Consider the following 144,179-nt stretch of genomic DNA (forward strand, 5'->3'; position numbering starts at 1 on the left):
TGGGTGCAATGATCGAATAGTTCCTGATAAGCCACACCTTAGCACTAACAGATATTCGGGGTGGTATAAAGACCGATGCCACTGGACAGTGGATATCTGGGAATGAGTGATTTGGAGAGATGAATCACACGGTACCCTGTGACAATCCGATGGAAGAGTTTGTTTGGCAAACCCCTGGAACGTTACCTGTAGAGAAGGGGGTGGTGTTATGACATCGGGGTGTTCTTCGTGGTTTTAGTGTGGTCACCCCATTGCGCTTAAGAAAAGCCTAAATGTGGAAGGATATGAATATATTTCAAACCATTGAGTAAAGCGTACAGTAGAGGAACAGTTCGGAAATGATGATTGCATCAACATGAGAATGCACCATGTCACATAGCAACGTCTGTGAGGAGGCAATTGTTGGGCGACAATAACGTTCCTGAAATGGACCAGCCTGCCCAGAGTCCCTACGTTGCCTTCGGGATGAGTTATAACGTCGGGTTCGCTTCAGAACCCAGTGTACAATATCACTACCTCCTCTGGTTTCGACTCTTGGGAAGGAACGGGCTGCCATTCCTGCACAGATATTCAGACACAGCATTGAACGTGTCCCCAGCAGGGTTTAAGGCTTCATAAAGGCGCAGGGTGAACGCACGCTACACTAATATCCACTAACAGGTTCTGGTAGGTAGTGTACTGTACTGAAAAGCAATAAACTCACACTCAATATTTGCAGACCACATGATAGCACACAATCACCACCCAACAAACACTGAAACTGACTTACACATCCTAAAAACTAGTAGCAGCTTATACCAAAAATCAACTATAGAAGGTAACTATCACATCCAAAAATCAGTAGCCCAAGGAAAGAAAGTACTCAATGAATGCACATCACTGTGCAATAAAACCCTCTTCGCTACAATAGAAGAACTATACAAATAACACCCACACCGAAACTACTCATGAGGGAAAAAAAAATCTTTCTCCTTCTCTCTCTCTGCCCCAGCCCTGAAAACACACACACACACACACACACACACACACACACACACACGCATACTCAAACAAACCAAACACCACAGATGCCAAATACACTTCAAACTCGCGCTCCTCACCCAGCCAAACGCGCTACGAAACAAATGAATATTACAGAGCCACAACAACGCGTAATGACGGCGAAAACTCTGCTTATGTTTTGAAAAATCGGAGAAAGTGCGGTGTCAAGCAACCATAGGTCACGAAATCTGCATATTCACTTCGCCAACAAAATATGAGAAAAACCGTAAGTTACACACGAAAAACGTGATATATACTAATTTCCGTTGGTAAACGCATAATAAACAGAAAAACAAAAAAATTACGTTTTGCTGTTTGCAGATGAGAAGTTTTAGATTGTGCAGCAGAATAACTACCAAAATAAATGTTCAATAGTATCATGTAAGGTATGTAAACTAAAGAATACATCCACTATGGAGAGAAGACTATGTTATTTTCGAGGAATGCTATAGAGAAAATTTAGAGAACCGCCATCTGAAGCTGACTGCAGAAGAATCCCACTGCCACGATCACACATTTCACAGAAGGAGCTCAAACATATGATAAGAGAAATTAGGGTTCTTACGAAGGTGATGAGGCAGTCGTTTTTCTCTGGTTCTATTTATGAGTGGAAGGAAGGAAGGAAGATTGGGTTTAATGTCCCGTAGACACTGCGGTCAGCAGAGACGGAGTACAAGCTCGGAAGGTGTCAATAGTGGGAAATCGACCGTGCCCTTTCAGAGGAACCATCCCTACATTTGCCTAGAACAATAGAGGGAAATCATAGGAAACCTAAATGTCGATGACCGGGCGCAGGTTTGAACTGTTATCCTCCCGACCACGTTTGCGAGTGGAATGGGAAGGGATATGACTAGCCCCTACACCACGCACCGTACGCTGGCTCCTGGTGTGTGTATGTGGGTATAGATGTAGAGTAATAACAAGTGCCAATTATTGCAGTTCTAATTAGCTCTATCTCTTTTGCTTGTGGTATCATGAAGGAGTTTCGTAATGAGCTGTAAGATGGGGCCTTTAGGTGGCTCTCAAAGGCGAGAGTCACTAGAGAAACTGCATGGGTCACAAAAATAATTCTGTTGAAAGTCAATGTCTTAGCCGAGTAAGTACAGGGACCAGCACTCTGCCGAACACACACTGCATGACCGACTATTGAGGGTGACCCAGCCCTTTATAAGTTTCATTGTGCAGGAAGAGAAACAAATGCCTTTTAGTTAAGATAAGATCTAAAGGATAGGAGGAAACATGATTCTGCTAGTGTGGGACCCAGCTGTTAACCCGAAGGGGAACAGCTGGCATTTTTGATCAAAATTTAGTAAGGAGATCCCTGATCGCCTCATAGCAATTATTTTGGTAGTAGGAGAGAGCTCCCACGAGTGTGTACATGGACACCTTCTCGTAGGACATAACTAGATATCTCTTCCATAGTGGAGGAAATTTTTTGCCTTCTACCCAGCTCCAAAGGAGAAATATACTTTATTGATTAACTAAGACAGAATACATAAGAATGAGGAATTCGTTAACATATTTATTAAATTATCATTGGCTGGAACTGACAAGGTCTGTTGCAACTTGCCAGCGAAATTCTGGCAGAACCATACAAATTGTATAGAGGAGAGTAAGAACACAGTTCTCGTTAGGACAATACAGAGCAGTACACTTCGTCTTAGAGCTGCAGAGCGAGACGTCTCCAACTTACAGCAGAACCGGATGCTGAGGCTGAAATCAGAATTTTCGGCCATTACTGCAGCCCTCATCTGCTCGTGTACATCATGAGAGGGCAAGCATCGACAATAGTATCTGCATTCACCACGACAAGGCGAGTGAGAAGTCATTTATTTTGCATCAAAGTGACGTTTTGCTGACCTAATTTTCACAGCCAGTTAGCTGCACCATGTACTTAGGTGACACTACTGGTGTTTAATCATGCTTTCGTAGAGATTTTCCCTAACTTCTTAATTTATTCCACTATCATTGATAATATACACGAACACAGTTTTATATCGTTGCTGTCATATAGCCACCCAACCGTGCCAAAGCTATCTTACGTGCTTTCAAACCCTTGTTCACTTGATAATTGATTGTATTCTTGATTCAGTGGATAAAGCATTTCTGATGACTTTTGGTTATAAATGATATTGTTGTAGTAACCCTTAGTTTCCTTTCGTAATTTGATGTATTTCTTTACCAATACGTCCGTGAGAGGTGCAGTACCCATATTTTCATGCTTAATTGGCCTACCTCTGGTAATTTAATTAAATAAACCATTATTAGTAGCGTGACCCTGTTTTCTTTTAATTTCATGGTGTTATGAGGAGTTACTTATCATCGTAGTTTACTGCGGATAGATTCAGTAGCATCTCAAGGGTACGCTCAGCCGACACATCTCAATGATACATCTTCAAATACGACAAACATTCCAGCAGTTTTTAGCGTCACAGTTCATTAAGATTTCTTTTCGTTCGGTTTACGGATATAGCATGGAAAGCAGGGCTGTGCTTGTGAAAGAGTTGTTATTATTATTATTATTATTGTTCTAATTTTGTTCGGACTCTGTAGATCGTTACCTGTGGCCTTCAAGAATTTTCATAGTTTGCTCTCCCAGACTCCATTCATATAATGTTCTAAGGAGATTTTTGTCAATTGCACAACGTATTCCTTCGGATGTCTGCCAGTTAAAATTTTTCAACACTCTCTGGTCACTCTACTTAGTAATTATTGATTACTTTTGTTTTTGTTAAGGCTTTCATGGCCATTTGTTGACAAACTACCTATTGGCTTCTGTCTCGGGTTCTTCGGCCGACGTTCATCTGATGATTTTACTGACGTTTCGCCAGCACGAGTGGCTGGCACTGTCAAAGCTTCACCCTCCATTGCCGGTGGTGAACCGGAGCCGAGCTCGCTGCCGCAGACTATATGTACCTGGCTCGCCAACGCCCTCCTGTAGCTCCTCGGTGGAGGCAAGATTTTTGACTCGAAAAAGCCTTGTTGCTGGGATTTCGTACCTTTGCACCACTGCAAACTCAGGTATGGTCGAGGTTGAGTGGAGAAATCGCGAAGAAGAGTTTGGGCATGGCAGTGTGCTAGAAATTACCTTTAAAATTATACGAACACTTTTCCACTTTCACAGCATCTATTAAAACATAGGTTTCCTCTCTTGTCCATTCACTAGGCTTTTGGTTCTGCCTGTCCTTTACACTCTACTTAGTAGTGAGGAAATCAGCCACTGAGGTAGGCAGCAATCTTGCAAGTCATTGATCCATGTACCTGGCGCAAACTCACACCTGAAATGAAAGCACTCTTAATTACACATACTATCGAATATTCCAGAACATAAATACATTAAGTCAGTAAGAGAGGCCCAGAATCTTTCGGGAAGCACAGAAGTCAGGACAGCCATTACCTTCCACATCGCAGTCCGCGTGTCTGCCCGCCACACTAGACACATTTTATTTGAGATTACGTCTTTGATTTTACAGTGTTCTAAGGGCTTCAATCACTGATATATCAAGTAACGACTAATAGTGCCAAAAATAATGCGTTTTGGACAGGTCTTCAACTTTCCGACGCCTTAAAATGGCATATTTTCATAGCACCAAAGTACAGAAAAGCAACAAACGCGAAAAGTCTTTAACTACAGATATGCCATTTTTCACTTTATTGTAAAAAACCATTCATAAGACGACACTATTGCGGCGCCTCCTCAGTGTGCTAGTGCTTGAAATAACATATTTTCATTTCTCAGAAAATGAAATATAACAAGCCACCAAAAACTGACTTCAACTACAACCGATGTAATCCAGTATGATGTCTTCCAATTTCTGATTGCGACGTACGGAGTCGTCTTACATCTCATTGCCCACGTTCATCTAGATCTGCAAGCAGAAAAAAAAAGAATAACACGGGTCTAATTCTACCTTTCACACTTGAGAATGCTACGCAACGTGAAATTCCACGCTCTGACGTCACCAAAACGGGTATAACAATAACGTTCGACATAATGTTACAGACATAGTTACCACGTCATACGGATCCCATGCCTGAAATTGGCGCTTAACGTTGTAGGCTAAATCACACGTAAGATAGTAAATCGTACAAATAACAAGCACGAGGCAACAAGTGTTCTTCACGCGTGTGCTTCTGTTACCCACCACAGGTAATAAAGAGACGTTACTGCCGGAAACGACAACGCGTGGTACAAGGCCACTCACTGGTCGTGCGCCAGGCCAGGGCAATCAGAGCCTTCGTTAGCAGCGGCCCGGCTTTACGAGCTTCTGCGTGGGCGGCAGCCGTCAGTTCCGCTCAGCGGTGCGCGTAAACGCGTGATGGGGGATCCCCTCTCTGGTAGTGGTGACCGGCGGCGTGGCGGGGGGGGGGATCCCCTACCACAGCCAGCCACGTGCGGCGCGCGCAGCGCCGTGACCAATTGCCGCTGTCGGCGGGCCCAGCACTGCACCGCCTCGTCATAATTCTTCGTGAGGCCGGCCGGCAGACAAGTGAGTGCCCTCGGATGGCCAGCGCTGGCGCACTGTTGTTGACACTGACCTGCGCGTACTACAGACTACTTAAGCAACTGGGACATCTGGTTGTAAATCAGCTACCGTTGCTGTTAGTGACCTATTTAATAGATTAGCGCGACAAAGGTGTAGGACACGATTCTCTAAGGCTCACTGAATAGAAACAAATATAAAAACTCATCTCAGCGACTCGGTAGTCAGTTCGTATCACGCTGAAAAGGAACCCTCACTAAATATTGGGGACACAAACATCAAACGTGCAATTGTGACACGCCATCAAAAATGGTGCGAATGGCTCTGAGCACTATGGGACTTAACTGCTGTGGTCATCAGTCCCCTAGAACTTAGAACTACTTAAACCTAACTAACCTAAGGACATCGCACACATCCATGCCCGAGGCAGGATTCGAACCTGCGACCGTAGTGGTCACGCGGTTCCAGACTGTAGCACCTAGAACCGCTCGGCCACCCCTGGAGTACAACAGACAGGAAATTAAATTCCCATGAGTACACAAGGTTAACGACACGCAAAGCAGGAACAGTACTACAGAAACTGGCGAGGCTAAACTCAAACAAGTACAGACTCTCTCTACCAGTCATACGAACATACTACTAAGCTTTGCAGCCTATAAGCCATATGGATTAGGCCTAGTTTTTAACAAGGCATCGGTCGGACGAGGACAGAGGACTGTCTTCTCAGATTATCAGGGGCGTTCGGTACCACTTCAGTGGTGTCACTGAGCGTGGTACTCGGAATACACCCGATCGGTTTCTTCATCAGATGAGAGGCTGCAATGTACTGGTTACGGATGGGGAATCTAACGAAGAGCTATGCACCTAACTTAACACACTAACAGACAACATCTACAAAGCTGCATGTGTAGAGCGTATTCGAACCCGAGCTCATAGACGACAAGCCTATATGCGACATCATGATAGATTTCGTAGTGGAGGCACAGAAGAAGAAGAAGGTGATGATGATGATGATGAACGCTACGACTGACCTACAACAATACAACTTTCAACGATCAACACAACGATGTCATAGCCTAAGTCATTGAAGGTACATTATAGCAATACTGTCCGCCACCGTAGCGCAGCGCTAGCCTTACCTCCCACCGCGCAAGGGAGCCGAGTTCGATTCCCGGCAGGGGATTGGGTGTTGGTGCTGGGTGTTGTCCATCATCATCAGTTTCATCATCGTTAACACACAAGTCGGCGAAGTGGCGCAAATAAAAAGACTTGCAATATGGCGGCCGAACTCCGAAGGGGATAAAAAAAAAATTTCAAATGGCCCTAAATGGCTCTGAGCACTATGGGACTTAACATCTCACGTCATCAGTCCCCTAGAACTTAGAACTACTTAAACCTAACTAACCTAAGGACATCACACACATCCATGCCCGAGGCAGGATTCGAATCTGCGACCGTAGCAGCAGCCCGGCTCCGGACTGAAGCGCCTAGAAACACTAGGCCACAGCGGCCGGCCCGAAGAGGATATCCCGGCCAATAAATGCCATACGATCATTTCATTTCATCGCAAACTGCACCTTAAAGTAGTATGAGACAGCTTATGCGTATTGTGGCAAAAAGGCTCTATAAACATGTAAATACACCAAGCATAACACTGATAACAAATATGTAAGCTACTGATGATAGACTAACCAATAGACTGCAATTCTATCAACCTTACAGTCACTGTACAGTGTCTCTTTACTGTTAACATACTTTTAAGAATAGTGACTGTCGGGAAATAGCTTGAAACAACAATTTCGAGGTATTCACCCCAGTCACAATAGTGGCAGTGTTAATTCATCTATCCTGTCTTCCTTTTTTTTTATTCATCTCAAATATCAAAATGTTATTTATTTTGTGTTCAGTTCTCTGGTTGTAAAAATTGCGGCGAGAAAACAGAAAAAAGGAAAACAGATCCACCTCCGCGTCGTGGTACTGGGGCAACGGTATGTGGGTGCTGAAGGGAGCTGTAATCAGCTCCCCTGAGAACCCTCTACCGGGCATTGCGTTTAATTGGCCGGTTCAACAACCACCGTAAGAATTTAGGTGGGGGTCATTAAAAATAAAGGAGAAAAAAAAAGAAACTCACCATTGTAGCCTATGTTGCGCTGATATCAACATCATATCTCGCTCTCGGTATGTGGTCTTTGATTTTCGAACTCTGATTTTGTCAGTTCATCGGCGCGGATTTAACTTGACTTTATTTGGAGGAGTAAACTTTTGTTTCTATTGTCTTCTCGGCCACCGACTTAGCGTCGCGGACAGTGACCTGCCTGGTTGTGTTACAATAACGAAACGTACCAATGTATAAAAAATCATAGAGACTCTCTAAATAGAGCCAGGTCAATAAATAAACAGTTCTGACACACTTAGTTCAGTAATTATTTGAATGTTCTACACTCATACTCAGAAATTAAGGATAACTGCAGAATGTGGTGCCACACAACGTGACACTACACAAAACTGGCGCTAAAAGCGTAGGCTCATAGGGAACACACACGACACAGAAGTCCAAGTGATAAGTGATAAGTTGGGAAAACCGTGCCCGAAACACATGTCAAAACGCGACTGTTTCCTGTGCATGTTCCCCGACGTCAATATGGGATATGATCACCATGCACACGTACACAGGCCGCACAACGCGTTGGCATACCCTGGATCAGGTGGTTGAGCAGCTGCTGGGGTATAGCCTCCCATTCTTGCACTAGTGCCTGTCGGAGCTCCTGAAGTGTCCTATGGGTGTAAAGACGTGCAGCGATACGTCGACCGAGAGCATCCCAGACGTGCTCGATGGGGTTTAAGTCTGGAGAACATACAGGCCACTCCATTCGCCTGATATCTTCTGTTTCAGGGTACTCCTCCACGAGGAAGGTGGGACCCACTGCACCCCTGAAAAGGCGGACATCCTGGCGCAAAATGACATCCCGATACACCTGACCTGTTACAGTTCCTCTGTCAAATACATGCAGGGGTGTACGTGCACCACTCATAAACCCACCCCACACGATCAAACCACGACCTCTATATAGGTCCCTTTGAAGGACATTAAGGGGTTGGTATCTGGTTCACGCCAGATGAAAACCAGGCGAGAATCACTGTTAAGACTATACCTGGGCTCGTCCGTGAACATAACCTGGGACCACTGTCCCAGTGACCACGTACTGTGTTCTTGACACCAGGCTTTACGGACCCTCCTGAGACCAGGTCTCCGGGCGAATAAACCACGTCTGTTCAGTCGTCTGTAGACTGTGTGCCTGGAGACAACTGTTCCAGTGGCTGCGGTAAGGTCCCGAGCAAGGCTACCTGCAGTACTCTGTGGTCGTCCGCGGGCACTGATAGTAAGATATCAGTCTTCTTGTGGTGTTGAACACTGTGGATGTCCAGTACTGTAGCGCATGGACACGTTTCCTGTCTGCTGGAATCGTTGTCATAATCCGTGCTACGACCTGCTGTGTTTGACCAGCCTCCAGTCGCCCTAGTATACTACCCCTCATAACATCATCAATATGTGTTCTTTGAGCCATTTTCAACACACAATCACTATTAGCACGTCTGAAAACGTCTGCAAACTTATTCGCTGCACCGTACTCTGACATGCACCAACACACCTTTGCGCATGCGGATTGCTGCCAGCGCCACCGTGCGACGACTGCAGGTCAAATGGACCGCGTGGTCAAATCCCCAGATGATTTAAACTCGCAAACCGCCCACCAGAGCGTTGTTTCACCATGTATCAGCATTATCCATAATTTATGAGCGTGAGTTTAGATTCATACCAGAAGTAATGCAAAACTGATCGTAACTTATTTACTGACGTAAATCGTTGAAGTCGCTGTGCTATATGCAGGTGTTGCGATGTTCTGGAAGTTTCAAAAAGTTTCAGCCGATTTCGCAAGACTATATCTTCTACATGAATGCGGGTGTAAGCATTAACTGATTTAACTGATTTATAGGACTAATTTTTTTTTAATTTTCAAAACAACTATCCAAGCTTAAAGTGCATATATCTTTTACATGCGTACACACACACACACACACACATTTTTAGGTACTTTTTACGATTACGTTTACGCTCAAATTTTTCATTTACCTTTCACAAATATCCTGTGTGCACTAGAGGCTACACAACAAACACCTACACGATAGTCAGACTCGTCCTACAGTTTTTCAAACGAAACTGTAGTTGCTGTATTCACTGATGTTGCTATGTGGCTTCGTAGTTCACTTAATGTTGTCGGAATGGGAGCCTATAGACGGACTCTTACACTAAAAATAACAAAACAAAACGAAAAGTACATACCGTGATGAAATTTGGAAATTTGTTGTAAGTTCCTATGGGACCAAACTGCTGAGGTCATCGGTCCATAGGCTTACACACTACTTAATCTAACTTATGCTAAGGACAACACACACACCGATGCCCGAGGGAGGACTCGAACCTCCGACGTGAGGAGCCGCGCGAAACGTGGCAAGGCGCCCCAGACCGCTCGGCTACCCCGTGCGGCTTCCCGTGGTGACACGCGACCTTATTAGAGATGTTGTTCATTTACAAACGACGAACGTGTCATTGAAACGGAGTGTAAAACGTATTCCTAATTTTACACAGAGTTTGTTTAGCTTTCATAACAGACTAAGACTGCTTCGGAGAAAACTTGAGGCGAAAAGCTTCGTTATTTCAAACTGCGGAAGGAAATTATTAGAAACATCGCGAAGTTCAAGTGGAAAAAGGAGATATATTGCGAGGTGCCGGGCTAGCAGTGTATTTAACACTCAATTCTTCTAGAATCTACATATGTACATGATGCTCTAAGCCCCCCCTATTTTAACTCCAACTTTTGCTGTTGCACAAGGATAAAAAAAATACGCGAACTGACTCTAATCAACCCTGCCAGTGGAGTAGAAGAGAGTTTGGCACCTGCAATAATTTAATTTGATAAATAAGTTAAATAAACGAAGATTTCATTAACATAGTGAGGAATGAAAGTTCTGTCCAAAATAACAATATGATTTATTAAGACTAAACACAAAATAATAAACAAAAACACATGAAACATTTACAATACATCAAATTGGCTCAAATTGGATACTCAAACAAACGCTGTGAATGTGAAGTCGTCCCTAAACTAGATTGTGACGATTATGACGAAGTGGTATGTGCAGCCAATTCCTTGCAACACAAATCTTAGAGAAAACACATAGCCAACCCAACATTAATTGCTGCTACCCAAGACAGAACAAAGTTAGAAAAAAGACGAACAGGCGCGCTCTGCTGAGCTCTGATTATCACCTAGGAAAATCCCTATCTGCCGGTGCTGCGGACATACATTACCAAACTGTCTTCTTGACTGCCAGGACACGATCTGGCGTACCGGAGCCGTTGGCTGGTTGCTTCGACGTCCTCGACCGAAAGGCCAGAGCCGACTCCCCACAAGAGCACCCGTACAAAACCGAACACAGAACATTCCCGCCCCCACGACAGTGGCCGTGGTTAAACGTTCCAATCAGCAACTCGAAAACCGGCGGAAAATTCCACTCCATTGCCGGAACGCTACCATTCCACCAATGCAGATTCTTGGCGCCAATTTCTGCGCCGATCTTGCTACGTCACGGAGCTATGCCCTGAGCAAGCCAATCACAGTTACTATTTTGCAGAAAGCGCGGGAATTTTCCCGCCACAGCTGCCTGGGTACACAAGTACGCCTCGCTGGTAGCCCGCCAGAAAGTGTTTTCGCTAAGTTTCTGCGAAGTAACGGAACCTCTAGCCCAGCCGCTACTTCAGGCCCTGCGGGCGTGCCTCTTGACAATGTCGGCGTCTGGAAAGCATTCACTCGACTCCCTCACACCTGTCGGCTTACCCTTTCAAAGTCAACTGAGCCCGCCTGTCACTGGACCACCCGGTTGTCGAGAGACGCTGTGTGGGAAGTCCGCGTGTGAAGGAATAGCAACTTTCCACCGCATGCTATTAGAGAGGAGAATCGTAAGATAGAAATATGAGAGGGGGCTCATGCCACCTCTCAGTATGTAAGGTATCTCGCCTCGCTGAAGAATTTAGTGATTTGAAGACAAACATTCATAGTAATTTCTGGAAAATACGTTGTTGTTGTTGTGGTCTTCAGTCCTGAGACTGGTTTGATGCAGCTCTCCATGCTAATCTATCCTGTGCAAGCTCCTTCATCTCCCAGTACCTACTGCAACATACATCCTTCTGAATTTGCTTAGTGTCTTCATCTCTCGGTCTCCCTCTACGATTTTTACTCTCCACACTGCCCTCCAATGCTAAATTTGTGATACCTTGATGCCTCAGAACATGTCCTACCAACCGATCCCTTCTTCTAGTCAAGTTGTGCCACAAACTTCTCTTCTCCCCAATCCTATTCAATACCCCCTCATTAGTTACGTGATCTACCCACCTAATCTTCGACATTCTTCTGTGGCACCACATTTCAAAAGCTTCTATTCTCTTCTTGTCCAAACTATTTATTGTCCATGTTTCACTTCCATACATGGCTACACTCCATACAAATACTTTCAGAAACGACTTCCTGACACTTAAATCTACACTCGATGTTAACAAATTTCTCTTCTTCAGAAACACTTTCCTTGCCATTGCCAGTCTACATTTTACATCCTCTCTACTTCGACCATCATCAGTTATTTTGCTCCCCAAATAGCAAAACTCCTTTACTACTTTAAGTGTCTCATTTCCTAATCTAATTCCCTCAGCATCACCCGACTTAATTCGACTACATTCCATTATCCTCGTTTTGCTTTTGTTGATGTTAATGTTATATCCTCCTTTCAAGACACTGTCCATGCCGTTCAACTGCTCTTCCAAGTCCTTTGCTGTCTCTGACAGAATTACAATGTCATCGGCGAACCTCAAAGTTCTTATTTCTTCTCCCTGGATAAATTTTTCTTTTGTTTCCTTTACTGCTTGCTCAATATACAGATTGAATAACATCGGGGAGAGGCTACAACCCTGTCTCACTCCCTTCCCAACCACTGCTTCCCTTTCATGCCCCTCGACTCTTATAACTGCCATCTGGTTTCTGTACAAATTGTAAATAGCCTTTCGCTCCCTGTATTTTACCCCTGCCACCTTTAGAATTTGGAAGAGAGTATTCCAGTCAACATTGTCAAAAGCTTTCTCTAAGTCTACAAATGCTAGAAACGTAGGTTTGCCTGTCCTTAATACGTTTACTATTCATATTGTGGTGGATGGCTGTCTCCTTCAAGCAGCTGCAGAGTTGGAGCCACTGAAACTGCAAGAGGACAAACTGCTTGTTCGCCCATTGAATTAGCTGACTAAATGTCAAGAACCCCTTTGTAAAAACTTTATGGACGTGTTTTGGGCATAGCCCATCACCGCAGCATCAGAAACGAAGTTGATACGAAGTACCGCGTCGAGTGGTAACTGTACTAACATCGATACTTAACTCTGATCCTCTACTTTATATCAAGTTTGTTTCTTATATTGGACGATGAGGTATTCCCGAAACGCAAAGCAGCGTTGAGATATTGTGCTATAATTGTTACTTGCCTTATGCCGACATTGTGCCGCACATTATCGTGCAGATGAAAGTTGCCGAGTTCTTGTGAGCTGATATTTTGTTTTTAAATGGCGATTTTAGTGTTATATCCCCTCCCGCGCCTCTTCCAAAACGGACCCCCGGGGTAGTGGGGTCTGCAGCAGCACAGCATTGGCACCTGAGCCGTAGCGTAGCCGCTGTGTTCCGGTCTGGTCGGCCTGTGTGGTCGCGCGGGAGGGGCGAGTCTCGCCCTCGCCGGCAAACGAGCCTTTATTTATGTGCGCCGCTGGGCTGCAGTAATTGCAGGAGGCGCCTGGCGGCACTCGCCGCGTTTCCGGCCCGTCACGCTCCCCAGGCTACGCCCAAACGGTGGCCCGCTGCACCTCGCCACGCACAGAACTGCAACAGCGAGAAATCTGGAGTTTTGCTGGCCAGGGGCATACCTCAGACAGTTCACAGAAAGACGCGCTGTGTGTGGGCAAGCTGAAAAATGACACTACAAGAGATTACACGTGAGGGCGCAGAAAGTCCGTGATCTGCCATTGCGCTGACAGAGTCCCGTCCATCACCAAGAGCTGAGGATTTAAACTGTTTAGTATGTGTACAGCGCATGTAAACAGATATGCTATTGTGTACCGTATTTGTATCATGTAACAAAACAAGCACACGTGAGCAAAATGTATATGGACACGATGCCGTGTGTTTTTAAAGATTTTAGCGCTGACACAGGTTTATAATACGCTGAGTTTTATACACTTAACATACTGTGCATGAGCTCATCGTAAAAAGAACATGTTTTACTACAAAAAAGTTCAAGACCTGAAGATGACAGTTATGACTGTTGAAACCGGTTGTCTTGATTAAAAAATATTTTTTGCAATCTCAATTATATAAGAAATGGTAATTTTAGTTTGTCAGTCCCTCTTGGATAGACTTTTGACGACGCTTGTGCTTCTCTTACAAAAGTTCCTAACTACTAGTAGCAGTATCAATGCTAGTGCTGCTACAGTGGCTACTTTCACCACTCTCACACGAATTACCGACCAAAGTTATCACATGTTCAAATGTGTGTGAAATCCTATGGGACTTAACTGCTAAGGTCATCAGTCCCTAAGCTTACACACTACTTAACCTAAATTATCCTAAGGACAAACACACACACACACACACACACACACACACACACACACACACACATGCCCGAGGGAGGACTCGAACCTCCGCCGGGACCAGCCGCACAGTCCATGACTGCAGCGCCTTAGACCGCTCGGCTAATCCCGTGCATCCCAAAGTTATCAGATACGAAACATGGGAAGCACAAAGTTGCCCTAAACTTGTACAGAACTACATTGCAATAACATGAGCAGAAAAAACGAAAGTCAGAAACTAGTCCAGAAGGGAGAGACAGTTTTTAATTATAATGTTATTGAATTTGAACACTGAGCAAGGATTAAAAGAAACCACGGACAAATTTATAATGCGAATCAGTGTCTAGAATAGGCTGAATATCAATAACAGCATAACGCATGTAATGGTGGTCTGAAGTGACGATGGGCAAGATGCCCAGAAACTGCACAAGTAAAGCGAATATAAAATGCAGATTGGCAATAGCAGGACAGGTTTTTCGCAAAGTAACAAACGCTGCTATACATCAGTGCATCATTGTCCGCCCCCGGTAGCTGAGTTCAGCGTGTTCGGTCGGAGGGTTAGCTACTTTCTGTAATAAAAAACTGAGTGAACGGATCAACGAAGAACCTAAACGGGTGTCGTCGGACGTCCCCCCCGAACAAATTCAACGACAATACAGAACAAAATCAGATCATCCCCCAAAAAAGTGGTCAGCGCAATAGAATGTCAAACCGAAGGGCCCGGGTTCGATCCCCGGCTGGGTCGGAGATTTTCTCCGCTCAGGGACTGGGTGCTGTGTTGTCCTAATAATGGGATCTGACAGGAAAGGTTACGGAATAGGCACAGCAACAGGCCAAGACACTAACATACGCTACGGCACTCTCCACCGCACCCAAAGAACATAAACGCATTGAGGTGGCAAAAGCCAAGCAGGCAACCATTCTATTCATAAAGTCTACCAACAACCAAGACACGAAAACAATAAAACAAACGTTGACAAATAACATCAACTCAAGACGAGACAACCTACACATTAAGTCAATAAGAAACACGAAGACAGCTGTGATTGTCGAGGCAGCAGCACAGGAGGACTGTAGGAAAATAATAGAAAAGACGAAAGATATTGAGAATATCGCGTGTGAGGGGCCCACCAGAAAGCGGCAACCTTTGGTGATAGTCTATCGAGTGACAGACACTATCTCGGATAGAGAATTTCTTGAGTGTCTATACGACCAGAATCTCAGTGACGATTTCACAAAAGACGAATTCGACAAAGACGTGAAAATCAGATTCCGCACAGGGCCCAAAGGAAAGGGATACAACCATCAAGTGTTGGAAGTCACACCCAGAATTTATTGGTACCTCACCAAAAAAGGAAGGGTGTACATAGACTTCCAATCGCTATCTGTCAAAGACTTTACGTCAGTGAGCCAGTGTTGCAACTGTTGTGACCTTGGCCATACAACCAAAGCCTGCGCAGACACAAGTACGACCTGTTCAAGGTGTGGTAAAAAGGGCCACAAACGCGCGGACTGTCGAGCATCAGAGCCCATCGATTGCATTCCCTGCAGGAACAGAAACCGAATTTGCAATAAGAGCAGGGGTGGCGTGTGCCAGACCTACAAACAGCTGCTTGATAGACTAATTGACAGTACTGACTATGGCAACTGAACACCCCCCTGAGTCAACCAACATGCTCCATAAATCAACCCCTGAAAAAACAAGATCATACAAGTCACCGTCCACCAGGCACAGAAACCATCTACGTGCAATACTCTGGCGTAAGAGGCAAAAACTATTACCTGACGACTACCCCAACACGCCCGGGTTCCCGGGTTCGATTCCCGGCGGGGTCAGGGATTTTCTCTGCCTCGTGATGACTGGGTGTTGTGTGCTGTCCTTAGGTTAGTTAGGTTTAAGTAGTTCTAAGTTCTAGGGGACTGATGACCATAGATGTTAAGTCCCATAGTGCTAAGAGCCATTTGAACCATTTTTTTGACTACCCCAACAATGGTCACATTCCAGGCTTGATACACAATACAAACCTGGAGGACAGCCGTCACGCAATCACTGAATACATAGACGACCTAACACTCACCGTACAAATGTTACCAGAAGCCGCCAAACTAATCAAAAGACAAATAATGTACTGGATGACATTCCAGACGACCCTTATGAACAGGATAGACGAACTCGAAGACGAACTACTGAGAATAGACATGATAACCCCAAATCCTGATACCGACAGACCAGAAAACCATACCACACATGACCAACCAAAGCAACTGCACAAAACAGCGTTGCTAACGACTCAAGATCACCCATCCACTCCAGCACAACGACGCACATACGACACTACAAAATGCGAAGGACGCATCAAACCAATCAAATTCATACAAGGTGAGACCTTGAACCCAACGGTGCTAAACACAACCGTAACGCAAGCCAGCACAACTAGAGCCCAAACGGAAAACACCGACAAATCAGACACCTCAGACTGTAATCAAATCAAACGCAAAATAACTCTCTCTGACTCACTGACAGAGGAAGAAGACGACGTCTATTACTGCCCTTACGCCAGAGATTGTAGTGTTCATAACAATGATATTCAAAACCGTAATACCGACCTTGAACAGGCCACAGCGCCGGCAGACACCACGAATGCCTCACAAAAAGCCGCAGCAACAACCGCTACAAAAGTTTGCGGAGGGTCTGGCAATAGAGGCGACAGTGCGCATAACATACCAAAAACTGTTAGGTCTGTCACAGATAGCGTAGACGAGCAGTCAAGTGGGAAACAAATCACGTCAAATCAATGCAGAGTGGAGGCACAAACAACCAACACATCTGATACACATCAAAACTGCACAAACGAAACACACACAAAAAACAAACGAATCATCACAGCCTTTAGGAAACTAAAACCGCATAGAAAACCCAAACAGCCTAAGAGAGTCAAGAAAGTGAAAGCGTGTGACGACCAGTCGCGACAATCGCAGGCTGCCTCAAAACCTAGTGATACAAAAGTGCATACCCCTGATGATACCAACACCTTCGCATCCCCCCAACCAACAACCTCAATGCCGACGCCCAAAGAAACCCCCACAACAACCAACGAGGACGCGAATCCAGCGCCCCCCGCAGAGGTGCACAGCAACGCCACTACACCATCACGACACGTCACGGCTGCAGAGACGCCAACACACGCCAGCGACACCGCTAGTTTTAGTTACGACAAGCTAGATATAAATGTAAAATTAAGTAGGTTAGAAACAAGAGACATCTTAGAGACGGCACAGCGGATGCTCATCCGCACCTTACACCCGTACGGCCAATCTGTTTGTTTCCGTACATCAGAGCAAACCGATAGACTGATTCTCAAAACGGACAATATTCCAACAGATCCAGATAGCCTACTGGACCTGCTCTTGCAGGTGTGCGCCCGCAGGGAGGAACCATTCGATATGGACAAGCTTTACAAGGATCACGTAAGAGCTCATGGAAGAACATACTTCGATTACAGTCAAACTGGCAGCAAGTGCTACGCCACCGTTAAACACCCAAACTGCTAATAGCACAGCTTAATGCTGTGAGGAGTATACTTGTAAATTCGGAGCTCCCACGGGTCCTACGTGAATTAAAAAGTGACATTCTGTGCATACAGGAGCCGTACACTAGACAAGGGCATATCCCCAACTTTCCTCCAAGTGCGGTGACAGTTGCGGAGGGGACAGGCTGCATGGCATCTGTCATAATCCTACACAAAGAAATACATCCAGTCAAAATTACAGAACTCTGTTCCGAGCACCTAGTTACAGTTGAAGTCACACACAAGGGGGATACTTGGATCATCGCGTCGCTGTACGCCCAATCCTGTCATTGCATCAAACCATACGCAGACCTCATCAGAGATGTTGCGCAATACGCTGGCAACAAAAAACTTCTCATCTGTGCAGACATAAATGCCAGATCAACCCTGTGGCATTCAGACAGAACTGACGACAGAGGTAGAATAATAAATGACATCATCCAAGAAAACAGACTACACGTACTCAACAAGGAAGGACATCACCCGACTCACATCGGACACAACGGTCATTCATCAAACATAGACATCATCCTCGTTAATAATGCTGCCATCAACCACGTACGAGACTGGACCGTACATGACCAGATCACTGCTAGCGACCACAACATCATCACACTAACCTTAAGTGGTACACCAAACGTCAACACAGAAACACACCCAAAAAGACTATTATTTAACAAAACAGACTGGGACAGGGTAAGATTAAAAATACATGAGCACATACCGCAAGACATCACCGGCAGTGTTGATTACAGAGCACACATGCTGACAGATATCATCACACACACACAGAATACCTGCATACCCACACAAAGAATGACAAAACACCAAAATATTCCCTGGACTACACAATTAACACGACTCAAACAAGACACAAAACGTAAACGTAAGCTTTACCAACGAGCAATTTCAGATACAGAAAGACAATTACGACTACACGACTACCGGCTTGCCAAGGACAAATATAAACTTGAGTTGAATAAGACCAGGAAAGACCATTGGAATAGCCATGTAGCAGCACGAACACAACTAAACATTTGGGGGGAACCATACAAAATCGTGACAGAGAAAATTAAGAGCCCACTGTTTCTGGGAACGCTGCGACAGGAGGATGGTGAGATGACTAAGGGCTGGAGACGCACAGCGGAGTTCCTGCTGAGCAAACTCCTGCCTGACGACATCGCAGACACAGACACACCACAACATGCAGCACTGAGACGCGAAGTAGACACAGTATACACCACACCAACCGTCACCTCCATTTGCGCAGGAAGAAGTGGCGACGGCGATCTCAGAACTGAAAAACAAAAAGGCGCCTGGACCGGATGGTATCCACTCTGAGGTACTGAAACAAATTGCACCGCAGATCATCCCGTTTCTCACAACGTTGTTAAACGATGCATTAAGGCTGGGCCGTGTGCCTGCAGTGTGGAAGACCTCGAAGGCGGTTATCATCAAAAAGGCTCCAGACAAAGACACATCAGACCCCAAGTCATACAGACCAATTTGCCTTATCAATACACTCGGTAAAGTACAAGAAAAACTACTCTGCAAAAGACTACAAGCACACCGAACACTACGGGGACTGACACCACACCAATATGGCTTCAGGGAAGGGAAATCTATAGACGACGCAATTAACAGAGCACTCCTAATAGTACACGACACACCCTCCAAATACACACTTGCAATTATGATAGACATCTCAGGTGCCTTCGACAACCTCTGGTGGCCGGCCTTGTTCAAGAGGCTCAGACACCTGCAGGTACCGGAGTCTCTGTATAATAGTTTCATGGACTACTGCAGAGACCGAACGGTCGTTTGGCAAATGGACAACCAGAAAGTGATTAAACGAATTACAAAAGGCTGTCCACAAGGGTCGATCTGCGGCCCCATCTTCTGGGACATAGTTATAGAACCGCTCCTACTGTTACTAGAGGAGCACATCTTGACAGATGGAGCTGTCGCTTATGCTGATGATCTACTCGTCGTAGTTTCAGCAAATAACCATGCCCAGCTAGAAGAAAGAGCCAATGGAACACTTAGGACAATAACCCAATGGTGCACAGATAATAAATTAAAGATAGCAGGAAACAAAACAACTTATACATTGCTAAAGGGTATCCTGCGCAGGAACCCAATAGTCAAAATCGGGGACACAAACATAAAAAGACTAGCAGTCACGCGCTATCTAGGAGTATACATTGATGAACGATTGAACTTCCACAAACACATGCGAATATGCACAAACAAAGCAGAAAAGGTACTACACAAACTGGCTAGGCTAAATTCGAAACAATTCAGACTACCCCTGTCAGTGACACGAACATACCATTGCGCTCTCTTCGAGTCAGTACTATACTTTGCTGTCAGTACGTGGGCCCACAGATTAAATCTCTCAACCAACAGAACCATTGTACTTCGAGGCCAAAGAAGTGTTCTACTTCGAATAACAGGGGCATTCAACACAACATCAAATGGCGCACTATGTGTCGTCATGGGAATCTTCACCACAGATATCACCATCAGGTACCCCGCAGCAATGTACTGGCTTAGGGTGGGGAGAATAGACCAGGTTCGGCAGATCACTGGTGTACCGATTGAGGCAACACGCCAGCTCAGAGCATGGCGAGTGGATACCTGGCAGAGCGAGTGGGCCAACAGCGATAAGGGCGGCCGTGTATACAACTTCTTCCCTGACATCCGGGAAAGACTAAAACTAAAACATATCGATCCAGCCGCGGTATGGTACATTTCATCACAGGACATGGCCCTTATCCCACGCACCTGTACCGCGTGAGTCTGCAGCAGACTAATAGATGCACATGCGGAGAAGAAGGTTCCCCTGAACATACTGTCTTCTTCTGCGGACAACGCACGAACACAAGACACACAGTACACATAAATCGCCTGAACACACAGAACGAACTACATGCCATAATACGCGACCCGGAAAAGTGGACCGAACTCAACAAACTAACTGACGAAATCTCGAAGATCCAACAAACAGAATACTTGCGCAACTGACCCTACCGAAGGCAAGTCGGTCCAAACAGACATCACGATGCCCAGGGGGACGCAGATATGATTAGCACCACGAGTGATGAAGAAGAAACAGATACAGACCAGGACACCAACACAGATATTGAAATGTCCAGCGCGGATGATCCATAGTGTCAACCAAGTCAACTTCAAAGAGCAGAGTGGAACAACCGACAAGAGGTGCACAAGTCACACACAATCCTCAAAACAGATTGCACCTTATATGTAAATAGTTCACAGCATCTCCATGTCTAATAAGAGCTTAAAGCTAGGTACCTCTTCAAGGGACCTACGCCTTCCGTTAAGAGGCAGCGCACAGACTGGATGGAAGGATCTTAATTGTGGTCCCTCTCTTTCGAGCCCAACCCGACGGATACCTATGGTAGATCGGGGAAAACCACCGTTCAGGTCGTGTTGTCGGCGGGGCCGGGAGGTGCTTGCGCCTGATGTACTCTACTAGGAGCCCTGTAGGCTCAACACAAACCGTTAGCGTCATTACCTTATTACGTTTACCACAAGTACCCTTTCATTAGCAACTTTGAGCCAAGCACAAAATCAGTTACCTCTCTATTGTATATCGTAAATAGTTTAGCAGGCTGGACATGGAGGTCTTAGTCTTAGTTTCTAGCTTTAACGTACCCTAATCTCTTCTAGTGAAGTTAGTTTTTAGGATGGTAGATGTTAACGGCACGGTGAGCGACGGCCAGCGTCTTGAGGGTCATTCCAAGACCCGGGCCGCCGCCCACAACCAGGTGACGGGCAATATTATACCTATCCCTTCTCTATTCAATTCTCTTCCTTCCTTCTTCCTAAATATTTAATTTCGTTTTGTTTATTAATATCTCACTTGATTTTGTATTAGTTATAAGTTTTACTAATGCTGCAAAAAAAAAAGATATCAAATGGATGTAAACAAATAGAGCCCGCCTCCACGTGGCGGGACACGGGCAGCGGTGTGAGTGGGGACGGGAGCCGGGGTGGTGTCACTAACAGCCACACCGGACCCCGGACCCAGTCACAGCGGCTAAGTGGCAACATACGACCCACCATAAGAAATTAGACGGTGGGTCATAAAATATAAGCAGCTAGTGAAAAAAAATGTGTCCCAATAATCATCATTTCATCACTTTCGACGCGCAGGTCGCCGAAGTGGCGTCAAATCGAAAGACATGCACTCGGCGAACGGTCTACCCGACGGGAGACCCTAGTCACACATTTACATTTTACAGTGCATCATTCAAGCTGAACGTGTTTTTGTTATTTACACACGTGGAATTAGGAGACAAAACTTACGGAATAATGGGCAACTGCAGTATATATGTAAGGTCGAAAAAGTGCTGATCGAGGTGACGTAATTAATGGAATAGCGATATGCACAAACACAGAAGGCGGTAGTATCACGTACACAAAGTATAAAAAGGCAGTATATCGACGGGGCTCTCATTTGTACTCAGGTGATTCATGTGAAAAGGTGTTGTAAGTAGGCTGTTTAGGTTTTAATGTTGGTAACGCCACGTAGCGCTCTGTATGAAAATCACTGGCTGTGCTGTGTGCAGTCTGTGGCTGGTTTGCATTGTTGTTGGCCATTTTAGTATTGGGCAGTTGGCTGTTAACAGCGCGTAGCGTTGCGCAGTTGGAGGTGAGCCGGCAGCAGTGGTGGATGTGGGGAGAGAAATGGCGGAATTTTGAGAGCGGATGATCTGGACGTGTGACCATCAGAGACAGTACATTTGTAAGATTGGATGTCATGAACTGCTATATATATATATATATATATATATATATATATATATATATATATATATATATATATATATATGACTTTTGAACACTATTAAGGTAAATACATCGTTTGTTCTCTATTAAAATCTTCCATTTGCTAACTATGCCTATCAGTAGTTAGTGCCTTCCGTAGTTTGAATCTTTTATTTAGCTGGCAGTAGTGGCGCTCGATGTATTGCAGTAGTTCGAGTAACGAAGGTTTTTGTGAGGTAAGTGATTTGTGAAAGGTATAGGTTAATGTTAGTCAGGGTCATTCTTTTGTAGGGATTATTGAAAGTCAGATTGCGTTGCGCTAAAAAATATTGTGTGTCAGTTTAAGCACAGTCTTGTACAATTGTTCAAAGGGGACGTTTCAGTGTGTGACGTGACTATGGCCCCACGACGAAAATTAACGGACACTGAACGCGGAATCGTAATTGGAGACAGACGCATAGGACATTCCATTACAGAATACGTTAGGGAATTCAGTATTCAGAGAGTCACAGTGTCAAGAGTGTGCCGAGAATAACCCATATCAGGCACTACCTCTCACCACGGACTTTGGCTTTAGCGGGCTATGGCAGCAGACGACCAACGGGGTGCCTTTGCTAACAGCACATCACGTGCAGCGCCTCTTCTGGGCTCGTGGCCATAGCGGTTGGACCTTGGACGACTGGAATACCGTGAGCGTCGATTTCAGCTAATAAGAGCTGATGACAGAGATCCGTGTGGCGCAGATCCCACGATACCATGGATCCAAGTTGTCAACAGGACACTGTCCAAGCTGTTGGTTGTTCCATAATGGTGTGAGCTGTGTTTCCATGGAGTGGACTGGGCCTTCTTGTCCAATTGAACTCATCATTGACGGGAAATGTTTATTTTCGGCTATCTGGAGAACATTTGCAGCCATTCATGGACTTAATGTACCCTAACAACAATGGAATTCTTATGTTTGACAATGCAGCATGTCACTAGGCCACAACTGTTCGCGTTTGGCTCGAAGAAAGTTGTGGGCAATTGGAGCTATTGATTTACCTTTCCACGAGCCCGACATGAATCCCATCGGACATTTACGTAACGTAATCTAGATGTCAGTCCGTGCACAAAATACTGCACCGGCACCACTTTTTGCTTTATAGACGGCTATAGAGGCACATGGCTTAATATTTCTGCAGGGGACTACCAATGACTTGTGAGGTCTATTCAACATCAAGTTGCTGCACTAAGCCGGGCAAAAGGAGGTCCGACACTATATTGGGAAGTATCCCAATGAATTTTGTTACTTTAGTGTCAATTACGCCAATTGAAGATGGGGGTGGGTGGGGAGGGAGGGGGAGGGGGAACCCGGAGCGCATCTAAGCATAAATAATGCTATACAAAAAGTGGCTGGTTGCTGTATTTCTTCAAGCTGAAACACCATTACCTTTTACAAATTAATTCTGTATATGTAGGCTTGCCTTTTTCAATTTATTCTGACACTTTTCTTTCACGTTTCGAGTTACTTCACACACTAGTTCATAAAACCACTGAGTGTGGATTCATTCGAACCACCCTTTTCGGTTATGCAGACTTAGCAGAAACTTCTACAATACACAAATCTACCATTCATGAACGCAATCTAACTTGGAATGGATGGAGAAGATTATTATTATTTTTAGTTGCATTTCCAATTGTTGTAATAATGAGCAAACTATTGTCAAATTCCCGAATCGTGACTGTGGGCAAAATCGTTTAGAATAACTGTCAAGGAAGCAAAGTCTGCAAGGTGTCGTTGTCAATATGAGTACAACTGAAAGATGGAGAATGAAATTAAGCAAATGAGGTCAGATGACCTTTACAGGTTGTCTGATGAAGCAACGTTTACAAACGACTTGTTCAATGGAAATGGCGAAAGAAATTCGTCGTTTTATAAGAACGTTATGAAAGTCAGTGTGTGTGTAACTGACGTATAAATATACAGAGGAAGTCTATATGCTTGTAACTGCGGCAAACTAGTTCAGCTTGAAGGACCGCCAGTACACGAACATCTCTGAATGAAAATCGGGACCGAGCAACAAAATGAAAATTGCTCCATCACCTTCTTGCGTGCATCCGGGGCAGTAACACTTCCTCTTCCGATATTTGGGCTAATAATCGTACAAAAATCTTCAAAGTGAGTCGGTGACTGGATTAAAACCACTTGAAACAACGATGTGTGATCAAAAGTATCCGGACACCTGGCTGAAAATGACTTACAAGTTCATGGCGCCCTCCATCGGTAATGCTGGAATTCAATATGGTCTTAGCCCACCCTTAGACTTGATGACAATTTCCACTCTCGCAGGCATACGTTCAGTCAGTTGCTAGAAGGTTTCTTGGGGAACGGCAGACCGTTCTTCACGGAGTGCGGCACAGAGGAGAGGTATCGATGTAGGTCGTTGAGGCCTGGCACAAAGTCGGCTTCCAAAATATCCCTAAGGTGTTCTATAGGATTCAAGTCAGGACTCTGTGCAGGCCGGTCCATTACATGAATGTTATTGTCGTGTAGCGACTCCCCCACAGGCCAGGCATTATGAACAGGTGCTCGATCGTGTCGAAAGATACAATCGCCATCCCCGAATTGCTTTTCAACAGTGGGAAGCAAGAAGGTGCTTAAAACATCAATGTAGGCCTGTGCTGTGATAGTGCCACGCAAAACAACAAAGGGCGCAAGCTCCCTCCTTGAAAAACACGACCACACCGTAACACCAAGCCTCCGAATTTTACTGTTGGCACTACACACGCTGGCAGATGTTCACCGGGTATTCGCCATACCCACACCCTGCCATCGGATCGCCACGCTGTGTTCCGTGATTCGTCATTCCACACAACGTTTTTCCACTGTTCAATCGTCCAATGTTTACGCTCCTTACACCAAGCGAGGTGTCGTTTGGCATTTACCGTCGTGATGTGCGGCTTATGAGCAGCCGCTCGGCCATGAAATCCAAGTTTTCTCACCTTCCGCCTTACTGTCATAGTACTTGCAGTGAATTCTGATGCAATTTGGAATTGCTGTGTGATGGTCTGGATAGATATCTGCCTATTACACATTACGACCCTCTTCAACTGTCGGTGGCCTCTGTCACTCAACAGACGAGGTCGGCATGTACGCTTTTGTGCTGTACGTGTCCCTTCACATTTCCTTTTCACTATCACATCAGAAACAGTTGACCTAGGGATGTTTAGGAGTGTGGAAATCTCACGTACAGACATATGATACCCAATCACCTGATCAAGTTCGAAGTCCGTGAGTTCCACGAAACGCCCCATTCTGCACTCTCACGATGTCTAATGACTACTGAGGTCGCTGATATGGAGTACCTGGTAATAGGTGGCAGCCCAATGCACCCAATATGAAAAACGTATGTTTTTAGGGGTGTTCGGATACTTTTGATCACATAGTGTATAAGGTGTCCACAATCGAAGTTCCAGTTTAAAAACGGTGTTGAAAGAGAACCTCTGCTCAGAATGAGTCAAATTTGAACAACAAGTTATTGACGCAGGAGGAAGCATCATGGAGTAAACACGCTTTAACGAAAATTTTACTAGTAAATGATGCCGTAAGCGTCTTAACATAAATGAGGTCGGCTGCAAATGAGGATGAACAGCAATGCGACGGCTATGGTCTGAGATGCACATTACACGGTCTGTACTGTTCAACGTGCGTGACTGCACAAGTTCTTTAGTCACCATCACGGCACCAAGTATCACGGCAAGGTCGTACCGCATCGGACGGGAAAAATCGGTTTTTAATTGTCCTGAGGCTAAGAACAGCGTATAGAGCAATATTACATCAGTTTCTAATCTTCATGAGACTGGCACACGACACGTTCCCGTATGTTATCCAAGGTTCTCTGCCACAAGTTGAAATCGAGAAACAGCATGCTCCAGAACAGACCAGTGTGTCTCGGGGATCACGTTCATAATGCGTTGCGCAGTGTGTGCCTTTCAGCTACGTTCGTAATTGGAGCACTGAACATACCATCTTTCAGGTAAACCCACAGCCAGAAGTCAGACGGATTAAGAGCAGGTTGTGTTAACGGCCAGGCCACAAGGAAATGATGGCTGATAATTCTAGTGTTTCCGAAATGCCTCTGCAGCACTCGCTTCACTGGCTGCGCAATATGTTGAGGAGCGCCATCTGGCGCAAAATTGAATTCTACCCACACATCCGCGCTGTTGAAGGGTTGGAATGACGTTGGTGCGCAAAAGACTATCATAGCGTTTACCGGTGACGATACAGGTAACAGGACCCACAGGACTCATCTCCTCGAGAAAATACGGCCTTGCTATAGACAGTGTAGCCAACCCATATCAAACAGTCACTTTTGCAGAATAAAGCGTACAGGTTGATTCGCGCACGAATTTTCTGTTGCCCGTATTCTGCGATTCTGCATGTGGACTATCCTTGGAGATGAAGATGAGCTTCATCTGCCCACAGAATGTTCCATGGTCATTTATTGTCCACTTCCATGCTAGCAAGAAATTGCGTAGCGAACGTTTGTCTTGCCGGCAGGTCAGCAAGAAGCAACTCCTATGGGTGACTCTGTATGGACATCAATGCAAGATGTTTCGTACGATTTTATGCACCTTGCTCACAGGCATGTCCAGTGTTCGGGCAATTTCCCCTGCCTCTCGACCGTCCAATGCTGTGGCCACAGCTTCGACAGACGTCGAATCACCTGCTTTCCTCCCACAGCCACACTGCACTTCAAAAGAACCTGTCTTTTGAAATTTTTTTTTTCAGAGAACAGACATCGGACTAACGCCTTCTTTTAATACTCATCAGCGTCCGGAACTTCTGCAGGGCTACTTGCACACAGTTATCGTCCGTATAAAAGAGTTTCACCAGCGCTTGATCCTACATGAAGGCAGTCACGTTGGGCGTCTTGGAAACAAACTGAGGAACAGGTGTGTGCCGCTCATGTGTTAGTGTGCATATTCTGACGCTTACAGCTCCATTTGTAGGGGCAAATTTTCATTATATTTTTTGTTCCATGTAGTCTCCTGGCGCATCAATAATATGCATCGCCGGCCGGGGTGGCCGAGCGGTTCTAGGCGCTACAGTCTGGAAACGCGTGACCGCTACGGTCGCAGGTTCGAATCCTGCCTCGGACATGGATGTGTGTGATGTCCTTAGGTTAGTTAGGTTTAAGCAGTTCTACGTTCTAGGGGACTGATGACCTCAGAAGTTAAGTCCCATAGTGCTCAGAGCCATTTGAACCATTCTTTGAATGTTGTTGTTGTTGTTGTTGTTGTTGTCTTCAGTCCTGAGACTGTTTGATGCAGCTCTCCATGCTACTCTATCCTGTGCAAGCTTCTTCATCTCCCAGTACTTACTGCAACCTACATCCTTCTGAATCTGCTTAGTGTATTCATCTCTTGGTCTCCCTCTACGATTTTTACCCTCCACGCTGCCCTCCAATGCTAAATTTGTGATCCCTTGATGCCTCAGAACATGTCCTACCAACCGGTCCCTTCTTCTCGTCAAGTTGTGCCCACAAACTCCTCTTCTCCCCAATTCTATTCAATACCTCCTCATTAGTTACGTGATCTACCCATCTAATCTTCAGCATTCTTGTGTAGCACCACATTTCAAAAGCTTCTATTCTCTTCTTGTCCAAACTATTTATCGTCCATGTTTCACTTCCATACATGGCTACACTCCATACAAATGCTTTCAGAAACGACTTCCTGACACTTAAATCTATACTCGATGTTAACAAATTTCTCTTCTTCAGAAACGCTTTCCTTGCTATTGCCAGTCTACATTTTATATCCTCTCTACTTTGACCAATATCAGTTATTTTGCTCCCCAAATAGCAAAACTCCTTTACTACTTTAAGTGTCTCATTTCCTAATCTAATTCCCTCAACATCATCCGACTTAATTCGACTACATTCCATTACCCTCGTTTTGCTTTTGTTGATGTTCATATTATATCCTCCTTTCAAGACACATTCCGTTCAACTGCTCTTCCAAGTCCTTTGCTGTCTCTGATAGAATTACAATGTCATCGGCTAACCTCAACATTTTTATTTCTTCTCCATGGATTTTAATACCTACTCCGAATTTTTCTTTTGTTTCCTTTACTACTTGCTCAATAAACAGATTTAATAACATCGGGGAAAGGCTACAACCCTGTCTCACTCCCTTCCCAAGCGCTGCTTCCCTTTCATGGCCCTCGACTCTTATAACTGCCATCTGGCTTCTGTACAAATTGTAAATAGCCTTTCGCTCCCTGTATTTTACCCCTGCCATCTTTAGAATTTGAAAGAGAGTATTCCAGTCAACATTGTCAAAAGCTTTCTCTAAGTCTACAAATGCTAGAAACGTAGGTTTGCCTTTCCTTAATCTATTTTCTAAGATAAGTCGTAGGGTCAGTATTGCCTCACGTGTTCCAACATTTCTATGGAATCCAAATTGATCTTCCCCGAGGTCGGCTTCTACCAGTTTTTCCATTCGCCTGTAAAGAATTCGCGTTAGTATTTTGCAGCAGTGACTTATTAAACTGATAGATCGGTAATTTTCACATCTGTCAACACCTGCTTTCTTTGGGATTGGAATTATTATATTCTTCTTGAAGTCTGAGGGTATTTCACCTGTCTCATACATCTTGCTCGCCAGATGGTAGAGTTTTGTCAGGACTGGCTCTCCCAAGGCCGTCAGTAGTTCCAATGGAATGTTGCCTACTCCCGGGGCCTTGTTTCGACTCAGTTCTTTCAGTGCTCTGTCAAACTCTTCACGCAGTATCTTATCTCCCATTTCATCTTCGTCTACATCCTCTTCCATTTCCATAATATTGTCCTCAAGTACATCGCCCTTGTATAGACCCTCTACATACTCCTTCCACCTTTCTGCTTTCCCTTCTTTGCTTAGAACTGGGTTTCCATCTGAGCTCTTGATATTCATACAAGTGGCTCTCTTTTCACCAAAGGTCTCTTTAATTTTCCTGTAGGCAGTATCTATGTTACCCCTAGTGAGATAAGCCTCTACGTCCTTACATTTGTCCTCTAGCCATGCCTGCTTAGCCATTTTGCACTTCTTGTCAATCTCATTTTTGAGACGTTTGTATTCCTTTTTGCCTCTTTCATTTACTGCATTTTTATATTTTCGCCTTTCATCAATTAAATTCAATATTTCTTCTGTTTTTTTGAATAGTATGCATGAATAATATGCTGTTCAAATTTGACGTCATTCTGAACCGCGGTTCTCTTTCTACAGAGTATTGAAACTAGAAATTTATGAGCACCATGCACTGTGGAGTAAATGCGCACACCACTGTGTCAAGTGGTTTTAATGCAGTCACCGACTCACTTTGAAGGTAGTTGTGCAGGTTACAGCTCAGACATCGGAAGAAATATTACTGTACCGGATACACGCCCGAAATCAAATGGAATATTGTATCCGCCGGGAAAATTTCACGAGACTCAAAAATGAAAATTTCGATTAACCTGCATGTCAAACAGACACAACCTTAGGATGGCTTCATTATACACTTACGAACAACTGTTTCTGAGGTTTCCCAGTTGCTCGTTCGATACATTGTGAAGTTCAAATTATTGAAAACGATTTTATGATTACGAGCTCCGAATTCTGATGGCCTCTTTCAAACCGGCTGTCGCTTCTTTTCTCTCTCTCTCTCTCTCTCTCTCCCTCATCAGTGTGAAACGCCTTCAAGACGAGCGTTTAGTTGAAAATGATTCTACGAAAGCCAAAGATGGGCAAAGTGGATACTCCACGCCCAACAAATATCGCTGAAGTGCTCTCTATCAGACAGACAGCTTTTTCGCAAAGAGGAATAAAAAGTGTGGACGATGACGGGACGCTTGTGGCCGAAAAGATTTGAAGCACCGTAGAAGCTATTCAGGCATTAGACACGTTTGTGAGAAATGCGTAACCCGGCTGCGTGGACCAAATGCAATTAACGCGGCGGAGGAGAAGAGAGGAGAGCGGTGGCTCTAGGAGAGACGTGTGCCGCTGTGTCCACTCGATGTCAATCACGTGATTACCGCCGGCGCTGCGCCCCATTCAGCGGCCGGCCATTATGTTCGCCAAAAAACTCGCCGGCGGTCATTGTGCGGTGCGGCCGCCCATTGTGGAAGCGGATCCTCCCTGGGAGGCCCCGCTATCACCGGCATTACGTCAGCAAACGGCCGCCGGCAAGGTAGACGCTGACCCTCTCCAGAGGAGACTTCAAACACTGCGATACACCGCAAAGCCGCCGCTAGAACAACGTAGCGTAATACTTTGCAAACCAATCCCGAGCACAGCTCGGGCTGCAACTTCGTGTCCGCGTCCGAGCTTCGATCGGCCCGTAACTTTTAGGCGCGCGAGCCACTTATTGCTCAAAAAGTGGACTCATTTCGAATGGAAACAACATACGGGCGTCCCGCAACCTGCCCGTTGACTGGTGCTGCCATCTGTTGTCAATTCCTATAATTATTTGGAAAGAAAAATTAACGAACGTAACAGCTACTGTCGCGAATGACAGCCAGTATAACTGTAACGACGTAATTCCGTGCGTGTACTGTTTAGGATTCACAGTTTTGCTGAAATTCTGCTACTGTTACGTCACGTTTGTTGAATGAGCAAGAAAATTTGGAAGCTCAAGAGGAAGAAACTGCTCAGTAACTCACCTCGCCCTTTTTTGTTGGGAGGATGATTTTTCTGTCTTCATTATTTTAAGACGCCGGCACGGTAGCTCAGCGTGTTGGGTCAGAGGGTTAGCAACCCTCTGTAATAAAAAAAAAAACTGAGTGAACAGATCAACGAACAACCTGAACGGGTGTCTTGAGACGTCCGCCCCGAACATATACAACGAACAAAACAGAACAAAATGAGATCAACCAAAAAAAAGAGTGGTCAGCGCGGCGGTCTGTCACGCCAAAGGACCAGTGTTCGATTCCCAGCTGGGTCGGAGATTTTCTCCGCTCGGGGACTGGGTGTTGTGTTGTCTTCATTATCATTTCATCATCGCCAGTGGAAGGCAACGGGAAACAACCACTGGAATCACTTCCCTAGACGCTCATGCGGTGGACCTCTCTGACGAGTCTTCCCCTATGACAAGACCTGCCGTAAGGCAGAACACAAAGTTTTATTATTTTAAAGTACTGATCTGTCAACGAACTGAAGTAAACATAAAAACTAACTTGAAACTTGACCAATTTTTAGTGCGTATTACTCTTGAAGATCATCAATTACATATGTGCCAGTAACACTTTACATAACAATGTAAATGGTCAGTTTCCTAGGACCAATATTCTTCTAAGTGACCGGTCTCCAAAATGTTAATAATCATTCGCTCTGAAAACTCTCCTAGCTGTGGCTGACGGGAGGACGGTATGCGGCTTCATTCGTACCGACATTCACTTGTCTCCGGTCGCGTTAATTTCCAATATTGAGTGCAATTACAGACATTGTTGTGACCATACTGTTTCTGAGTTAACGTCGTCGCTCGATTATGACCATGAACAGAGGACGTCCGCTTCCCAGTATGCTTTCGTTTACGAGTGTGTAGACACACTGAGAACAACGTCGTCTGGTAGCCAAAATTGCCTAGGTTGGCTGCGCTGAGAGAGCTGCCGATATCGACAGAGATCATTCGATTTCAGTCTAAACATGTACACGAGACCCCCCACCCCTTTTTTTTTTGCTTATACGTCATGACAGGTTTTTCCATGAGGGTATACAAGAGGAGGTGACCCTACAGACTTAGGCTATACTTTGCTTCAAAGCCGGCGCCGCCCTAAACTTTAGCAGACTACTGTTTACTACTGCTTCTTCTTCTTAGTTTCTGTCACGACCATGAAACACAGTCTAGATCGCAAAGTAAGTTTGTCAAAAGGCGACCGGTTTCGATAACCATGTGGCCATATTCAGACCTACAACCATATTGATGGACAATGGCTGTACATGGAGTTCGAACCACTGCTCCATGCGCAGCCATTATTCATCAGCAAGTTGTAGATCTGAAGATTATCATATGCTTATCAAAACTGATCACCTATTAACAAACGTGCCTTGCGAACTAGACTGTTTTATGGTTAATTTCAAAGCCTAGTAAATATTACAGTGCTTTGGTGGATAACACAATATCAGAAAGGCATTTTAGACGTTTTTCTGATCTTAAGGGCGTATTTCATCTGGTAATACAACACATTTGGGCTCCTTAATGTAAGTTTCTTTTTATCACACGTTTCGAATAAACGCTGCTTTCATAATCCAGCTTTTTCTTAACACAAAGTGACGAAAATGATATTTCATATATTTCCACTTGCCGTAAATGCATGAGACCACATTTTACTATGTCTGGAAGGTTTGCGATACCTGTATTTCCTTCTCACGGCATTCAATGAGAACGCTCTTCGAGTTTTATTGATAGGAACGTAAATTAATTGAAATCACTACGTATAACATAACTAGCGCAAATAAAATTCATATATATATAAATGAAAATATCGCTGGAACGAGTCCACTTACGAGTGAAATGCGATTCTTTCACACTTTAGACTGTAATCAGAACGATTAGTACACCTGTAAATGATGCAGACTGACATATTTGTTCTTTTGTCCGAAACATTTCTACCAGAAGCTAATGTTTGGGGCTACTAACATGGCTGACGTCGGTTTCAAGTTTGTAATGTCATGAGAACTCTCGTTATGGTATTTGACTCTGCTCGTTACAAAGATATACTTTGACTCTCTCGAAGATATCAATAGTTGCCTCTGTTGTCATGGTAGTGTCCTGAATGAGGTAGCCGTAGCGTCCTAAATGCGGTAGCCGTTCTTGCAGGCGAATTAAAGCAGCAGCTCAACACTTCCTTTGGTACATTCATGGCAATTTAAGAAACTATTGCTGGCTTTTTTTTTCTTTGGCAGAGAGAACCTGCCAACTTCATACTTTTTCATATATGCATTACAAAAAGTATTTTCGCTCCCCGAAAGGCAAATCATTGCACTAGTTGTGTGAAGTGTGTTCCGATTTGAAGAAAAATTACAACTCACTGCGAGAAGAAAAAAACCTTCCTCCTTTGCGCTTGAGAGTAATTGAAACGAGAAAGAAGAGCAGCAGGATAACTGCTGTACTGGTACCAGAAAACGTTTCGCCTGCTTTCCTTTTCTTTCCATCGGTCTTGTGATTGGTTCGATGTGGTCCGCCACGAATTCCTCTCCTGTGCCAACCTATTCATCTCAGAGTAGCACTTGCAACGTACGTCCTCATTCATTTGCTGGATGTATCCCAATCTCTGTTTTCTTCTGCAGTTCTTCCCATCCACAGCTCCCTCTAGTACCACCAAAGTTATTCCCTGGTATCTTAACAGGTCCTGTCATCCTATTCCTTCTTGTCAGCGTTTTCTACATATACCTGTCTTCGTCGATTCTGCGGAGAACCTCCTCACGCCTTACCTTATTAGTCAACCTAATTTTCAAAATTCTTCTGTAGCATCACATCTCAAATGCTTCGATTCTCTTCTGTTCTGATTTTCCCACAGTCCATGTCTTAGTGCCATACGATGCCATGCTCCAAACGTACATTCCCAGAAATTTCTTCCTCAGATTAAGATCTATTTTTGATACTAACAGTCTTCTCTCAGGAATGCCCTTTTTGCCAGTGCTAGTCAGCTTTTATGTCTTCCTTGCTCCGACCGTCATGAATTTTGTTTTTCCAAAAGTCTGGTGATATACCGCCAATCTCATACAGTCTACTCATCAGCGGGATTAATTGTTTTGTTGCCACTTCTCCCAATGGTCTTAGCAATTCCGATGGAATGTTACCTATCACTTCTGCTTTATTTGATTTTAAGGCTTCCAAAGCTCTTCTAAATTCTGTTTCTAGTACTGGATCTATCCCTTCTAAATCGAGTCCCGTTTCTTCTTCTATAACGTCATCAGAGATGTCTTCTCTCTCACAGTGGCCCTCAGTGTACTCTCTCCACCTATCCGCTCTCTCCTCTGCGTTTAACAGTAGAATTCCCATTGCATTAATGTTACCGCCCTTTTAATTTCACCGAAGGCTGTTTTGACTTTCCTATATGCTGGGTCAGTCCTTCCGACAACCTTTTGTGTTTCGATTTCTTCATAATTTTCAGGTAGTAATTTCGCCTTAGCTTTCCTGCAATTTCTATTTATTTCATTCCTAAGTGCTTGTATTTCATTATAAAGTACTACAGTTGCTGAAGATGTACAAAATAATATGACTTGTATTTCTGTATTCCTGAGTTTCCATAAACATTTTTATACTTCCTTCTTTCATCGATCAATTAAAGTATTTCTTCTTTTACCGATGGTTTCTTGACAGCTACCTTCCTTGTACCTACTTTTCTCTCAAACTTCTGTGATTGCTCTTTATAGAGATGTCCATTCGTCTTCAACTGAACTGCCTACTGAGCTATTCATTATCGTAGTATCTATAGCCTCAGAAAACTTCAAGCGTATCTCTTCATTACTTAATACTTCCGTATCCCATACCTTTGCGCATTGTTTCTTCATGACTATTCTTTTAAACTTCAGCCTACTCTTCATTATTATCAAATTGTGATCTGAGTCTATATCTGTCCCTGGGTACGCATTACAATGCAATATCTGATTTCGTAATCTCTGCCTGACCATGAGGTAATCTAACTAAAATCCTCCTGCATCTACCAGCCTTTTCCAAGTCTACCTCCTCCTCTTCTGATTCTTGAACAGATAATTCGCTATTACCATCTGAAATTTATTGCAGAATACAATCATCCTTTCTCGTATACTTACGTACTTTAACTGAAGACGCTCTTCTTTGGAAAATAAGTCACCCAAAGTAACTAACCTGTAAATTATCTTTTATATTTTGTAGACGGCTGAGACAAAGTTCGCAATTAATTCTTTTTCACGTGTGTCAGGTTTTTCTATTCTTTTTATTCTGAGTGGTAGTTTGTTTTACCAGGTGATAAACATGTTTTAAATAGTTACTCTCGTTTGCATTTTTCATACTTAATTTGTGTATTATTGCCGGCGGCAACTCACTACTAAGAATAATATCGAATATTACAGAACATTATTAAATTAATGAGGATGTCTACAAATGTTGTACAAGCGCAAAGGTGAATAAAATAGTATTTGGAGCTAACAGAAGGCAAACCACTTTAGACTTCGTAATTCCACGCATCTGTACACTACACCACGTTGCACATGCGCAACTTGTGACCGTGTTCTTTATCTTAGATGTCGTGAACCGGCAATGCATCATTACCTGATATTTAATTATAACAAATCGTACTAATAACGACACGTTTTCGACAGAACTCAATGTACTGGTGTTTCGAAACAGTATTTATTCACAGGACATAAGTTGTAACATAAAATCCGCCAAATACGAGCGTCAGGTAAATGCCACGAAACGTGCCATCTGCTAAATTCTATAGTATACATACAGGACGGTCCGATAAGTTTGTAAGGGTGTTGTAGGGTAGGCTGTGCTGGAAATAATTGTTAAGAAAAAATTAGATACGTTGTGCCGTTTCCGATTGAATAAGCACTGAAGTCAAGTCGATGTGTGCGCACATTCAAGCAGTCTGCCGGAGGCTGTGTCGCCAAACGTGTTTTTTGTTTGGTTTTTTCAAACCGAAGAAATGTAGCTTTTGCTCACCTAGTTCAAATTTAGCACTTACGGGAAATGCACATTTTAACTTGTAATGAGTATTTCAACAAATGGTAAATCACAGACCCATATAGGTCTGTGCATTATGCATTTTGGCACGTGTAAGTGTTTAAAATTACACGCACAACGATCTGTTTGGCTAACCTTAATGCTAATTAAATCGGACATGGCGCAAAGTACCGAATTTTTTTCTTAACAATTACTTCTCAGCACAACCTACTTACATCCAAAATGCATATTGTCTCACTTGCTACAGAAAAACTAACAGGACCTTCCTGTAGGAAATTTAATGTAATTAAATTTTATACTGGGATACATTTTCGTGGGAGGCCACGGTTTTCGAGTTACTGAAGAAAAACGAGTTTGAAAGTCACTTTGGTAATTTTTTCTTGAAAAATTCTAAAATACGGCCTCTAGCGAAAACGTATACCAGTAAAAAATATTACTATTGCAACTTTTCTGCAAAAAAGTCCTGTTTCTATTTTTTATGTAGGACTAATAGTTGCTGCGTATCAAGCAAGAGAATATGAGAATCTCGCGCATGGTATTGAAAGACGTTGCGGGTTGCATAAAACCCATAGGTAGGGGGAGCTGGATCTCCCTGTATTTAATTTGGAAGTACATTCAATGGTGTATGTGGATACTGTCGATACTGTCTACAGTTTTTTTTAGAGTGGAATTAGTAGTAAAGAAGTAATAAATTAAAACGCCATATCTTTGAAAGGAGCAGAGCCACAGTACCTTTCGTAATGTATATGTAAATAAGGTAACATAACAACTAACCCCTTCAGTAGTCGCATCATGAGTCTTATTAGAGTGAAAATTGAAACTTACGAGGGCGAAGGTACGAAAATACGTTGAACATTATGGTCACAATAAAACTATGTGTCGGACCACCACTCTTAAGGGGACTGATGACCATAGATGTTAAGTCCCATAGTGCTCAGAGCCATTTGTACCACTCTTAACCATAACCTTGATTTCACCTTCACCTTGATTTATCTTACTGACTCAGCTGTCGAGGTAGGACTCACCTGCACGACGACTTCGGCGTAATTTGAGAGGTAGGAGGAACGGTGCTGCAAAGCAATGAAGTTGTGGTAGCGGGTCGCGATTTATGACTAGGTAGGTTGGTCTGTAAGATTACCAGTAACTCTCCCGCCCCAGCCACCACCAATTCTGTAAAGAATCTAACTCCGTCTTAAGAAAAACTAGTTTTTCACGTGCATCAGTGTTTATGACATCATATCTCCTGAGCTATGTGTAGTGCAATTATGTAATATTACAGGTGTGTGTACTGAACCGGGGACCTAGAAACGACGGAGAGGCTTCGTCCCGCCGTAGCCCTCGGTGGTTCACAACCCCGCAACAGACCACAGCACCGACCCCACCGCCGTCCCACACCGAACCCAGGGTTATTGTGCGGTTCGGCTCCCAGTGGACCACCCCCCCACCCCCACCCCCTCCGGGAACGTCTCATACCAGACGTGTAAACCCAAATGTTTACGTGGTAGAGTAATAATGGTGTACGGATACGTGGAGACAGTGTTCGCGCAGCAATCGCCGACATAGTGTAACTGAGGCGGAATAAGGGGAAACAGCCCGCATTCGCCAAGGCAGATGGAAAGAAAAACGCCTGAAAAACCATCCACAGGCTGGCCGGCACACCGGACCTCGACACTAATCAGCTGGGCGAGTAGAGTCAGTAGCGAAAGAGAAATAAATTAAAACGTCATTGCTGATGCTACAGTTTTACTGCATGAACTGCGAAAGTGTATGGAGTATGTGACAAACTTTTTTTTCTCTCGTCATTTTGCGGAAGGAGTCAGCAAGCGAAAGTTTCGAAAAGATTCGAAATTATTTGTGAAGTTTTTTGGAAGCAGCTGAGTCTTCTAATTCTCAAATACTTGGTGAGTAATGTCTGGGTGATTTGCGCGCCGCGAGTTACACAACCTCAAGATGTATACACAGTTTCTAATTTTAATTCTCGATTTATCGTGTAAACCATTAACGTAAGTGAAATGGCAGAGAGCATGGGTCTGTGAGTGGTAAGGTGCTGAAAACACAAAAATTTTAAATTTTAATCTCTGTTTTCCCTTAGCTGCATTAAATAATACAAACAATAACAACCGCTAAACTTTCAGAAAATTGCGGTAATTGAATTGTCACAGAGCTCTTTAATTTCAATTCAATTTTTTACAGGTTCTTAAGCCTCATAACCATATAAAGCTTTGCTCCAGATACTGTTAAATCTATTTTGTCTACTCGCAAAACAGGCATTACAATAACTGTCATTTAAGTAACTGTAACACTCAAGAAAAATTTTAAGATTCCAGAAACACTTAACTCAGGTGGTCTTAAATCCTGTAAGACAATGAATGTTAGCAAAAAACACAAGTTTTAAAATAATTAACCACCACAGAGCAAAAAAAAAAAAACAAAAAAAAATGCATTCGATCAGCAGATTTAGAACGTACTTAAAAGGGAGGTGAAAATGAATGCAAAAAAGTGTCCAAATTCAGTATCCAGATCGATTTACTTCATTTCCACATGATCGGTTTCGGGTCAGCAGCCCATCTCCAGGTCTATAAAAAAAACTTTCATAATTACAACTGATGCAAATTACAAAGGGTGTAAAACTGAAGTTTTGAAATCCTCAAGATACATACCATTTGTTACAGTTAGGGAGTAACGTGCCGAATATGGAACTGAAAGTTCACTATCATAATTAGCCATACACAAGCTTGTTACGGCTTTGTTTATTTATTTATTAGGAAACCTAATTGGTGCAACACCTACAGAGCTGAAAAGTGCACTCTATTTGTAGAGAAGGAAGTGACATAACTCATAAGAAATGCTCCTAAATAGCGTAAAATATTGATGTGGAATTCAATAACATTAAAATATTTTAAATTTATTCCACATCAGTGCTCCATAACATGCTTTTGAGCATTTATTATGAATTACGTCAATACGTTCTCTACAAATAGAGGGCGATATTCAGCGCAGTAGATGTTGTACCATCAGGTTTCCTAAAAAAAAAAATTAAATTAAAGAAAAAAATTAAAAATACACTACTGTCCATTAAAATTGCTATACCACGAAGATGACGTGCTACAGATGCGAAAATTAACCGACAGGAAGACCATGCTATGATATGCAAATGATTAGGTTTTCAGAGCATTCATACAAGGTTGGCGCCGGTGGCGACACCTACAACGTGCTTACATGAGAAAAGTTTCCAACCGATTTCTCATACACAAGCAGCAGTTGACCGGCGTTGCCTGGTGAAACGTTGTTGTGATGCCTCGTGTAAAGAGGAGAAATGCGTACCATCACGTTTCCGACTTTGATAAAGGTCGGATTGTAGCCTATCGCGATTGCGGTTTACCGTATCGCGACATTGCTGCTCGCGATGGTCAAGATCCAATGACTGTTAGCAGAATATGGAATCGATGGGTTCAAGAGGATAATACGGAATGCCGTGCAGGATCCCAACGGCCTTGTATCACTAGGAGTCGAGATGACAGGCATCTTATCCACATGGCTGTAACGGATCGTGCAGCCACATCTCGATCCCTGAGTCAACTGATGGTCGCATCTGTGTTTGCCGACATCGCGGTGAACGCACATTGGAAGCGTGTATTCGTCATCGCCATACTGGCTTATCACCTGGCGTGATGGTATGGGATGCCATTGGTTACACGTCTCGATCACCTCTTGTTCGCATTGACGGCACTTTGAACAGTGGACGTTTCATTTCAGATGTGTTACGACCTGTGGCTCTACCCTTCATTCGATCCATGTGAAACTGTACATTTCAGCAGAATAATGCACGACCGCATGTTACAGGTCCTGTGCGGGCCTTTCTGGATACAGAAAATGTTCGACAGCTGCCCTGTCCAGCACATTCTCCAGATCTCTCACCAACTGAAAACGTTTGGTCCATGGTGGTCGAGCAACTGGCTCGTCTCAATACGCCAGTCACTACTCTTGACGAACTGTGGTATTGTGTTGAAGCTGCATGGGCAGCTGTACCTGTACACGCCATCCAAGCTCTGTCTGACTCAATGCCCAGGCGTATCAAGGCCGTTATTACGGCCAGAGGTGGTTGTTCTGGGTACTGATTTCTCAGGATGTATGCACCCAAATTGCGTGAAAATGTAATCACATGTCAGTTCTAGTATAATATATTTGTCCAATGAATACCCGTTTATTATCTGCATTTCTTCTTGGTGTGGCAATTTTAATAGCCAGTAGTGTAATTATAAGGCCGCAATAGGCTAGTGTATGGCTAGTTATGACAGTGAACTTTCACTTCCATATTCGACATGTTACTCTAAGTGCAACTAATGGTATGCTGCACAGATTTGTATTACAACTAAATTCTTAAGAATCTTAGAATCTTCCAGTTTTCTAAATTTAAATTTTAAACTATTGTTGAAAACATTTCTGAAGAAATAAGCGATCAAGATATAAACTATGGAGAAAACTGTTATAGTTTATTCCAAAGATTAAATTTTAAATTATCTGTAATTTGCACCAATTTTAATTATGAAATAATTTTTTGTAGCGGATCTGAATGTTAAGAGCTGAACCGAAACAGGTAATATGGAAATGAAGTAAAGTGATCTGGAGACTACATTTGGACACTTTCTGTATAGATAACGATCGAGGAGACAAATACAATTTTGGTAAACATTTTTGGAAACAGTGACCAATAGAGTATTATATTTTAGCTCAAGTTCAGTCTCGATCACAACACTTATGTCTCAATAACATAGGTGACCGGTTTCGGTTATATTTATATAACCATCTTCAGACCCATGGCTTCCATGGAGGATGGTAGGCGAAGCTCTCCTCAGCTGTTACGAATTAGCAGTGTCACAGCGCGAAATTAAACTATATTAAATTTCCTACACAGAAGGTCCTATTCATTATTTTCTCTAGAACCTATGGTTTGTGCGAAGAGAGTGCGGTAATGTTGAAAAACTCGCCCGACGCGCACGCGCTGTAGCTTACGTAGGTTTTTTAGACCAATTTGAGATAGTTTCCCGACTTGATAGACCACAAGTGTCCCGTATCAAACTGTTCGTCTCATCTTGCTACCTCAATATGTTACGTTTTCGCTGGAGGGTGCGGTTTTCGAGTTATTCAAGAAAAAACGTACAAAAGTGATATTAAATGTGTTCTATCTCGGAAACCATTCGGAATAAGGCATACGTCCATATGAAGTTTTTTGTTGAGAATCACTAATACTGTCACCCCTCAAAGCATGTACATATCCTCCTAACCTAACTCACCCTGTATGTATCTGAAAGTTAAAAAACATAAAAATCCATCCAGATTACATTCAGCTGCGCCGGTCGGAGTGGTCGAGCGGTTCTAGGCGCTACAGTCTCGAGCCGCGCGACCGCTACGGTCGCAGGTTCGAATCCTGCCTCGGGCATGGATGTGTGTGATGTCCTTAGGTTAGTTAGGTTTAAGTAGTTCTAAGTTCTAGGGGACTGATGACCTCAGAAATTAAGTCCCATAGTGCTCAGAGCCATTTGAACCATTTTTTACATTCAGCTGCCTTTGATGATAAAGGCTGTGTATGCCAGCAACTACTAATTTGATGAGAATTTTTATGTCCTCCCTTGTGTATCACACAGCTCGTCGCATACGAAAAATATGAGTGGACTTGACGTCGAAATGTCGTACGGGAAAATGATTCAACAGCTCGGCCGAGCACGCGAAAGTACACTAACACGGCTTAAGCTCTTGCACGAACTGCAGTGAGTGATGATGAACATTTCCTCAAGCAGGATTGGAACTGGTCGCTTTCGTTTCCAGCAGCGACGCACACGCCAGCGTTAGCGAGCACAAAGCGTAACTTGTGGCTGCACAAGAAAATTCATATCCTGTTTACTCATCTGTAAATGTCATATAATACCGCGTGATTCGACACTGAAAAAAAACATGCAGTGGAAAGAAGTTTCAGAGAAATAAAAAAACCTCCGAATCCCAAACGACGCACTGGTTGTACACTGCAGCCACGAGAGGTGGCTTGAGAAATGAGGCACTGCCCCGTCATTAGTTGTGCTTATTTTCTTCGCCCGACGGCGACTGCATAAGCGTAGGAGGACATTAGGCGGACAGCGCCACTTTGAACTCGTCCGCCCAGCCGCGACGTGTGAAGAGCCGCGCAGGAAGCGCAAGAAGCGTCGGCTGTCGGGCGATTCCGCCAGCAGCGCCGAGGTGCCACGCTAATGGCGGGTACGCCAATCAAGCAGCGTGATTCAACAGGGCGGCGCCGCACGGGACGAGACACGGCCTCGCACCTCGGCGTGCTCTGCGGGGCGGCCGCTGGTCCACGCGCCCTGCCGCCCACGTCACAGTGCACGCGATTCGCCGTCTGCCTCGCGCGGCGCGAAGGCGCGCTCCCAGCACAGGTCTTGTGGCTTACCAGCCCCGTGATAGCCTTACTATTTCAAGCCCTTTCGGCGGCTTGCGTGTCGATTTCCCTGCTTACTTTTATCAAGTGGCATCTCAACTGACCACGCGAGAGAGAGTGAACCTCGATCCAGATATTTCCACAAAAAAGTCTGAAGTGGTCACAGGGAATCGAACCCTAGACATCTGCATTAGTGACAAGCGAGGGTAACCATTATACCAGGCTTCTTTCCTAGACTAAGTTTCTTTTTAACTGGTGAAATCACTTTGACAAGTAATATTTGAAAAACTAAACATTTCTCGCGGAACAGAAATACTCCAGTGTTTTAAGGTCAAATCATACTGTCATACGCAGATATGAAATTCTATAATCAGGATGGAAATAACGGAATTAGTAAAATATACAACAGAATTTAACAGAAAAAAACTTCTGATTTACAAATACACTACTGGCCATTAAAATTGCTACACCAAAAAGAAATGCAGAACATAAAAGGGTCTTCATTGGACAAATATATTATACTAGAATTGACATGTGATTACAATTTCACGCAATTTGGGTGCATAGATACTGAGATATCAGTACCCAGAACAACCACCTCTGGCCGTAATAACGGCCTTGATACGCCTGGGCATTGAGTCAATCAGAGCTTGGATGGCGTGTGCAGGTACAGCTGCCCATGCAGCTTCAACACAATACCACAGTTCGTCAAGAGTGACTGGCGTATTGTGACGAGCCAGTTGCTCGGCCACCATTGGCCAGACGTTTTCAATTGGTGAGAGATCTGGAGAATGTGCTGGCCAGGGCAGCAATCGAACATTTTCTGTATCCAGAAAGGCCCGTACAGGACCTGCAACATGCGGTCGTGCATTATCCTGCTGAAATGTAGGGTTTCGCAGTGCTCAAATGAAGGTTAGAGCCACGGGTCGTAACACATCTGAAATGCAACGTTCACTGTTCAAAGTGCCGTCAATGCGAACAAGAGGCGACCGAGACGTGTAACCAATGGCATCCCATACCATCACGCCCGGTGATAAGCCAGTATGGTGATGACGAATACACGCTTCCAATGTGCGTTCACCGTGATGTCGGCAAACACAGATGCGACCATCAGTTGACTCAGGGATCGAGACGTGGCTGCACGATCCGTTACAGCCATGCAGATAAGATGCCTGTCATCTCGACTCCTAGTGATACAAGGCCGTTGGGATCCAGCACGGCGTTCCGTATTATCCTCTTGAACCCATCGATTCCATATTCTGCTAACAGTCATTGGATTCGACCAACACGAGCAGCAATGTCGCGATACGATAAACCGCAATCGCGATAGGCTACAATCCGACCTTTATCAAAGTCGGAAACGTGATGCTACGCATTTCTCCTCCTTACAAGAGGCATCACAACAACGTTTCACCAGGCAACGTCGGTCAACTGCAGTTTGTGTATGAGAAATCGGTTGGAAACTTTCCTCATGTCAGCACGTTGTAGGCGTCGCCACCGGTGCCAACATTGTGTGAATGCTCTGAAATGCTAATCATTTGCATATCACAGCATCTTCATCCTGTCGGTTAAATTTCGCGTCTGTAGCACGTCATCTTCGTGGTGTAGCAATTTTAATGGCCAGTAGTGTAGCTGAAATAAGTTAACGAGGGGAACAATTCCTCTGGTTTGCACACAGCTAAAATAAAAAATCAGAGGAAATTACCTGATGCTTCCATTTACTAATTCGGCTAACATCGTATTTCGAAAAGTTTTAAGAGCGCCTTTTACTATAGTGCCAGCTTGAGTCTTTTTAGTTTCAGTAATACACTCAAAAAAAGGACCCACCACGAAGGAATTATCCTAATAGGATGGAAATCGACAGATGTGGTTTATGTATATGGATAAACAAATGATTACAATTTCAGAAAGCTATATGATTTATTCAAGAGAAAGAGCTCCACGAATTGAGTATTGGTCCTCCTCTGACCGTTATGCAAGCAGTTATTCGGCCTGACATTGATTGATACAGTTGTTGGATACACTCCTGAGGGATATCGTGCCAAATTCTAGTTGGCGCGTTAGTTCGTAGAAATCCTGAGACGGTTGGAGGGCCTCGCCCGTAATGGTCCAAACGTTCTCAACTGGGGAGAGATCTGGAGACCTTGCGGGCCAAAGCACCTTGTGGGCCAAGGCAGGGTTTGGCAATCAAGAAGACAAGCAGTAGAAACAGCGGGCACCATCTTGCTGAAATGTAAGCTCAATATGGCTTGCCAGGAAGGGCAACAAAACGGGACGAAGAAGAATATCTGTGACGTACCGCTGTGCTGTGAGGGTGCCCGTATTAACAACCAAAGTGATCCTGCTGGCAAATGAAATAACGCTCCAGACCATCACTCGCAGTTGGCGCGCCATATGGTGGACGACAGTTACCTTCTATTCCGACGCTGTCCGGGGCGCCTCCAGATAGGTCGGAGCTCAGTTCGAAGTGGTACCCGTCGCTGAAGTCAATTTTATTCCAGTGAATGTGCTAACGGGCTTGTTGGCGTACAGAGTCAATGGTAGTCGGTGCAAAGGGCGCCGTGAGCTGAACCTCCTTTCTACGAGCCGCCTATTAATATTCCTTGTGGTCACTGAAGCACGTTGCACGTCAGATAGAGGATATTGATGAATCCGAGCTCTGAGTGCATCTCTGAAGATTGCCAGGTCCTCATGTTGCGTCGCCTCTCTAGGTCGACCCCTTCCTTCTTGAAGCTGTGTTCAGCCATGGCTCACCTATTCCTGCCAACATTGTCGAATAGTGGCATCACTCCTACACAGATGTCGAGCGATTCGCAGATTACTCCAACCGGCTTCTTCTTTCTCTCAAATCCTCTCCAACTGAGTATACGCAATGAAATTTAAGAATTTATGTCATGGTATCAACATGTCCCCTGTTCTAGTCTGATGTCCTCCTTCCTCCATGTGTCACTGGTTATATTGCTGCCTATATAGCAAAATTCCTTAACTTCACCTACTTCGTGACCATCAACCCTGAGTTGGCCGCGGTGGCCGAGTGGTTCTAGGCGCTTCAGTCCGGAACCACGCGGCTGCTAAGGTCGCAGGTTCGAATCGTGCCTCGGCAGGATGTGTGTGTTGTCCTTAGGTTCGTTAGGTTTAAGTAGTTCTAAGTCTAGGGGACTGATGACCTCAGATGTTAAGTCCCATAGTGCTTGGAGCCATTTGAACCATTTGAATCAAACCTGATGTTAATTTTCTCGCTTTTCTCATTTCTGCTACTTCTCATTACTTTCGTCTTTCTTCGATTTACTCTCAGTCCATACTCTGTACGCATTAGATAGTTCATTTCATTCATCATATCTTGTAATTCTTCTTCACTTCACTCAGGATCTCAGTGTCGTCAGCGAATCGTATCATTGATCTCCTTTCACTTGGAGTTTAATTCCGCTCCTGAACCTTTTTTTATTTCCATCATTGCTTCTTTGATGTACAGATTGCAGGGGCGAAAGAGTACATTCCTGTCTTGCACCCTTTTTAATCCGAGCACTTCGTTCTTCGTCGTCCATTCTCATTAGAGGCAAAGGATGGACACACGCCATTTTAATGTCCTCTAATAGATGTCCAGATACTTTTAGTAAGATAATATTGGTATTAAATGACTGAGGTGGAAGTGAGTCGTTACCAAGCAATACAGAACATGACGCTAAGTCGCCCCTCCTACCCCTCACCAGCAACAATCGTCTGAAGCCCCCTGGAACGGCACCTGACAAGAGCAGCCGCAGGCAGAGATCAGACAGCTGTTGCGGAAGCAAAGGGTGTCAGCGAGCGAAGCGTGCTAGCGGCCGCAGGGCGCACCCGTGATTTGTGGCGCTCGCTGGGCCTTTGTGCGGGCCGGTTCGCAGCCAGCTCCCAGTAATTAGATCGCTCCCGCGGCGCCACACAGCGCGCGCTAATTAATTTGCGCCCGCTTCTGCTGGTGCGGCATTCTTTTCCTCTGCCGACATTGGTCTGCCTGCGCCCAGCACTCTGCTACTCAGATGCATTCCGCCTCGCCCCCCCCCCCCCCCGTTCCTTCCCCCCGTCCCCTGTCAACGAACCCGTGTCATAGGTCCAGGCGTCATTCTTCGAGGTGTAGCAGATACTTCCCAAAAGACCCATAAACAATCTTATTTCAGTTCAGTCTTCCGAGCGGAGAGGCTGTGGTTGATGTATAAAACTGCTGCCTGACGTATCGTCTCCGACTACGAGAGACATCTACAGGGTGTTACAAAAAGGTACGGCCAAACTTTCAGGAAACATTCCTCACACACAAAGAAAGAAAATATGTTATGTGGAAATGTGTCCGGAAACGCTTACTTTCCATGTTAGAGCTCATTTTATTACTTCTCTTCAAATCACATTAATCATGGAATGGAAACACACAGCAACAGAACGTACCAGCGTGACTTCAAACACTTTGTTACAAGAAATGTTCAAAATGTCCTCCGTTAGCGAGGATACATGCATCCACCCTCCGTCGCATGGAGTCCCTGATGCGCTGATGCAGCCCTGGAGAATGGCGTATTGTATCACAGCCGTCCACAATACGAGCACGAAGAGTCTCTACATTTGGTACCGGGGTTGCTTAGACAAGAGCTTTCAAATGCCGCCATAAATGAAAGTCAAGAGGGTTGAGGTCAGGAGAGCGTGGAGGCCATGGAATTGGTCCGCCTCTACCAATCCATCGGTCACCGAATCTGTTGTTGAGAAGCGTACGAACACTTCGACTGAAATGTGCAGGTGCTCCATCGTGCATGAACCACATCGTACTTGTAAAGGCACATGTTCTAGCAGCACAGGTAGAGTATCCCGTATGAAATAATGATAACATGCTCCATTGAGCGTAGGTGGAAGAACGTGGGGCCCAATCAAGACATCACCATCAATGCCTGCCCAAACGTTCACTCCCGGGTTCGATTCCCGGCGGGGTCAGGGATTTTCTCTGCCTCGTGATGACTGGGTGTTGTGTGATGTCCTTAGGTTGGTTAGGTTTAAGTAGTTCTAAGTTCTAGGGGACTGATGACCACAGATGTTAAGTCCCATAGCGCTCAGAGCCATTTGAACCATTTGAACCAATCGTTCACAGAAAATCTGTGTTGATGACGTGATTGCACAATTGCGTGCGGATTCTCGTCAGCCCACACATGTTGACTGTGAAAATTTACAATTTGATCACGTTGGAATGAAGCCTCATCCGTAAATGGTAGGCGTCTACAGGTACAGCTGCCCATGCAGCTTCAACACGATACCACAGTTCATCAAGAGTAGTGACTGGCGTATTGTGATGCGCCAGTTGCTCGGCCACCATTGACCAGACGTTTTCAATAGGTGAGAGATCTCGAGAATGAGATGGTCAGGGCAGCAATCGAACATTTTCTGTATCCAGAAACGCCCGTACTGGACCACCAACATGCGGTCGTGTATTTTCCTGCTGAAATGTAGGGTTTCGCAGGGATCGAATGAAGGGTAGAGCCATGGGTCTTAACACATCTGAAATGTAACGTCCATTGTTCAAAGTGTCGTCAATGCGAACATGAGGTGACCGAGACGTGTAACCAATGGCACCCCATACCATCACGCCGGGTGATACGCCAGTATGGCGAACACAAATCCACGCTTCCACTGTGCATTCAACGCGATGTCGCCAAACACGGATGCGACCATCATGATGCTGCAAACAGAACCTGTATTCATCCGAAAAAATGACGTTTTCCCATTCGTGCATCTAGGTTCGTTGTTGAGTACACCATCGCAGGCGCTCCTGTCTGTGATGCAGAGTCAAGGGTAACCGCAGCCATGGTCTCCGAGCTGATAGCCCATGCTGCTGCAAACGTCGTCGAACTGTTCGTGCAGATGGGTTTTGCCTTGCAAACGTCCCTATCTGTTGACTCAGGGATCAAGACGTGGCTGCACGTTGCGTTACAGTCGTGCGGATAAATTGCCTGTCATCTCGACTGCTAGTGATACGAGGCCGTTGGGATCCAGCACGGCGTTCCGTATTACCCTCCTGAACCCACCGATTCCATATTCTGCTAACAGTCATTGGATCTCGACCAACGCCAGCAGCAATGTCGCGACACAGTAAATCGCAATCGCGATAGGCTACAATCCGACCCTTATCAAAGTCGGAAACGTGATGCTACGCATTTCTCCTCCTCACATGACGCATCACAACAACGTTCCACCAGGGAACGCCGGTCAACTGCTGTTTGTGTATGAGAAATCGGTTGGAAACATTCCTCATGTCAGCACGTTGTAGGTGTCGCCATTGGCGCCAGCCTTGTGTGAATGCTCTGAAAAGCTAATCATTTGCATATAACATCATCTTCTTCCTGTCGGTTAAATTTCGCGTCTGTAGCACGTCATCTTCGTGGTGTAGCAATTTTAATGGCCAGTTGTGTAATAACATTTACTCACCAATTTGTGCCTCAAACATTCGGATCTGAAATTTATGAATAAAATGTGTTTTGATTGGGTGTTCTTACTGGAGTGTCCCCACTGCAGGTTGTGAAAGCTTGCACTGTTCATCACAAGAAATAGAAATAGCTAAAAACAGGAAAGAACGAAACTGGAGCAGGGAAAGTCGCGTCCCATGCATGGGCAACAAACCTAACCACAACGACTGAGATCAAGAATAAGTTTCCTCAGAACATCGGAGAAATTAACAACCAGTGATGAAGAACCCAAGCTGCAACTATGAAGGGCTGAGACATACCACCCCGTGGTTGGAAAAGATTTTCGGGGTCTTTACCCCCTGTTCGTGATGAGAATGGGCCAATCTGGAAGTCCTTGAATAGGCTAATCTCAGGAGTGTGCACATCACGGGTTAACCTGGCAAAATTGATTGAAAACAAAACCCAAAATTGAAGAAAACAAAACTCAATGTGACTGCGGAGAAGAATAGACTGTTCAACATTTGTTTCAGTTCGACTCTTTCCAGCTACCTGCACAGAAGATGACCTTCACCAGGCAACGGAAAATGCACTGTAAGTGGCCAAATTTTGGTCAAAGAGTATATAAACTATATTGATCGGTCAGCAATCGTATATACTGTGTTTTGTGCTTGTTTCTGACACGAGAAGAAGAGCCCAACGAATTTACATATGAGAAACCGAGGGAGATCCAGACCACTTGCGTAGCGAACAATCCCGAATCATGCGGGACTCGAACAGAGCACAGGTTACTAAGTACGAAATGAGTAAACGGTCTGATCCACAGAGTTACAAGACCAATACCGCTGATGTACGTCTGTTGCATGATCCTACAGCATATTCTAAGTTCTGGTGTGCGTGAATGAAAACAAGCTCCTGCTAAAGAATAGTCAAAGTTTCAGGAAAAACTACTCGTGTGAAACACAGCTAGCTTTATTCATACACGCCATCTTGCAAACAATAAATGCAGGTGAGCAGTTAGATTCTGTCGTCCTAGATTTCCGAAAGGCGCAAGACACTGTACCACACTGACAACTAGTAAGCTAGATTCGATAGTACGGAGTATCCTCGCAGATACGTAGTTAGCTCGAGGAAATGGGAGACGAAAGTTATGCGTAAACGAATATAATGCCGGTTGTGCCCTAACGAAGGACCTCTAAGGTTTTCAAGACGAATTAACGATTTACCAGACGGTTAGCAGAAGTATAAGATTGTTTGCTGAAGTGCTGGGATGTGTACAAGGACGTGTTATTGTTGGACGACGTAAGGAATTTCAGAAAGACTGGAACGAAATTGTGGCCGAGCGGTTCTAGGCACTACAAGTCTGGAACCGCGCGACTGCTACGGTTGCAGGTTCGAATCCTGCCTCGGGCATGGATGTGTGTGATGTCCTTAGGTTAGTTAGGTTTAAGTAGTTCTACGTTCTAGGGGACTGATGACCTCAGAAGTTAAGTCCCATAGTGCTCAGAGCCATTTGACCATTTCTTTTTTTTGGAACGAAATTCCAGCTAACATCAGCTTGTAGGAAAGCGAATGTAAGACAGATTTCGAAAGAAAGACCGACACCAGTCGCAACCGGACATCGAAATAATCCGATGGCGAAAGTTGAAAATTTTGCCGGCCGCGGTGGCCGTGCGGTTCTAGGCGCTCCAGTCCGGAGCCGCGCTGCTGCTACGGTCGCAGGTTCGAATCCTGCCTCGGACATGGGTGTGTGTGATGTCCTTAGGTTAGTTAGGTTTAAGTAGTTCTAAGTTCCAGGGGACTGATGACCACAGCAGTTGAGTCCCATAGTGCTCAGAGCCATTTGAACCATTTTTGAAAATTTGTGCTGGGCCGGGACTCGAAGCTGGATATCCTGCTCAACGCGAGTGGTTGCTTTCATCGCTTCGGCCATCCGGACACGCTTCCCGTCCGGCCAGTTCTCATCTTCTCACACTCAAGTAGCGTCCACTGTCTATTCACCTCGCCGCGAGTCCAGTTTTGCTTCAACAGGCTCGGACCCTGTTGTGTGTCCGCATTCAGGTTATCAAGGCACTCACGCCCCTATACGTATATGTACTTGTGTGTGTGTGTGTTTGTGTGTGTGTGAGCTGGAACGGTTCTGTAAAAGTGCAATGCATGTGTAAAGAAAATCGAATTCAAGACGCTAGTGTGCAAATGGTTCAAATGACTCTAAGCACTATCGGACTTAAAATCTGAGGTCATCAGTCCCCTAGACTTAGAACTACTTAAACCTAACTAACCTAAGGACATCATACATATCCATGCCCGAGGCAGGATTCGAACCTGCGACCGTAGCAGCAGCGCGGTTCCGGACTGAAGCGCCTAGAACCACGCGACCACAGGGGCCGGCAAGACGCTAGTGTGATAAGTTCTATTGGTCTGGTGTATGGAGTCCTCCTCAAGTAGCATGACAACAGATTTGGAACAAATTCAGAGACGCTTTCCTCGGATCGTAACCGGACGGTGTAGCCGGAATGTAACAGAAGTTCTCGGGGAAATGAAATGGAAATCCTTGGAAGAAGACGACGTAGTATTCTCGAATGCCTTGCGCGTAAATTTAGTACACTTGTATTCGAAAGAGACTGTGCGACAGTTCTGCTTCCACTATCGTGAATCTCGCTTACGGACCATCAGAGTGATATAAGAGAGGTTAAGAGGAAAACAAAATCGATAATATTGCTAAGAAGTATTCTCTTCCATGCACTACACGGAAATTTGGGGTGTATGTAATTAGATTTAGATTAATTAAGGCAACTCAAGAGCATCGCAGAAATTATCCAGCTCAAATGATGTCTCAAATGCATCACCTTCGTAAAAAAACCATATAGCTGCAGCAGTGTTTTATTATTAAAACCTTGTCAAGTGTTATGTTAAGCCCATAGTCAAGTCAGTCGTGAAAACGTGCAATATTATACTGAACTGCAGGCTAGGGATATCCTAAGATCTTGGGTCCCGGGTCCACTTTAAACGAGGTTTATAGTTTGAATATAAATAGTAACTTGTGGCGACCGAAGACTTCCGGTGTGAGGAATCGACCTTAATCTATTATATTGTCATTAGAGGGCGGAGGAGCGAACAAGGGTTCAGGGCATCCTCTTGCCCTTACAGAGGGAATCTGAGGCTAAAGTTGAAAAAATTAGCAACGAGCAACGGCATGAGGATTAAGAAATCAATGGAAACCACTGCATTAATGGAACATAAAGGTTGTTCAGAGAATATGAGGCTTCCAAAAGTAATCTCATGACTCTTTCATTTGTAAGTAATTCCAAAGGTAAACTACAATCCCCTTCGTATCTACGGATGGGAAAGACCTAGTATGGGATAGAAAGAGGAGGAAGTGGAGGAGGATGATTAACGCTAACCTACTGCGAATCACGGTACAAGTCTGTACGATGCAGGAAAATTGGAAGATCTAAAGAAGAGCTTAGCAGGCTGAGGCTGGACTTGCTGGGGAGTAGTGAAGCAAAATGGAGAGCGGACAGACATTTGTAAGAGGTATGCGCTACCTGCGATATGTAAGCTATAAGAGAATCTGAGACCAAGAGCAGTGTTGACTGCAGTACGAACTGAGTAGCAGTAGCAGTAAGTTGTTGCTAGCGAGCAGTCGCCTGTGTGCGCTTGTCAGTTGTGTCTGGTGTATCATGTTGGTTGGGCCGGTCGCGGTGCAGCGATGCCGGAGCCTGAGTATTATTGTATAAGGTAAAAAAGCAGCCTCGCACATATCTAGTAACATTATGTAAACTCACATGTAAATCTTTTAAAAATGTCCTAATAATAATCTTTGTCTAATTTCTAACAAGCATTCATTTCAATTTAAAGAATTTAATTTTTTTTAATGCATGATCATTCCGATTGTTGCAAAAGAAAAATCATTTGCTTCCTTTCATAAATAACAAATGTATAGGCCAGCATTGCACAGAGCTGTGCCGGAAAAGAGCTATTGTAAGAGCAGATAGTTGCCGACTTTATCGAGGTGAGAATTTTTGCTTTTTATTCAGAATGATCTTACAGGGCCATGACGCAGAACTGCTGTCGTCCAAATTTTACCAGGTTACTGAATTTTTTTTTTTTACGAGGTTTAGGAATTTTTCTGTTTCGAGCTTATATTAAATGAGAAAAGAATTTTGTGGGTACATTAAATGGGAACCAGTTTTGTTCTGAGGTTACACAAAAATTAGAATCACTATCCATAATATTTATTTATTTTATTAATTTATTTTGTGGGGCGGTTACACATTTCTGTTCTGAAAGTTGTACGGTGATAACAACAGCATCATTGAATGGTTTAACAGATATTTCCTTGATTGTGAATAATAAGGTAAACAACAGGGTGATTTACTATGAGCAGGAGTATTTCAACTAAGCCAACACCAGTTATTGTTGAACAGGTATACAAGAGCAAGTTTACGAAGAGAAATTAGAAAAAAAGTATGCGAAAACAGAGGGACTGATGAAATACCTGAAGGGAGATGAAAAACTGATAGCACTATGTGATTAGAACACTATTGCAGGAAAGAGAATAGAAGATAGAGTTACTGAAGAAAGAGACTAGGCGAATGTCCGACTTGTGTACCGGCGCACCCAGACAGGTACTGGAGGGCACCAAACTGAGCGTAAGATCCGAGCACTGTTTCATGTATTCTGATACCTTAACTTATTATAATATCTTTGCATGTGTTGTTGGCAATAGCCGTCTGGTCACGATTAGGCCGGCTCAGATTCCTTTTACGCTGCTAGCCGTATACATCACACATGCTCAAATGGTTCAAATGGCTCTAAGAACTATCGGACTTAACATCCGAGGTCATCAGTCCCCTAGACTTAGAACTACTTAAACCGAAGGACATCACACACATCCATGCCCGAGGCAGGATTCGAACTTGCAGCCATAGCAGTCACGTGGTTCCGGGCTGCAGCGCCTAGAACCGCTCGGCCACAGCGGCCGGCATCACACATGCAGCAGCTGCTTGGAACATACGTGTGACTGTTGGTCTTTCAAACGAAAATACGTGCTTATACCTGTCGTTATGCTCCAATGCACATGTAGTTCTAGTTGTAGTTTTCTTTTGATGTTTCTTGGCAGGTTAAAAGTGTGTGGCGAGCGAGGCCTTAGATCAGTTACTGCTGCTACAATGGCAGGCTATCAAAATTTAAGTGAGTTTGAACGAGGTGTTACAGTCGGCGCACGAGCGATGGGACACAGACTCTCTCAGACAGCGATGAAGTCGAGATTTTCCCGTATAACCATTTCACGAGTGTACCGTGAATATCAGGAATGCGGTAAAACATTAAATCTCCGACATCACAGCGGCCAGAAAAAGATCCTGCAAGAACGGGACCAACAACGACTGAAGAGAATCGTTCAACGTGAAAGAAGTGCAACCCTTGCGCAAATTGCTGCTTGTTTCAATGCTGAGCCATCAATAAGCGTCGGCGTGCGATACGGGATCCCTGATACGTCTAGATTCGACTCTGACAGGTGACACGTCCGTAAGGATCCTGTCTGATCACCAGCATCCATTCATGTCCACCGTGCATTCCGACGGACTTGGGCAATTCCAGCAGGACATTGCGACACCCCACACGTCCAGAATTGCTACAGAGTGGATCCAGGAACACTCTTCAAGGTTTAAACACTTCCGCTGGCCACCAAACTCGCCAGATATGAACATTATTGAGCACATCTGGGATGCCTTGCAACTTGCTGTTCAGAAGAGACCTCCATCGCTCGTACTCTTACGGATATATGGACAGCCCTGCAGGATTCATGGTGTCAGTTCCTTCCAGCACTACTTCAGACGTTAGTCGAGTCCATACCACGTCGTGTTGCGGCACTTCTGCGTGCTCGCGGGCGGCCATGCACGATATTAGGCAGTTGTACCAGTTTCTTTGGCTCTTCAGTGTATAAGACATCCATACCTTACGTTACAGCAGTGAAGTGGAGACGCAAAGCAACTGAAGAAACATTAATAGTAGCTGATTGAAAAAATTAAAGAAAAGCCAAGAGGTTTCTAGAAAAATGTTACTTCATAGAAAAGGCTCAGTCACCTAGTATTTGAAGAAAGAAGGGAGAAGTGATATCGTAAATTGTTAATGGGATAGGATAAAACAAATTAGTAGTTTATGTAATTATATTATCGTACTGTCGAGTAGTTAATTCGAAATGTAGTAATAAGAGAACTATTTCAAATTGTGAAGGAGTTGGTAAGGCACTTGCCTGTGAAACGTGAAGGTCCCAGGTTTGTCCCAGATTCGAGTCCCGATACAACCGCTTTAGGAGACAATCTGAGCAGCCGTCTTGTTTGCAGATGATGCTGTCGTTTATCGCCTAGTAAAGTCATCAGAAGATAAAAAAATTGGAAAACGATTTAGAAAAGATACCTGTATATTGCGAAAATTGACAATTGACCCTAAATAACGAAAAGTGCGAGTTCATCCACGTGGGTGCTAAAATGAATCCGTTTACATGATAAATCAGTCAAACCTAAAGGCCGTAAATTCAAGTTAATACCTAGGAATTGCAATTACGAACGACCTAAACTTGAGGGAACACAAAGAAAATGTTGGGAAAGCTAACCTAAGACTGCATTTTATTGGCAAGACACTGGGGAAATGCAACAGATCTACTAAAGAGACTGCCTACAATACGCCTGTCCGTCTTCTTTTGGAGTACTGCTGCGCGATGTTGGGTCTTTACCAGATATGATCAACCGAGTATATCGAGAAAGTTCAAAGAAGAGCAGCGTGTTTTGTATTATCGAGTAATAGGAGAGAGAGCGTCATGCGGACATGATACAGAATTGGGGGTGAACATCATTAAAACAAAGCCGTTTCTCGTTGCGGAAGGGTCTTCTTACGAAATTTCAGTCACAAACTTCCTCCTCAGAATGCGAAAATATTTTGTTGACGCCGACCTGCACAGGCAAATGAGAAAATAAAATCATAGTAAAAACGAAAAGAGTCATAATAAAATAGCGGAAATCAGAGCTCGAACGGAAAGATATAGGCCGGCCGGTGTGGCCGAGCGGTTCTAGGCGCTTTAGTCTGGAACCGCGCGACCGCTACGGGGACTGATGACCTCAGATGTGAAGTCCCATAGTGCTCAGAGCCATTTGAACCATTTGAAAGATATAGGTGTTCTTTTTTTTCCGCGAGTGTGGAACAATAGAGAATTGTTGTGAAGGTGGTTCGATGCACCCTCTGCCAGGCGCCTATGCGTGATTGCAGAGTATCCATGAAAATGTAGATGAAGGAAGTTTCAAATCGGTTCACGCTCTGCCCCACAGTGAAAATTCATTCTTGCTTTTTTTTCTTTGCAGTCAACTGTAACACTTTGTCTATCTCGCCAAACCTTCACCCCATCGTACGTGTTCGCTGTTTTCATAAATGGGAAACTATACTTCATTTCAACTTTGGCCCCGAGTGCCTTTCCTGTCGTCACATTCGTCAATTGGCTTGACTCTTTCAAAACTTTGTTCTTTTTGTTACACTTTTTTTGACTTGTTGTAGGTATTTTTTGATGCGGGGATTGGGAACCAGCCCAGTATTGCTGTGTGTGTGTGCGTGTGTGTGTGTGTGTGTGTGTGTGTGTGTGTGTGTGTGTGTGAGTGTGTGTGTGTGTGTGTGTGTGTGTGTGTGTGTGTGTGAAAAGACAGAGGAAAATATAGAGAGAATGTGAGTGATCATGGCAGAGAATGGAAATGAACAAGAAGATTTCGTTTGTAATTTACTGCACAAAGCTACGGAGTACAGTAAAAAAGGAGAAAAAGGTAAGTCAAATGAATGCGGTACTGAGCGCAGCTACTGACTGGCTGTAAAAGAAGTTCGCCGCTGCGAGACAGCCGCCGTCATGCGGCTGGCCAATACTGCTCCGACAGTAAGCACCGGGCCCGAGCCGTGAAGCGCAGTACAATGGCCTTTCTGCTGAGACCGACACACCGACAGCCGCTTCCCAGACTCTTCAACTCTCTCTCTCTCTCTCTCTCTCTCTCTCTCTCTCTCTCACTGTCTCTCTCTTTGCGTCTACTGCATTCACTGTATCTTCATTTACTACCACATAGATACTCCGCAGACCACCGTAGAGCGCGTGGCGGAGGGTACTCTGTACTGCTACTAATGCTTTCCTTTCCTGCATCACTCGCAAATATAGCGAGGGAATAGCGACTGTCTATAGGCCTCCATATGAGGTCTAATTTCTCGTATCTTAACCTTTGTGATATTTACGCGCAATGTATGTTTGCGGCAATAGAATCGTTCGGCTGTCAGCCTCAAATGCTGGTTATCTATATTTTCTCAGTAGTGTTTCTGGAAAAGAACGCTGCCTCCCCTCCGGGGATTCCCATATGAGTTCCCGAAGCATCTCCGTAACACTTAGGTGTTTTTCGAACCTACCGGTAACAAATCTAGCAGCTCGCCTCTGAATTGATTCATTGTTCAAATGTTCATATGTGTGTGAAATCTTATGGGACTTAACTGCTAAGGTCATCAGTCCCTAAGCTTACACACTACATAACCTAAATTATCCTAAGGACAAACATACACACCCATGCCCGATGGAGGACTCGAACGTCCGACGGGACCAGCCACACAGCCCATGATTGCTGCGCCCCAGACCGCTCGGCTAATCCCGCGCGGCAATTGATTCAATGTCTTCCTTCAATCCGACGTGGTACAGATCCCAAACACTCGAGCAGTATATTCAAGAATAGTTCGAACTAGCGTCCTATTACTCTCCCAATAAACTGAAATCCACCACTCGACTTCCCTACCACAGTTCTCATACGTAAGTGGCGTGTGTCTAGTGCCTCCCGTCGGGTAGACCGTTCGCCGGGTGCAAGTCTTTCGATTTGACGCCACTTTGGCGACTTGCGCGTCGATGGGGATGAAATGATGATTAGGACAACACAACACCCAGTCCCTGAGCGGAATCAAACCCGGGCCCTTAGGATTGACATTCTGTCGCGCTGACCCCTTTTTTTATCTCATTTTGTTAGATATATTGTTCGTTGAATTTGTTCGTGGCGGACGTACGCTGACACCCTTTCAGGTTGTTCGTTGATCCGTTCACTCAGCTTTTTTATTAGGGAGGGTAGTTAAACCCTCTGACCGAACACGCTTTTTTTTGCATTTTGTTCGTTGTTGATCGTTGTGTTTGGTCGTTGCGGACGTCACATGACATCCGTTCAAGTTTGTTTTGTTGATCCTTACACTCAGTTTTTTATTACAGAGACCAACCAGCTCTCTGGCCGAACACGCTGACCTATCGTGCCGGCAATTGAGCTACCGTGCCGGAAACCACTCAGCTACCGGGAACGGACAGTTCTCTTATGCTCGTTCCATTTCATATCGCTTTGCAACGTTAGCCCAGATATTTAAATGATGTGACTGTGTGAAGTAGGGCCCTAGTAATGCTGTATTCTAACATTACAGGTGTTTTTGTTACTCATCTGTATTAACTTATATTTTTCTACATTTATACCTAGTTGCCATTCATCACACCAACTAGAAATTTTGTTTAGTCATCTTGTATCTTCCTACAGTCACTCAACGTCGACACCTTACCGTACACCACAACATCATCAGCAAACAAGAACAGATTGCTGCCCATCCTGCCTGTCAAATCAAGAGAATAACAGCAGGCCTATCACACTTCCATGGGGAAATCCTGACAATACTCTTGTCTCTAATGAACACTCGCCGTCGAAGACAACATACTGGGTTCTAATACTTAAGAAGCTTCGAGTCACTCACATAAGTGTGAGCGTATTCCATACGCTCGTACCTTCGTTAACAGCCTGCAATAGGACACCGTGTCAAACACCTTCCGGAAATCTAGAAATATGTCATCCGCCTGTGTTCCTTCACTAATAGTTCGCAGTATATCATGTGAGGAAAGGGCGATGCTTTCTAAAACCGTACTGATTCGTAGACATAAGCTTCTCAGTCTCAAGAAAGTTCAAGGTTTCTGCAGCAAACCGAATTATAAATATTCGTCTGCCGGCCGCTGTGGCCGAGTGGTTCTAGGCGCTTAAAAATGGCTCTGAGCACTATGGGACTTAACTGCTAAGGTCATCAGTCCCCTAGAACTTAGAACTACTTAAACCTAACTAACCTAAGGACATCACACACATCCATGCCCGAAGCAGGTTCAAAATGGTTCAAGTGGTTCTGAGCACTATGGGACTTAACATCTGAGGTCATCAGTCCCCTAGACTTAGAACTACTTAAACCTAAGGACGTCACACACGTCCATGCCCGAGGCAGGATTCGAACCTGCGACCGTAGCAGTCGCGCGGTTCCGAACTGAAGTGCCTAGAACCGCTCGACCACCGCGGCCGGCCCTGAGGCAGGAATCGAACCTGCGACCGTAGGCATAGGCGCTTTAGTCTCGAATCGCGCAACCGCTACAGTCGCAGGTTCGAATCCTGCCTCGGGCATGGATGTGTTAGTTAGGTTTAAGTAGTTCTAAGTTATAGGAGACTGATAACCTCAGATGTTAAGTCCCATAGTGCTCAGAGCCAGCCAATATTGGTCTGTTATTTTGCGGGTTCGTTCTTTTACCTTCTTGTATATTGGAGTCACCAGCGCTTTTTTCCAGTCACTTGGGACGGGGCGAGAGATTCATGATAAATACACGCTAGGAAAGGGGCCAATGCCGTAGGGTAATCGTAGTAAAACCAAACTGCGATTCCATCCAGACCTGGTGATTTATTTGTCTTCACCTCTTTCAGTTGTGCTTATTACTATGTCGTTCATACGGGAGCCTGCCCGTTGGTCAAATTACAGTGTGTTTGTACGACATCAGCGGTGTAGTACTGGGATAACTGAGGTGTTATGAGACAACACTCTCCTACCTGTGAAAAGTACAGCGATAATATAGGTGAGGTGTACACGAAATATATGAGACTTAGGTCGTACTAAATTAGCTCTTACAGGGTTCCTTGAATCATTTGTGCCGCTTCGCGACACATTTTAGCTGTCGCGACCCGTTTTAAGATTCTTGGCTCCGAACCGTGTCTCCGCTGTGTGGCAAAACCGAGGATGAAGCGGGAACTGCCGGCAGGAGAGTCTGGTGTGTGCCTCTGAATAATGGGAAGGTTGCCCGGCGGAACAGTAAACTGACTGCTGCAAGTGGCTAGCGAGTGGCAACCGAGTGCAATTGTACTACAGTGTTACACATTTTATTTCGGTTAATATGACATTTAGCGTATATTTACACCAATATAACATACGAGGGCGTGCTGAAAAGTAATCCCTCGGAATTTCTTATGTGAAAGCTCTTACATCTTTTTAAATAAAACAAACGATATTAACATTATACCTCTTTGTTCTTTATGTCTATATATTTGCGGCCCTTTGCCGCTAGAGGGCTCCGAATTGCAGCGAGCACCATAGCGATGTCTAACGTAACAGTGTGCGTGAGAAACAGCACGCTGTAATTGAGTTTCGAATTCGGAGAGATCATCTACACATCGAGCACCCTCTCCTTCAACATGACAATTTCAGACAACACACGAGCACTGCGACATTGCAACAATCCAATGCCTTGGGCTCACTGTCATCGTTCTACATACAGTCCAGAATTGTCCCCATCTGATTTTCATTATTTCCAAAATACCTTCGAGGACATCACTTCTATAGTGATGAAGCGGTGCAAGCAGGGATGAGGTTGTAGCTGCATCAACAAAGTCAAATATTCTACGGTGACAACATCAACAAACTACTCTCACAATGGGAGAAACATGTTTGTTGCGAGGGTGATGTAGAGAAATAAGTATGTAGATATGAAGAATAATAATTTAGAATGTTAACAACGTTGTTTTATTTAAAAAGCTTTAAGAATTTTCACATAAAACGAGGTATTACTTTTCAGCACGCCTACGTAGATAATTGTTCTGCAAATATTGCCATTACTGTAACACAAGTTCAATTCTTAAGAAGTGCACCACACAAATGGTTTCCAAACTTGGCGGTGCGTTGGTGATGACTTACATATACGCAGACCATCCAAAACATTATGATGACATCCCACCGCGACGTTGGATGCCGCCTAACGGCGTTTCGTACTTCGGACACGTGACGCGCTAACAAAAGTATGTAAGCGGAGCAGACACGGATGGGGATCACCCTAGCAAAGATACAGGCTTCAAAGGGGGGGGGGGGGGGGAATCCACTGCGCAAAGCGATTTTCACATAGGGCAGATTATTATCACGCAGAGCCTATGAACGAGTATCTCGAAAACGGAGAAGCTGATGGAATGTTCACGTGCTACTGTCGTGAGCATCTACGGAAAGAGGTAGAAGTATAGCGAAGCTACCACTAGGCGCTAAATGAACGTGCGGTTCGGAGGCTTGTCTGCTCCGTTAAGTACGATAGATGGTGATCTGTGGCGTATCTGCCGAAAGAGCACACTGCTGATGCACACCCAAGTGTTTCGGAGTACACCATTCGCCGTATATTGTTGAACATGGAGCTTTGCAGCAGACCACCCCTTTGTGTTCATGTTGACCTTACGACATTATCCGTTACGATTATAACGGGCACGGGAGCATCAGCATTCAACCGTTGATCAAAGGAAGCGTGTCGGCTCTTCGGATGACACACACTTTTACTACATTAGGTCTCTTGTCGTGTCCATCAAAGCCGTCATCGAGGTGAACGGCGGCTCGAAACGTGCAGCGCGCTACGGACGCAGGCTGGTGGGAGCCATATTATGCTGTGAGAGACATTCTCCTGCGCTTGCATGGTACCTGTAGTACTAATCCAGGACACGACAGCTGCGAACCATCTGCATCCCTTCATGCTTGTCTTCCCCGACGACGAGGTCATCTTTCAGCAGTATAATCGTTCCTCTCTCGGATCCTGGATCGTGCTACAGGGGTTTGAGGGGCACTATAGCAAATTCACATTTATCAGTGTTGACGTTATCAATCTTGACGTTCAAATTCGCCTGATGTAAATCCTATGGAACCCATCTGAGTCGCTATCGGACGCCATCATCGTGTACGCATATCAGCGACCCGTTAATTTTGACGAATTACGTGAGCTGCGGGTAGATATATAATGTGCCACATACCTCCATAATCCTGCCAACAAACTGTCGTCTCCCTGATAGGCAGAATCAGTGATGTCTGTCGTTCCAAAAATGGACAAAGAAGAAATTAAGCAGGTAATGTTTTGGCCCATCAGCGTACACATAATTCAAATAAATAAATAAATAACTTAATCCTGAGGTGATCCCGCAGAACAAAATCAGGGGCTGAAAGATCAAATGATCTCGCCGGACAGGTTTTGTGTTCGAAAAACATCGAGGTTTTGCATACTGGCAAAGACATTCAGATGAAAGTTTGCGTCTTCAGACGTTACAAGATTTGTCTGAAATGCGACATCCTGCTATGCTGAAATCGCCCCTACTCAATTTATCACCCGAACGTAACTACTGAGGCACTGGCAGTTTATAAGGAAGAATCCTTAAGACCTTTTTTCACAGTATACTGCAAAGACTTGTGAGGGACTTGGAATGTTCTGGAATGCCGACTTACGCATCGTTATGGGTTTCGTTGGAGAGCTGCAGCAACTTGTCGGATATTTTCCGGCTTTCGAACAGTCATTTCAGGTCCCTTCTTCTTGAGATTGGTTATAGAACCAGTCTCATTCCATTGTTTTATCAAAAATGGTTCAAATGGCTCTGAGCACTATGGGACTTAACTTTTGAGGTCATCAGTCCCCTAGAATTTAGAACTAACCTAAGGACATCACACACATCCATGCCCGAGGCAGGATTCGAACCAGCGACCGTAGTGATTACGCGGTTCCAAACTGAAGCGCTTAGAACCGCACGGCCACACCGGCCAGCCATTGTTTTATGCACCTGGATATTGTTCTTCTTCCTGGAACACAGAAACGGCGGCCTCTTCCACGGTAATTTGCGCGTTAGACAGCTCCAACGCTCTGCAGACGACGGATCCCTCCACTGTCTCAATGTTCACATGCACCGGCCAAGTTCTATACTGAACTGAATGGCATATGTGTGGCTCCGATTAGATGCCGTAGATGGTGCGGGCAGTGGGAAAACCTGAATAAGGGAAGCGGAGCGGTGTAGCAGTGTTACTGATTGCGGTGGTACCTGCAGCACGCCTTTTGTTTTCAGCTGCCCTGGAATACGGCGTTGCGTGCTGCGAGGTTGAGGTGCAAAGCTTCTGAACGAGAACTTTGATGTGCCTATTTAGTAGTCGAATTTCCAGGAGCAAATAGGTTGTGGACAGATGCAGTCCATTCAACCACATGTAGAAAGGAAAAGGTATGTTCTGTCTGTTCTCTACCTCCGGCTTCTTCATTGTAGACTGTTTGTCTTGACGGGTCCCCTCTTCATAGTTCTCGGACTTGGATCTGTCAGGGCGGCCCAGCAGTTTGTTTCCAGACTATGGTCTCTGCTTGTACAAATGAACTAAAACAGAGCTCGCAGATGGCGTCACTCCTTGCTCGCAGTCACTACGAACACCGATAATATGCTCTACGATGGAGTTCTATGGCGGAACTTGTTATCACTGTGGGCATTGTATTTAAATGGTACATTGCCCACCTGTAAGGAGTTGTATACTGGGCAAGAGCTAACCCTGGGGCTTTCTGTGTTAGACTTACTTAAAATTATGGATCACAGGCGTGGGAAGCAAGTGTTAATACACCTCTTACAAGCATTTAATTTAAGCAAGAAATTTGTTGTTGTCAATTAATTGTGTATTACATGTGGTGTGGTTGTCTCAGAGTTTTGAAAGTTTATGTGGTGCCGCGAATGTTAGTTATTGTATGACAAATGGTTCAAATGGCTCTGAGCACTATGGGACTTAACATCTGTGGCCATCAGTCCCCTAGAACTTAGAACTACTTAAACCTAACTAACCTAAGGACATCACACACATCCACGCCCGAGGCAGGATTCGAACCTGTGACCGTTGCGGTCACGCGGTTCCAGACTGAAGCGCCTAGAACCACACGGCCACACCGGCCGGCTATTGTTTGACATTTCATTTTAGCTTGTTCACTAGCGTGGCTGTTTAAGTTTTATCTCCTGGCTGAAAAAGTGTTATTACAATGTTATCTGAAATGTGCGGGTAGAAGGAATTTAATTCCCCAATGGCAGAGAGCGTGGTAGGGATTAGAATTTAAACGTTATATCTTGGTTAAATTCTAATGCCATGAGCAGATTGTCGGCTGTGTACTTAAATGGGTGGCCAGCAAGGACCATATGTAATTGGCAACGGAGCAATTTTCATTTCCAAGGGGTGAAGGTAGCAGCTACTCATTATATACAAGGTGAGTCACCTAACATTACCGCTGGATATATTTCGTAAGTTTGTGGCACAACTTGACCAGAAGAAGGGATCGGTTGGTAGGACATGTTCTGAGGCATCAAGGGATCACCAATTTAGTATTGGAGGGCAGCGTGGAGGGTAAAAATCGTAGGGGGAGACCAAGAGATGAATACACTAAGCAGATTCAGAAAGATGTAGGTTGCAGTAGGTACTGGGAGATGAAGAAGCTTGCACAGGATAGAGTAGCATGGAGAGCTGCATCAAACCAGTCTCAGGACTGAAGACCACAACAACAACAATATTTCGTAAACCACATCAAATACTGACGATTCCACAGACCGAACGTGAGGAGAGGGGCTAGTGTAATTGGTTAATACAAACCATAAAAAAATGCAAGGAAGTATGTTTTTTAACATAAACCTACTTTTTTTTAATGGAACCCCGTTAGTTTTGTTAGCACATCCGAACATACAAAGAAATACGTAATCAGCGCCGTTTGTTGCATTGTAAAATGTTAATTAATCCGGAGATATTGTAACCTAAAGTTGACGCTTGAGTACCACTCCTCCGCTGTTCGATCGTGTGTATCGGAGAGCACCGAATTACGTAGGGATCCAAAGGGAACGGTGATGGACCTTAGGTACAGAAGAGACTGGAACAGCACATTACCTCCACATGCTAACACCTTTTTATTGGTCTTTTTCACTGACGCACATGTACATTACCATGTACCATGAGGTACACGTTCGACGGGCGTTTCATAGGACGTGGAGGACGCATAAATTGGCCAACCTGTTCTCCTGATCTTACACCTCTGGACTTCTTTCTGTGGGGTACGTTAAAGGAGAACGTGTACCGTGATGTGCCTACAACCCCAGAGGATATGAAACAACGTATTGTGGCAGCCTGCGGCGACATTACACCAGATGTACTGCGGCGTGTACGACATTCATTACGCCAGAGATTGCAATTGTGTGCAGCAAATGATGGCCCCACATTGAACATCTATTGGCCTGACATGTCGGGACACACTCTATTCCACTCCGTAATTGAAAACGGAAACCACGTGTGCACGTATACCTCACCCCTCATGGTAATGTACATGTGTGTCAGTGAAAAAGACCAATAAAAAGGTGTTAGCATGTGGACGTATGTGCTGTTCCAGTCTCTTCTGTACCTAAGGTCCATCACCGTTCCCTTTGGATCCCTACGTAATTCGGTGCTCTCCGATACACACGATCGAACAGCGGAGGAGTGGTACTCAAGCGTCAACTTTAGGTTACAATATCTCCGGATGTAATCAACATTTTACAATGCAACAAACGGTACTGATTACGTATTTGTTTATATGTTCAGATGTGCTAACAAAACTACGGGGTTCCATTTTAAAAAAAAATGTAGGTTTGTGTGGAAAAGCATACTTCCGTGCATTTTTTTATGGTTTGTATTAACCAATTACACTAGCCCCTCTCCTCACGTTCGGTCTGTGGAATCGATTCGTCAGTATTTGATGTGGTTTACGAAATATATCCAGCGGTAACGTTAGGTGGCTCACCCTGTATAGGGTAAACCATCGAGACACCTATGTATTTAGTATATGATTATTTGTTTTTGCATTAATTTATTTAATTCTGATTCTCAGAATTTGTAATACTTAGTTAATAAATGCCAAATAGTCGTTCTGCACTTTTTTTGCCTAGTTATCGCTTCCACAATCGTGCAGTGTAACTCATTTAAGGAAAAGTCTCATTTGTGTAAAGCTCTCCAGCAAATGAGCTACTTGCACGTTTATAACGACCTGCTTGCAGGTTGTAGCCTAAAATAAGGCATATTTTTATACCGTGAAAAGTGAATATCACCGTAACGTAAAACCATTGGCGGCCGAAGACTACCGGCATAAGAAGTCACCCTCATTCGGCAGACGGCCTTGTCAAAGAGGGCGGAGGAGCGGACAGAGGTTCAGGGCATTCTCTTGTCTTTGGGGTGGGAAACTGCTTCTAAAGGCAGAAGAATCAGCACTTATCAACGGCATGAGGTTGCAGAAGGCAATGGAAACCACTGCATTAAAGACACATAACGTAGTCGAATTAAGTCTGGTGATGTTGAGGGTATTAGATTAGGAAATGAGACACTTAAAGTAGTAAAGGAGTTTTGCTATTTGGGGAGCAAAATAACTAATGATGGTCGAAGTAGAGAGGATATAAAATGTAGACTGGCAATGGCAAGGAAAGCGTTTCTGAAGAAGAGAAATTTGTTAACATCGAGTATAGATTTAAGTGTCAGGAAGTCATTTCTGAAAGTATTTGTATGGAGTGTAGCCATGTATGGAAGTGAAACATGGACGGTAAATAGTTTGGACAAGAAGAGAATAGAAGCTTTCGAAATGTGGTGCTACAGAAGAATGCTGAAGATTAGATGGGTAGATCACATAACTAATGAGGAAGTATTGAATAGGATTGGGGAGAAGAGAAGTTTGTGGCACAACTTGACCAGAAGAAGGGATCGGTTGGTAGGACATGTTCTGAGGCATCAAGGGATCACCAATTTAGTATCGGAGGGCAGCGTGGAGGGTAAAAATCGTAGGGGGAGACCAAGAGATGAATACACTAAGCAGATTCAGAAAGATGTAGGTTGCAGTAGGTACTGGGAGATGAAGAAGCTTGCACAGGATAGAGTAGCATGGAGAGCTGCATCAAACCAGTCTCAGGACTGAAGACCACAACAACAACAACAACGTGTATCTACAGGACATGTGGCCTGTAACTGAAAAGTGGAATGATGATCTCTCCATTGGGAAAAGATTCCGGAATATTCTCCATTCGGATCCCCGGGATGGGACTGCCAAGGCGGAGGCGACCATGAGGAAAAGATTGAAAACCAACGAAGGGATAACTTTCTACGAATCGGGGCGTGGAATGTCAGAAACTTGAAAGTGGTAGGGAAGCTATAAAATCTGAAAAGGGAAATGCAAAGGCTCAATCTAGATATAGTAGGGCTCAGTGAGGTGAAATAGAAAGAAGACAAGGATTTCTGGTCAGATGAGTATAGTGTAGTATCAACACCAGCAGAAAATGGTATAACGGGAGCAGAATTCGTTATGAATAGGGCAGAGAGTGTGCTGCTGCGAACAGTTCAATGATAGGGTTGTTCTTATCAGAATCGACAGCAAACCAACACCAGCAACGATAGTTCAGGTATATATGCCGACGTCACAAGCAGAAGATGAAGCGGTAGAGAAACTATATGAGGATACTGAAAGGATCAAAATGTGTTCAAATGTGTGTGAATTCCTAAGGGACCAAACTGTTTAGGTCATCGATCCCTAGGCTTACACACTACTTAAACTAACTTATGCTAACAACAACACACACACACCCATGCCCGAGGGAGGACTCGAACCTGCGGCGGGAGTGGCTGAAAAGATCACACAGTATACAAAAGGGAGATGAAAATCTAGACATGGGGAACCAGAATGCAGTTGTATGGGAAGGAGTAGAAGAAAAGGGTACAGGAGAATATGGGCTTGGGACAAGGAATGAGAGAGGAGAAAGACTGATTGAGTTCTGCAATAAATGTCACAAAGTAATAGAGAATACTCTGATCAAGAATCATAAGAGGAGGAGGCAAACTTGGTACTGGACGGATGATACCGGAAGATTTCAGATATAGTACATCATGATCAGACAGAGATTCTGAAATCAGATACTGGATTAAGAGATTATCCAGGCAGAATCAATACGTAAAGAAGTGGGATACTGAAGTACCAAAGAATGACGAGATACGCTTGAAGTTCGCTATACATAGAAGCACAGTACAGTTGAAGAGGAATTAACATCTCTAAAAAAGGCAATCACAGAAGTTGGGAAGAAAAACATGAGGTACAAAGAAGGTAATTGCGAAGAAACCATAGGTACAGCAGAAATTCTTCAGTTGATCGGTGAAAGAAGAAAGTACAATAATGTTCAGGGAAATTCAGAAATACAGAAAAAAATGATTGTCGGAAGGACTGACTCAGCAAATAGGAGAGTTAAAACGACATTGGGTGAAATTAAAAGCCAGGGTGGTAACATGAAGAATGCAATAGAAATTTCTCTGTTAAATTCAGATGAGAGAGCGGAGAGATGAAAAGAGTACATTGAAGGCCTCTATGATGGAGAAGATTTGTTTGATGTGATAGAAGTAGAAACAGTAGTCGACTTAGAGGAGATAGGAGAACCAGTATTAGAGCCAGAATTTAAGAGAGCTTTGGGGGACTGAAGATCAGATAAGGCAGAAGGGATAGATAACATTCCATCAGAATTTCTAAAATCATTGGGGGAAGTGGCGACAAAAGACTATTCACGTTGGTGTGTGGAATGTATGAGTTTCTGATATACCGTTTGACTTTCAGAAAAATATCGTCAACACACAACCGAAGACCACAAGAGCTGACAAGTCCGAGAATTGTCGCACAATCAGTTTAACAGCTCATGCATCCAAGATGCTTACAACAGTAATATGCAGAAGAATGGAAAAGAAAATTGAGGATGTGTTAAATAACGATCAGTTTGGTGTTAGGGATGGTTAAGTTACCAGAGAGGAAATTCTGACGCTGCGGTTGATAATGGAAGCGAGACTAAAGACTAAAGAAAAATCAAGACACGTTCACAGGATTCGTCTACCTGGAAAAAAAATTCGACAATGTAAAATGGTGCCAGATGTTCGAAATTCTGAGGAAGATATGGGTAAGCTATAAAGAGAGACGGGTAATATGCAATATGTACAAGAGGCAAGAGGGAATAATAAGAGTGGACGACCAAGAACGAAGTTTTCGGATTAAAAAGGGTGTAAGACAAGGATGTAGTCTCTCGTCGCTACTGTTCAATCTGTACATTGAAGCAGCAATGATTAAAATAAAAGAAAGGTTCAGGAGTGGAATTAAAATTCAAGGTGGAAGGATATCAATGAGACGATTCGCTGACGACATTGCTATCCTGAGAGAAATTAAAGAAAATTACATGATCTGCTGAATGGAATGAACAGTGTAATGAGTACTGAATATGGTTTGAGAGTAAACCGAAGAAAGACGAAAGTAATGAGAGTTATTAGGATTGATGGTCACGAAGTAGATGAAGTTAAGGAATTCTACGATCTAGGTACAAAACAACTAATGACGGACCGAGCAAGGAGGACATCAAAAGCAGACTAGCACTGCAAAAAGGGCATTTCTGGTTAAGAGGCTTCTACAAGTATCTATCATAGGCCTTAATTTGAGGAAGAAATTTCTGAGAATGTACGTTTGGTGCACAGCATTATGTGGTTGTGAAACATGGACTGCCGGCCGGAGTGGCCGTGCGGTTCTGGGCGCTACAGTCTGGAACCGCGTGACCGCTACGGTCGCAGGTTCGAATCCTGCCTCGGGCATGGATGTGTGTGATGTCCTTAGGTTAATTAGGTTTAAGTAGTTCTAAGTTCTAGGGGACTGATGACCACAGCAGTTAAGTCCCATAGTGCTCAGAGCCATTTGATAGCCATTTGAAACATGGACTGTGGGAGAACAGGAAGAGAAGAGAAATGAAGTATTTGAGATGTGGTGCTATAGAAGAACTTTTAAAATTATGTGTGCTGATAAGGTAAGGAATGAAGAGGCTCTGTGCAGGATCGGAGAGGAAAGGGATATTGGAAAACACTGACAAGGAGAAGGGACAGGACCATAGAACATCTGTGGAAGTCAGTGAATGACTAGAGGGAAATCTGATGACATAGGTTGCAAGTGCTACTCCGAGATGAAGAGGTTGGCACAGGAGAGGAATTCGTGGCGAGCGGCATCAAACCAGTCAGAAGACTGATGACGCAAAATGCAGATGATGCTGTGGTGTATCGAGAGGTTGTAACAATGGAAAATTGTACTGAAATGAAGGAGGATCTGCAGCGAATTGGCGCATGGTGCAGGGAATGGCAATTGAATCTCAATGTAGACAAGTGTAATGTGCTGCGAATACACAGAAAGATAGATCCTTTATCATTTAGCTACAAAATAGCAGGTCAGCAACTGGAAGCAGTTAATACCATAAATTATCTGGGAGTACGCATTAGGAGTGATTTAAAATGGAATGATCATATAATGTTGACCGTCGGTAAAGCAGATGCCAGACTGAGATTCATTGGAAGAATCCTAAGGAAATGCAATCCGAAAACAAAGGAAGTAGGTTACAGTACGCTTGTTCGCCCACTGCTTGAATACTGCTCAGCAGTGTGGGATCCGTACCAGATAGGGTTGACAGAAGATATAGAGAAGATCCAACGGAGAGCAGCACGCTTCGTTACAGGATCATTTAGTAATCGCGAAAGCGTTACGGAGATGATAGATAAACTCCAGTGGAAGACTCTGCAGGAGAGACGCTCAGTAGCTCGGTACGGGCTTTTGTCAAAGTTTCGAGAACATACCTTCACCGAAGAGTCAAGCAGTATATTGCTCCCTCCTACGTATATCTCGCGAAGAGACCATGAGGATAAAATCAGAGAGATTAGAGCCCACACAGAGGCATACCGACAATCCTTCTTTCCACGAACAATATGAGACTGGAATAGAAGGGAGAACCGATAGAGGTACTCAAGGTACCCTCCGCCACACACCGTCAGGTGGCTTGCGGAGTATGGATGTAGATGTAGATGTAGAAAATAAATAAATAAAACCATGATGGACTGTTCACATCCGAATAATTCCTGACTGGCCGTGTACTGTTGTTAGTGACACAAAATCTTACTGTCTCGATGACAAAGAATTTTTGCTGACGTATGACTGCACGCTTTATGCAGATACAAAATGCTTGGTTACAAACGGTATGTCAATGTGAACCGCAGCATCGTGAGCAGCAGACTCAAGCTTTGCGATCGGGACAGCAAATTTTTATACTGCGATCGCTACATTACAGAAATGTAGTTATCATCTCAGTAAATGATCCATAGAGCACCTAATTTTCATCATAATACTGTTTTGGGTTCTAACCTGTCGAGTTCTGGTTCCCGATGAATTACGTGAAGTTGGCAACAAGTCCGTTACCCAAAATATCATGAAGAACTTAAGACGTGGTCCAGGAGGACATTAGGGAATACTACAATCCTTTTAGGCTATTGGCCTTCGTTCAACATTCAGCTCCCAAAATTCAGGTTTGGAAATTTGCAAAAACATTTATCATCAGCTACCATAATATATTCCTAACCACAGGGTAAAGGGGAAATACGATGGTCAGTCTCGTCAATGGGGAGAAATTTCAACAATTCCTGCTTAAAATTCTCTCCCCCTCCCGCTCCGCTCCTTGCTCTCTGTTAACTCATTTCCAAAGCCCCTATATATGTAGTGCGTAATGTTAACAAATTTATAACGTCAGATATAATATCCATAGAGGTATGCAGCAACTGTTAGGCAGTTGTAACTAATATTTTTGTTGCAACTATAGTTGCGATTTAACCTTGCATCGATGAATATAAGTGATTCCCGTCAGAACACTGATGTTAAGCAACGTCGGGCGTGGCCGGTACTTGGATGAATGCATCATAAACAGTTCGGCACGTATAAAGTAATAAACCGATTTATTACTAATTTTTAAAACCGCAGCATTCACTTACACATTGAGGTGACAAAGTCGTAGGAAACCTCGTAACATTGAGTCGGACGTCATTTTGCCTAACGTTGTTGTTGTTGTGGTCTTCAGTCCTGAGACTGGTTTGATGCAGCTCTCCATGCTACTCTATCCTGTGCAAGCTTCTTCATCTCCCCCATACGTAGTGCAGGAAAAAGTCGTTGGAAGTCCCCCACAGTCATGCTGCCTCTACAGACGCCCATAATTGGGAAGGTGTTGCAGGTGGAGGACTTTCTGCACGAAATGACCTCTTGATTATGTCTCACAAATGTTCCACAGGATTCACGCCGGGAAATCAGGGTGGCCAAATTATTCGCTCGAACTGTCCAGAATGTTCTTCCAACCAATCGCGAGTAATTGTGGCCCGGAAACACAGCGCATTCTCATCCATAAAAATTCCATCGTTGGTTGGGAATATCAAGTCTATGAATGGCTCCAAATGGTCTCCAAGTAGTCGAACGTAACCAGGACCCAGTCCATTCCATGAAAAAGCAGCCCACAGCACTATGGAGCCACCACCAGCTTGCACTGTGCCTTGTCGACAACTTCAGTCCATGGCTTTGTGGGGTCTGCGCCACACTCTGACCCTATCATCAGCTCTTATCAGCTGGTATCGGTACTCATCTGACCAGGCCATGGTATTTCAGTCGTCTAGGGTCCCACCGGTATGGTCGCGAACCCAGGAGGGGCGTTGCAGGTGATGTGCTGTTAGCGAAGGCACTCGCGTCGATCGTCTATTGTCATAGCCCATTACCGCCAGATTTCGCGACACTGTCCTAAAGGACACGGTCGCCGTGCGACACACATTGATTTCTGCGGTAATTTCCTGTAGTGTTGCTTGTCTGTTAGCACTGACAACTGTACATAACGGCCGCTCGGTCGTTACGTGAAAGCCGCCGGCAACTGCGTTGTCCGTGCTGAGAGGTAATGTCTGAAAAATGGTACTCTCGGCACACTCTTGATGCTGTGGGTCTCGAAATTCCCTAATGATTTCCGAAATGGAATGTCCCACGCGTCTGGCTCCAAAGTTTCCCTTCGTGCTGCCATAATCACTACGGAAACCTTTTTGAGACGAATCATCTGAGTACAAACTACAGCCCTTTTATACATTGTTGCGCGATTATACCGCCATCTACATACGTGCACAGAGGCCTCTGACTTTTGTCGCCTCAGTGTAAACACCTCGTAATCCAAGGCCGTCGGAGACAGAATGGGGTTTTATTTCGGTAGCTGTACTCTGTTCGTTGCCATTCAGCGCCGCACCGACGGTTAAGAACTCGGCCGGGTGTAGAATCGGCAGTGGCTCAAGCCGATCAGCTCGTGTTCGGCCGTCCTGTCCCGCCCCTCCTTTCGCTGCCGTCTTGCGAGCGGAGTCGCTGGCGGCGCGGTGATGTATAGCGCGGCATCCGGCGCGCGCGCATCCATCAGCCCACGGCCGCGGTATTAATAATCAAAATTCAATTAGTGCTCCGGCGGGGGCAGGCCGGCTCATCTTTTTCACAGCCGCTTTTACCCGCACGCCAAATCTATCCGCCCAGTCAGCCCTTTTTCACCCTTAATGGAGCCTCTTCAACGCAGTAAGCAGGGGGGTATCATCTGTTTCAATTACTGCGTTGCTATTCCTGCGACGCGGGCTCCTTTTAAATTAATATCACTGCCTGAGAGGTCGGCCCCGGGAGGAGCAGCCATAAATATAGCAATTGGTCGACGTAAATTGATTCCGCAATGAGATTAGCGAGTCTCGGAATTATTGCAATTATACCTCGGAGTCGTCGAGCGCTCGCAGATTTTTGGCTGGGGCTTCTACAGAGCGTCGTGGGCGACTCTTAAAGTCTCATTTGCGAGCTCTGCCATCTCATTTTCTGCCACCGACGTGAGTTTTGTAATCAAGGGGAGTTGTTTGCGACGAAGCCCTGATTCCTCAATTGCTAGGAACAATCGTAGGTAGCATGTCTTTGGCTTTCAGCTATTGGGCCAGGGAATACTGCAAAACCGGGCAACTTTATGAAATAATTAAGCGGGAAATATTATCTTAAATCAAACACAACGCCTAGTACAGGGATTTTCTTACGCGTTGCTTAAAGAACCCTTAAAAAGAGACGGATCTTGAAGGTCTCGGTAATTACTCAACTTGCAAGAAAAACAGATTTGTTGTCTCTGTGAACCAGGCAACATTAAGAGTTTAAGTATTCATCCTGTCTTGGGACGGTGTTCTGCAGAAAGCTGGCTATTTACGCCCAAGTTTCTTGAACAAAAATGGTTCAAATGGCTCTGAGCACTATGGGACTTAACTTCTGAGGCCATCAGTCCCCTAGAACCTAGAACTACTTAAACCTCACTAACCTAAGGACATCACACACTTCCATGCCCGAGGCAGGATTCGAACCTGCGACCGTAGAGTCGCGCGGTTTCAGACTGTAGCACACTGGACTCGCACTCGGGAGGACGAAGGTTCAATCCCGCGTCCGTCCATCCTGATTTAGGTTCTCCGTGATTTCCCTAAATCACTGCAGGCAAATGCCGGGATGGTTCGTCTGAAAGGGCACGGCCGACTTCCTTCCCCGTCCCTCCCTAATCCGATGAGACCGATGAGACCGATGACCTCGATGTTTGGTCTCTTCCTCCAAACAACCCAACCCAACCCAGACTGTAGCGCCTACAACCGCTCGGCCACTCCGGCCGGCTTTCTTGTAGAGAACGTATATGTTGAAGATTCTGTACTAAGCAAAATCGCAGTTTATTGTTGTTCACTATTTACTCACACACATAACGGTGATGCTACACTGCCATCAGTAGATTTCCATTTATTTTAATGTAAAACATGATATGTGTAAAATATAGGGTTTTGGAAAGTATTTTGCACAGATGTGTTGGACATTGTCTCTAGTATGCCTGTCGATCGCGTCACGTCGCTCTTTTCAGTTCTGACCACAAATTGCGAACGTAAAGATGCTAAGAACAATAGCGACTCCCGGCAAGTATGGGTGCCCGTTGCGAGCTTTCCCCTGTATCGTGCAATGAACATTCGTGTGTTTGTAGCCGAAACAGTCGTGTTGAACATAATTAAAATTGTAGATCAGGTGCAAGAGCTGTTTTACTGACTGAATTTGCGACTGCGGTGGTTCTATACCAAAGTGACGAACAGTGATGTCGCGCTCAGAAATTATCACGAACTGTATATAAAGTACTGAAATGACAGCTAGATGTGCATAATGTACGAGCTAAGCCTGTATGTCGTTGTTGTTGTTGTGGTCTTCAGTCCTGAGACTGGTTTGATGCAGCTCTCCATGCTACTTTATCCTGTGCAGACTTCTTCATCTCCCAGTACCTACTGCAGCCTACACCCTTCTCAATCTGCTTAGTGTATTCATCTCTTGGTCTCCCTCTACGATTTTTACCCCCCACGCTGCCCTCCAATACTAAATTGGTGATCCCTTGATGCCTCAGAATATGTCCTACCGACAGATCCCTTCTTCTAGTCAAGTTGTGCCACAAATTCCTCTTCTCCTCATTTCTATTCAATACCTCCTCATTACTTATGTGATCTACCCATCTAATCTTCAGCATTCTTCTGTAGCACCACATTTCGAAAGCTTCTATTCTCTTCTTGTCAAAACTATTTATCGTCCATGTTTGACTTACATACATGGCTACAGTCCATACAAATACTTTCGGAAACGACTTCCTGACACTTAACTCTATACTCGATGTTAACAAATTTCTCTTCTTCAGAAACGCTTTCCTTGCCATTGCCAGTCTACATTTTATGTCCTCTCTACTTCGATCATCATCAGTTATTTTGCTCCCCAAATAGCAAAACTCATTTACTACTTTAAGCGTCTCATTTCCTAATCTAATTCCCGCAGCACCAACCGATTTAATTTGACTACATTCCACTATCCTCGTTTTGCTTTTGTTGATGTTAATCTTATATCCTCCTTTCAAGACACTGTCCATTCCGTTCAGCTGCTCTTCCAGGTCCTTTGCTGTCTCTCTGACATTATTACAATGTCATCGGTGAACCTCAAAGTTTTTATTTCTTCTCCATGGATTTTAATTCCTACTCCGAATTTTTCTATTGTTTCCTTTACTGCTTGCTCAATATACAGATTGAATAACATCGGGGAGAGGCTACAACCCTGTCTCACTCCCTTCCCAACCACTGCTTCCCTTTCACGCCCCTCGATTCTTATAACTGCTATCTGGTTTCTGTACAAACTGTAAATAGCCTTTCGCACCCTGTATTTTACCCCTGCCACCTTTAGAATTTGAAAGAGAGTATTCCAATCAACATTGTCAAAAGCTTTCTCTAAGTCTACAAATGCTAGAAACATAGGTTTGCCTTTCCTTAATCTTTCTTCTAAGATAAGTCGTAGGGTCAGTATTGCCTCAAGTGTTCCAACATTTCTACGGAATCCAAACTGATCTTCCCTGAGGTCGGCCTTTATCAGTTTTTACATTCGTCTGTAAAGAATTCGCATTAGTATTTTGCAGCTGTGACTTATTAAACTGATAGTTCGGTAATTTTCACATCTGTCAACACCTGCTTTTTTTGGGATTGGAATTATTATATTCTTCTTGAAATCTGAGGGTATTTCGCCTGTCTCATACAACTTGCTCACCAGATGGTAGAGTTTTGTCAGGACTGGCTCTCCCTAGGCCGTCAGTAGTTCTAATGGAATGTTGTCTGCTCCCGGAGCCTTGTTTCAACTTAGGTCTTTCAGTGTACTGTCAAACTCTTCACGCAGTATCATATCTCTCATTTCATCTTCTTCTGCCTTCTCTTCCATTGCCATAAGATTTTCCTCAAGAACATCGCCCTTGTATAGACCCTCTATGTTATCACCGACAATTACGTCTTTTCAGCCACTGGCCTGTTAAACGCCACTGAAGATGCCATTGAAGCGTAACCAAGAGGAGACATCACCAGCAAACTTCGCCGTGAAAATACAACAATAATAGCTACATCTGCAACGCCACAAGCCGCTGCCATTATATCAACACTCCGCCACGCCTCTTCAACAACGAACAGATAAGCTGGATTGCCGTGCGCTCACCTCACTTCAGAATTAACAAAATTCAATGGTCACGTTGTAAACTGTTTGTCTCATTATAAAACTATTTTTTTTTCTTTTTCCTAACTTTTGCTCCGTAAATAAAATTGCTGGAAGTGATTAACTTTCAGTGTGGCTTTGTTGACCCACCATAAGTTGTAAGTACTTTTCTTTTACTTCAACTATCTCTTTCTTTCAAATTAATGTTGCTGCAGTTGCTTGTTTTTGTGTGATTTTTGGATGGAAATTTTACAAATTCGTGTGCATTGTAACTTCCAAAGCGAGTTGGCGTACCATAACGTTTGATTCTGTCGGGTGCGTAAATCGCGGTGTCCGCCACTAGTTTCTGGTAACCGACTAATAGAACTAAGGCTGCTTCTTCGCTATTGGTCTAAGATTCGCGGCAAGGGCAAACTGAATGTGACTGTTGTGAAACCACGCAGGTTATGTTTACATAGTACATAGAGCCATGTTACCACACTTTCACAAGTAATAACTTGGTTCTTGTTGATTACAGGGATATGTGGACAGATGTATAGTATAATCCTACAATATTTACTGGATTAGTAACAGAAGTGTGTGTGATGTACATAATTTAGCGACTAGAGTGAATCATATTCTCCACATCCACACAATTCGAAAGTAAAACGAGTTCTTTTGGGGCGATATAATGTCACATGAGCTCAGTTACGTAGTAGTAACAACATCTTGTATTAACACATGACAGTTAACCTCTGAGAACAGTTTTCTCCACACAGAGCACATGTACGGGCTCCGCACTTCCCAGACTTTGGGACGGTGGGAGGGGGAAGCACTAGCAATTAGCACATTTGACTTCAGAGTAGTAATACTATACAGTGTTCTGTGCATATAGTTATATGCACGTGGAAATAATATATTTTTGACATAAAATTGTATTTTCGAATGTTTGAAGAATAAATTCAGCCTAATTCTCCTTTAGTTCAAATGGCTCTAAGCACTATGGGACTTAACATCTGAGGTCATCAGTCCCCTAGACTTAGAATTACTTAAACATAACTAACGTAAGGACATCACACACATCCATTCCCGAGGCAGGATTCGAACCTGAGACCGTTCAGCAACGCTGTTCCGGACTGAAGCTCCTAGAACCGCTCGGCCACATCGTCTGGCTTCTCCTTTAGTAAACTACATTTTACATATGACAAATTGGAAAATAGTTTATTGCTAACTTGTACCTCAGTATCGCCAGCAGAGGTAGTTTGCTGTGCGTTGTAAAAAGAGCTCGCCTAAAAATCTTTCGTTGTTACACCTACGCATAAAACGACGTAGGCCACTAAGTGGAGTAGACAATTAGAATTCAGGTGATTGAAAATCTAGTTCACGAAGTGCTGTTTTTGAAATCCTAATTTACTCTCATCAATCAACGTCCTCTTATAGGCGTATTGTCTGATAGGCTTCAGTGCGTTTCCGTAGAGCTTACAAGCGTACTGTAATGTTTAACCCATTCTGCCCAACTAAAATTCGCAGCTTCTACAGACGAGAGAGCAACTGCTGGTTTGAAATGTTTTACCGTGTAGCGGAGCGGCGCGCGAAGTTTTATTCTATCCAGAGGTCTAAATTTTAGGAGTTTATAAAACAAAGAATTTTATTTTTTAACATGAACAGTAATCAATTTCGGGACAGTCTGTGCAAGTCTGCGCCTGAAACAACGGGCTACTGTCATTTCTACTTACCAGTAATTATAGCGATAGTCCAGTTTGGAACAGTTATCCACTTAGTGAAAATAAGAGTGACAACACCCAGGTCACACGGTCAGTTTCAGTGTATACACTTCCTAAATAGGCATTGGTCGCAAAATATTATTTCCTTTTTTTTTATTATGAAAAACCTTACTGTACGTAGAAAGCAAGAGTGTTCTTGAATAAGTGAAACACAGTTTTAGTAGATGTATCCTTCACCTATAATATAGAAGTAAAATGGTACGTTTAAAAATATAAGTACATACTCTAACATTACCCATCCTAAGGGTTGGAGGTAGCGGTTGTGAAATTAATCGTTTTAGTTAGCATAAAACACACAATTATGAAGAATGTTATCCACTGCCGGCCGGTGTGGCCAAGCGGTTAAAGGCGCTACAGTCTGGAACCGCGTGACCGCTACGGTCGCAGGTTCCAATCCTGCCTCGGCCATGGATGTGTGTGATGTCCTTAGGTTAGTTAGGTTTAAGTAGTTCTAAGTTCTAGGGGACTGATGACCTTAGAAGTTAAGTCCCATAGTGCTCAGAGCCATTTGAACCATTTGTTATCCACACTTACGCCTTTCGGGATTCATTTGGAAATGAATCATGCCACCCTAGACTTATAAAGAAGCTGCGTGCATAGAGCGGTGAGTGTGCCAGTGGGTGCAGAGGACAAACGAATGAATTAAACGTTACTAAACAAGCAGCAGTAAACCGGATGTGATGATACAAATATGGTTAAACCATCTTACTCAGAAGGGAAAGCGGAAACAAAAAGGAACTAGTTAAGGATAAAAAGAAGATCGACATTGCGGTATATTTTTGGCAAATCTCAGAGAAACTGATGAATATATTTAAACCACACAATGTCAAGCTCGCATTCCACAGGACAAGTTCAGTCAGATTTAATACATGATTACAAGTAACCTAGAACAAGCAGGAATATATTAAAGACAGTGTGCATCCTGTACGTGGGTCAGACAGGAAAAACATTCTCAACAAGATAAAAACAGCACAAAGATGTTTTCAGACTGGGGAAGTGTGGACAATCTGTTGTCTCCAAACGCATATAATAGGTACATCACCCACTAAACGGCACTGAAGAAACTTGAACGAACTGAAGAAAAAGAAATAACAATTCTCCAAGATAAATCTGACAATAGGCTGAATGTATTCTTCAGCGAGTTCATGGACATTTTGAGCTGACCGGTAGTACAATAATCGCAAGCAGTCTTCACAGATAGTTGTGGACAATGTTGGTTGTTCATGTCCCCTGTGTCATCTCTGGAATAGGGCAGAACGGTTGGTGGCTCAGTGTAGTCAATTGGCACCGTATACTTGATGTTTACGTAACAAACCGAGAAGACAGCTGGAGGGACTTAACCAGACGCTTTCGGTGGTACTGCTATACAAATAAACAGTTTGGCGAACGAACAATGATGAAGCAAAATTTTAAATTGAGACATATCCGAATTCCTTTGATTTATTTTACTTTGTTAATACATCTTTAAATGCGTTTTTATGATGATTTAAATGCAGACAGCCAGATGATGGGGGTTTGGCTCCCGAAAAGCATAGTTGTGATAACATTTTTTATATTTGTGTGTGAGAACCCAGGAGATGTGGTTCGTACAGGTATACAGCATCGGCATGTATGTGATTAGAGTTGCAAGTTTTTGTGACAGTTAGATCGACCAGCAGAGAGAGTTCGTGTTGTTTATATTTAGCGTTGTTAGCATACCTGGTAGGATATACACTGAAGAGCCAAAGAAAGTGATATAGGCATGCGTATTCAAATACAAAGATATGTAAACAGGCAGAATATGGCACTGCAGTCGCCTGCGCCTATATAAGACAAGTGCCTGCCGCAGATGTTAGATCGATTACTGCTGCTACAATGACAGGTTATCAAGATTTAAGTGAGTTTGAACGTCATATTATAGTCGGCCTACGAACGATGGGACACAGCATCTCTGAGGTAGAGATGAAGTGGGGATTTCCTCGTACGACCATTTCAAGAGTGTACCGTGAATATCAGGAATCCGGTAAAACAACAAATCTCCGACATCGCTGCGGCCGGGTAAAACATCCTGCAAGAACGGGACCAACGATGACTGAAAAGAATCGTTCAGTTTGACAGAAGTGCAACCTTTCCGCAGATTACTCCACATTTCAGTTCTGGGCCGTCAGCAAGTGTCAGCGTGCAAACCATTCAACAAAACATCATCGATATGGGCTTTTGGAGCCGAAGACCCACTGGTGTACCCTTGAAGACTGCACGACAAAAAGCTTTACGCCTCGTCTGGGCCCGTCAACACCGGCATTGGACTGTTGATGACTAGAAACATGTTGCCTGGTCTGACGAGTCTCGTTTCAAATTATATCGAGCGGATGGACGTGTACGGGAATGGAGGCAACCTCACGAGTCCATGGACCCTGCATGTGAGCAGGGGACTGTTCAAGCTGGTGGGGGCTCTGTAATAGTGTGGGACGTGTGCAGTTGGACTGATATGGGACCCCTGATACGCCTAAATACGACTCTGACAGTTGACACGTACGCAAGCATCCTGTCTGATCACCTGCATCCATTCATGTCCACCTTGCATTCCGACGGACATGGACAATTCCAGCAAGACAATGCGACATCCCACACGTCCAAAACTACTACAGATTGGCTCCAGAAACACTCCTCTGAATTTAAACACTTCCGCTGACCATCAATATCTCCAGACATGGGCATTATTGAGCATATCTTGGATGCCTTGCAATGTGCTGCTCAGAAGAGATCTCCACCCCTTCGTACTCTTAAGGACTTATAGACAGCGCTGCATGATTCATGGTACAATTCCCTCCAGCACTACCTCAGACATTAGTCGAGTCCATGCTACGTCGTGTTGCGGCACTTGTGCATGCTCGCGGGGGCCCTAAACGATATTAGGCAGGTGTATCACTTTCTTTGGCTCTTCAGTGTATAAAAGGGGTGAACAGCTCCAGATGTTGAGCGAGGACTGTATTCGTGTGGGGCAGCTTTATCAGCTTCTGACAGACTGCAATATTCATGTCTGTGGGGCATTTGGATATGACAGTGGCTCAATTTTGGACTGTAAAAAAACGTGAAGGCAAGCATACTCGTTGTCGAGCTTCTGGTCGACCACGTCCGACCACCACAAGGGAGGATGACCATACTGTGCAGCAAGCACATTGCAGTTCCTTCACATCTGCGTCTGCCAACCAAATTAGAGTATGCTTTCCGGACAAAGGGGGGAAGGTTGGCGGGATGGGGAAGCAGGTCTTATATTTGGCAGTATGAGCCCACTCAACAGATGATGTACTGTTAAGTGAACTCATACTGCCAATTCTCTGTAAATTTTAATCTATTTTATAATCACTGAAATAACATAACACATTCTTTCAACCTGACCACCGAGCGAGGTGGCTTAATGGTTAGCACAATGGGTCACATTCAAGAGGACGACGGTTCAAACCCGTATCCGGCCATCCTGACTTAGGTTTTCCCGTGATTTCCTTAAATCGCTTCAGGTAAATGCTGGAATGGTTCCTGTGAAAGGGCACTGCCGACTTCCTTCCCCAGCCTTCCCTACACCGACGGGACCAATGATCTCGCGGTTTGGCCTCCTTCCCCGAATCAACCAACCAACCTTTCAGCCTTTGAAGTTTCATTTCGTTCCACATTCCCCTTCTGGGTGCTTCACTTTTTTTTGTCAGGCAGTATAGACGTAGAAACATAGTGCACAGTTAGTCGTCTCACCCGTAGGATAGGCAAAATAGTTTTCGTTTCTACGTCTTGCCACAGTGGGGCATACGTAAAATGTATTAAAGTTGAATTTCATAGTTGAATTTCAACTATGACATCCCGTTACCATCCACGCCAATCTCTTACGCGACACATTGTAACACAGCCGGTGAAGGGTAGGGTAGGGAAGGACAGGGCAGCGCAGGGAAGGGAATAAATACTTGGCGACACAGTGCGTGCGCATATTGGGAGGCCGTTTAACTATTGTCACGCAGTCTTGCCTCGTTGTTCGAGCGCGCCGGCTTTCCTTGTGAAGTTCGGCTGAACTCATGATTCTTAAAAAAAATTGTTCAAATGGCTCTAAGCACTATGGGACGTAACATCTGAGTTCATCAGTCCCCTAGACGTAGAACTACTTAAACCTAACTAACCTACGGACATCACACACATCCATGCCCGACGCAGGATTCGAACGTGCGGGTCGTAGCAGCAGTGCGGTTCCGTGCTGAAGCGCCTAGAACCGCTCGGCCACAACGGCTGGCCATGATTCTTAGTTCAGAATCGGATTCTAATGAGAAAAACGACGTGCTGATATTATTATATAACACTTAAAAATACATCAGAATGGAGAAACAGATACATAAACAAGAGAACAGTCATGGGAAATTCGCTTCGACATCAAGAGTTTTCTGATAAACAGTTCAGGAACTACTTCCGTTTAGACCGGAGTCAATTCCACGAGGTTCACGACCTTGTGCGGAAGTCTGTGTTAACTGAAGAGTGTAATACCAAAAATTAATTGGAAGTGAAGAAAACCTCTGTGTTCTGCAGGTAAGTTTTAATGAAATTTCTTATGAAATGAATAAGCAAGAGTTACGTGTTTATCTTTGGAAAATTTACTAGGGAAATTGTTATTACTATGTATGAGTTGAGCGTAAGAGCCAGCAACTGTACTTGAAGTCGTCTCCTCTGGCTTCTGAAGAAATGTCGTACTCATACGTCAGGATTCCGACGAGTACAATGGATGTGAAACACTTGTTGCGCCTTAATTCCGAAGTGGCTACAGCTCTTGAGCTCGAAGACTGTGAATTCCTAGGAGATGCCTCAGTTCCCGAAATCACTTCAAGTAGTGGGTGGTTATAATTTAATTTTCCTTATTTAACACGTCATAACACGGAAACTAATTACCGTACAAGGACCAAACTCGGTAGCATTAATGTAAAGGACATGGGGAAGAGGAACAATGCAGAATCAATTCAATTGAAACACTTTTAATGTTCTGCTACGGCACATCATACCACTACATACTGGTACCATTACTGCTACAATGAGGCTCAATATGGCGCCCATCAGTGTCCAGAAGTGTCCGAAAGTGCAGGATTGCATTCTGCACTACAGAACGAAGCATGTCCGTAGATATGCTGACTATCTCTCTTGATATGCCGCACTTCAGATCAGCACATGTGTGAATGTTCCCATAGTAAACACTGTCCTTCAGATCAGGTGATCGTGCCGGGCACGCATTTGGAAGCGATTGGCTGATAATCCGATCGTTTCCAGATGTGTTTCGGAGAAGCAGATGAACTTCATGAGCGATGTGCGGTGGAGCCCCATCTTATACGAAAGCTGTTGAGTTCAATGAGTCCCTCTCCTGTAGGGCGGGTACGACATGCTAGCGAAGCATATAGAAATAACGCTGGCCAGTCACAATTTACGTCTTTGGTCCTTGAGCGCCAACCTGTTCAAAAAGGAATGGGCCAATGACGAACGTAGCCGTGTAGCCACACCATACGGTGACACGTTCACCCTAAAGAGAAACTTCATGCACAGCGACTGGAGGTGAAGATCTTCACACTCGACAATTCGGTGTGTTCACCTCACCCGTCAGAGAAAAACGAGCCTCGTCTGTCCATAAGATGGTCCAGGGCAAGCCCTCGTCAACTTCAGTCCCGGCGAAAAAGTGAAGAGCTAAGTCAACACGTCGTTGTGCGTCCTGTGATGCAAACTGCTGTACGATTTAGATCTTGTACGGATACCATTTAAGAAGGGTTCGAAGCACTTTGCGTACAGTGGACCACGGGATGTTCAATTGGCGTGACACAGCACGCGCATTGGGTGATGATCGGGAGCTGCATGCAGCGTTGTCTGCCTTAGCAACAGCGGTTTTATCAGCCACCTGTGGCTCAACCGGTCGTCGGCCTCTTCAAAGAGCGACGCGCAGTTCTCCAGTTGATTCGAACTTCCTCATCCCGCTCCGCACAGCAGGGGGAAAAGAAGACCCATCCGTAATCCTTTCAGCCGGCGATATTCTCGAAGTGCAGCTGCAGCATTACTGTTGTTTTGGTAACAGAGCATGACCAATAATGCTCTACTCCTTTCGTTCAAGCTCATGTTGACACATCGCCGGCAGGAGTGGCCAAGCGGTTCTAGGCGCTACAGTCTGGAACCGCGCGACCGCTACCGTCGCAGGTTCGAATCCTGCCTCGGGCATGGATGTTTGTGATGTCCTTAGGTTAGTTAGGTTTTAAGTAGTTCTAAGTTCTAGGGCACTGATGACCTCAGATGTTAAGTCCCATAGTGGTCAGAGCCATAGCCAAGTTGACACATCAACAAGTGCAATGCAACTGGTTAGGTGTGTGAGACTGTGAATCATGATTACTGACCGTGGCACCTGGTGGCCATAGTTGGAACTGGGGGTGGCGCTGTGACGCGTGTAAATCATGCACCCCATAATCTGAACATTAATGCTACCAAGTTTGGTACTCGTACGGCAGTTAGTTTCCGTGTTATAACCTGTTAAATAGGTAAGTTTAATTGTAAGCACGCGGTATTTCACCTCGGATGAAATGTTGACTTGTCATGGCATATTTTTAGTTGCTTGGTACATCGACGTGAAGAAATGGTGAAGTGGGTCACAGGCATATTTTGAGTTTTAAGTCTTCTTATATTCAATCGTTATTGTCTCTGCCCTTTGTTCACGCTGCTCAATGAAAAGTTTCTGAACATCAAGTTTCTTCATTTTCCTTGACTGTTGTTCACATCTGTGCTTCATTAATGAGTAATTCGGCAGTACCCTCAATTTGAGATGTAACTCCCTAGTGACTCAAAATTGTTAAGGCTTTCGTGGCCACTTGTTGACAAACTGCCTATTACCTTCTGTCTCGGATTCTTCGGCCGACGTTCATCTAACGATTTTACTGACCACCGGCAATGGAGGATGAAGCTTTGACAATGCCAGCCACTCGAGGTGGCGAAACATCAGTAAAATCATTAGATGAACGTCGGCCGAAGAACCCGAGACAGAAGCCAATAGGCAGTTTGTCCCTAGTAACTATCAATATTTCCAATATCTTTGCCTTCGTTCTCATTCTGAGACACCAAGCGCGGGAACAGGAGTGTCCCGGCGAAGGCGGAAGAAGGCACTGTGCTCCCCTGCCCTGTCTTACCTCGTCCTGCGCCCCAATTTGTGCTGCTGTATTTACACCCACGAGTCACAAAAGCTTCCGCCGCGGTGTTATGGCCTGACCTGCATCGGCTGCGTCGAAATATGCTCCTTGCCATACCCTTCTGTCCCCTTACGGATGCAGAGAAGGACGACCACTGAACGGAATGCGGCGAGCGTGGTTTTTGTGGCGTGCTAGTAGTACATGCGGCCGTGGACGTGTGAATAAATTATCGACCGCGTAGCGGTGACGTGGGGGCGTGGCCGCTGCCGCTGCCGCAGACCGCCGGCCACTGGCCGCGCCCACGCCACGCCACCCCACGGCGCGACGCCGGCCTCGCACTGCCAGCTCTTTTCTCCTGCTGCCTGCCACCTCAGGTGCTCCCAAGCGCTGCCTATTAGCGGGCATTCAAAACGCTCAGCTGCCGACAGCCGCTCTCCCAGGCGCATTGTGACCGTACACTGGGCTATCGGCAGGAGAATTCAGCCTTGTGACACCGCCGTCATGCAGCTCGTGTTAACGCTTCTCTCGCCTTATTTTTCAAGAATGCCTTAATTAGCTCACGGCACTGACCGTGACTGTTCATATGACGGCGATTGAGGGAGCATGGCTGGCCGGCCGCTGGTGGCCGAGAGGTTCTAGGTGCTTCAGTTTGGAACCGCGCGACCGCTACGGTGGCAGGTTCGAATCCTGCCTCGGGCATGGATGTGTGTGATGTCCTTAGGTTAGTTAGGTTTAAGTAGTTATAAGTTCTAAGGGACTGATGACCTCAGATGTTAAGTTGACCTCAGATGTTAAGTCCCATAGTGCTCAGAGCCATTTGAACCATTTTGAGCATGGCGGGTAGACTACCCGTACGTGTTACGTTTAAGTCATGCTGCAGAAATTGTCGACATGCAGCTGCCTCTGTATACATTGACGGAAAAAACTCGCAACACCGAGGAGTTGTGGGACATTAACTAAACATGGTAGGCGTGTTTGTGCATCTGAAAGATGATGTCTATTCAAATTTAGCGCCAGTCGCCAAAGAGGGGTACTAGTAGCACCACTATGAGAATGCAAATCAGGTTAGCTTTGGTACACGCTGTAACGGTCGTAAGCGTTAGTTGGCTTTCAATTTGGACGAGGTGAGCTGATGCTAGTCAGAATGCCTTTAAGGCGACAAAGACGCCACTATCTACGCCCCACTGAGTCTGAACGAGGTTTTGTAATAGGGCTACAAGAAGGTGAATTTTCCTTCTGTGATACTGCAGAAAGACTTGGAAGGAATGTAGCCACTGTCCATGATTGCTGGCAGCGGTGGTCACGAGAACGTACAGTCGCAACCGGGCTCCGTACGACCACGACATATTAACGAGAGGGAAGACCATCGTGTTCGGTGTATTGCTCTGGCGCATCGCACTGCATCTTCGGCACCAATTTCAGTAGCAGTGACACAACGAACTGTTACCGATCGGGTTCTTCAAGGACATCTCCGAGGCAGACGGAATGTAGCGTGCTTTTCATTCACCTCAAACCACCGCCTTTTGAGACCAGAGTGATGTCAATCGAGAGTTCATTGGAGGGCAGAGTGGAGGAGGTCTGCTGATTCTGCTTCGGTACCAGTTGTAAGGGGTCCGTAGGCCCTTACTATAAGTTTGCACTCGGCACAGGTCGATAGGGCAAACAATCGATTGTGTCGTGTTGCGAGAGCGAGTGTGAAGTTGGGTCAGTGCCATGTTGCGGGCAGAGGTGTGTGGAGGCCAGTTGTTGTAATGTAAGGCTTTAACGACAAAGGGAGTTGCCATCGCCGTGGTTTAACCCCTTTGTACTGGAATAATATCGGGAAAGTGAAGAAGTATTGTTTCGAAAGTGATTAGTGATATTCTAGTGCCGATATTTTGGTTTCGCGTCTACCGCGCCGGCATCATTTTGGATTGCAGTGTTGGATTGCAGTGATGGATTCCAGTGATGGATTAACGTGTGACGATAATGAGAAATGAAGAATCCTGTGCTGAGATTAGCCGTAATTAGATATGTATGACGAAGGCAGTGGCTGTCTCCTTCTTTTTGTGTTTTTGAGACGAATATAGGTTCTTTATTAGTGAAACTGTGTTGGTGTCTTTCTTGTTACCAGACATTCATTATTACAGCATTTGAGAAGGACGAACTGGAAAGTAACAACTTCCCTAGCAGTCAATTCCGATTGCCAGCCCCATTAGGTACACGGTCACATTAATAATAATTATTGGGCTGCTATTCGATCAGATCAGGTCGGCTAAAATAAACGGAGGTGTTACACAGTGACGGCTATGTCTTGGTTAGAAGGGGGGCAGTTAAGGGCTGCAGCCAACCTGTCTGTGTGCTGCCGGCCATGGTGGCCGAGCGGTTCTAGGCGCTTCAGTCTGGAACCGCGCGACCGCTATGGTCGCAGGTTCGAATCCTGCCTCGGGCATGGATGTGTGTGATGTCTTTAGGTTAGTTAGGTTTAAGTAGTTCTAAGTTCTAGGGGACTGATGACCTCAGATGTTAAGCCCCATAGTGCTCAGAGCACTGCGTGCTGGACATACAGCACCTACACCTGGAACTAAGGTATGATGCGCGATTTCGAGTAACAGCACAAACACCCTCGTGGTTATCCGACGCGCCCTGACGGCAGATACGTACGTCAGTCTGGTAATTCGACCCATTCATGAACAGCATTTCTTTGCAGTGCGCAGTCAGTAGACATATGCATGTCGTTTAATGGAAACCATTATCATGTGATGGGCTATTGTCATGTGACAAAATGATGCCTCGCTTATAAGCGACGAGGACTAGGGAACATCATTCTTTTGCAAGAGGATAACGCTCGCCCACATACCGTTCTTGTAACCCAGTTTACTCCAGAGAGTGTCGACATGTTACCTTGACCTGCCCGATCATCTTATTTGTCTCCAGTCGAGCACATATGGGACATCATCGGACGACAACTTCTGTGTCATCCACAACCAGCATTTACCATACCTGTATTGACCGATCAAATGCAACAGGCATGGGACTCGATCCTCAAACTGACATCCAGCACCTGTACAACACAATGTATGCACTTTTGCATGCTTGCATTCGACATTCTGACGTTTACACCGGTTATTAATGTACCAGCATTTCACACACGATTGCAATGGCTTATCTTGCGGTTACATTAACCTTTGATTTTGGATATACCGGGTGATCAAAAAGTCAGTATAAATTTGAAAACTGAATAAATCACGGAATAATGTAGATAGAGAGATACAAATTGACACACATGCTTGGAATGACATGAGGTTCTATTAGAACCAAACAAATACAAAAGTTCAAAAAATGTCCGACAGATGGCGCTTCATCTGATCAGAATAGCAATAATTAGCATAACAAAGTAAGACAAAGCAAAGATGATGTTCTTTACAGGAAATGCTCAATATGTCCACCATCATTCCTCAACAATAGCTTTAGTCGAGGAATAATGTTGTGAACAGCACTCTAAAGCATGTCCGGAGTTATGGTGAGGCATTGGCATCGGATGTTGTCTTTCCGCATCCCTAGAGATGTCGGTCGATCACGATACACTTGCTACTTCAGGTAACCCAAAGCCAATAATCGCACGGAGTGAGGTCTGGGGACCTGGGAGGCCACGCATGACGATTGTCATGCGCAGTCACTGACGTTTTGCCGTCCAGCGCCATCTGTCGAACATTTTGTAAACTTTTTTTGTTCTAATAAAACCCCATGTCATTCCAAGCATGTGTATCAATTTTTACCTCTCTATCTACGTTATTCCCCGGTTTATTAAGTTTTCAAATTTATACTGACTTTTTGATCACCGTGTGTGTGTGTGTGTGTGTGTGTGTGTGTGTGTGTGAGTGCGCGCGCGCGCGCGTTTGTGTGTGTTTATGTGGACGGTTACACATATCGAAACACTGTTTGCGGCAAATGTTGGAGCTACGAGTGGCACGGATGTTTTTGTCTGGTTAATGCTTTTAGCGCTGGTATCAACGGAGGTATCGAAGTAAGTATGCTTTTTAAATGGAACCGTATGCTTTTTATAACTGCATTCGATAGTTCTTGAGAAGACAATTATAGTGATATAACGGTTGTTAATTTGGCGGTGAAACCTGTCATAAAAAATTCGAGAAATGTCCTACAATGTGAGAGCACGGTGGCCGGAAACGGCATTTGCGATGCAAACGCTGCCAAGCAGGCATCTCGGACCAGGCTGCGTAGTTGTATGACGTATGGTAGGCCTGCGCTACGAGGATAAACCTTTATTTCTCCTTGAACCAACTTACAACCTAGATGAAGGTTCACCTACGAATGTTGTATACGGAAATACGACATAGGCTAGAATCTAGCGTATCACAAACGGCTTAGGAAAACTACTTAACATTTTTGTATCGTGCCAGATTTACTTGAGCTGAAACAGAGTAATCAACATCCATTCTTCAAAAATAAAGAGTTCTTGTACCCAACCAAAAACAGTTACTGTATAAAATATCTAAATGATAGAAAGAAGATTTGAACTATCTTTTCTTGTGCGTGGCTGTGTGTTTCTTAGAGGTAAAACACATGCTGTCGGACAACTGCTCTAAATTATATCGTATGGGACACATTCGTTGAACCAAACTTTTTATTAAAAGTACTTTCGTGACCACCTGTACACCGCAAAATAAATATTCTTCTTAATGAAACGTCGTTTCATGCTGAACGTAAGCGCGTGCTGGTAGTTTTACCAACTACACGCAATACACGCTGTCGACTTATTTGACATTGCGATTTCGTACACACGTAAATGAGATAAGCAATTCACTAACAATGATTTGGTAACTACTCAAATCACATAACATAAACTTGATCTTCCAAAAAAACAACTTTATCCTTTATTTAAGCGTGTGTTCAAACTGTTGATCATGGACTGATAGGCACATCTGCAATCACCGTTCGAAAGAACGATGAACAGATGTAATTGCAGTGGATGATATGGTAGAGTACGCACTAGCGATTAGACGACACATATCTTCTTTCGTAGTTGGGGCCTCGTCATAGACTGCACTTTTGAGTGCTCCCCAAAGAAAGAAATCAAGAGGAATCAAATCTGGAGACTTCGCAGGCCATTTGACAACAGAATTTCGTCCTACCCAATGTCCAGGAAAGTTCTCATTCAGTATTTGCCTTGTAACATAGGACGATTGAGCTAGACAACCGTCGTGTAGCAGCCACATACACTGTCGAACAACCAGTAGTATGTCTTCTAGAAGAACCGGCAGAATATTCGACAGAAAGTGCTTGTACGAATGTCCATTTGGAGCGTCTAAGACGAAGTAAGGTCCCACAAGTAATTTCCTATGATGCCGCACCGTACGTTTACGCTCCACGGCCGTTGGTGTTGCGCCTGACGAAGCCAGTGTGGATTTTCGGCTGCCTGCTAGTGTACTTTATGCAAATTTACATTAGCGAGGTTAGTAAACGTTACTGAGCCGTGACGGCACTGGCGCCAGTAGTATCGCTGACATGAGTACGATCGATTTCCTAGTGCAGTGGTTTGTCTTTGGGCTTGGGTCGGCTCGAGATATAAGGGAGTGCCGACTTCAAGTAAAGGGGAGGACACAACGCTTGAGAAAGCGGCGGTGCGCGAGTCAAGTGATTGGCTGGCAGAGAGAAGCTAAGACGGCGTTCCTGAGGCCGGGCGGCGGTTGTCACGTGGTTGTACTGGAGGCGGCGGGAGTTGGCCGGCGCTGTGGATTCTCCGGCAAACTCGTGAGCTGTGGATGTGCCTGCTTCCTTGGAGGGACACGCTCTTGTGGTCTTGAGAAGTGATGGTCTGGAATCTCCGCAAAATCGTCCCAGCATCAAGACACCCAGTTAAGTAGGCTAATTACTAAGAGTGTAAGTAGGCTGTTTATGTTTGTAAGTAGGCTGTTTATGTTTTCTTTATGTAAGTAGGCTGTTTATGTTTTCTTTATGTAAGTAGGCTGTTTATGTTTGTAAGTAGGCTGTTTATGTTTTCTTCATGTAAGTAGGCTGTTTATGTTTTCTTATTGGCAACGTTACGTAGCGTTCTGTACGAAAATCACTGGCTGTGCTGTGTGCAGTCTGTGGCTAGTTTGCATTGTTGTCTGCCATTGTAGTGTTTGGCAGCGGCAGCTGGATGTGAACAGCGCGTAGCGTTGCGCAGTTGGAGGTGAGCCGCCAGCAGTGGTGGATGTGGGGAGAGAGATGGCGGAGTTTTGAAATTTGTCATGAACTGCTATATATATTATGACTATTAAGGTAAATACATTGTTTGTTCTCTATTAAAATCTTTCATTTGCTAACTATGCCTATCAGTAGTTAGTGCCTTCCGTAGTTTGAATCTTTTATTTAGCTGACAGTAGTGGCGCTCGCTGTATTGCAGTAGTTCGAGTAACGAAGATTTTTGGTGAGGTAAGTGATTTGTGAAAGGTACAGGTTAATGTTAGTCAGGGCCATTCTTTTGTAGGTATTATTGGAAGTCAGATTGCGTTGCGCTAAAAACATTGTGTGTCAGGTTAAGCACAGTCTTGTATAATTTTTCAAAGGGGACGTTTCAAGAGCGCCTAGTTAACTGTGATTATGATCGCTCTTGGTATAGTAAGACGTGTGATGTTATGTTTGTTTGATTTTATTTGCGGCCTTCTACTAAGCGTGTGCTCCGCTTCCGCATAATATTGATTTATTTGCAGATGTGAGTCATACGACCGCTTCTCGTGAGCCAGTTCATTTCCCACTCTTAGTGTTTGTTTATCAAGTACTGTTAAACTTAAAGAAAGCGCTCGCGAGTGAAATTAGTTCTTGCTTAGCCTTGATTTTATAGAGTTAATTTACTGGCCAATCTTAAATGTTAAAGTTATGAAAAGTTTCTGCCTCCTGTTGTCGGGTGTGGTCTGTGTTTCAGTGAGCTGAGGCAGTGGGCAACCGAAGCAAGTTTGGCTTACGGCGGTGGACTTCGCCTGAGCTCGTGTGTTCCTCTTTGGTAGCGTTTGCTTGGTTCACATTTTGGTGGCCTACTCGACTTGGGGTTGCAGATGGAGCCGCGTATTGGTTCGAAGTTAAGTGTTACGTCTCTGCCGGTTCCACCGTTAGTGGTGAAACTTCGGCGTTACAAGCTTGGACCTCGCTTCTGTTGTTACACATTGTCATGGTACAGAGTTGTTTGTTAAAGTCAGCCTCAGTGCCTTTTGTCAATTTTGGTGGGAAATCGTGGGCTACATGTGATGGTAAACGAAAGGGTCTGGAATAATGTGTCTTAACTAGAGTTGTTTGGCTGGCTCTGAGCACTATGGGACTTAACATCTGTGGTCATCAGTCCCCTAGAACTTAGAACTAGTTAAACCTAACTAACCTAAGGACATCACACACATCCATGCCCGAGGCAGGATTCGAACCTGCGACCGTAGCGGTCACGCGGTTCCAGACTGAAGCGCCTAGAACCGCACGGCCACACCGGCCGGCCTAGAGTTGTTTGTTAAAGTTATTTATTAACTTGCTTATGACATGTAATGAATGTCTCTTAAATAATGTTGCCCGAGTGGCGTCTGTTACATTTTAAGTGATATAGTTGTGGTTAATTAATAAATCCATTGGAACTGAAATGTTCACTTTATTGGGTCAGACCCTTTACATTTAAAGGTTAAACAAAACAGCTGTTAAGTAAAATCGTACCACCCGTACCAGTTACTTCATCAGTAAAGAGCACACGTTGGAAAAAAGTAGGGTCGTCTTTCAGTTGCTGAAGCGCAAACCGACAAAATTCTGTACGACGTTCGAAATCACGGTCGCCGAGTGCCTGATGTAGCGACAAATAATACTAATGGAAATTCTGTCGATGCAGGATTCTAATCACATTCGTCTGGCTTATTCCATACTCCTTGGCGATATGTCTCGTACCGCTGTACATAGCCAGAACAGCTTCTTCGCGTTCATTGTCAGTTGCAGTCTTTTATCTTGTCCTCTTTTTTACGTTCAAGCAGCCTGTCCTCACTATCTTCTTAATAATTCACACAACTGCCTGGCGCTTCGGACATAGGCGGTATGGATAGATAGCCCTATACCGCAGTACTGGTTTTACGGCATATTTTTTTTTTTTGCATTCACCATATAAAAGTAGTATATACTTCTCCTCATTGGTGTATATGTCGGCTCGGGAATGTTGAAGCAAAAACCAGCGGCCTGCAGTACAGAGTAGTAAACAGGCAAATGTGTTGATATTCTGACACAACGTAGCACGAGAGCTTTGCTTGCGGTGTCTGCACCGCTAATGCCGATTCCCGCCACCGTGCTCTCAAATTCCACGATATTTCTCGTTTTTTTTTTCGACAGGTTTCAGCGTCAACGTTAACAAACGCTATATCACCGTAATTGTCATCTCAAGAGCTATCGAAAACAGTTATAAAAAGCTTACGGTTCCATTTTAAAAAAAGTACTTGCTTCAATATCTCCGTTGATACCAGCGCTAAAAACATTAACTAAACAAAAAAATACGTGCCCTTGACGCTATAACGTTTCCCGAAAGCCGCATTTCGAAATGTGTAACCGCTCACGAAATAAAAGGAGTGTTACGTCTTAAGTGACTCACCCTATATACAGGGTGGTCCATTGATCGTGATCGGGCCAAATATCTCACGAAATAAGCGTCAAAAGGAAAAACTACAAAGAACGAAACTTGTCTAGCTTGAAGGGGGAAACCAGATGGCGCTGTGGTTGGCCCGCTAGATGGTGCTGCCATAAGTCAAACGGATATCAACTGCGTTTTTTTAAATAGGAACCCCCATTTTTATTACATATTCCTGTAGTACGTAAAGAAATATGAATGTTTTAGTTGGAGCACTTTCTTCGCTTTGTGATAGATGGCGCTGTAATAGTCACAAACATATGGCTCACAATTTTAGACGAACAGTTGGTAACAGGTAGGTTTTTTAAATTAAAATACAGAACGTAGGTACGTTTGAACATTTTCTTTCGGTTGCTCCACGTGAGACATGTACCTTTGTGAACTTATCATTTCTGAGAACGCATGCTGTTACAGCGTGATTACCTGTAAATACCACATTAATGCAATAAATGCTCAAAATGATGTCCGTCAACCTCAATGCATTTGGCAATACGTGTATCGACATTCCTCTCGACAGCGAGTAGTTCGCCTTCCGTAATGTTCGCACATGCATTGACAATGCGCTGACGCATGTTGTCAGGCGTTGTCGGTGGATTACGATAGCAAATATCCTTCAACTTTCCCCACAGAAATAAATCCGGGGACGTCAGATCCGGTGAACGTGCGGGCCATGGTATGGTGCTTAGACGACCAATCCACCTGTCATGAAATATGCTATTTAATACCGCTTCAACCGCACGCGAGCTATATGCCGGACATCCATCATGTTGGAAGTACATCGCCATTCTGTCATGCAGTGAAACATCTTGTAGTAACATCGGTAGAACATTACGTAGGAAATCAGCATACATTGCATCTCCACAACAGACATTAATGATCGGAATACAATACGTGGTTTTCAGCCACGCTTTGGCATAAACCAGTGGGCTGGAATCATGGAAGGAGTGCTTTTGGGCCATTACCTATTTCCGGCCACGCTAAATGCGCCCATGCAGCGTATGTTTCTTTGCAGTAAAATATGTGACGCATTAGAAAACGTTCCGGAGTCAGCTATGGTCTCAGTATGATGGTGCACGACCACACTTTGGAATGACTGTGCGTAACGATTTAAATGAAACGTTTCCAGAGAAGTGGAGTGGTCGTTGAGGTCGAATGTTCTGGCCTGCACGTTCCTCAGGCCTTAATCCACTAGATTTTTATTTGTAGAGACACTTAAAGAAACAATAACTCGCATGTGAGCTAATTCGGCAGTGGTGGATGCAGGTATGATGCGTAGAGTCCAGAAAAGTATGATCCAGCGAGTGGCGAAGTGTTTAAAAATGCTCGGTGGTAGCTTTCAAGATCTTCTCTCAAGCGAACGTCGCTGTTACGTCCTACATAGCATCTCCGTGAAGATAAGCCTGGACGTCAAAGTTGCAAAATGAAATTATCATATGTAACATAATATGCAATCTAGTGTAGTCTACCTATTGTATTTTTTGTACCTCACTGTATCCACTAATATTTTCTGTTGGTACTGTTTGTGTCATGTACGAAACAAAGTGGTTGTTTACATCTGTTAACAAGTTCGTGTTATTACTTAATGTTTAAATTATTTTCTGTTGCTATTATTTGTGTCATGGACGAAACAAAGTAGTCGTTTATAACTGTAAGAAGTTCATGTTATGTCTTAGTGTCTAAATAAAGGTAACAATAACAGAAAGAAATACACATGATACCGCATTGTGAAAGTGTAAGTTGGATACAACTTAAAAAAAGTTCGGCGTGAACTCTTTCCTTACATTATTAGTCCACCTAATTTTCAACATTAGTCTATAGCTTCACTTCTCAGATGCTTCGATTCTCTTCTGACCCCGTTTTCCCACTGTCCACGTTTCACTACCATACATTTTCCTTAGGATGGCCATTTTACCCAGATTTCCTTTACATTTGTCATCGTGTCCCTTCTTCTGGTCTATATTCCTTTCCTCGCCGATTCTACGGAGAACATTTCTTATCAGTCCACTTAATTTTCATCTTTCTTATGTAACACCAAATTTCAAACGCTTCGACTGTCTTCTTTTCCTGTTTCACCACAGTCCGTAACTCACTACCGTGCAATGCTGTACTCCAGTCGTCCTGAAATTAAGGCCCATGTTTGATATTAGTATACTTATTTTACCGAGAATTTCCCTCTTTACCTGTACTAGTCTGCTTTTTATGTTTTATGCTCTCCTTGCTTCATCCATCACGGGTTATTTTGCTTTCAAGGTGGCAGAATTCCCTCACTGCGTCTACTTCGTGGTTCCAAGTTTAAATTATTCTATCGCTAATCTCGTTTCTGCTCCTACAGATTACTTTCGACGTCTTTGGTTTATTCTCAAGCCCTATTCCGTCCTCAATGGTCTGTTCATTGCATGCACAAGGCCCTGTACTTATTTCTCACTTGCATATGTGATTTAGTTGGAAGTACCTAGGTCCAATAAAAATAATCTGCGCCCTGAGAAATTTGGCTGCAAAGCGCCCAATGGGTGGAAATTGAGTACTCTACAGAACAGAGTGAAGATTTTTAAGGAAATGGGAAAGACATTGTTATTAAGTCTGGAAAAGGAAGTCAACCGACAAAGGCAGAGGTCTCCCACGAGGTGGAGAAAAGGTTTGTCAGCATGAAAGAAGAAGAAGATGCTGTCGATTTGGAAGACAGAGGAACTAGTATGTAAGGCAGAAGGTATAGACACCACTACTTCGAAATATCCAAAATCATTGGAAGAAGTGGCACCCAAACGTTATTTTCAAAAGTTATTGAAATCAGTGGGTACACTCCATGAGACAGTATCGGACTTTCGAAAGAATATCATCAACAAAATCCTGACGATAGCAATGCTAACTACATGCAACTGACAACACAAAGTCATCTTGACAGCTCTTCCATCCACGTTGGTCACAAGAACAACCTACAGAAGAATGGAAAAGAAAACTGAGGATTTGTTACACGATCAGTTTAATTTCAGGAAAGCTAAAGGTACCAGAGATACAATTCTGACATAGTGCCTGTCAATGGGAAAAAGACATACCGTGCCACTTTCAAAGGACGTCAATGAAACTTTCAAGAGATGTTAATAGTAAGATTCGCTATTGACATTACTATCCTCAACGAAAACGAGGATCAATTAGAAGACCTAATATGGCAATGTTTTGGTGACGCGACAGTCGCGTCCCCTCCAACTCCCCAATCACAGGATCCCAGGTAGTACTCAGCTGCAACTCACCGTCTTTATTGAGGGAGTTGTCTGATATTTTGATCTCTATTGCTTTTATTACGCTATCCCAGAAGTCATTGATCCGTTTAGTAATAGAAGTATCGTCGAATGTAATTGGGTGTCACAGGGTTTATCGCAAGCCCACCCACACCGATCGGTATTCGCACGCTTCAGCTGCCACCACCGAACACAGAAACGGTCTGTTCTGAGGAACTTGGTATATATAGCTGAAACCGTCTCAAAGCCGAAAATCTACCGAGGGAACTGAGTCACATACGTCAAGGTTTCAAGGAAAACGGTTGCAACAAATGGCTTTGAGTACTATGGGACTTAACATCTGAGGTCACCAGTCCCCTAGAACTTAGAACTACTTAAACCTAACTAACCTAAGGACATCACACACATCCATGCCCGAGGCAGGATTCGAACCTGCGATCGTAGCGGTACGGTTACAACAACAGACGGATTTCGCAAGCAGTTTCATCTTAGCTGTGAAAGCACAAGGCCTCCAAAGAAGACACGAAGACGATTGTCTTTTTACTGTTTTGTGAGTCAATGACATGAAAGATTACACGGTTCCTGAACAAACATAAAACTGGCACAGTCTTTAGGTCCCCAGCAATGATCCGGCAATTTACGAAGCCTGCGAAAGTCGATGTAGGGCTTAGAGCACCTGGAATATACAAAGTTCCCGTGGACGTGGCCAATCTTATCTCCGTCAGACAGTCCGCACTCTTGAACAGCGCCGCATAGAATATGAAAGGGGATTCCGCCTTAAGCTATCCCGAAAAATCAGCTGTAGCGAAGCATGCACTGGAAAACGGATATCGAATTGCACTCGACGATACTTCTACTATTAAACGGACCAACGGCTTCTGTGGTAGTGTAGTGACGAAGCAATATATATTAAAATATCGGTCAGCACCTTCAATGAAGACGGTGGTTTGCAGCTGAGTACGGCCTGGTATCCTGTGATTGGGGAGATGAAGCTGGCGTGGCTGTCGCATCACCGTAACATTGCCATATATGGTGCGTGGCTGGACCTCAGTGAGGTTACTTGAGGGGGCATGACGTGGTTTCAAATCCGAGAACAGTATATTAACTGATATCGCCTCTAGACATGTTTTCGTACACAACTGAAGAGTTGGTTGCAAATACCACTCTGAGAAGAATAAGTTGGCACTGCAGAGAAGTTGGCAAAACACTGATCCAACAAGTACAAAAGTGTGAATATACGGAGAAACACACATTACTAAAAAAAAAAAGCCAAGAACTTAGAGACTTCTCTGTTTTTAACTTAGAGAGCGCAAGAGTAACTAGATCCATTATTGATTACGTAATCGACAAAGCAAGAATAGCACGACATCTGACACATCATGTTTTTAGAGAAAATGGCATCTCGGCTCAGATCGCTTTATGGAGTGGTCTAAAATTGAAATTTAGGTCTAATGGAGAAAATCGAAACAGAAAAATGGTCCTAAACGTGTACATAAGTGCAAGATACACCTCCTGCAAATAATAAGTATATTTGAAGAAGAATGACGAACCAATGCAAACATTGAAATCTGGTTTCGCAGGACAGAGTGGATCAGGTTGTGGAAAGGGGCCAAGGTCAATTATTGTTAGTTAGGTCAATTACTGTTAGTTATAGAAGAACACACACAACTTTATTCAAATGGTTCAAATGGCTCTAAGCACTGTGGGACTTAACATCTGAGGTCATCAGTCCCCTAGACTTCGAACTACTTAAACCTAACTAACCTAAGGACATCACACACATCCATGCCCGAGGCAGGATTCGAACCTGCGACCGTAGCAGCAGCGCGGTTCCGGGCTGAAGCGCCTAGAACCGCTCGGCCACAGCGGCCGGTCACACAACTTTATTCCTCAAACCAATGCAGAGTTTTCTCTTTAAAACAACAAAGATCAATTAACGGCTGAGGGCCCAAGTAACTTCTCCAGAATAAGTTTAAATGATTCCAGTTAAAACACAAGGATTTAGAGAAACGCTGAAGGCCTTACTTAAGTAAAAATTAAATATATTTAAATAATTTCTTTTAAGGCACAAACGGCTGAAGGCCTTACTTAAGTAAAATTAAAATATCTTCTCGGCTAAAGGTCCGAATAATATTTCAACATAATAAAAGGCAGTCTTCAAACACAAGAGTTTACACAATGCAAAAGAAAACCATCTTAAGAAAACTTGAAATATCTTAACGGCTGAAGGCTCAAACAATTATTCATAAAAATCGAAGACAAACCATAAGATAAGCATTTACACAGTACGGCTGAAGGCCATTTTAAGAATTCACGATAATTAAAGAGAAACCTTACAGACAGGAATTACATATTGAAGCCACAGATTCTGAAACAAACGCGGCTGAAGGCCTAAATACAGAGCAACAAGAATTTTTAATGAAACACGGCTGAAGGCCTAATCTTAAAATAGTCGTCATGAAGTTCGGCTGAAGGCCACATACTAAACATAAACAGACAATACTAATACACGGCTGAAGGCCTGGCACAGTACCTGCGACCAAATAAAACTTCATTCACAAACAAGCAACAGTGGTACTCAGAAGTGTTCCAAGGGTCGGCCTGGAGAGGAAACTCTAACCACAGTTTAGGTGTGACAGGCAGCGATGCCTAACACTGGACAATCGGGTGGCAACACGACCTAGGGACGGCTGAGAAAACAACCAACAGTCTAATCAATTCCCTTCCACCCGACACATTCGCTGCTCTATTTCAACCGACCGACTGACTGTACGCAGACGGCATTCATCTGCTCAGTGGAAATCATAGAAGCTACACACTGTTCCACGCAAACACACTTGCACAAGAACTCGAACAATCGTAAAAGCAATCACTGTGGAACAACAAGTACGAATCAATTCGATCCACAGAGAATTTTCACAAGTGGTCGGTGACCAAATACACTTCGTCCGATGAGACGACTGACCGAACGACCAAACCAGGCTGTTCCCACTCAAGTTACGTGTGTCGGCAACGGTCGGGCGAGTCTTGGCTGTCCGAAGCTGACTGCAGCTCCAACCCGACTCAAATCGATGTCCGTTCGGAATTCGGGACATGGCGACCAGGCCACACTGGCTCGGACCCACCCATGCAGAGGTAACTCTGCACGAGGAAGGAAACGACCCACGCCCGGCAAGATGACCAACTGACGAGGCCCAGAAACGATCAAAAGACCAAATACACATCGCCCAATGAGACGACCAACCGAACGACCAGCCGACGGTCGTTCCCGCTCCAATCTCCTTCCGTCGGATGTTCATGTGTGTGGCCAGCGGTCGGCAAGTACCGGCTCTCCGCGCCTCATTGGCTTTCCATCCCCGACTTCACTGCTGCTGCGTCCCGACTGAGCGCCCAATTGAACCTGGAAATACTCGCGGTCGCTTCAGAGATAGTACGACGGTGCACTTATCGGTAAGCGCTGCTGCTGCCACTCATGGGGAAGCAAACGAGAAACTTAGTGACGCCAGTAAATCGAATTAAAAGAAAAACTAGGCGACAGAACCATAAAAACAAGATGACGAGCAATAAACGGCATGACCGTGAGCCGCGCAAGGCTCAAACAACTAAAGGGGTTCATGGCAAAACAAGAAAGGAAAAAAAAAACCACAAAAACACAACATACAGTAGAAAGAAAGGCTTGCAAATTTGCGACGAGAAGACAAAGCACAAAGCATACAGTCAAAGAAATACAACAAGCACACAATATTTGCCTTCAATCACACTCTCAAGAACATCTGCTCATATAGTACAGGAACAAAAATATAGCTGGAAATGTAACCATCAAAAAGGAGCAAGAATGATGGGAAAGTTTCGTTAACGAAACTGAAAATTACATTCATGGACGACAGTCAGAATCATGCAAAGTAATGAGACACATGCACCTAAAAGAGAAAGATACATCCGAACAGCATTATAAATATCTCTGGGCTGATGTTTCAGCTGCAGGGAAATACTGTGAAAATTACCCAGTCAACAGGAACATAGATTCATCAAAATGAATGAATTAGATTTAGGAATGCAAACATTGAAGAACAGGAAATCAATACGTATAGGCGAACAGACGGGATAAATGCTAATTTATTTAAATACAAAGGTCTTTCACTGAAGGAACGTATATTACAACTTATTAACCACTGTTGGTCTGCGGGTAAGACACTTGAGAATATGGAATACGACTAATATTTTCTCCATATTCAAGAAAGACAATAGAAGCGACAACCATAAAGCAGTTAGCGTCATTAACATAGGCTGTAAAATCTCTAGCACTATCTTAAACAATAGATCGCACTCTATCTCTGATACAGTTTTGTTAGAAGAACAAACAGGTATTAGTAAAGGACGATCTTTCACTAACGGTAATTTTGGTCTTAAACAGCAAGAAAGAGAAAAAGAATGGCTTTAACTTAGAGACGCTTATAGCGCCTTTAGGTTGTGAAAAAAGTTTTGAGAAAATCAGTAGACACCTAATGCTTCCAAATGCATGTAATTAACCCTGTAAAAGCTCTCTACAAAGACACAAAAATTATAATCTACGATGGATAAGTGTCTAAATACTTAATCTAAACAATTAACAACAAGACAGGGACTTACACGTGGATGTGACCTATCTTCAACCCTATTTCACATCTACATAGATGACCTAGTCAGATCTTGGCATAAAGATCAACAGTCAGAAATGTTTTATATTCTTCTATATGTAGATGATCAAATAATAATTCAAGAAAATGAAGATAATCTTCAGAGAGCTGTTTACCACCTTAATTTGTTGGCTCCTAAACATAACATGAACATATCCACCAATAAAACGAAGGTTATGGCATTTAAGGGAAGAAATAAAATTACAATATCGGAACGCCAACCCGCATACAGTATCTTGGCTGTGACTTAGGACGAAATTTCGACAGTGAAATAAACAACAATATCTTAAAATTTAACATAACCTATGTAAGTAGGCTGTTTAGGTTTTTATATTGGTAATGCCACGTAGCGCTCTGTATGAAAATCACTGGCTGTGCTGTGTGCAGTCTGTGGCTGGGTGGCATTGTTGTAATATTCGCTGTTGTAGTGTTGGGCTGTTGGCTGTTAACAGCGCGTAGCGTTGCGCAGTTGGAGGTGAGCCGCCAGCAATGGTGGATGTGGGGAAGTGAGATGGCGGATTTTTGAGAGCGGATGATCTGGACGTGTGTCCATCAGATACAGTAAATATGTAAGCCTGGATGTCATGAACTGATATATATATATTATGACTTTCGAACACTATTAAGGTAAATACATTGTCTGTTCTCTATCAAAATCTTTCATTTGCTAACTATGCCTATCAGTAGTTAGTGCCTTCAGTAGTTAGAATCTTTTATTTAGCTGGCAGTAGTGGCACTCGCTGTATTGCAGCAGTTTAAGTAACGAAGATTTTTGTGAGGTAAGTGATTCATGAAAGGTAGAGGTTGTTGTTAGTCAGGGCCATTCTTTTGTTGGGATTTTTGAAAGTGAGATTGCGTTGCGCTAAAAATATTGTGTGTCAGTTTAAGCACAGTCATGTATAATTTTTCTAAGGGGACGTTTCACTTGTGAAACAATTAGAAATACATTCAAAAAAGCCACGAAAGAGACACAGATGATGTTTTACAGACTCATCACAGTACCTACTGTGCGCTGTGGATCTGAAACTGCGTTCCCACGCAAAAGGACATGAACAGTATCCAGGATGCGGAAACGAGATTTCTCCGTAGTGTTAAAGAGTACATCAGAGAAGATCGCTTCGAAAAGAAGGACGTGTCAGAAAGGAATTACAGATTGATTCTGTCTACAAGAAATATATCTAAACAGAAACAGATGGTGGGAAACTGTAGATAGACGGCGTCACAATATACACTCCTGGAAATTGAAATAAGAACTCCGTGAATTCATTGTCCCAGGAAGGGGAAACTTTATTGACACATTCCTGGGGTCAGATACATCACATGATCACACTGACAGAACCACAGGCACATAGACACAGGCAACAGAGCATGCACAATGTCGGCACTACGGCACTAGTACAGTGTATATCCACCTTTCGCAGCAATGCAGGCTGCTATTCTCCCATGGAGACGATCGTAGAGATGCTGGATGTAGTCCTGTGGAACGGCTTGCCATGCCATTTCCACCTGGCGCCTCAGTTGGACCAGCGTTCGTGCTGGACGTGCAGACCGCGTGAGACGACGCTTCATCCAGTCCCAAGCATGCTCAATGGGGGACAGATCCGGAGATCTTGCTGGCCAGGGTAGTTGACTTACACCTTCTAGAGCACGTTGGGTGGCACGGGATACATGCGGACGTGCATTGTCCTGTTGGAACAGCAAGTTCCCTTGCTGGTCTAGGAATGGTAGAACGATGGGTTCGATGACGGTTTGGATGTACCGTGCACTATTCAGTGTCCCCTCGACGATCACCAGTGGTGTACGGCCAGTGTAGGAGATCGCTCCCCACACCATGTTGCCGGGTGTTGGCCCTGTGTGCCTCGGTCGTATGCAGTCCTGATTGTGGCGCTCACCTGCACGGCGCCAAACACGCATACGACCATCATTGGCACCAAGGCAGAAGCGACTCTCATCGCTGAAGACGACACGTCTCCATTCGTCCCTCCATTCACGCCTGTCGCGACACCACTGGAGGCGGGCTGCACGATGTTGGGGCGTGAGCGGAAGACGGCCTAACGGTGTGCGGGACCGTAGCCCAGCTTCATGGAGACGGTTGCGAATGGTCCTCGCCGATACCCCAGGAGCAACAGTGTCCCTAATTTGCTGGGAAGTGGCGGTGCGGTCCCCTACGGCACTGCGTAGGATCCTACGGTCTTGGCGTGCATCCGTGCGTCGCTGCGGTCCGGTCCCAGGTCGACGGGCACGTGCACCTTCCGCCGACCACTGGCGACAACATCGATGTACTGTGGAGACCTCACGCCCCACGTGTTGAGCAATTCGGCGGTACGTCCACCCGGCCTCCCGCATGCCCACTATACGCCCTCGCTCAAAGTCCGTCAACTGCACATACGGTTCACGTCCACGCTGTCGCGGCCTGCTGCCAGTGTTAAAGACTGCGATGGAGCTCCGTATGCCACGGCAAACTGGCTGACACTGACGGCGGCGGTGCACAAATGCTGCGCAGCTAGCGCCATTCGACGGCCAACACCGCGGTTCCTGGTGTGTCCGCTGTGCCGTGCGTGTGATCATTGCTTGTACAGCCCTCTCGCAGTGTCCGGAGCAAGTATGGTGGGTCTGACACACCGGTGTCAATGTGTTCTTTTTTCCATTTCCAGGAGTGTATTTCCAAAAGAAATTCTTCACTATAAAGCCAGAGGGACAAGACGGAGAAGGAGACCGCGGAAGAGATGGCTGGACTTTGTTCTCCAGATCAGGTGAAATCACCTAATCCATGAAGGGAGAAGAAGAAGAATAAAAAGAAGAAGAAGAAGAAGAAATCGTGGCGGTCTGCTTTAAACCTATTCTAATAGGTTTGGAAGAAGCAAATTTCAGTCATTTGCATTGAAGTTAATTTGTTGACGGCCAAAGTGATACAGTCGACCTTTTTTTCAGTCGACGGCATGGGGTATGATAGGAATGTGACATCTCAGTACCAAACTTTCAGACAAGTAAAAACCAAAAGCAACACATATACCACATCTTTCTCACCAATAGTATCTGCCAAGACCGCCATCAAATACTCTAGCGTGTCCTTTCTAGGTAGTCTATATTATGAGAAATAAGTCTCTTTAAAAACTGAAACATCGAAATAAGGTTTTTTTTACAAACAATAATACAGTAATATGTAAAAATAAGCTATACATAATAACGGCAAAAAGCAGTTATTGTAGATTCCAGAAATCATTTCAGGCGAATGTCGGAATGCTTCCTAGACATGGATGCGGCTAATTTCCTACTCCCTCCTTGCCCAACGAAGCTGGTGCTCCGTCTGCTGTAGCAACACGTTAGAGTATTAATATCTCTTTCTTCGTTGGTTTTTAACCAGGAGTCGGGTAACTGATATGACGACTTACTTTATTCCTTCATATCTTGCATTAATCCCTCCCTACATATCCGTTCCTACACGTTCGGATTTCTGCTGCTCCTGCCAGCGCCAAGACAATTGTATCTTCGGCCTTGCCTCCTCTTCCTCTCACTATCACCCCTTTCCCTCCACCACATCAACACACACACACACACACAGCGAATTGCCTCACCACTGTTGCCATTAGCATTATAAGTTCTTTGCACTTGTTAGCTCCTATGTCTCAATTTCTGCTGATGTCAGTTCATTAAATATCTATTTATTTATTTAATCGTATGGCAAGGGCCCCCTGTCGGGCTGGCCCTTCGCCGGGTGCCGGTCTTTCAATTTGACGCCACTTCGGCGATCTGCAATCGATGAGGATGATGAGAACAACACCCAGTCCCTATGCAGAGAAAATTCCCTGACCCAGCCGGGAATCGAACCCAGGACCAGAGGATTGACAATCCGTCACGCTGACCATTCAGCTATCGGGGGCGGACATTAAATATCTATTATGAAATGTGAAGCAGCCTATGACCATTTAATGTAATTACATTGCCGTTTATGCTTGTAACGAAAGTGCTAAAACAACTACAGCTTTTTCAGACCACTGTATTACAAGAATTTTGCTTGTGCCTCCTGCAGCAGTGATAATAATACCAGTAGTAGTAGTAGTAGTAGTTTTATCCTTCCGTGGATCACTTTTACAAGGTGCCACGGAATACGCAGAAAATCATTAATTTTAAATAAAGCTGAGACGAGATCCGTTCGCATCGATCCCCTTGTATCAAAGTAATCGATCTCATCGTGTCAAAGATATTTGGTTAGCGGCCTCGCGAGCCTTCTCTCTCACTACAGGAGGGCAGCGTGGCCGAGTCTACGCGTGGAGAGCCTCCTGGAGGAGTGTGTGTTCCGCCAATAGGAGCCTCTGACAGTCAGTACACAGCAACGCGTGCACAGCCAGCGACCTTCGGTAGTGGAGCACTACATGGATGTGTCTTGAAAAGAAATTTTGTTTTCTGTTATACGTACTCCTGATGGTTTTGGAGTTGATTCGTTGCTGACATAAGGACCATTTTAAAAGTCAGGATTGCAACTGCATCAGAGTGACTGCACGCCGGTCTTTGTTACTGGTGGGGATCTGCGTTTGGAAACATTGAACATTGTGCTCCATGATATCTACACTCCTGGAAATGGAAAAAAGAACACATTGACACCGGTATGTCAGACCCACCATACTTGCTCCGGACACTGCGAGAGGGCTGTACAAGCAATGATCACACGCACGGCACAGCGGACACACCAGGAACCGCGGTGTTGGCCGTCGAATGGCGCTAGCTGCGCAGCATTTGTGCACCGCCGCCGTCAGTGTCAGCCAGTTTGCCGTGGCATACGGAGCTCCATCGCAGTCTTTAACACTGGTAGCAGGCCGCGACAGCGTGGACGTGAACCGTATGTGCAGTTGACGGACTTTGAGCGAGGGCGTATAGTGGGCATGCAGGAGGCCGGGTGGACGTACCGCCGAATTGCTCAACACGTGGGGCGTGAGGTCTCCACAGTACATCGATGTTGTCGCCAGTGGTCGGCGGAAGGTGCACGTGCCCGTCGACCTGGGACCGGACGGCAGCGACGCACGGATGCACGCCAAGACCGTAGGATCCTACGCAGTGCCGTAGGGGACCGCACCGCCACTTCCCAGCAAATCAGGGACACTGTTGCTCCTGGGGTATCGGCGAGGACCATTCGCAACCGTCTCCATGAAGCTGGGCTACGGTCCCGCACACCGTTAGGCCGTCTTCCGCTCACGCCCCAACATCGTGCAGCCCGCCTCCAGTGGTGTCGCGACAGGCGTGAATGGAGGGACGAATGGAGACGTGTCGTCTTCAGCGATGAGAGTCGCTTCTGCCTTGGTGCCAATGATGGTCGTATGCGTGTTTGGCGCCGTGCAGGTGAGCGCCACAATCAGGACTGCATACGACCGAGGCACACAGGGCCAACACCCGGCATCATGGTGTGGGGAGCGATCTCCTACACTGGCCGTACACCACTGGTGATCGTCGAGGGGACACTGAATAGTGCACGGTACATCCAAACCGTCATCGAACCCATCGTTCTACCATTCCTAGACCGGCAAGGGAACTTGCTGTTCCAACAGGACAATGCACGTCCGCATGTATCCCGTGCCACCCAACGTGCTCTAGAAGGTGTAAGTCAACTACCCTGACCAGCAAGATCTCCGGATCTGTCCCCCATTGAGCATGTTTGGGATTGTATGAAGCGTCGTCTCACGCGGTCTGCACGTCCAGCACGAACGCTGGTCCAACTGAAGCGCCAGGTGGAAATGGCATGGCAAGCCGTTCCACAGGACTACATCCAGCATCTCTACGATCGTCTCCATGGGAGAATAGCAGCCTGCATTGCTGCGAAAGGTGGATATACACTGTACTAGTGCCGACATTGTGCATGCTCTGTTGCCTGTGTCTATGTGCCTGTGGTTCTGTCAGTGTGATCATGTGATGTATCTGACCCCAGGAATGTGTCAATAAAGTTTCCCCTTCCTGGGACAATGAATTCACGGTGTTCTTATTTCAATTTCCAGGAGTGTATTTGGCTTCTGGTCGTGCTCCGACTATAGCCACACGCCGGTTGCGATTACAGTTAATTTATCTGCTCCTTCTCTGTGAGCTGTTGGTATTTTTGTTTAATCTGAAACAAACTCAAGCTACGCTTAGGTACGCTAAGTTATGTTTTCTGCCCGTTGAAGAGCTTTTTTTTAAAAAAAAAAAAAAAGAAAATTTCATTATAGACTTCACGGATTGTACTAATTGCAGCGATTCAACTAAAGTTATTACTATTGTTCTCAACTGATCTATCAAGGAGAACATGACTGCATATTTATTATCGTAATTGGTGTGTTCTGGGGTCAAGAACGGTTCTCACTATTGATTATAAGTGCCACTCTGCTATTTCCTGTACTGTGTTTCGCCGGTTCGTGTGGTGGCGGAAGAATCTATTTGTATCCGTTCTGTCAAGGGTGATGTGCCTACAATTATTTTCAGTTGACAAATTATATCACTCGCAGAATTTCCATTGCAATTTGTCAGACGTTAGTTTATTAGCTGAAATCCTTCCTCTACACGTTACGTCACTTCTTAGATTCAGTAAAATAATTTTTTGCATTTCAATTCAGTCAGTATAAATTTTGACTCAATTACGATTCAAGTTAAGTTACAAGAAACTGAGGCATTTTTCCTTCAAGGTTTATTGCGCTACCAGATCAGATCTGGTGTACAAAAAATATTTTTACGATCATCCTTTTTTAATTTTGGAAAAGGCATATAATTTTACCTGTTGCACTATATGGCTGTTGTAACATGTCATATTTCCTTGACAGACGTCTCTGGGTTAAAATAAATGTCTTATGAGAATTTGAAATTTGTTTTCTGGGCTACAAGACCTTACCACTCCCGTGCTCTTGCTTATCAGGCTCCAAAAGCCTTCGGAACGCATATTTGAGGGATAATAGTGCCTTGTTATTGTTATTTGTATATTCAGTCGATACTGTTGTAGCTTGTGTGTCTCTATCCTGCATTTTCTTTCTAGTATCTGTTAATTTCATATTTCATCTATACACTTAAATTTCGAAACGTTTCTTTAGCACCAGCTAAACAATTTCAGAGACTTCTTTTTCAATTCATTGTTATTATTTGATGGAAAGTTTATTCTCTTGAATCAACATTGTGCGGCACATGTGGACTTCCCACAACCGTTTCCGAAATTCTGGCGCGTTTTGGTGTCGCGTTCCCTGAGAGGAATCTTCCCTGAGAGGAATCTTGCTAAGCGCGGACTTCGACCCCATAGCGTCTCTCGCACCGTCCTCTGGTGGCGTGGCGAAGGAAGCAGAGCGTTCGTGGCCAGAAAACGAAACGGAAACAAGAACAGACTGAAAAGCAGAGTGGCGCGTGGCCAAACAGCGCGTGGGAAGTCACAGCGGTCAACGCAGGGCGCGGCCAAGCTGTAAGTGTAAAGTGAACTGTAAAGGGCTTACTAAGCAAGAACAAGCTCCCAGGTAGACATATGACAATTTTTTTTACCAATAACACAAAAGAAACACTTCTCATTTAACCACGAGAGATATCAGTCACAGAAACACAAGACTTCTTGGAACAGTCGGAACTGTCAAACTATTTGATATCTGGACAATCACGGACGAGTTTGAATTAACGGTTCAATCTAACCATATAAATTCTATGTCCAAACAGACCATTGGCAGGACGGCTTCACAAAGAAGTCAAAGACCGTTGGATACCAGATCATGGTGCTGGAGTCCGTAGAGGCCTAGCATCGGTCGGTGTAGACGCTGGTGGCTTTGAAGGCAATGGTGTCCAGGATTCTGTGCGGCTTCAGCTCACTTTACTGTGATCGGGCGGCATCCTAATTTGTCTCGGCGGATGGATACGGTACAAACTATTGATGAAAGTTTCTCGGGTCTCCAGCCGGGTGGTAGCGTTGATATCTCGCGACGTTTCAGGAAGTGTCATACTACCCACCTTCTGGCGAAATGTTGAGATTCGCGGAGAGCGGGCTATTTATATGCGCGGTCACCCTCTCCGCGAATCTCGACACTTCGCCAGAAGATGGGTAGTATGACACTTCCCGAAACGTCGCGAGATATCAACGCTACCACCCGGCTGGAGACCCGAGAAACCTTCATCAACAGTTTACGCCAGGAAAGCCTACAGTCACATATACGGTACAAACTACTTGCGACCACTTGACATCGCGGACACAAGTTCTTCCGTGATAGCTGCGCCTCCTAAAGCCAACGTGGCGCCACCTGTTGGAAAAGCGGGTGCCTGTGGTCGTAGCGGCGGCTGTCACAGTTTCCTATGTCAGCTAGAAGTTATTACTTCCTTCGTGACTTTTTGTGCTGGTTCACGATGCCATGACTCCTACACTGGCACGCTTCGGCTACCCGTCTCACTGGCCTGTTATGCTGGTGGTCTGCTTATCCCGATACAGCAACGTGGACATAGAGCGGATAGTATCTTCTCCCGGAGTCCAGATGAAGACTACAGCCACAGCCAGAGAGAAGGAATACAGGATGTTATTGCTTTATTCTACAGAGCACAAAGTTATGTGCTTTTATGACCCACGTGGCAGCTCACAGTTGTTATCAGTGTGTAGTTGCTATTCGGTGGGTACTGAGAGCAGTGAAGACATCCACTGGCTGTTGTGTTTGCGAATACAGTGTAACCGTTTGAAGTTGTGAAATCTGTTCAGTATTGCGTTACCACGAGGGCATAAGAGAGTGATTTCTGTGTTGTCTTTTTTGTATTCATGGAGAGGTCATACAGAGGCACTTTGTAATCGTGTTGTCTGTAGTTTTAGATGAAAGACTGGAGGAGGTTCTTGGTAGCAGAGTGTTGCTCTTGTGGGAATTATTTATTTAGCGTACAGCACCATCCTAGTTGCCCACTTATGAAGTTACTATGGCCGGATATTGTGATTTTTGTACGTTTTAGGGCGCCATGTCACGGATTGCGCGGCCCCTCCCTCCGGAGGTTCGAGACCTACCTCGGGTGTGTGTGTGTTGTTCTTAGCATAAGTTAGTTTAAGTAGTGTGTAAGTCAACAAACCGATGACCTAAGCAGTTTGGCCCCTTAGGAATCCACACACATCTAAATTTTTGTACGTTTCCCAACAGTATGTCACCGGGACAAACAAGATTATCGCGTACACTTAGACTATATATTATTCTTTTCATTATTAGTTCTCATTTTTAAGTAAGAATTATCTCTGGTAGAGTACTGTTTAATTTCATATTGACTTCCAAGTACTTCTGTTGATGTCATATGAGCTTTTAAGTGATAAAATATCTTTGTTAATAAATGCTATTTGTACTGCGCCAATTTGGATGCGCACTGTCCTTCCTTCTGTACTTAAGCGAACTCAGGTAAGTTCTGTCTTTGTGGATAATTTTTGTAATCGGTTCATAGTAAAAATGCATCCGAAACTGTGTTTTTTGTTTGTTTGTTTCTTGTATTCGAGGAAGTTTGCTACAAGATGTTCCAGCGGTGTTGGCTGTATCAGCGTCTTGCCTTCATTTGATACAGCCGACGGTTGTTATCGGCGAGAACTTAGCTCCACCATTGTTAAAATTCTACGAATTTATTATTTTGAGGGCAAGTGCCTTCTTAATAACAGAGAAGTCATTAACTTCAGGAAGGCAAAAAGCGATAAGTCAGAATTTTTAAAAAGTGCTTCGTGATAAATAATCGGAGAGCTTAATTATCGAAAAGTGCTTGAAGTCAATTTTGATATACTTAGTGACTAATTATCGATCTCTTATCAGCTACGTACAAGAACTTTATCGTTCGTTCCGCAAGATTTTAACCAATGCAGCGAGTCAGAAGGAACTTTCAAAACTAATTAAAGGCATAAACCCCTGTTTAAGCAAGTAACAGTGACTAAAGATTTACGATAAACGGTGTTTGAACATTGGGAGTTAATCGTTAGCTAAGCGCAGTTAAACAATATCGCTGATAGTCAGAATTTTGCTAACTCGATGCTGCATTGTTTCACGTAACTTTGCACAGCTAGAGACTTACGGCAACGCAGTATCAGCCACAATTTTGAACCTCCCCTTCTCTCTAGGTCAGGAAAACGATCCTGCTAAGTTTAATGAACTCAGTTCGGAGTAAAACTGCCAATTAAATTTATCTCCAAGAAAGGATAAAAACTTCGAGTGAGGCTTTGTCCCACGTCAACACAACTGGCACTGCTAAAAGTATCCTACAACTTCCACATCGCTGGCAACGGGTTATGCACAATGCTGGTGACTCATTTCAAGGTCAGTAAAACTTTGAAACACGTATCTATTTTGTACGAGCTGTAAATAAATAGTTGCCACTATTAAAGTTCCAACCCTTTTATACAGCTACTCACAAAAATACACACTGCAGTTATTAATCTCATATGTATTCGACAGAATTATGTTCCTGCCACAAATAATTGTGTCAGTTACAGAGCGTGAAAATTTAACGTCTGTCAGTGAGGACCGCTGAATCGACAAGACAATGAAACAAAAACCACTCATCATTGCTGCGCGGGGTTAGCCGAGCGGTCTCAGGCGCTGCAGTCATGGACTGTGCGGCTGGTCCCGGCGGAAGTTCGAGTCCTCCCTCGGGCATGGGTGTGTGTATTTGTCCTTAGGATAATTTAGGTTAAGTTAGGTTAAGAAGTGTGTAAGCTTATGGACTGATGACCTTAGCAGTTAAGTCCCATAAGATGTCACACACATTTGAACATTTGAACTCATCCTTCTTCTTTTTTTTAAAAAAAAAGTAATAATATTTGTAATTCTGATAGCACAGATTAACTCTACTCCATTGTTAAGTCTCTGCAATTTATTTCTACTACTTTTTACCGGAGGCAATGCTATAAAAGCCCCCTGTAATGCCATTTGCATAGTTACATATAGTCTTGTAAATGGCATTCCACAATAGCACATTTCCTTTTATCATTTGTCTACGTCCAAACAGGTGACGATAGACGTGTTTGATGTTTGATTTAACCTTTATTATTTGATCTTTATGTTTATCTGCGTCTGAACAGGTGACTACAGATTGATGTGATTTATTTTATTATTATTATTGACTAAATTCGTTTGCGTCTAAACAGGTGACGACAGATACATGTTGTTTTTTCATCATTATATTAATATGTTTTAAGTTTGCCTGTGTCCAAATAGGTGACTGCGGACACACATGATTTTAAATGTTATGATAATACATGTGCTATCTTACAATTCTTGCACATAGATGCTTTTACTCTAAAGTTGAGCGCAGCCTTTTTTACTATTTCTCCTCGGAATGATTTGTTTTATACTCCCCCTTTGGGGTAAAAGCCACTGGGAACCCGAGGGAAAACCAGGACAGAGATATAAAGATTGTACTCCTATTAAACTTCTAAATACATAAATACAGACACAGTTACCTTCAATTTGGCTAGTCGTTAAGGTTTTTACAAAAAATAGGATGTTCATCGTTATTTTTCTTTCGTGGTAAGTTGGTGAAGTGATGAGGGAGTGTGCCCCGAATTGCGCCCCCGTCAGCGCGTACTGCAGATTGTGACGTTGTAAGAGGTCCATGATTAAAGAATTTGTTGCTAGCGCACTCGAGCAGATGTAATTTCGATGGATTGCTCACGCGCTGCCTGCGATATATAAGCTATTAGAGAATCTCAGACCAGAGAGCAGTGTTGTCAGCAGTAGGAACTGTGTAGCAGTTGTAGTAGTTGTTGCTTGCAGTCGTGTGTATCGAGTTGGCTGGGCCGGTCGTGGGGAGCGATGGCGGAGCCTGGGCGTTGTAGTATAAGGTAAAAGCAGCCTCGCGCATATGTAGTATTGTTATATCAAGTACCATGTAAATGATTTTAAAAAATCTCTTAATAATAATCTTTCTCATAAATAGTAACTTTTGACAATCATTCATTTCAATTTAAATAATTTACTAATTTCTCCAATCCTTGGTTATCCCGATTATTGAAAAAGAAAAATCAGTTGTTTCTTTTTATACATGACAAATCTATCGGCCATTGCACTGAGCTGCGCCAGAAAAATTTCTTATAGGAACAGATATAAACGCGTTATCCAGCGACCTAATTGAGGTAAGATTTTTCAATTTATTCAGAATGATCTTTCAGGGCCATGACGCAGCACTGCTGACGTCTAAAATTTACCAGTTTAAATTCACACAGTCAATTATTGAAAGGTTGTAAGTGAGTCTTTTTTTATTGAGAGATTAGTCACATTGTATTATTGGTAGGTTACGAAATTTTACTGTTGGGAGGTTTTGTAGTGTATTTATAGGGAGGTTACGCTAAATGTCAATGTTATAGTTATATTTTTTTACTGTTGGGAGGTTTCGGAACTTATCTGTTGGGCAGTTACACTGAATGTGAATTATAGGATTATATTTTTTACTGTTGGGAGGTTATTACATACATATCTTTGGGAGGTTACAACGTCACCGAGGCTATCAGCTGACGCGCGACAGCGACGAGCCGCACACAACCGCGTATCGGACGTGCGTTGTCTCCTCCGTCCCTGCAGCTGTTCTCCGCCACCGCTCCACAGCAAAATTACATGAAATGCAAGAACAATAGCAGCATCAGTTCATTATAGATAAATAGATGTTTATTCCTGCGGATGGGAAAAACACATGATTATTAATCCTGTTTTATTGCTTCATCCAGCACCAGCTTATGTCGTATTGCATATGAATTAATTGTCCACTTGTCAATACATACGAAGTCCACTGTATGACACTGTTTAAGTACAGTTCGTCACACTCTTGTTGAAGTATATCTTTCGAATCCTTATTATTGCATGACACTGTTCAATTTCACAGTTCGTCTCACGTTAACGTTTTCTTTTTTATAGCTTCATACAGTTGCTGTGCCCCAGAGTGTTTACACAGTCTCACTACCTCTGTTACACACCACACTGTCTATAACGTCACGAATCGGTATATCCGGACACGCTTGCACAGATCAGCTGTTCTGTTCGTTTTCGCGGGTGGATTTCCGTTGTTGACATACTCCACTCCAAACGCTGGCGAGATATTGATTTTCTAATGTCTGTTGAGATCAGCTGTGCTTCGACTGCGTTAAGTAACGTCCTCGACCGAAACATACTTATCAGTTTGCCACTGTCTGTAATCTGTCTACTACATTCAACCTTAATACATTATAATAAAACCAACGTCTCTGGCGTTGTACCGTTTATAACGTTTCATGAACACTATTTACTACACGATAGTTCCCGTAAATGACGTTATTTTTGGTCACGCTGAATCCATTTTTTTGACACAACGTTCATTCGGGACTATGCACACACAGTCACTGCTCCTCAAGTCTCTTGTGGCATATTAAATCGTTCATGAAAACTTTAACATTTTACTTATATGACGAAATACACAATGTATTCGTAGTCACATTATAACTCATTACAATTCACATTAGGTATTGGTAGCATTAGTACCTTCCTGTTACATATGCTTGCCCAATTAGACCAATTTTTGGACTTTTTGACACTGGTCTCGTTTATACATTAACTCAGTTGGTCACATATTCAGATAGATATAAATATATATTCACTGAATACAGGACTCCTGAATATGTCTCTGCTTCCGTGATACTTTTAAAATCACTGTTCTTGACAGTCAGGTTCACTCAAAATGTGAACGTATCTTAATGACATTCTATCTTTATAAATTCGGTAGAAAAAACTACATAGTTTCTACCTGTTGATCTTTAATTTTTTCATTCAGTTGATTCATGGCTTGTACCATTACGTGTACTACGCTCATGATCATCTAATAAATTCTTTAATCTTTTTAAAATTCTACATATACCATTGTATTTGTCACTACATATTTCTAACAAATTCTGTCCTGACATTAATTGCATAAAACTTTTACTACATACTAGGATAAAATTCATTAATGAAAAGAAATATTACTAAGCCTAAACTTACATCTATTACATATATACATATTATTTATAAAATTTCTTATATCCTTATATTGGTATAAACCCACTGGTTTCTTATTCTCAGGATTAGTTAGAAAATAACTACATCCATACGGTATCTTTTCAATCACATATGGTCCACTATACAATAACTGCCATTTCTTATTTCGATTATTTGCAAGAGAGTCCTCCGGGTACTTCTTTCCTTAATTGTTGGTCATACTTCCGTTTCCTAACTTCAGCACATTTTTAATAGAGGCCAAAGCTTTGCTGATCTTCTCTTCTCTAGTCGGCTGCCGACAGTTAAACTCTGGCAATGGAGTTATCCACTCGTCATTTTCATCCTCAGTCAACATCAATTCTGCTGGCGTGTATTGGGTGGCAGAATGTGGTAAATGGTTAAATATGTTCTCATATAGGTTTACATATTTAATCCAATATGTATGCTTATTCGGCGCTTATGTCTGTATGAATCTGTTAAACACTTTGAATATGCATTCCACCAGACTGGCTTCTGGATGGAACCTAGCTATCAGTATCTGTTTTCTACTATCGTTTCTCAGAAAAAAATTTTCACTTGTAACCAGTAAAATATGCAGCATTATCTGAAATGACAGCTTCCGGTTTATCTATTATGAGTATATTATCTCTCCTATCCTGTTAACAACGGCTGTAGTTGTAGAACATTTGAGCGGATACATCTTTAGGTACTTAGAAAACACATCGTAAACTGCCAATATATATTTGCACCCTCTCGTGCTGTGGGGAGTGGTCCAGTTAAATCCAGAGAACCTAGCTGTAATGTGTGCGCAGGTACGGTTGCAAGTAATTCGTTTCTTGTTGAATGGTTGCTAGGTTTTGTTTTCTGACATATGAGACATGTTCTCAAAATTCGGTGAACATAGCTGCCTAAATTTGGGTAACAGTAAAACCGTTAGATTTTAGCAAGACTCATGTTTATGCCAAAATGCCCCCAAGTTTTATGGGTATGCCAGATAAAGACTCGTAAACAACTTTCCGGAATACATACGCACCACCGCTCTTCCTGTTTCTTAGGTTTACGGTACAAAATGCCATCTTTTATCTTAAATTGCTTGGCTAATTCAGAATTCGGATTCTCACTGACCATTTGCACAATGTTTTTCCACTTACAGTGAGCATTTTGCAATTCTGTCATACATTTACACATGTCAAGAAAATTACGTCTGTATGTTTGATCTTTAACTAACAGTACTTTGTACTCTGATGCCTGTTCGATAAGTTCTGCATTTTCAGACATGCCCTGTGGCAACCTGGACAATACATCTGCAATGATGTTATCCTTCTCGTTAATATATACAATTTGGAAGCGATGCTCTTGCAAAGCTGAAGCCCCTCTTGCTAAGCGTGCGTGTAACAGTTTTCATGTTAACAAGAAACTTAACGATTGGTGGTCACAGTACACCTTTACGTTTTTAACATAAACGTAAAAATGAAATTTCTTGAAAGCCCAAACCACAGCTAAGGCTTCAAGTGCCGTAACTGAGTATGATCGTTCACATTCTGTTAAGACACGACTCTCAAAGCTAATCACTTTAATCTGTTGTTCGACGTCTGTTTCATCGAGATGGAACAGACAAGCTCCAAGTCCTGTAAAAGACGCATCAGCAGCAATGCAAAAATCTTTCTCCATGTCGGGGTGGTACAGATTACCTGCGTTAATTAACACTTGCTTGATTCGACTGAACTATTTTTTACCGGAGGCAATGATATAGTGTGTGTGTGTGTGTGTGTCTGTGTGTCTGTGTAGTCCATTTTTGACAAAGGCCTTATTGGCCGAAAGCTTACTTTCCGTCAGTCTTTCTGTTGTGCCTTTCTGCGGCTCACCATCTCCGCTATTTGGTGAGTAGCAACTATCCTTTTCTTAATATTATCATATTTCATATTACTTAGATTAAACAGTAGCAGGCTGCACCAACGTTTAGTAGATTTGTTATTCTTCACATTATTACTTTACTCTGAAATTATATTGTATATTCGAATTGTGATTAAATGCCATAAGTGTACATGAGTTTATTATTATGATCATGACTGCACGCAAGTTAATGGAACGTACGCTCCGACACAGGCTATGGGCTACATCAATCTTAATTTCATTCATTATCATCGGTGTCTCTGGAACGCCTGTAACTACGTCACTACAGATTTCATAACAAACCACTGAATCAGCTACGTTCTTTTCCCCATGCATAGCAAGACGGTTTTCAGTAATTTATTGCGATTATCTAGTACAGCTATTCCTGGCTCTGAGGGAGAAACTAATAACACAGTCAAATATGTTGCCAGCATACCTTTTGTAGGAAACATCTCCCGAAAAAATAACAAATCTATTAACGTCACAAAAAGCTAATGTACTTTTCTCTTGAAATAAGCTTCAACTGAAATTAGTCCACACATTAAACAATAAAAATGATGAATTCTCATATTCAGGAATACGTAAAACTTGCTCAGGTTGCTACATAATACCGACTGGCAAGAACTTTCGTACCAGATGCGCTGAACACATCAACTGTTGCACACATACGACGAATTTACAAAATCAGTCATATCAACATATATGCATACATTCACAAACACAGAAAAAGATTTTAAGATACCTCATCATGTCCATAAATCACATACAATCGATTCAATGGAGGAGCTGGAAATTTCTGAACGCCACAAAAAGTTGTGAGGAAAAATTTTGTATGACAAGCTAGATAGCGGATCGGTTACTTTCTTCAGAAGTTTCTTCTGTATATAATAGCTATAGTAAATCCATAAATAAGTTCATCCATCATAAATTCCTCTCAATAGCTGTAACAAAATAACGCAAAATAGAACATCAAGCTTAACTGATAATTATAAGCGGACGTTAGTGTTGAAGTTATCAGTGAGAATTTGATGTAAATGTTGTAGTTCATGCAAAATGGAGCACATCTGTCTATATGAAATTCAGCACAATGAGGACGGCCAGTACATGTAAATAGATACGCAGAAATTACTGTTCTCTTAAATTAGCGTGTAAAAAATTACAAGATATATATTTTCCGATTGCGGCAAAAGCACAAAAAGAAGAAGAGGCAGGAACGACACACACGCAGACATCGCATAATATATGAATGTAAATAGTTTCAGTTGATAAATCGCTTCGTGCTGTGCACGAGAAACAACGTAACTGGTGCAGCTTTTTGTTATTAACTCTTAACATTCTTGTAACAAGTGAAGAATGTATCTTCTCCTGAACGTATGTGTTTATATGAGTTTTTAAAGTAGCAGTGTTTTGTTCCAATAGATATAACCGGTGTCGTTCCATCATAGAATTATTTTTTGACCAGTTAATCGTCAATCAAAAATCATATAAATTTGGTGAAGTCTTTAAGGGATCTGTTCCGCTTTCAGTAAATTATAAATTGGAAGGCTGAATTCAGGAACGTTCATATTTTGCCTTGAAGATGATCAACGAATAAATGTCCAAAACAGTAACCAAAGATGGATCAGACAGAATGTTTGCAATATGGTACCGGCTATTGAATTTTTACGTGTATGCTGTAGCAATCATCACCAGTATATCAGAAGAAGCGTATGACGTATTTTACATGAAGAATGAACTATGAAATAGTTTATTGCAGCACCATAAGCAATTATGATATTCAATTTTTCAGTAATTTTTTAACATTTTAAACACAATCCAAACGATTTTGTATAGAATGTATGGGTGTAACGCTGGTCCACAATTTCAGAGCAGAACTGAAACATCAGTTAAATCAGCGATTGGATAAGTGGTTTTTCGCCCAAAGACTAAGTCAGTTTCACTTACTGAATAAATTATGGCCTGTGTTTTATAATAAGTTAAGTGTTTCTGCTTACCTTGGGCCTTGCAAGATGTAAAACGATAAATGGTAAATGCTGTCTAAGTATTATGGGCTAACTGGACCAAAAAAGTAAGTGATAAGAGATCTCTACTGCAGAAAAAAGTATAATCTCTCATCAGGAGAATTCAACTGTTCACAAAGATAATTTTCCAGAGAGAAGACAGTGATTTGAGGAACGAACCAATACAACATCTAGTGTACTCGTCGGACATAGTTCCCTCCGATTTGCACATTCTTCAGCGTATGATAATTTATTTGAGGAGAACGTTCTGAATCCAGTTAAGATATTATAACAAAATAGTAAATTTGTCGGATGCGGACCTTCCAGAAACTTCTTCAGGGATGAAGTCTACTCACTGCAGTGATGTTGGACAAATGTTTCTGACCTGAAAAGCGGCTACATCCAATTGTCTCTAGAATTAAAGAAAAACTTACGTTTGCATGTTATACTGACGCACTAAGAATTATAACTTCAGCGAAAGACCGTGTGCAGCCCAGCACGAATTCCTCTCTTGTGCCAGCCTATTCATCTCAAAGTTGCACTTGCAGCCTGCGTCCTCAATTCTTCGGTGGATATATTCCAGTCTATCTGCCTCTACACTTTTTACCCTCTACGGCTCCCTGCAGTACCACAGAAGTTATTCCGTGATGTCTTAACAGATGTCCTACCATCCTGTCCCTTCTTCTTATCTTACCTTACCAGTCCATCTAACTTTCAACATTCACTAGCACCACATCTGAAATGCTTCGATTCTCTTCTCTTCCGGTTTTCCCACAGTCCATGTTTCGCTATCATACAATGCTGTGCTCCAAACGTGCATCCTCAGAAATTTCTTCCTCAAATTATGGCCTATGTCTGATGCTAATAGATTTCTCTTGGTCAGGAATGTCCTTTTTTTCAGTGCTACTCTGCTTTTGGTGTCCTCCTAGCTCCGTACGTCATTGGTTATTTTACTGTCTAGGTAGCAGGATTCCTTAACTTCATCTACTTCGTGACCATCAATCCTGATGTTAAGTTTCTCGCTGTACTCATTTCTGCTACTTCTCATTACTTCTGTCTTTCTTCGATTTTCTCTCAATGCATATTCTGTACTCATTAGATTGTTCATTCCATTCAGCAGGTCCTGTAATTCTTTTTCACGTTCACTGAGGATAGAAGTCGTATTGAAAATGAAATGTAAATACTTTTCGCTATTAAATATTCTTCCTTATGGTGATATGAGCTATTCTCTCTTGTTATCCACAATAAAAGTCAGTCGGCAGATTACTTGCTCTCGTATAACTTTATACTGCAAGCAGCTCAAGGCTGGGAGGAAGGAAGAAAGGAAAAAGTTTAACCCGTCGACGATATCATCATCTTTAGAAAACGAGCACTAGCATAGATTGAACAACAAGAGACATTTTAGAATGAACTGTGCAGTTATTCACCTTAAGCTCACTACACCGCATCATTCGGTACTGGAATCATCAAACTGAGGTATTCCAGAACTGAATCCCACACTTCAGTGGCCAGATCCTCAGCACCCCAGCCTGTTGGTCCCAGATTGCTGGCTTAATGAGGGGCGGCGTGGGCGGCGGACGCCCCGTTCGTTAGGTGCGAGCTGTCCCTGCCCCCTGCAGTCCCTACCGCCCGCCAGGCGCGGCGCAGCCCTCCTGAAAAGGCGTGGAAGCCCGCCCACGGGCCGGCGCTCCTCGCGTCCAGAGGCGCGCTTCCCACAAGGCTCCGTGCTGGGGCCTGTCCTCCCTCCAGTCCTGCCCTCTTCCGCTCGCTAAGCCAAAATGATGCTTGAGATAGAGGCCGAGTGACCTGATGGGGAGTGGTACATAGCCTTGAGCCCTCCATTAACGCTGCTGAGTCGCATTATTATCACCACTTTCTAGATGAGCCGTCATTATACAGGGTTATTACAAATGATTGAAGCGATTTCACAGCTCTACAATAACTTTATTATTTGAGATATTTTCAAAATGCTTTGCACACACATACAAAAACTCAAAAAGTTTTTTTAGGCATTCACAAACGTTCGATATGTGCCCCTTTAGTGATTCGGCAGACATCAAGCCGATAATCAAGTTCGTCCCACACTCGGCACAGCAAGTCCCCATCAATGAGTTCGAAAGCATCGTTGATGCGAGCTCGCAGTTCTGGCACGTTTCTTGGTAGAGGAGGTTTAATCACTGAATCTTTCACATAACCCCACAGAAAGAAATCGCATGGGGTTAAGTCGGGAGAGCGTGGAGGCCATACATGAATTGCTGATCATGATCTCCACCACGACCGATCCATCGGTTTTCCAATCTCCTGTTTAAGAAATGATGGTGCGGTGGAGCACCATCCTGTTGAAAGATGAAGTCGGCGCTGTCGGTCTCCAGTAGTGGCATGAGCCAATTTTCCGTGGGCTACGCGTGAAACTTGCCCGCAGGCGTTCAACCGTTTCTTCACTCACTGCAGGCCGACCCGTTGATTTCCTCTTACAGAGGCCTCCAGAAGCTTTAAACTGCGCATACCATCGCCGAATGGAGTTAGCAGTTGGTGGATCTTTGTTGAACTTCGTCCTGAGGTGTCGTTGCACTGTTATGACTGACTGATGTGAGTGCATTTCAAGCACGACATACGCTTTCTCGGCTTTGTCTCACTGCGCTCACGAGCGCTCTGACGGCAGAAACCTGAAGTGCGACTTCAGCAGAACAAAACTTTATGGGTTTTTCTACGTATCTGTAGTGTGTCGTGACCATATGTCAACGAATGGAGCTACAGTGAATTTATGAAATCGCTTCAATCATTTGTAATAGCCCTGTAGATCATGCTTACAGGTTATCAAAGACGTTTTGCGATGGCGTATTGTGACCATTTTAGAGACCGAAAATTTCAGTGTAGTGATGCATAGAGAACACTCTTGTGACAGTTCACTCAGTTGGACCTTGAGATCCAGAAGACAACACACAGTGAATCCCATATTGACATCCTGAAAGCGTTCGGTACAGTTCCACACTGTCACTTAGTACTTACTTCTAAAGGCTTCACGATCATAGTAGTCTTCCTCTTTCAGACCTCACTTTCCATGTTATTCTCGGCTGTCTGCACTTCCTCCTTCCTAGCATTAGAGGATTGCTTCTGGCCCGGCCGCACATGGACATATCATTGAAGAACGCTTCTACAGCTCTTCAGACTGATTGTTCCATATCCATTATCTCTTTAATTTCGTTATTTCGTGTCCTCTCTGTTCTGGATATGTTAGCTACCTTATTACATCCATCTCTACGGCCTGTACTCTACTTCTCTGCGACTCCTTCAGAGTGGACAAAATTTCGGCTTGAGTGCTATCTAACAGGTTCTGTGTCTGGATGGAATACTAACCAGCAAACAGAATTCAGTATGTCGTTCTCAAAAGGTAGACAGCTTTAGATGTGCATATAATGGCAGCCTGGGGCAACAGCCAGAGTAGCAGTACTTTCTGACTGAAAGTATCACAGCGCCCAAGTGTTATGCAATATTGACCTCTAGATGGCACCAGAGTCGGGCCCGCCAGTATAAAACGGGGCGCGGAGTATTGTGTTGCTGGTAGGTCCATCACGAGAACTCAGTGACTTCGCCTGTGGACCACCCATCGGATATCAGCTGATTAACAGATCCAGCAGGTGCATGTCAAACCTTCCAAAGCTGCCCAAGTCGACTGCTGGTGGTGTGATAGTGAATTATTAACGCGAAGGAGCATCCACAGCCAAACCAAGACGAGACAGACTCCATGTTCTGACGGACAGGGACCACCGAGTATTGCGCAGAGTGGTTGCAAACGATCACGTGAAATCACCAGAAGAAATCACTTTTAAGTTTCAAAATGATATTAGCAGTGTAGCTAGTACAATGACTGTGCGGTGGCAGTGATAAGGATAAGGTTACAGTGGTCGAGCAGCTCTTCATAACCCACACATTCCTGTAGTTAATGCTAGGCGACGATTCATGTAGTGTAAAGAGCAACTCCAGTGTGAACTCTGGTTTGGCAGGATAAAGCGGATCAGGTTATGGTTGTGGAGGGGTCCGCAATCAGTTACCGTTAGTTGCACAAAACACACAAACTTGTATTTTCCTAAGAACCACTTAATTTCACATTGCCGTAAAAGCATCACATTAAAACAATACGGCTGAAGGCCTAGTTAAGAATACTTGCGATACCTCCTGGGCTGAAGGCCCAAAAACACATCAAAAACAAGAACGGCTAAAGGCCTGAACAGAAGTTATAAAAAAACTGCTTTAAAAAAACACGCGGCTGAAGGTCTTACTTTAAAAAAAATATATTTCACATAAATACTCGGCTGAAGGCCACACACAAGACATTGAACAACTCAGGGCTTAAGGCCTGGATAACAAGAATTTCAGATAGAGCAAATCTTTAAAAAAATTACTTTTAAACAAATCGATTTTCAAAATTTTAATTTAAGATGGCTGAAGGCCTTATCTTAAAAACATTTCACGTAAAAGCTCAGCTGAAGGCCACACACTGGACACTGAACAACTCAGGAGTTAGGGCCTGGATAACAAGAATTTTAGATAGAACAAACTTTCAAAATTTTAGTTATTAAACAAATGAATCTTCAAATTTTTAATTCAAGTCGGCTGAAGGCCTTATTTAAAATTAAAATAAACTAAAGTAATAGACGGCTGAAGGCCTCGCACAGTACATCAGACTAAAATGAAAATCACAATCTAAAATCAACAGAACAGTGGTGCTCAGAAGTGTTGCGAGGTTTGGCCTTAGGAGGCAGTTCTAACGTAAGGTGGGGTGAGACAGGCAGATAAGAGTAAGGTTAAATAATCGGATGGCAACTCGACCCTGGGACGGCCGAAGGACCGACCAACAACCTAATCAATTCCCGTTTGCCCAACCAATGGTATGACAACGGAAAATATCAGCCGAGGACGAAGATACCAACAGCAGTACGTCTTCAAAATCGGCGTCTAAAAACAGCCAAGGCACAATAACCCCTCTTAAGAAAAAAAAATATTAACAAACAACCAAAAGGCTGTCGAACTACATGCTGCGCCGACAGCATCGACACGTCGAGGAAAAACACACTGCCGGAAAGCTATGCTAACGACCAGGGCAGAAAATACTGCTGGTCCACTTCACTGATAAGTAACAACAAATTTAATAGTTGAAGGCTATACAGGAACACAGCTGCAAAATTTCGCTGACTCCAACACACCATACGTTGCTGCTAGCCAGAACAGCCCAGGAAGCAACAACTGGCAATGAACGAAGAGATGTCACAGCAGCTGAGGTTTAATAACAGGTTAACTGAACACTCAACTTCAGTGTCCAGAATCGGTGAACAACGAACTTTGCACCTCTTGCAGCTAGCGCCTCACGATCCAACCATGCGTGCACACAGCCAGCAGTCTCGGCCTGACCGCGCGCCGCGGAGACTTCCTCACTGCTCTGTCCCAACCTACCGACTGCCTCGATCCAGCACGCAGACAGCCTTAAAATAACTGCTCAGTTCCGCGAAAACTCTTCCACCAACAACTCGAACAATTCTAAAATTAGTCACTGTGAAACAACTAGGAGGATTCACAAGTCGACGCACACAGAGAACACGGAGGTGACCATATACACGTCGTCCGATGAAACGACCGACCGAACGACCAACCAAGGTTGTCCCCACTGAAGTCATGTGTGCCGGCCACGGTCGGGCGAATCATGGCTGTCCGGACATCACTGCTGCTCCGTCCCCACTGACTTCCGACCTTCGACCATAAATATAATAGACTGGCCCTGACGTCATTTTCGTGGCTCCAACATCTCTGGGCTGAAGTCACGTGAATGTTGGCAAAACATGGTTGTTTCGTGTTGCGCTTATGGCTGTACTCAGCGTTTTGTCGGGGAAATGGCATTACATTTCACGTGTAAGTGTGTCTAAGATGGTGCAGGTGCGTTTATTGAAATCTGCTGAAGTGACTTTTATATGTTTTTTACACTTGAAATAGAGTATCACGTAAATTAAAGTGTTGAAAGTGATGCCTGTAAAGTCAGACTGATATTACATTTTGGAAAGTATCTGTGATAATTCGGTTACAGAAGTAAGTATAATCGTTTCTCGTTGCTACTCATAGGTTCCGTAAGGATGAAAACCGAAGGCAGCTTTGGATACAGGCCCCGAAACGGAAAAACTTTAAGCCGTTTGCACATACACGCCTTTGCTCGAAGCACTTCGCGGAGAAGTGTTTTGATAGGTTAGTTATTATTTACAATGTATATCTATAATTTGTATTTACAGTGTCTGTCATTTTTAAACCTAGGCTCCAAAATTATTTTCTGAAACTGCAAAGTCTCACCTTTCATCTAAAATATCATTTTTTTTAAACTGATAGTTTAAACTTTTGTAAAAATAGTGGGAACTGAACCTTTGAAGTGCACCTAAAATTGATACTATAAAATGGACCTGCTCCTAAAGTAAACAATTTTGACGCCTATAGTTGACATAATTCCCATAGCCCATTTTCTTTTGTAAGTGACTAAAGCTCGAAACGTGTCGAATACAATGTTTAAAGTTTTGACACGAGCCCACTCTTACTGTTTAAAAGAATTTTAAAGACTTTTTACTATAATTGATAGTTTATAGTAATTTCGTCCCGCTGCCAACCAGAGTGGCGTTCGATGTATTTGTTAGATTTTATAAATGGTACTTTGAACAAATCCAGGTCAAATGTAGTTCTGGCATAATTTTTCACAAATAAAAAAGTAGTTTTTGTTGGAAGCGTTCGGCAGTCAATTGAGAAATGTGGGGAAAATCCGATATACACATAGGATGGCAGACCGCTGATTTGAAATCCCGCCACGTTTTGCCAACAGTCACGTGGTTTATGTTGGAGCCACACTAGCCCCATAGCTTCTGCACAGCAAGGCCAGTCTACTAGTATCTATGGTCGAAGCTTCCGACACACGATGACCCAGAGATATTAGCGGTCGCTCCAAAGATGGTACGACAGTGCTCTTATCGATAAGCCCTGCTGCCACTCACTGGCAGGTAAGACAGCAACTTAGTGACGCCAGTAACTCGAATAAGAAACGAGACTGCAGTACTGCCAAGACAAGATGTGAAGCATTAACGGCGCGAACACGAGCAGCGCACGGCTCATAGTGGACAGTGGACGCCTAGAAACGAAAGATTTCGAGTAATAAATTCCGCTACACCATGCGTAAATCAGACAGAAGGGTCCAGATTTGGCGAAAGTCTGGAGAACGTTACCTGCGGTGGTGTACAGTATGGGTGTGGTTTTCGTGGTTAGGGTGTTGTCCACTTGTTGCACTTTAGAAAACGTTAAATGTGGAAGAATATGAACACAATTTAGAGCTTTGTGGGCTGGACGACGTACATAGAGGAATAATTAACAATGGTTCAAATGGCTCTGAGGACTATGGGATTCAACATCTGAGGTCATCAGTCCCCTGGAACTTAGAACTGCTTAAACCTAACTAACCTAAGGACATCACACACATCCATGCCCGAGGCAGGATTCGAACCTGCGACCGTAGCGGTCGCGCGGTTCCAGACTGAAGCGCCTAGAACCGCTCGGCCCCACCGGCCGGACAGAGGAATAATTAGAGACGATGATTGTATTCAGAATGACAACGCACCCTGCTCTAAAGCAGCATATGAAAGTTAACGGTTTGTTAACAACAGCGTTCCTGAAATAGACTGATGTGCCCAGATTTTGGAATTGGTTAGAACGTCTCTTTCGCTCCAGACCCTAGCGTCCCCGTCATTATCTTCTTTGGTTTCGGTTCTCGAGGAAGAATGGACTCCCATTCTTCCACAGAGATTCAGACACCTCATTGAATGTGTCCCCGCCAGATTAGTGTCCACTAATAGGTGTCCAGATACTTGTTATAAGAGAGTGTATGGGGTATTTATCTTTCACTATGTATATGTAACTTACCTGGTGAATAACACTTCGTTCTTGACGGAGCAAAACCGTCAGATGTAAGAATAAAGCAGCCGGCTCCATGAGCCTTTTCCAGAACGATGCTGTCGCGCATAGAGGTGGTAGATTTCATAACAGTGCGGCGGAATGCAGTAAAGCAATTGAGGATTGCTGTTTGGTGTACATCTTGGTACCTGACTCTCAAGATAAACAGTTCCAAAGCATTACGCATAGGTGGAAACAATTGTAATAAAGGCAGACTAAGATTCATTAGAAAAAAGCCTCAGTAAATGTTAATCACCTATGAAGAAAGTAACTTTCAATATCCTAGTTGGATCCATTTTTCAGCGCTTACTCAACTCTAAGCAAGTAAAATTAATTCGAGATTAGTGGAAGAGAAGTGAACAGAAGCGATTCAAAGAACTCAGTATGTCGTAAAGGATTCATTTGGCTAGCGCGAATGATACTGAGTGTCCTTTGATGTGTTGTGTCTGTTTAGATCCTAAATCGACGAGTCACTATGTAACAATGATAAACACGAAGATGTATTATTTGTAATCCTAAAATTGTGTTATAGAACAGATTATGCGATCCCTTGCCGCTAAATAAAAATGTCATTGAAACAAAGGTCTCCGTTCTCCATACAACATAAAAAATGACTGACTTCTGTAAGCTTCTGTAATCGTCTTTGTGTTTAGTTGATGCACCATTATATTGTAGCTCACTTACGACGGTGGCACGGAGATGGTACCCATCTAATTGATGCACTTGATTCAACTGTTGCAAATTTAACTGGAGTATGTAAGGATACTGTTTATTTATGTGAAAATTCGCCTGATTCTGGGAAAACAGCATGTCATTGTAGCGGTTGATTGAGATGGAGTGGGGTTCGAGTCGGTGTTTGGGTAGACGTGGGGCTCCGTTTAACAATAATTTATATAACATCAAAAATTTCAGTTAACGAAACAGAAATCACTTACAGTAAAACTATATAATTATTTGTAGCCCGAAAGAAGTTAAGTAGATCTAGAATAACCAAACACAAAATATTGTTTTACAACAACAGAAAAAGGTCTATTATGAAACAAATTCAATTTGTCCCTACAACGGGCAACCAGGCAACATCACAATAAGTTAAAATATCGAGCACTTTTCCCTCATACATGATAACTGAAAACTTACACTTTGCCCTCATACATGATAACTGAAAACTTACGAAGCGAAATAATACGTAAACGTATTTAGGATCGGAGATAAGGCCTCTAACAAACTTGTTCTACTATATCTAGCAACACCCTCCATTAAGACACCCTCTGCCAACAACACTAGCAAGCTACCAACACTTATGCATAAATAAATAGTTATCCAATAAAATATATACAGTTCAATCGCATAAGGTAATACACAACTTCATGTACGTGAGTGAATCACTGATTCAATCGCAGGAATTGTATAGACAAACTATTCTTAACACTACTGACAGACTACTGATTCACAGTCGTATAAAAAAATAATTCATTTAATTTATGTATTGACACAATGAGGCCTGCTCTTCCGTATTAGACACACTGCTCCGCGTGGCGTAAACACAAACAAGCTGTTACTCAACACTCCCACACTTCCGCTCAGGAAGCTGTTTGCAAGTCATTAAATTTAGTGTATGTTCTCTCATAACACAGTGCACCGCCTTAAAAGCAAAATCACTTGGATGCCGCCATTAACTGCGGGAACGTTCAGGTTGTGCTCCTTACAATCTGCCGAAGCCGTTCCCTCGCCTCCACTGCGATGCTTGCGTCCGATCGGTAAAGAAAGCAACTACTCAACCAGATTGTTGTCCGCACGGCTGCCTCACCAGAGCTGATCGTTGTCTCGCAGTTACCATCCTCCACACCAGCTCCTTGGCGCTCTCGGAATTTGCTTCAGCCTCAACTGTCGTCTTCCATGACGCTTCATGAACTGACTACCATTCACTGTCCATCACCAGGCACAGCCTGAACCTCTGTCCTAGGTCACCGCAATAGCTAACAGTGCCTTTCCTTGGTTGCCGGCGGTGCACCGCAGGCACCGGATCACAAATACGGCACTCACTGTCTTCCAACAAATGTTACTCGTTCTAATGGACAAAGGTGACTTTCTGCCCACCACCGAGCACAGCTCGTGCCCTCAGGGTCGGCCGTCGCCACAGCCCTCGGTGTCCCCCACTGACTGCCCACGACGTGCACAGCCATCGACCACCGACACAGCGATGTCGTCCAGGAGATGTTGCTCATCTCAATGGATGCAGCTGATAACACACTACTGTCCGCTCCGTCCCGAATTCGGCCACGACGGCGCTCGCGTCCATCACATGACCCTTCCTTGGACGATCCCGATGTTGTTGTTTTTTTGAGGGGGCGGGGGGTCAATAGCCTTCTGACTGATTTTGACGCACCACGAATATTCCTTTCCTTTGTCAATCTCTTCATCTCAGAGTAGCACTTGCAACCTTCGTCCTCAGTTATTTGCTGGTTGTATTCCTCTGTAGTTTTTGCTGTCTGCAGCTCCCTCTAGTATCATGGAAGTCATTCCTTCATGTCTTAATAGATGTCCTATCACCCTGTCCCTTCTCCTTGTCAGTGTTTTCCACGTATTCCGTCCCTCTCCAATTTTGTGCAGGACCTCTTCATTTCTTACTTTATCAGTCCACCTAATTTTCAACATTCTTCTGTAGCACCACATCTCAAATGCTTCGATTCTCTTCTGTTCCGGTTTCCCCACAGTCCATGATTCACGAGCACGATACACGACTTCAAAATAATCTCTGCGGACATGGTAAAAACCGACCGTGCTGTCCGATACGCACAACGTGGAGGCAGCATGGCATTAGACAGAATTGCGCCACTTCTACATTATCTCCAAAGTGATTGCTGAAATTAAGACAAAAGTGTCTGGTTTCGACGAAAAATGTGCGACAAGGCCCGTATTGAAAAATTCTTTTGGCAAACCTCTCGTAAACAAATGTTAACAAGAAGCTGCAGTGATACGTGTAGGTTAAAAGCTGCACTAACTATAAACGAAACGTGTAATATGACGAAACACATACAGTTCTGCACTTTCCTGTTCCATTCGCGATTGGTGTACAGGATGAATGACAGTCGTTAAGCCTCTGTATGTAACCTAATTTCTCTGATTTTTACCTTTATCGCCATTTCCTGAGAGATTTATAGTACGAAGTACACTGGCTGGCAGAAAAGAAGCGATGCACCTAGAAGACTTGGTCAAATGACAGTGTAACTTTGTACACACCATCTGTGGGTATGTAAATGATTACACTTCCCTGTGACAGGTGGAACGACCACCAGAGTTTATTATAGTTATTCATGTTTAGCGGTCTTACCAGCCATGGTAGGGTATATTACGGGCTTGAACAGCATCAAATGTTGAATGATCACTGTGCAGCACACGGAGACCAAGTTTACTCATGTGAGACAACGATATCAGCACCTCAGAAAGTTTCATAACGGCCTCTTTGTGGATCTTCATGTGCCCTGTTGGTCGAATCGTGCAGTCTGCAAATTTTTTGGGCAGTCTTATGTGATAGTAGACAGGTGTTGGACGACGTGGTAGCGTGAGGGCAGGCATACTCCTCGTCAAGCTTCCAGTCGACTTCTCTGAGACCCACAAGGGAGGATCGTCATACTGCACACCAAGCACATCGTAACCACTTCACCTCTGCGCCTGCCATCCCAGAACAAGTAACGAACTCCCTGAAATATCCTGTGTCATTCCGCGCCATCGGCCGTGCAGCAGCCAGACTAGGAAATTAACGTCCCATGTGTAGACCCGTTGACACCGCAACACAAACGGCTATGTTAAGAGTGGTGTCGTGACCAGAATATGGACAGCAGATGGATGGTGTCGCACAGCGTTTACCGATGAATCGCGGTTCTGCACTACCATAGATGACCATTGGCGGCGAGTATGGTGGCCGCCTGGGAAGAGGTCCCATCCTTCTATTCGTTTGGAGACGAACAGCAGTGTTTCTCAAGCGCCATGTGGGGAGGCATCGGGCTGACTTCAGGTCACAGCTGGTAGTCATGAGGGAATTGTGACGCACAAGGTACATCGTGGATATCCTGCGTCCTCATCTGCTAGCTATCATGTGACAGTATCTTGGTGACATTTTTCAACAAGACAACCCTTGTCCATATATGGCACGAATCTCTATGAAAATTTTACATGATGTTGAGATGCTCAAGTAGCCAGCAAGATTCTCAGGCCTGTTCCTGATACAATTTGTGTGAGACAACCTCGGGAGTCAACTCCAGTGCCAGTATCCGGGATACAACAAAGCCAGTTACAACAATTGTGGGATGGCCTTCCTCAAGAGAAGAAAGAAAGGTTTTGTGACATTCTTCAAACCGAATCAGTTCATGCAAGCAGACCAGACGGGGTATAACGTCATAGTGCTAAGTGGGCTCAAGCTAAGAAGTTCTTTGCAAATTTGACTCTATATTTTAATCACTGAAATAACATCTCATACGCTCTCCACCCGTAAGGTTTCATTTCTTTTGCTTCTCCCCTTCTGGATGCATCACTTCCGTTTTATCAGGCAGTGAAATAATTTGCGTGAGTTTACCTGAAACGTTTCTCTTCTTGGACTGCGTGTACACAAAAACTAAACAATAAACGTATCCGTGACACACAACATCTGTCTTGACGCATCTGCCACTGCATTTTGATGAAAATATCGTGGGGTGCAACGTTTACTAAACGAAACATAGTGCTTTTCTTTGTATATTCTTTCTGCTCTTTCAATTGTACCTGGTGAGGATCCAAGACAGACGAACTTTACTCAAGAATCCTCAAGAGATGTTTTCAGAAGATATCTATTTTGTGGATGCATTACGCTTGCATAGGATTATTTCGATAAACCTCAGTATGGGATTTGCTTCTCATATAACTTTAAATCGAACAATGTTACTAGATATTTTACAGTTTTCAGTATCTCTAGTGAATCGAACATTATCACGTCATTATGTTCTAAGCTCACCCGACAAAATATCATATTCATTGCCTGTGATCCCTGTAGATGGGCTATAACTGGTACCAGAGGGTCATGTAATCCCCCACCGATGAAAATAGTCATACCAGTGAAGTGGTGTACACGTATGCCGATCGATTGTATGGAATCAGCATACCAAGATGTGCCGACATCAAGATGTGACAGAATGGCAGAAAGGAGTTAAGACGTGCCTATGATCACACAGTGAATGAAGTTGACAGATTTCTTGATTTATTAGCGGGGACTGTCAACCGTGTGTACATGGAATGATGTAAAACTCGACGCCATGTATGCTTAAAATACGGCGTAGAAACAGCGATCCTATCCGACAGGGGACCGGAGACTTGTGCCCCCCTTGGCAATAGCCATCGGTTTGAAACAACACGAATTTCTGCTTTCAGTGAATGCAGGACCATTGCAGCCAGTTTCTGAGGGAGTAGCTATTACTGCTGATATGCTCAGATCTGATTGATATGCTCAGATCTCTGATTGTAAGGGTGCAAAATCTCAGTATCGTTGTGTTGTGGGTTAGATCACTGTAAATTTCATATATTTTGCGCAAGCTAGTAAATATTTCAAGATTTACATCCAACACCAAGAACAGCTGATTAATAAATCATTTTTTACAGTTTTCGAACGAAACTATCATTATGATGCAACATGAAACTGATTTTTCATGTAAATAGCCAGGACTTCTTATGTAGTTAACAACAGGCGTAGTGGGTGTCTTTGTAAAATAAGATTTTTTCCTCTGTTTCTGCAAACACAAAAACGACAGTTTTGTACGACATTTTTGATAGCAGCTGGGAATTTAAAAGTAGTTTCTCTGTCCATTTCTCTGGCAAAGTTTTGTTTTTAAGTACTTCAGCATTTTTGCGATGTACATATTGGACACTAAAGCAACGGCTTTGTGGAAGCATAATTAGGTATTAACTTATTTAGAGTGTACTACTTTTGTTTTTATATTTACAGCATTCAGCTCTGAGGGAATACTATGTTAAAAACCTTTTTCTAAAAATCTTATTCCCTTTGCAGTAGTATGTAGAGTACATTCCATACTGCAGCCAGGGAGCATGGAAATGGACATTGTACTAAGATTATTCACCTGTATCAATGCATTTTACCCATGACGGCAGTGAAGTAGAGTAACATTTGGGATTTATTTTTATTATCGAGTACTCTAGTGGTATATACGTTTCTATCACAATTTTAGATTGACCGATGATCTTTTCACTAGAAACTGGTCCTAGTAGGGGCACCGATCGGTCTAAGGCGCTGCAGTCATGGACTGTGCGGCTGGTCCCGGCGGAGGTTCGAGTCCTCCCTCGGGCATGGGTGTGTGTGTTTGTCCTTAGGATAATTTAGGTTACGTAGTGTGTAAGCTTAGGGACTGATGACCTTAGCAGTTAAGTCCCATAAGATTCCACACCCATTTGAACTTATTTTTTTTTATTTTTAAGTAAGGGCAGCTCTTAATGTTGTGACTTACGACTCTTGCTCAGCCTTATACTGAGTTACGAAGAGTATTTCCGTCTAAATCACAGGCTGTTTATCCACATAGCACATGCTGTGAGCCCCCTGCTGTCAACGGCGCAATAACACCCTGCCTGTTTTTTCCGGTGGAAAATTGACTATTAGCAATTTTAACTGAAAGTAATAACACCATTTAGGATAATGTGACAAAGTGCGCAGTATTCTGAAAGCAATGGAAACAACGGATCATACAAAAATTTGGCGTACTATTTTTTAACGCTTCAAGAAAACTTTTGATGTAATTCTGTTCGTTAAACGACATTTTATGCAATACGAATTTGCATGTGGGTTTTATCTACGTGTTCTGTTCTTCTATGGTATACTGCGCATTATTACGAACTTACGCCGGACTAATATCAAAATGGATTATTTGCTTTACATTTGTAACAAAGCTCACCTAAAAATCGTTTACATTGTTATTTACTACGTCAAGATCGCCTAGTTGCTACAAATATTTTTATACTGTCAAGTTGGTGTCATGATGTGAATAATTCCAGATACTTCGCCACAACCAGTGCTAACTTGTTTACATTTTTTTCTGTCTTGTCACAACCAGATATCGACCCCTACATGCCGCAAACGAACAGTAAGAACTGTATGTCACCTGATGATTCGTTAGGCGACATGTACTCATAATGGCAAAATAAGAAAAATTTCTTCCATCACAGAAGGCGACTTGTCACTGACATTACTTATGACCTTTATTCATCACAGTCGTAATGTTCCACCTCCAAAATGCATAAAAGTTTTAAATATGCATCACACCACCACATCTAATGAGAGACAGAAATTAAATACATCGCTATGTGCTGCCTACATAGGTCTTATGGAAGAGAGGGGCACAGAAAATAGGGTGGGAGAAGCGCGTTAAGGATGCAGGCAAAGGGGTACAGACAGTAGCGCAATCGGCGAATAGATGCGCTCACATTTGCTGTATGCAACTTTTAAAGGTAATCCATCAAAAGCACAAGAAAACGTACAACAGTAGAAGTCATAAAATTATGTTCATACGCCATCTGTTGTCAAATCATAAGATCATCTTTGTCTTGACGTTTTACTATGCGTTGTGAAAATTTGTTCTGTCCTGGGGTATTGTGTGGCTGGCCGTCCAAAAATGTACATCTGTAAGACTTGAATATTTTTATTGTGATTTTTACTTGCTTTGTCAGCTGTGACGGATAGTTTTCGTGTCCTGCATAATACTGACTATGTTGCTCAGATACTTGTCAAAAATTAAGGTGCAAAGAATTTTTCAATGTTTACATTAGTGAAATAAAATTTTATTGTACGCCATACAGAAGTTAAACAACACGATTGTAAAGAAGTGTCCAACTGCTGAATAAGAGCTCTGTAGCTCAACAATGCTGCGGTTTTCGTGCAACCTCAAACCGGTATGGTCCAAAAGCCATCTTCATCATGTTGTGTACTGCACCAGTCTGTTTACATCGGATATCTAAACGCCGCTGAAGCAAAGTGAATCCAAGGCACTGCTTTTCGTCGCTATATAAGCTCATTTCTGTGGGAAGTGGAGCCTTGTAAGTTTAACCGACCAAAAATTAGTCACGCCAGTGCACATGTACCTAGGAATAGTTTAGTCTTTACAGATGGCGCAGCAATCGAGTCACGTGCTCAGTCGTACGTGCGCTGCCTGTAAGTGAACACAAGGAAGTATCGACCAGTGAGACAGGTTATGTTCCAAGCGAATATTGTACGTAAACATGGGTAATTGCAAGGACGTTACAGAGTGAAAAAAACGGGAAATCGTGTTAGGCCATGCCCATGGCCATACGTTGTATGAAGTTGCTGGTTTTGTTGATGTTTCGAGGCGGGACTGTTCAGCTTGTCTACAAGTATTGGTGTAACACATGTGGCCACGAAACACGACATCACAATCGTGGTTGAAAATCGGTCCTGACTGAGAGAAACTGGAGACGCGTTTCACGGCTTGTGCATCAAAATTACTTCCAAACCCGACAGGAATTGTTGCCGGCATTAAATGAAGGTCCATCCCAACCTGTTAGCAAGAGATTATTGCATGCACTGAATATTTACAGTCATTCACCTCTCAAGAGGCCATTGCCACACAGGCATATAAAGCTGCGCGTCTTCAATGGACTAGAAATCATCGAAAGTGAACAGTAGCTGACCGGTGGGACATATGCGGTCTGACGAATCATGTTTTTTCCTCTATTCAAATTACGCCTGTCGTCGAGTGCACCAAAGATCAAATCAAGCATTTCATCCTGAATGTGGACGAGATCAGGTTCCAGGTGCTGTTTTGGGGATGTTTTTGCTATCTTGAACTGGACCCGCTCAATGAGGTGCCCGCTAGCATTTACCTGGATGTTTATTTAAACATTTTGAATGATCAAATGTTGCCATTAAGTTAACATCTGCACGTCAGTATGCTATTGACACCCCTATTTTTCAAGACGACAAGAGCAGAGTTCATCGAAATGGAAGAATATGTGACTAGTTTTCTGAACACTCCCTACCCCTATTACATCTCGACTGGCCTGCAAAACCACCTGACTTGGATACATGTTGGAACTGCGCGTAAAACCTCGACACCAGCATCCCCATAAATAATTGTAAATGTCGGGTAGACCGTTCGCCGGGTGCAAGTCTTTAGATTTGACGCCACTTCGGCGACTTGCACGTCGATAGGGATGAAATGATGATGATGAGGACAACACAACACCCAGTCCCTGAACGGAGAAAATCTCCGACCCAGCCGGGAATCGAATCCGGGCGCTTTAGGATTGACATTCTGTCGTGCTGACCACTCAGCTACCGGGGGCGGGGAGCATTCCGATAATGTGTTGGAACTGCGCGATAAAATCCTCAGCGTGTGGCTTAAACTAGATTTGACGTATCTGCACAACCTTGTGGACTCACTCACTTCCTAGGCGAACCCAGCCGATTATCAAGTCCAGGGGCGGAATTACGCGGTATTAAATCATGCTTGTAATGATTTCTCAAGGGGTGTCCAATTTTTTGTCGGGTAAGCATATTTCCAGCCCTCAGTAATCGACTCTCCGGGATGATCCGGAACTTTTTTACAATAACTGTACAATATTTGATACTCCAAAAGTAATAGCGGCAACAATGGACGGTGACAATCGTTAAATTTAGATTCACCGACCAGCATACGTGGATCCAGACACGGTATCAGTTAAAGTTAATAATGAATTGTATACTGCCTCCGTTTCTTGCGAGTGTAAAATGACATTTAAGAGAAAGAAGGTCATAGTGTCAAGAGACAAAAAGTTAAGATCCGAAGTGGCCAAATTTGCCGGCCAAGTACAATCCGCCAATGACCGGACGAAAACGGACAGAAGCCTTCTCGGAAGACAGAAGAGCAGCTCTCGCTTACTTGTTTATAGATCATCGTCCAAGGCTGACTTAGACAGGGAACGTCGTTTGGTGAACTCTTAGAAGTGAACACACAGTTATTGTAATTGCATTTTCTATGTACTGTGAAGTTTACCTACTTTTATTTGCACTTAGCCATTGAGGGCTTTTTTGTGTTATATTACAAGCAGTTTTGCGGACTTAATCATTCAACTAGTCACGAAGATAAGTAAACCTTTTAATTCATTTGAGTGACGTTGGAGTGTTGTAGAAACTTCGCTCTCCTATCCTGTTACCTGACCCGGGGCACAGCTTTGTAATAGTGGTAGGGAGAAGTCTTTGCGGTGTACCGCACCAGAAGCCATTTCGAGAACTCACAAATGCGGCCTACCGTAACAACAGCACAGCAGCAGTGACGAGGCCTCCACAAAACTGGAGACGAGGATTTAAAAAAAGTCCAATGCCATTTTTTGCTGTGTCCTTGAATCCATTTCAGTACATCAGCTTCCAGTTATGGACATTTTGCATTCAGTCGTCTAATAGCACATTTAGTCTTCCTCATTTTTTTCAGTTCTTCTTTACTAGCCCGCCAATCGAGAATGGTCAGTTTGGTGGAGGGCCGAAATGATACTCATCTGCTCTGTTTCCATGTTGAACTGTGGACAATTAATTTTATGGATGTCTGAATTGCGAAATTATGTTAATGTTCGCTAATATCTGTTGTGTTTTAGTACGTGGGCATATTTAACTTCAGTCATTGTTATTGTGTACATATTCTTGTGTTAAGCAGTTTAGTCTCCGTGGTATTTAAGTGCTCTATTTAATTACATTTAAGGTAGTGCTAGAGTTTCTATTTGGTAATCCGCCCAGCCACGACTGGTGTCGGTTGCTCGGTCTGTCTGAAATGTTGGGTCTATTGAGTAGAGACCGTTGTTGACTTGCTCTCCTCCGCTCCGAATTCCCGTATTGATACTACGGCGGTAGTTCTGCCGGAATCTCATTTGCAGAAGTTATCAATTCTTGTGAGCACAAATAAAGCTACCTTTGCATCTGTAATATTCGTCCGCTGGCCAGCAACCTTTGGTTAATGATTAAAAATCGCCAACTGGTCTTCGTCGAACCTAGTGGCTCGTGTTAGACGAGTTCCCTTACAGTTCGCGTAAATGTCCTTAGGTTAGTTAGGTTTAATTAGTTCTAAGTTCTAGGCGACTGATGACCTCAGAAGTTAAGTCGGATAGTGCTCAGAGCCATTTGAACCATTTCTGTGGTTTGCACTGAAGGGGTGACAATAAACGCAAAATCTGAAGTGAAGCGTTGGGGCGAATTAATCCTTTCCCTCACCAATACCTTCAAAGATATTGATTGACGCCCTAGAAAGATTATATCACATGTTCTTCTGCATAAGCTATTGCTTTCAATTTATAGCCCACATCATATGAATAACTTTTATTTTTTCCATTACAGTACTAACTAGTAACAAAAATATTGCACTCTTACCGATAACACAAATCATTTTCAATTCAAGTTCACTGGCGCCGTAGACTCCAAAGACGCATCATAGGCTAGATAGTGTTCTGGGTTTGTTAGGGCGGGCTCGAGGGAGATAGTGTTAGCAAACTTGTGAATCCACGAAACTCATCTTCGTCGCATCCGTGCACTGCTGCTGCCAGTTGAATCTAATGTTGCCAGTTAGAGATGGGTTTCCCGCGGCATCGAATATATGGCCATATTTAAGACAGGTGGGAATTTTAAATCAAACACTGGAAATTTTTATATTAATTTCGAGTACAAGACTCATCTGAATTTTGGAGGAAATTTTTCGAGTAAAAATGTACTTTTTAACAGTCGGTAAAATACGATAGCACAGGGCGAGCAGAATAACTTGCAACGCAGAACGCTCAGCGTACAAGTAGTTAGTACAACGCCTCCCGGCACAGCGCATACGGGGCCGGACAATGCAAGGTCGCCCGGGGTAGTGAGGGCACCGTTTATGAATGTGTCCGCCGGTGGGGGAGGAGGGGGGGGGGATCGTTTTCGCGGGGATGGGGGAACTCATATGGGGCGACGCCAGCGTCGGCCGTGGCGCTCGCGCGATGATTGCAGCGATAGCTGTATAACAATTGATACTTGTGTCCACAGTCCACCCGCCGACAATGGGATGGGGCCGACAATGGCCGCGTATTAGCCAATCAAAACAAAAGGAACGACGTCACAAAAGCGAAAACTAATGAGCTCGCGGCGAGTGGCCCGTGGCGCGCGCGTGCCGGCATTAAAACTGCACTACGGCCTGTTTGCCCAGCGCCGTCATCGGCCGCTGTTTGATTTTAAAATTGGGCTCCCGGGTGAAATTACGCAAGCAGAAGCGACCGCGAACGTCCATCAGCAAAAAGGGAAAAGGAGAAAAAAGAAAGAAAAACGTTTCCAGTCGTGATTAACAATGGCACAGGTACGGAAAGCTTGCACAATAAAATCGACAGATGTCATTCACCAACCGTGCATTCGGACAACCGTGTTCGAAAAGTTATATGTATCTCGCTGACACGTATGGCTCGTAGCGTATAAAACTGTTGATTCAATCGCGAAAGCGTGCTTAAGTGGAATCAATGGCGATCCCGTTTTTATTACGTATCTCGAATGAACAGTCGCAGTCAATAGCGAACATACAGCATTGCGAGATTCATCACGGCAACGAGCTATAGTAACTTCAAATATGAAAGTTTTGTAGCTACCGCTTTGCGAACGTAAACAGCGAGAAACAATTACCGGGCATGACATTAATGAGAACTGTCGTGGCGCATTGTGTTCATACGAACATACAACTCCCGCGAGGATGGCACACGCACGGTGCACAGTTGCGTTTTATTTCAACATTTATGCAAGTAGCAAAAAGTACAGAAATTACATGTGTCTCTGTCTCAGACATATAAATTTATTTTCATTGCTGCAGTATTTATTTAATGATCCACACAAATAATTATTGCTGACTTGTATAAACTTCCATATATTATAAAATCTGAACAAACCTCCGACAGGTGCACTTACGCTGTAGAGCCAAAAAAATTGGTACACCCGTCTAATATCGTGTAGGGCCCCCGCCGTAGAACGACGTGGCACGGACTGAACTACTAAAAAATTTTAAAATGTGTGTGAAGTCTTATGGGACTTAACTGCTAAGGTCATCAGTCCCTAAGCTTACACACTACTTAACCTAAATTATCCTAAGGACAAACACACACATCCATGCCCGAGGGAGGACTCGAACCTCCGCCGGGACCAGCCGCACAGTCCACGACTGCAGCGCCTAAGACCGCTCGCTAACTACTGTCTGAAGTAGTGCTGCAGGAAACTGATACCATAAATCCTGTAGGGCTGTCCCTAAATCCGTAAGAGTACGAGAAGGTGGAGTCCTCTTCTGAACAGCACGTTGCAAGGCATCCCAGATATGCTCAATAATGCTTATGTGTGGGGAGTTTACGGCCAGCGGAAGTGTATAAACTCAGAAGAGTGTTCCTGGGGCTTCTCTGCAACAATTATGGATGTGTCGGGTGTCGCATTGTCCTGCTGGAAAAACCAATACCGTCCGAACGCACAATGGACGTGAATGGATGCAGGTAATCAGAGAGGATGCTTGTGTAGGTGTCACCTGTTAGAGTAGTATACAGACGTATTAGGGGTCCTGTGTCACTCCAACTGCACACGTCTCACAGCATTACAGAGCCTCCACCAGCTTGAACAGCCCTCTGCTGAGATGCAGGGTCGATAGATTCATGAGGTTGTCTCCGTACACGTACACGTCCATCCTCTCGATACAATTCGAAAAGAGACTTGTCCGACCAGGCAACACGTTTCCAATCATCAACAGTCCAATGTCGGTGTCGACTGGCCAAGGCGAAGCGTAAAACTCTGTGTCGTGCAAAAAAATGGTTCAAACTGCTCTGAGCAGTATGGGACATAACTTCTGAGGTCATCAGTCACTTAGAACTTAGAACTACTTAAACCTAACTAACCGAAGGACATCACACACATCCATGCCCGTGGCAGGATTCGAACCTACGACAGTAGCGGTCGCTCGGTTCCAGACTGTAGCGCCTAGAACCGCTCGGCCACCTCGGCCGGCGTGTGTCGTGCAGTCATCGAGGGTACACGAGTGGGCCTTCGGCTGCGAAAGCCCATATCGATGATATTTCGTTAAATGGTTCGCACGCTGACACTTGTTGATGGCCCAGCATTGAAATCTACAGAAATCTGCGGGAGGGTTGCACTTCTATCACGTTGAACGATTCTCGTCAGTCTTCGTTGGTCCCGTTCTTGCAGGATCTTTTACCGGCCGCAGCGATGTCGGGGATTTGATAGTTTACTCGATTCCTGATATTCACGGTACATTCGTGAAATGGTAGTACGGGAAAATCCCTACTTCATCGTTACGTCGGAGATGCTGTGTCCCATTGCTCATGCGGCGACTATAACACCACGTTCAGACTCACATAAATCTTGATGACTTGCCATTGTAGCAGAAGTAACCGATCTAACAACTGCGCCAGACATTTGTTGTGTTATACAGGTGTCGTCGACCGCACCGTCGTATTCTGCCTGTTTACATATATCTATATTTGAATACGTATGCCTATACTGAGAATTAGGAAGTTACGCGGCAAGTTGAGACTTAAGTCTTAACTCTACAACTATAGAACAGCTTACTACGATTAAAAAGCAAAGAAATTAAGGGAAAGAAGTCTGTTATAGACTATGCAGTATTGGCAATTTTTTTCAGTCTACTTGCGACCACAGTCTTGCAATATTTTAGAAATGATAACGTTTTGCCCCTGGACTGTTATTAGATTTATTTATTCACTATCGCGGTTTCGGCTTATTGTGACCTAGGAAACGACCTACAGAGAGTCTCTGCGAACATGTGACTCTGGCTAAATGGTTGTGTGAGACGATTAGAAGAACTCAGTAAGAGAGCTCTCTTTGCCTCTCCAGTTCCTTTCCACATTTGGTGCCCCTGTTACGCCAAACAACCCAGTAAAAAGCTTTGGCATCCAAGCCAGCGGGAAACTGGGCCGCTGAGCGGAAAGGAATGAAGGGTTGGCGGAAGGCAACGGGAAGCCGCCAGTATTATTTTCCGTTGACAACCTCATGGCTTTATTAGCTTGGTGCATAAGCTCGTGGCGTTTTTGTTTTACATGTTGGTAATCTGGTTGCTATGGGTTTATTTATCGATTGTCATTTTTTTTATTTGTAGTTCACTGTTGCTATTTCAGTTTAATGTTGTCTTTTGTTATTTGGAGGTAGTGAGTAGGATTGTCGACGCTAGAAAGTGCAGTACCAAAAGGAGAAATGGGAACATTTCTGTTTGAGTTCATTAAGGGGGGGTGGAGGGGGGGGTGACAGCCAGCAACGAAGGCAGCCATAAACATTTGAATCTTGTTGTATGGGGATAATACCATTGACAGAACACGGCAAGACAATGTTTTTCTCGCTTTAAGAAGGATCGTTTTGACATTAACGACTCTCGATGTTCAGGAAGACATCCAGGGTTTGATGAAGATCGTTTAAATGCATTAATCGCAAAACCATCCACGTCATTGTTCTCGACAATTGGCAAATGTGATAAACTGTGATCATTCCACCTACATGGGACATTTGCATGGAATGGGTAACGTTCGAAAATCAGGAGTACGGATACAGTATGCTCAAAGCCGAAATCACAAAAATCAGCATGTGGCCATATGTGCACCTCTGCTTGCTCATCAACAATTAGCTCCTGAACAAAACTGGCCATTCCTATCCTGTATCGTTACTGATGACAAAGAAAGGAATGACTGATCCATACAAAGTATCAACTCTCTGTACAAAGACCTGCGAGCATCCACAAAAAATTATGTTATTCATCTGGTGGAACA

This window comes from Schistocerca cancellata, chromosome 2 (assembly GCF_023864275.1).
Source record: "Schistocerca cancellata isolate TAMUIC-IGC-003103 chromosome 2, iqSchCanc2.1, whole genome shotgun sequence".
Lineage (NCBI taxonomy): Eukaryota > Metazoa > Arthropoda > Insecta > Orthoptera > Acrididae > Schistocerca > Schistocerca cancellata.